A 141,407-nucleotide genomic window follows, 5' to 3' on the forward strand; every position below is an offset into this window, starting at 1 on the left:
CTATGTCCTTATTATGCATTTTCCTCTGTGACAGATAATATCTGTAGTACCATAGTCTCTGGTCTATATGTTCAGTACCATGCACTTAAAGGGGTACTCCGCCCCTAGACATCTTATCCCCTTTCCAAAGGATAGGAGATAATATGTCTGATCCTGGGGGTCTGGCCACTGGGACCCCCACGATCTCCATGCAGCACCTGGCGTTCTGAACATTATTTTCAGAACTTTTGGTTCAGGTGGCCGGGGTCCATGGCAACCACACCCCCTCCTCAAGACATGAATGGGGGTGTGGAGTAACATCACAAGGGGGCGTGGCGTAACACCACGACCATGGACGCCTGCACCAAACGTTGTGAACATAATGTTCAGAACGCCAGGTGCTGCATGGAGATCGCAGGGCGTCCCAGAGGCCGGACCCCCGCGATCAGACATCCAAAAGATGTCTAGAGGTGGAGTGCCCCTTTAAGAGTGTTTTGCCTTAGGCCAGGCTCCCACAGCATTTCTGTAGTACACAAGAGGTAGCTGTCAGCATCCTGTCATAAAATGATGCTGATGTATGCTATATTTTAACTCATACCTCCAGAACTATGATGCTATCCCTCTTTCAGACATTGATAATTTAAACATTTGGGGTTTTTCCTAAGGAGATCTCATGTTACTGAGCCAGATATAAGCTCTGAACTTACTTTGGTAAGTAAATCACACTTTAAATATCAATAAAAGAGACATTACACACATTAAGTTAGCTGTACACCACATCCATAATTTATTCTGCAGAATATGAAGTAATGGAAATAAATTACACCACATAACTTATTCAAAGACTCAAAATATTGTTGACATATTCTAATAGGTAAATGCAAGTAGACGTGATACCTGATAGTGGTTTGGGATTTCAAACCAAACCTCTTCTTTGTCATAAATATAACTAGAGGATTAAACATTATTAGTAGGTGTTATAGCACCATCTAGTGGGGGATTTGGAATACACATGCTATATAACATTCCCTATTTTTAAACGACATAAATGTTCTTGCAAATGCAATGAATTACTCCATTATTACTTTACCTTGATGAAGAAGGGGGTTGTACAGTTTGAAACACAGGAGACCAAGCATGAAGGAACCTCCATAGAATGTGTGCAATATTGCAGTTCATTCCCCTTCACTATTCTCTGATAACTTATTTGTTTGCAGATCACACTACATTGTTCTAGTTTATGACAGGGCTATAAGTACAGGATTTTAAGAATTCCAATAGTCTTCTACCACTAAACCTTCTACATCTCAAACTTCCAAAACTGTACTTTTAGGAATTAATATATTTAAAGCAGTCCAGTCAGAACTCACAGGGATAAAACTAAGCTAATGGCTAGATATGGCTTCTCATTAGAATTTTGTGCATACTTCTTTATCTATATACCGTATTTTTCTCCCTATAGGACGCACCGGCGTATAAGACGCACCCTATTTTTAGGTGCAAAATCTAAAAAATTTAAGATTTTGAACCCAATAGTGGTCTTCAACCTGTGGACCTCCAGATGTTGCAAAACTACAACTCCCAGCATGCCCGGACAGCCAACGGCTGTCCAAGCATGCTGGGAGTTGTAGTTTTGCAACATCTGGAGGTCCGCAGATTGAAGACCACTGCATAGGAGGTAATACTCACGTGTGCCCGCCGCTCCGGACCCGTCACCGCTGCCCTGGATGTCGCTCCATCGCTGTCGCCGTGTCCCCGTCACTCTGCTGCCGGCCTGCTGCTGAATGTCTCTGCTGCCGGCCGGGTATCCTCGCTCTCCGTCGCCGCCATCACGTCGTTACGCACGCCGACGCACGTACGCGACGACGTGATGACGAGGAAGGAGAGCGCCGGCCATACAGGGGATCCCTGAACGGAGAAGACACCGAGGAGGCAGGTAAGGTCCCCCCGGTGTCCTGTAAGCACTAAAACGGCTATTCAGTCGGGCTGTTCGGGACCGCCGCGGTGAAATCGCGGCGGTCCCGAACAGCCCGACTGAACAGCCGGGTTAGTGTCACTTTCCCTTCAGACGTGGCGGTCAGCTTTGATCGCCGCGCCTGAATGGTTAATACAGGGCATCACCGCGATCGGTGATGTCCTGTATTAGCCGTGGGTTCCGGCCATTGATGGCCGCAGGGACCGCCGTGATAGGGCTGTATTCGCCGTATAAGACGCACCGACTTTTCCCCCCCAGTTTTGGGGAAGAAAAAGTGTGTCTTATACGGCAAAAAAATACGGTAGTCCTTTTTCAGCAAAGAGACATAAGACATTTTTGTTACTATACAAATAAGGCTCCAGTGCCCAGTGGGCATTTTCCAACAAGGTAACAGTCCAGGGTTAGCCAGCCCATCATCTCTTGTCCACCACCTCTGTGCCCACTGGCAATGAATAAGCAGAGTTGGGCTGGCTTATCCTGGGCTCTTTCTGTGCTAGGGAATGCCTACTGGACACTTTAGCCTGATTAAAATAAATAAATAAATAAAAAAAAGGTATTTCTGGAATCCTGAGAAGGTGAGAAGCCCTATCTAACCTTGTGCTTATTTTTTACTCCTGCTGCTGAAAGAGTAAAGGTAAGTAGGCTGAGCAGAAATGTATCACACTGCCGCTCAGCTTATCGTCGGCCATGATGTTCTTGAAGCAGTAATATAGTGCAAACTTTCATCTCACATCTGTAGTAGAAACAGGTACTCAGATCCACACTGGCTTGGTGCGAATCACGTAGTATAAAGGAAAAGAAGTTGATCCAGCATGCCATTAAACTTGCTTCTTTATTTCATAATTCTAAAAAGTGGTATGTCCAGCGGGGTAAAGGTTCTGGATGCATTTCAGCACATGTACTTGAAAGCCATCAAAAACCCGTAATCCGCTGGACACACTTGTGTGCCGTACCACTTTTAAGAATTATGAAAAAAAAAGTTTTAATGGCGAACGATTCTGCATTAGTTTGTGCAGACCTATCCTTGCTGTGGTGGAGCCTTGTAATAGTCTCTGTACACAAGCGCTGATCTACAAGATCGGTGCTCATTTACATTGTGCATCAGTGCACGCAATGGGGCCTTACTGAAACTAAAAAGAAGCCTTTCAAGATACATACACTCTGGGAGAGATTACTTTTTCCTGTATTAATTCACAGTGCCCACGGTAAAACCCTATACTAAAACGAAGGCAATGTATATAAAACAAATCTAAGCTAAGCCACCCACACACGTTGGAAAGGGTCTATTCACATTGCATCTGTAGTGTCCATTTGGTGTATGCACTGGGAAAGCGCATAAGTGTAACTTGAATCTCTTGTGGCAAAAGCATATTACTAATGTTTATTAATGTTCCATTCCCCTGATGGATACCAAAAGAGTGTACTTTTGGCATTTGTTGGGCTATTACATGTTGGAATACATAATTAAAACTATACAGAGCTGAGAAATCTGTACTGCTATTCCATATAGAAGTATCCAGCAAAACAATTCCTATGAACTGCGTCTACAGGTCAGTTATAGGACAGTTACATGTATAACTGTAATGTACACTGCAGTGTGAATAGACCAAACAAAATACACCTCCATACATTGTAACATTGGGTTAAAACCGTTTAAAATATTAAGTAAAACATCTGTGCAGACCAGATCCACAAAACCACTAAGGTAAATTTTACTGTAATAAATTCTAGTAATGATTGCTAAAAACATAGTTTAGTGACGTGTCAATAAAAATCCCCTCAAAATTTTAATGTTTGTTGTGTGTGTGCGGAGAGGGGAGGCCTGGTACCATGGTATGAGGTTGGTGGCATGATATACTTGCCAATCTCAAAGACTTTTTTTTTCAAGTGCCTATGGCACAACACTGTGTTTGACACTGATGCTTTTTGGACCCAATGCAGTAGCAGTAGTAGGGGAAAGGTGGGAAAAGGGGGTGAGCCCCCTGTGTGTGCACCACTGTCTGTACAGATGTAAAGCCCCCATACTTTAGTTGACTATCCGGTTTCTGTTTCTCAAACACATTTTGATTCATTATGAATGTTGCGTAATAGGACATACGAAATAGTATGTTTTAGACTCTTTTTTTTTTTAAATAAGGTAGCTTACACATTAGATAACACTACAGCACAGACCAGTTTAGTAGAATGGGACAGTGCTGAGACTGTCTGCATAGTGGGTGACAATTAGAGCCAATGTCCAGGATAAAAGCTGAAGGACCACTGCCCATCATGCTCTCTGGATCAGCAAGGTTCCCAGAAGTCATACCCCCATCAATGTTGTTACATTTTATGATGGAAACACCCCTTTAATGTTAAACAAATGACCATGGCATAATAACCCAGTTTGCCCACAGCCAAGATATCAATTTTAATATAAACTCATCTCACTAAAAATGTGTCTACTTTTGTAATATATCCTATTTAACTGCAATAAATTTTCGAGCAAATCTGCTTCTAAAGAGGCACTTAAACTATGGCTACATGCGCTAAAGCCATTTCCAGGCAATTCCAGCCTACTGAGAATTAACCATATTAAGGAGACTGAACAGCAGAACGGCCATGATCCTGTTGGTTACAATCAGTAAAGTGTTACATTAAAATCTTTACATCAGTAGCTTAGCCTCAAGTACAAGTCATGGCTTTTAAAGAGACAGCATTTTGTGTTTTACTCTATAGATATCAGTAGTTATTGCACATGCCCCTAGTTAAAATTCAATACATTTCCATCATGTCCCTACATCAAAGAAGGGCTATTTATTCCCTTTTCTGTTTGCTTAGAGCTGACCCATCATAATGTGATTTACTTTTGTACATTAAAAATATAGATGCTAATGCTAAGACAGCACCAAGCTGTGGCGGACCACAAGGGCTATATTCCTGTGCAATTCCTGAGAAAAGGGGTACAAGTATACGTCCCACTGATGTCACAGATTGCCCAACACCTATAAGAGTACCGCTTCCATGCTTGTGACCTAGTGTGAGTTCTAGATCCACAATGCATGTTCTCCCTATACTTGTGGAAAAAGCCAAGAATGTCGAAGATAATATTACTATCCACATTTTGGGTGCCACAGAATACAACAGAATGGAAAAGAAAGTAAGAACACTGGAATGTAACAACATTGTGTAACTATTATATTGATAAAGTCTAGAAAGTGGTCCAAGTGAAAAACCAGCAAGAGCTCCAAGAGTGCTGCCATAACTTATTAAATAACCAGTCATCCGCGGAGTCATATGGAACCTTTCTTCCATTGCCAAAGCAAAGTTGCTGTAATACAGCATCACAGCGACTGCTATAAGCAGACGAACCAAAAATATGTCCCACATCTGAGAAAAAGCCACACCTGTGACTTTCTTAAAAACAGATACAATCTGTGCCCACAAAGTCTGTGCAGATCTGGTAGGAATTACGCCATTGAGATCCTTTGATGCGTGGATTGTATTATCAGATTTAGATATCAGGTTATTGTGTAAGCTCAGACGGCTGCTAGGTATAACAATGTTCACTTTGTCCATAGTCCGTGGCATCATCCAAACAAGACCTAAAAATGAAAACATTCCATAACTGACATCGCTGTATATGTCTTTGGGTACAAAATAGCAGCAAGGTGTAGCACAAAGACAAGGGTTGGTCATGCTTCTGTGTTTTTGGATGAAGCTATTAAATAACTGCCCAATAAGAGCATTGATGAAAATAAAGGGGTCTCCCAATCTATTAGAGCAAAGAGCTGCTCCCATGCATTATCTAGATGACCACTTACTTCAATGTGCCAGACCCAACAGTTTTTTAAGCAACCCTATTGGCATTTAGGGAACCATGGCGCTCATGGTGCTACGATATATATGCAACACCTATTTACCGGTATAAGAGTGACATATAGTGCATAAAACAGCTGTTTTGGGCTTTGAGACTACCTTCAGCTGCTGCAAGCCAGCTGGATGGCCCTTGTTCTCAATATGCAGGCTACAGAGGTGGCATCGGCATCTATTACACTTCTATGGCATATCCTATGAAACGGGAAAATGCCTCATCCATACTGATGAATAGGAGTAATAAACACAAAAGTACTGATATGTCATCCCTTTTTGCTTGCCTTTACACATCTGAGATGAATGGCACAAGATGGCACTGGCTCCTATGTTAAAAGATATAAACCTGTGTTGGGTGCCTCTATCAGATGTTATCCATCAGCCATTCATCGCAACCGTTTCCCAAGTTAATAAAATGTATGTAAGGTATATGTTTTATGTTTTGAATGTCTGTAACAATATCATTTACATGTTCTTTAATGCATACTTTATCAGTGTTATTCAATTTAAATACAGTAAAGGATGGACACATCTGTAAGGAAGGCATGGGCATGCAATGGTTAAAATCATGCTATTTTTTTCATTTCTTACCTGCATTGATAATGAATATACATGTACAAAGGAGAGAGGTAATATAAAAACCACTTGGCAACTCTGTAAGGTAACCACCTACAACAGGTCCCAGGATAAAACCCATGCTCGAAGCTGAATTAAATCTTCCCATGACATGGGGGCGCTCTTTCTCAGGCACAAGGTCAGAGAGGAATGCTTTTGAAATGGAAAGTGAATGTTTAAAAATCCCTATAGAAAAAAAAGGGAAAAACATATTTTAAAAATGTTTCCCCCCAATTTTTCTTATCTGTTCTACAGACAGGAACACCTGTCTTTTTACCAAAATGGATACATCAAGCACATACATTTGTTCATGCAAATAAAAATACTTCTCAACAGACAATTCTATGATAATGGAATAATCTATAGGGCAGGTGATAGACCTTTGAATTGAGCAGCGGTCAAGTATGAATACTGCCACTGCATTCAGGCTTTATGGGACTATGACAGCCCAACAGACCTTGAATGGCAAAGAAGCACACGTACTCAAGTGCCGCTCCATAAACAAGAGGCACTGTGGACCCCTGTTCTTGTGATCGCTGGGGGTCCCAGTGTTCAGATCCTCAGGGATCAGACATAAAATAGTTATCCTATGGATAAGCTGAAATTTTGAAATACCGTAGCTAGAAAACTTTTCTTAAGCCAGTGTTCCCCAAATGGTGGCTCTCCAGCTGTTGCAAAACTACAATTCTACTCGTGCCCAGACAGCCTTCGTCTTCCAACAGCTGGAGGGCCACAGGTTGGGGAACACTGCATTAGAGCATGTTACACAAGCAAAACCTGCACACATTTTCACATCAAAAATCATGCAGAATAATTTTAGAAAACCTGCTTCTATTGACTTCAGTGGAAAAGGAGAACTGCGCAGAAGTGACAAGCTGATCACAACACACAAACACTGATCTCAGCTGAGAACACGATGTGGTAAGGCATTTAACACAGGCTTGGTTTTTGCCTGTATCAACCTACCATTAAGGCTACCTCTTCTGATCTATATTATTGTCTCTAATAAAAAGGATCCTGCAAAGTAAAAAATCCCCAAAATGATTTTCTAAACAAGTTCACACCAAAGAAAGTGGCGGCATATTTAAAGGGGTATTCCAGGAAAAAAATTTTTTTTTAGATCAACTGGCTCCAGAAAGATAAACAGATTTGTAAATTACTTCTATTAAAAAATCTTAATCCTTTCAGTACTTATGAGCTTCTGAAGTTAAGGTTGTTCTTTTCTGTCTAAGTGCTCTCTGATGACATGTGTCTCAGGAACTGCCCAGTTTAGAAGAGGTTTGCTTTGGGCATTTGCTTCTAAACTGGGCTGTTCCCGAGACACGTGTCATCAGAGGTCGCTTAGACAGAAAAGAACAACCTTAACTTCAGAAGCTCATAAGTACTGAAAGGATTAAGATTTTTTAATAGAAGTCAATTACAAATCTGTTTAACTTTCTGGAGCCAGCTGATGTATATAAAAAAAAGTTTTTTCCTGGATAACCCCGTTAATTGACTGGTGAGGGACTGAATGTTGAAAGCCCATCGATCCCTATGTCTCATCATGACCCCTCATTAGGTACAGGGTAGAGAGATACAACTTACCCCTTTTAAGTGAAATGAGTTAGCAGCAGTCTTGAGCAAAACCTGAAGGTCAGCCATGCCTTACTCATAGTTATCATAGGTGGCCAGGTGGTTGGAATAACAAAGATCAGTGATTTTGGCTTTAGTTAAGATTTTTTAAATTTCAGAGCCCATGGGACATAGACACCAGACATCAGAGTTGGGATACATTATTCGATTTTCACATTTATACTTTATTTTAGGGGTTGTCCAACTTCAGCAAGAAAAAAAAATTAAAATTGGCTCAGGGTAGCATAAAAAAAAAAAAAAAAAAAAAAAAAAAAGGTCATAATCACCTGCCTGAAGTGCCCACACAGCCAATCACAGGCCAAGGTGGGGAATTTGACTTCCTCAGAAACCAAGAGCTGAAAGGTTAAGAAGTACATGTAATCATGCTCCTGGCAGCAGGACGTATTCTCAAATTTAGCATCCACTTTTGATCACGTGACTTGTCTCGAGACTATTGCGATCTGGAGATGGATTTGCTAGAAGTCCCATAGCCTTGCATGGGACTTCCAGCTAATGCTGGAATCCTGTCACCGGGAGCACAATTAGAGGTACCCTTTTAAAGGGGTATTCCAGTGGGAAAAAAAAAAATCATATCAACCGGCTCTGGAAAGTTAAACAGATTTGTAAATTACTTCTATAAAAAATCTTAATCCTTAATGTACTTATCAGCTGTTGAAGTTGAGCTGTTCTTTTCAGTCGGAAAACAGTGCTCTCTGCTGACACCTCTGTCTGTCTCAGGAACTGTCCATAGTAGGAGCAAATCCCCATAGCAAACCTCTCCTGCTCTGGACAGTTCCTGAGACAGACAGAGGTGTCAGCAGAGAGCACTGTTGTCAGACAGAAAAGAAAAATTCAACTTCAGCAACTGATTAAGGATTAAGATTTTTTTTTAAAGAAGTAATTTACAAATCTGTTTAACTTTCTGGAGCCAGTTGATATGAAAAAAAAAAGTTTTTTTTACTGGAATACCCCTTTAACTCCTTAAGGATGCAGGGCGTACCGGTCCCGGTATATAACGCGGGGTCTCACGCGTCATACCGGGTTGGTCCCGGTGGCTAATGATAGCCGGGACCCTGGGCTAATAGCGTGCCGCACTGATCGTTGTGACGCACGCTATTAACCCTTTAGACGCGGCGATCAAAGTTGATCGCCATGTCTAAAATGAAAGTGAAAGCTTCCCGGCAGCTCAGTCGGGCTGATCGGGACCATCATGATAAAATCGCAATGTCCTAATCAGCTAGGATGCGAGCGAAGGTCCCCTTACCTGCCTCCGTTGCGTCCGATTGGCGATTGATTGGTCCAAGCCTGAGATCCAGGCTTGAGCAATCGACCGCCTATAACACTGATCAATGCAAAGCTATGTAAAAACAGTGTAAATAAAAATAAACATATGTGGTATCGCCGCGTGCAGAAATGTCCGAATTATATAGTTAATTAAACCGCATTGTTAATGGCGTGCGTGCAAAAAAATTCCAAATAACATATTTTTTGGTCACTTTTTATATCATGAAAAAATGAATAAAAAGAGATCAAAAAGATTGATCAATACAAAAATGGTACCGATAAAAACTTCAGATCACGGCACAAAAAATTAGCCAATATTCCGGCCCATACGCGGAAAAATAAAAAAGTTACAGGGGTCAGGAGATGACAATTTTTAACACATAAATTTTCCTGCATGTAGTTATGATTTTTTTCAGAAGTATTACAAAATCAAACCTATATAAGTAGGGTATCATTTCAACCGTATGGACCTACAGAATAATGATAAGGTGTAATTTTTACCGAAAAAGGCACTGCATAGAAACGGAAGCCCCCAAAATTAACAAAATGGCATTTTTTCTTAAATTTTTTCGCACCATGAACTTTTTTTCCTTTTCGACGTGGATTTTTTGGTAAAATGACTATTGTCACTGTAAATTAAAATTGGAGGTGCAAACAATAAGTCATAATATGGAATTTTAGGTGCAAAATTGAAAGCATTATGATTTTTAGAAGGTGATGAGGAAAAAATGAAAATGCAAAAATGGAAAAACCCTGCGTCCTTAAGGGGTTAAAGAGATGCAAGCTGTACTATTTAGCCAAAATAGTTGTAGGTTACTCATCTGTGTCGAAAAATGGATCTCCGGACTGGAAAAGTCGTAAAAGTAACAAAGTAAATTATTAGTTATCTTAAAACAATAAGTTCACTTATTCACAAACAGGTAAATTTTAATTGTTACAAAGACTTACCCACAGGTATTCTAGCGAGTGCATATATGTATATGTTAATGGAAAGCCCAAGAAGACCATATCCAAGTGCACTGATAAGAATACAGGTAAGCAGTGCATACCTTCTTCCAACTAGATCACTCCAACTCCCCTGCAAAAAAAAAAAAAAATAGAAAACAGATGGTGGGTATCAATGGAACTTACTCTGTTTGGGTGACAGTTACTAGTGGGGTACCACAGGGGTCAGTACTTGGTCAACTTAAAATAATAATAAGTTTATACTTGTGGTCAGGCAGAAAGGAAATCCAAAAATAAAAGACCTTCCTGTGGAGCATACAGCAGCTAATAAGTACTGGAAGGATTAAGAGAGGTAATTTACAAATCTGTTTAACTTCCTGGCACCAGTTGATTTAAAAGAAAATTTTCAGTGGAGTACCCCATTAAAGGTTATGGACACCTTTGGAATGATTTGTTTGCTGAATGCAAAACAAAGCAACTTTCTTAATGGTCTTTATTACAAATTCCCTACTATTTTGCTGCTGCAAGGAGAAAGATAAGAAGATAAGAAAAAAATAAAAAAAACATAAGATGGGCTTTCTGCATTGCAGAACAGTATGCTGACATATACCACAGCGTACTCATGCAATGTGACTACATTCAGTCCATTTCTATGCATACAATTATTTTGCAGGTCTCAAAAGACTTACTGTGTCCCACAAAATAACAATATATGCTTAGAAACTGTCTGAACCTACCTCAATGTACCTGATGTGGGTATGCCACATTGCATATAGATGTGAACATAGTAGCAGGAGGCAGAAGGAGTTGTGCAACAGCAGCTCAAAGTGTGGGTGGAGGGGAGAGCATACATAGAGGACAGCTCACAGACTGTAGATAGGGAAGAACTCACATACAGTTTGCTGAACATAATCACATAGGCTGCGTACAAATATAGAAAGCAGAGCAGCCACAGAAAACTGTAGCCTTATACACAAACTACACTCACATCCAGCATGTATCACATGCAGGACACACTAACATAAGAATCTAAACCTAAAAGAAGGCTGTACATGGCAAATTAGGGGTCTGAAAATAAATGGAGGGACAAAGGTTGAAACATTTTTAACTCAAAGTAAACACTAACATATGTAAAAGTAATTTTTCCCATTTCTAATGTGTCTATTGCTTTTAATAATAAGAAGAAAGAAATCAATTGCAATGTAAATAATGTAAAAATAAAAGTGTCCTCCTCTGCAATTACGGAAACTTTCTTGGCAACAGGAGCCCGACTAAGTATGAGGCACTATGCAGACAGCATATATTACCCCGAGAGAAAGGCATGTGGTACATGTGCTTTTTATTTTGCACTGCGTATATGGGGATGACTAGTTTCAGTAACTCTTCTCTCAGGATGTGATTAAAAATTCTGGAAACACAGCTGAAAAAATTATAAAGGAAGTTGTGGCCGGACGGGATTAAAAGCTAATGGCTAGCAGATAAAAAAAGCGACAGGCAGCTCACAAGTACTCTCCTTATAAGGTGCAGAGTGCTAGTTGCTCATATAATATTCAGTCTGAAAAAAGTACAAAGTACAAAAAAGTACAAACAATACAGAACAATGCTAGATTGCTTGGCAGGCAATGTGGTCACAGCTTTCATCCCCTGGTAGCTTTCATCACAGGTATGCTGGGGTAAAAATATCCCCCGCTGTGATGCCAAGCATGCCTGCCTTCACCTTTGATATCCAAACCTCCTCTTGAATTTATTGGTGTTACTGCAAAATCATCAATGGCAAAAAGCTAACTAAATCCTTTATTTGTCTTATACTGTTGTAATATGCTATTACTTTTCTACCTATCTCAGTGAATGACCCATAAGATTTCGGAGTTTTAGGCTGAAGCTAGTAAATTAGGCACCCATCTATAGGAAAACACTAGGGACTTCTTAGTAGGGATCGACCGATATCGGTTTTTTAGGGCCGATACCGATAATCGGTGCAGGTTAGGGCCGATAGCCGATAATTTATACCGATATTCCGGTATAAGTTATCGGCTATTTAACCCCCTGCGACACCGCTGCAGATCATTGATTTAAAGCGGGCGCTTTAAATCAATGATCTGCAGTGGCTTTTGCGGGGCCATAGACCGCCGCCACCACCCGCTTCTCTCCCCCTACCTGTCAGGGTGGTCCGGGCCATCCTTCCTTCCTGTAGTGTCCGGGGGCGTTCCGGGTGAAGAGTGAACCGGTCCGGGCTGTCCTTCTTCTCCGGCGGTCATCTTCTCCACTCCGGGCAGGCTCCGGCTTAGTACGCTGCATAGACGCCACTGCGCAGTGACGCCCGTGCGCAGCGATGCACCTGACGTCACGGCGTAGCGGCGTCTATGCAGTGTACTAGGCTGGAGCCTGCCCGGAGTGGAGAAGATGACCGCCGGAGAAGAAGGACAGCCCGGACCGGTTCACTCTTCACCCGGAACGCCCCCGGACACTACAGGAAGGAAGGATGGATGGTCCGGACCACCCCCATTACGGGTATGTTTAATTTTTTTATTGACTCGGAGGGTGGGGGAGGGGCCCGACCGGTATAGCGGTATGGGCAAAAATCCATACCGGTATACCGCCCAGCATCACGGTGGGGGGTGCGACGCGGTGCGGTGGGTCGGGGGGGTGGCGGTCGCGGTGCGGTGGGGGCGGGGCATTATCGGCTTATCGGCAAGGCAATTGCCGATACCGATAATGCCCAAAATCGTGATTATACCGGTCGATCCCTACTTCATAGTGTTATTGGTTTCATTTATAATAGGCCATGCTTGCTAATTCATGCGAGCAGGGCCAGGCCTCTTAAAGGAGTAGTTCATTTAAAAAAATAAAATCTTTTTCTGATTTTGGCTGAAAATACTGACCAAAACACTGCAATATATTTTGCTCACAGGGTCTGGGATTCAGTTCACATGCCCCAAGTTCCCAGGCGTGGCCTCTGCTCATATTGTCTCACTAGATCAATGTGAGTTAAAGGGGTATTCCAGGCCAAAACTTTTTTTATATATATCAACTGGCTCCGGAAAGTTAAACAGATTTGTAAATTACTTCTATTAAAAAATCTTAAACCTTCCAATAGTTATTAGCTTCTGAAGTTGAGTTGCTGTTTTCTGTCTAACTGCTTTCTGATGACTCACGTCCCAGGAGCTGTGCAGTTCCTATGGGGATATTTTCCCATCATGCACAGCTCCCGGGACTTGACATCATCATTGAGCAGTTAGACAGAAAACTTCAGAAGCTAATAACTATTGGAAGGATTAAGATTTTTCAATAGAAGTAATTTACAAATCTGTTTAACTTTCCGGAGCCAGTTGATATATAAAAAAAAAAGTTTTTGCCTGGAATACCCCGTTAAAGGAGTGCTGTATCTCAGGCTCTCCCATACAGATGCATGGAGAGGGAGTGTTCACCATTGCTTCTTGCCGTGGTTGTCAAAGCTTTATGCATGGGGAGAGCCTATGAGTACAGTGTGCTTGGCACGGTAAAGTGTTCTGCAGCTTACATAGTTATGGGGGTACTTTGGCTGGCATAGTTATAGTGGCTTCATGGCTGTTAAAAGTGACACAGTTAAAATGGGCAGACTTTGTTCTAAAGCAGTGTTTCTCAAGCGCAGGTGATATAATTCTGGTCAGTGCATCAGGCATCACCACATTTATATCACCTGTGAAAGACTAAGGAAATCCTTAAAACATGACCTGTTGGGAGTCTCGAGGACCACGCTTGAGAAACACTGTTCTAGAGGTCCTCTGGCCGGAATGTCAGTGAAGGCACCTTTATTGTGCCCCATAACAGCAACAGTTGATGACACTGTTATGGGGACACCGTGATGGTCACTGTTATGGAGGCATTGTGGCTGTCATTGTTATGTATTACTGCGGTTTTTACTGTGATGGGTATAACTGTGGCTTTCACTTTTATTGGGCATTTTAACTACTATTGAACACTGATGTTGTTACTACTATGAGGACACTGTGGATGTCACTTATGAAAGCATATGTAGCTGCTACTATTTTGGAGGCACTTTGCACAGACATGCAAGCCAGAGCTGATAGAGTTAAATGGAAAATGGATTTAGATTAGATGGTAAATGGAATTACAGTAGAGATTGTCATCATGAAAAATATGTCACCAATGTATCTGTTACTAAGCCTGGCATGGTCACATGTCCTGGGGCTGTTCCCTGGATCTATAAGAACCCTTACAAAAGTCCTTGAGTTTCAGTCAGCACTATCATGAGCAAGTTTTGATACCAGAGGTTACATCAGCCAACGGCAGGGCATTCTAGGTGTTCTACATTCAGAAGCTTAGTCTAGTAGCAGAGAAAGTGGGGGCGTAGGGAGTAGCTGTCAAATAAGGGTTTATGCACTCTTTTGAAACAAATGAAAACATTAATTCAATCATAAAACTTAATGAAGTTCACATATTTAAAAATGTCACACAAAAAAACATTGAACACGTGACACAGAGCCAGGAGTGCGGAGTTCTTACAGACCGTGCTCCTGATCAGTAGAGATCTGAACACAGACTTCCACCGATTAGAACTATTAACATGTTAACAAGGACATGTCAAAAGTTTTTCAAAGTGTTAACTGTCTAGGTACTTACAATCTGCACTATTTATCTGAGTATCAAATGGAAATATTTACCTATGCAATGTAACCACAATTTATATATGCAATAAATGTTAAACTAGACAACATTTATACAGTTAATAATGTCCTGTATTTTGTGATTTGTACACAAATGAACGTATTCTGTTGGTGCTGTATAGCAATATGTGCAAGGCATGTGATATAATGAAAGGGACAAATTGGGGTTCGAGGGCATGCCCTTTTAGAGGGGAGTGGCACTGTTAAACGTCTGCCTGTCTATAGTCTCAGTTAGCTCCAGTGTCCACCTGTCTGTTGCCTATATATTAAGGGCTCTAGGTCCCTTCCAAATGTTGTTGTCCTTTTACAGGATAGGTGATAAATGTCTTATTGTTGGGGGCCCCCAACCAATTATTACGAGAATAGGCCCCAGTCCTACCCTGTCACTGATGTGCACTGCTGTCACATTAAACTTCTATGGGACTGCTGTGGTTTGGCCATCTTCATCAGTACCATAGTAGTTGAATATAGTGACTGTGTGCATTACTCATCCGCAGCTTTATTCATTCTGGGTGACAAAGATCCCAATTTTTAGTCCCCCACTGATCAGGCACTTAACATTGTTTAGAGGAAGATGGCTCCAATGTTGACAAGTGCAAATGTGAGATGTCCTCTCATAACATGTTTTCTTTGGGCATAGCAAAGAGTGGATTATAATATAAAATATGAAGAAAAAAAAACTTACTACAATTGAGCTAGAAAAGAGTTGAAGAATACCATAGCAGGAACCTAAAAAGGAATGCAGATGTTAGTTCCAAAAGCTCAAGAATCATTTGAGCAGCAAAAGAAACTTCTCAACTGCCTATACAGAAATATAAGATACAATTAACATTTATAGTGACTGACATGAGGGACCTGCTTCTATTAACAAAATGCCAAAGTAATTCAAAGAGTCCAGGTAGCTCTACGAGGCGGGACATGACTGTGACCAATGAATGGCTGAGAGGCCAATTTCTTGTGCTTACTCAGACCTCAAGAATTGCTGCACAGTAGAATAAGTGCGGTGATAGTAGGGTAGCAAGAAAGGTGAGTATAGTTTGTTTCTATGTTTTGTTTCACCAGCCTGAGCCTAAATATTAACCACAACCCATTTTTCAAATCTTACCAATCTTACTTTATGTGCATAAAACTTTGGAATACTTTTACTTATCCAAGTGATTCTGACTCCAAAATTTTGGAAAATTTGGAAAAAATCGCATTTTCCAAATTTGGCACTCTCTTCTTTATAGCAATAAATGATAACTATGTGTCAGCACAATAGCTAGTGTCATGGTGAATGTGGTGGAATTAAATCCAGAACACAGAAAAAGTCCCAGCATTTTCCAAATCCATACAAAGAAATTTATTTGTAGAGCATCACACAGAATATAGGACATGTTTCGGTGCAATTCACCTTCCTCAGGGACAGGCAAGATGAAAAAATAATTCTATCATTGTTTTTTATTTTTTATGGTGGTCACCTTGCAATACCCAATTTATGTCTTTTTTTTCTTCCTTTGTATTACAAAATCACTTAAAAAAAGTTTTTTCTATGTTACCATATTCTAAAAGCCTAAAAAGTCTATTTTTTGCAGTACGAAATGTACTTTGTATTGGTACTATTTGTGTAATACATGCTTTTTTCTTTATCAGCTGGGATAAATAACATTATAGTTTTAAAGTAAAATATTTAAGAACGTGGCAATACCTATTAAGCATTTTTTTTATATAGAAAGCTTTATGGGGAAAGGAACAATTTCCTTTTTACACTTTATTTTATTTTTCTGAAACATTTTTTATCCCCTAGGCTGTGATCTTCTGACCACTGATGTTACAATGCCATTTAGCCTGTGTTGGGCCTCACAGGCTTCTGTAGCTGGCAGACTCGGAGGCTTAAATTTGGCCTCCAGCTGCCATGGCAATCCTTGGAGCTCCATGTCCGAATTGTGAGGTATCTGAGGAGTGACGGGGTTCCCCTCCCCCTGTCAATCCTATAGATGCCACAGTAACTACTGACCGCAGCATTATAGCATTAAAATGCAGAGACTAGAGTGATCTTCGGTCTCAACAGTTGCAGGTTTTAGCGTGGCTGTATTTGAAAGCTGGCACCTGCCATCGATCCTGTGTGCTCTGCATCTGAGCACACGGGATCTCCATAATATAAATGTACTTCATGTCACCCTAATGTAGATATCATCATGATGTACATTTATGTAATAGAGTGGGAAGGCGTTAGAAATACCCTTTGAGGCTGGCTTCATATCTGGGTTAAAAGGTCAGTTGGGGCCACCGTCGCAGAAAACGGAGCCTGAAAGGTAAAATAATTGTTCAAGAATCTTGCAGCATTTCTGCTATTTGTAGTGTGTAATAATTCTCTTTCTTACCTATTATACCTGCTGTAGTTGGACTGGCTCCCAGTGATTTCATATGATGGTTCAGTAGTGGCACGATCATGCTTACACCAAAGAGGTCCTAGGTAAAAAGAGGAAAATTTTAGCATACCACATACATTAAGTAAGCACCAAATATAAAAAGCTAACATTTGACTATAATCAAACTATACAATTTATGCATTATATATACACTCAGCAGCACTAGATGTATATGTACTCATTGATAGCTGGGGAAAATAAGTCATTGGAAAATATAGAAGGCCAATGTGGGGGAAACACCACAGCATAATAGACAGAATTTTATTATTTGATTCCTATTATCGGGAATTTTCCCTATTGACTTACACAATAAAGTCTTCACGAATCAGCAGCAAAATCTGCAATCGCTCTTTTGTAAAAATGATTTTTTTTGCTTCTTAGGAAATCTTCTGGGAAATTTGGATCAAAATCCAGGAGAAAACAAATATTTACCTAATATTTACTAAAGTGAATTACACGGGTAGTTGGACTGTGAATCTTGGGGCTAGGGAACATACTAAATGCACAAAATCAACTAATTTACACTTGCAGCGGCATGCTATTCCATCCGGTTTGCGTTTAGTTGGACCATCATTTCTTTTTCAACAGGACAATGACCCCAAACACACCTCCAGACTGTGTAAGGGCTATCTGACCAAGAAGGAGAGTGATGGGGTGCTGCGCCAGATGATCTGGCCTCCACAGTCACCAGACCTGAACCCAATGAAGGCAAAAGGGCCAACAAGTGCTAAGCATCTCTGGGAACTCCTTCAAGACTGTTGGAAGACCATTTCAGGTGACTACCTCTTGAAGCTCATCAAGAGAATGCCAAGAGTGTGCAAAGCAGTAATCAAAGCAAAAGGTGGCTAGAACCTAGAATATTACATATTTTCACACTTTTTTGTTATGTATATAATTCCACATGTGTTAATTCATAGTTTTGATGCCTTCAGTGTGAATCTACAATTTTCATAGTCATGAAAATAAAGAAAACTCTGAATGAGGTGTATCCAAACTTTTGGTCTGTACTGTATATATATATATATATATATATATATATATATATATATATATATACACACACACACACACATACATACATACATCATACATACATGAAAACCAAAAGTTTTGCAGCACAACTAAAAAAAACAAAACATATACCATAAGGTGCCAGCGTCAGCAACCCCGTCACCAATCCAAACAATGGAGCAGCCCTCAATTTCGAAATAAGGTGGTATTTATTCTATCATGTTACAATGTTTCAGCATCTCCATGAAGCCTTTATCAAGCATGTGTTGTTTTTTTCTGCGCAAACTGGGGGGGTTCGGGTATTAGAAATCTTGGGTGAGTACCCACACTTTTTTTTCCAGGACTTGACCCCAGGTTTTATATATAGCCCCAGTCAGAGGCTATATGCCCAGCAGAAGTGAGTTGATATCTGAGCATTAGGCTCAGAATTTGGGTTAGGGTCCCATCCTAAATGAGGCCACCTCCCCGTGGTGGATGGGGGACAAGTTTTGATCAAAAGGTGCGCTAAGAGCCTCAATTTTTTGACCAATGTGTGCTGCTGCAAACCTCTTTTTTTGTATAGTCTGTATCTGCCATAGCAGTGTGCACCCGTGTATTAGGTTGTTGTGCTGGCTATTTTTCTTTCTGGATAACTGTATCATAAAGAACAAACAAAGCACTCACCAGGTAGGTTGCGTCTTTAAATCTTCAGGCTTTTATTTCATTTTTCATCTCAAGAGGGGCCTGACGAAGCGGGTCACAGCGCGATACGGTGAGTTGCCCATCCCCCCCCCCCCCCCCCCACGCCACCACACCCTTCAGCTCTCCCGCACTGCTCGTGTCCAGATATCGACTTATCTTCAGATGAAAAATGAAATAAAAGCCTGAAGATTTAAAGACGCAACCTACCTGGTGAGTGCTTAGTTTGTTCTTTATGATACAGTTATCCAAAGATCTGTTTTTCTACGTGAGCACCACAGACGGTTTGCATTTCAATCTATGGACACTTGTATATTGCACAAGACACCAGTATCTACATATTGGGCTTATCAACAGGTGATTTCAGCAGTGCCTAGGATTCTATACACTTCTTTGCAATACATTATTTTTCTTTTTGCTTGTTTTTTTTTTTTTTTTAAATCAGAAAATTTTTATTGAACAAATTTTCAGAATAATAGACATACAAAACAATCCATCAATGAGGAGATTACCTTCAGCAGTCTATTAGCCAGGACTTTAGCTATTAGTTTAACATCAGAACATAGGAGAGAAATACTCTCACCACTCTCAAAATACTTCTGCTGTTGAAAAAAGTGTTTGTTGGCTGCCATGTGCATCAAGTGCGCATCTAACATAGATTGTAAGGACTGCCAGTTATCCCTATTAACATCAGAAGGGTCACAAAAAAATTGCTGTTCCGCCCCCATGACCTGCGCCTGCAGTGTAGTCTGTAACGCTCTATTCTTAGACTTGCAAAATGTAATCTCTCTAATAAAGATGCCCCTCACATAAGCTTTCAGTGAGTCCCATACAGTACCCACCGAAGCCCACCCGGAATTAATTCTGTAGAACTCAGCAATATCAACAAAAAGTGAGTTATCCACATTAGAAACCTGAAGCCAAAATGGGTTCAGTCGCCACATAGAGCCTCGCATTCTAGGATGAGAATGGCCAGTAAACCGTACCTTTAAAGGGGAATGGTCAGAGAGACTACGGGGAAGATCCTCAACTGAGCTAATTAATGGAAGGATAGACTCATTACCCAATGCTAAATCTATAAGGGAAAGAGTACCATGAGAACTAGAGTAACAGGAATATTGCGGCGTATCAGGGTTGCGCCTCCTCCATAAATCCACCCATCCCACCTCCCCCACAAATCTAGCAAGGCTCGTAGGGCCTTAAGGCCCCCCAGACCCCCGCACCGGGAACTTATCCAACACAGGATGCATCAAGTTATTGAAGTCCCCAACCACCAAGAGCGGTGTGTCAGGCAGGGAGGACAAGAAAGTAACCACCCCACGTAAGACATAGCCCGAGTAGGGGGGAGGTCTATATACCACAACCAGAACTAGCAAGACACGATTAAAAGAACCATATAAACAAATAAACCTTCCTTCAGGGTCAATAAGACTAGATATACTGGTAAATAGGATACTGTTATGTATGAGAACACTCACACCACGGTAATGTGACGAAAACGTGGTGTGGAACGTGTGATCAAACCACGGTTTATTCAATACATGTTTAGTCTCAGCCACCAAATGCGTTTCAGAGAAACAGAAAATGGCAGGCTGGTGTGTTTTGAGCGCCTGAAAGACAGCACGAATTTAAGCTAAATCTCTGGTAACATGAGAAAACATATACTGGCCCAGGTAGGCCACATCAGGTTGTAGCAGGACCTCAAGTCTCCTCAAGAGAGTCAAGTATTAGCGCACCGGGTCTGCACCTCATATCCGAGCAAGTAAAAACAAAATGAACTATTTTGCATAGGCTGACAACTAGATAATAAGGCACAAAATTATGCTAAATGACCGACAACAGGAGAAAACATTGAGCGACCCAGGTAGGCCGCATCAGTTCGCAGCATGACAGCCAGTCTCAGCAAGAGTGTCAAGTGTTACCGCGCCGGATCTGCGCCTCATGTCTATCCAACCACTCCGCCGCTGCAATCGCGGTGTCAAACATATGAGCCGTTCCTAGGGCAACCACCCGCAATCTTGCCAGATAAAACATGGAGTATTTCACATTTAAGGCCTGAAGGCGACGTTTCACATCCATATATTTCGCCCGCCGTTTCTGTACTTCAGCAGAAAAGTCAGGAAAAATAGATATATGGTTCCCATCAATAGTTATGGACTCCAAGTCCCGAGCCCTACGAAGAATAATGTCTCTGTCCTTGTAATGGAGCACTCGGATAAGGACGGCCCTAGGGGGGGCCCCCGACGCGGAGAGTACGGGTGGGCACCCTGTGTACCCGTTCCACCGCAAACAGAGGGGTCATAATCGGTTTCCCAAAGGTAGATAGGAGCCATTTCTCAAAATAATCGCTAGGGTCACGACCCTCTGCTTTTTCAGGGACTCCGACAAGCCGCACATTGTTCCGCCGCAGGCGGTTTTCTAGGTCATCGGATTTGGCAGCTAAGGCGGTCAGGTCATTGACAACACGGTGCATATCCCTCTGAAGTGGGGGGACCCGATCTTCAAGTTCCCCCACCAACTCTCTCAGTGACTTTCTGCATGTCATGTCTGATAAGATTGATGTCCTCACGTAGACCACCCAGCAACATCTGTACATCTCTGTAGCCTTTGGAGATAAGAAAATGTCATTCAGAGTGGGTTCTGCATTAGGAGGCATAGCAGTAGTAGAGACCAAAGCAGTGTCGCCCCTAGCAATAACAGGGGAACAGTCCACAGGAGGCCGCCTAGGAGTATGCACCGCAGAGGTATTAGTCAGGGTAGTGGCACCTACAGCAACAGCAGGGGTACAGTCCATAGGGAGCAGGTTAGGAGTATGTATCTAGGCAGGAGTGGTCAAGGCCGCATTGCCCTTAGCAACAGCAGGGTCACAGTCCATAGGGAGCTGGTTAGGGGTATGCAGCACAGCAGTAGTAGTCAGAGCAGCATCGCCCTTAGCAACAACAGGGGCACAGTCCATCAGAAGCTGTTTAGGAGTATGCATCACCAAAGTAGAATACATGGCAGCATCGCCCTTAGCAACAACAGGAGTACAGTCTATATTGAGTTGATCAGGGATTTGCATTACAGCAGCAGTATTCAAGGCATCACCCCTAGCAACAACAGGGGTACAGTCCACAGGGGCCCGTGTGGGAGCACTCTGGGGAGTCTCTGTGGCCAGGGATGGTGAGGCAGGTTCCCCAAAGGCCGCCTGTGGCATGTGATGCATGGTAGAGGAGTCCCCAGTATAAGCGGCGGCCATCCAGCATACAGGGGGTTAACAGTGGACTGACCTGCGCCATCTTTGCATGCAGGCCCCGGCTGTCCAGCGGCCGGGCCTGCAAGATCCTCAGTCATCAAGGGCTCGGCTAGCCAGTCAGCCCCATCCAGCTCCTCGTCACTCCAGCTGCCCACCGGAGCCCTGTCAGTGGTGTCGGTAACTTGCGCGAAGCGCTGCAGGCGCTCCGCAATCCCCGACACCTCCACGTAAGATGGCGCCGGCTTCTTCAGGGACTCGACCTCGCTGCCGTCCATCGCTCCCTGCTGCTTCCTCTGTCGGCGGCGTCCCGGCATCTCACCACCGCTTCCCTCCAGGGACCCACAGCAACCAGCAGGTGAGTATTAAAATCGTAACTATAGCCTGATGCCCAGGATTAATGCAGGATTCTCGGCGGAGCTCCGTGCGACACATCCGCTCACATGCCGTGCGTGGCCACGGCCCTTTTGCTTGTTTTTACAACTCAGGGGGAATGGCACCCTCTTTAGCTGTGCACCCCTCCCCCTTTTTCACAGGTGGAGTTTTAAATTGTTTATGGATCCAGCATGTCACCCAGTCAGAGGCTATATGCCCAGCAGAGGTGAGTTGATATCTGAGCGTTAGGCTCAGAATTTGTGTTAGGGTCCCATCCTAAATGAGGCCACCTCCCCGTGGTGGATGGGGGACACGTTTTGATCAAAAGGTGCTCTAAGAGCCTCAATTTTTTGACCAATGTGTGCTGCTGCAAACCTCTTTTTTTATACTATATATAGAAATCTTCCTCCACAAGGAAACATCACCCAGCACTAGGTCCAGGTAAAGTGCAAGCTACAGGGTCTTTGTTGCATCAAGAGAGACAATATGACGTTTAGGCTAGCACGCCTTTTTCAAGCATTGCTTGAAAAAGGCTTGCTAGCCAAAACGTTGCATTGTCTCTCTTGATGCAATAAAGAACCTGTAGCTTGCACTTTACCTGGACCTCGTATTGGGTGCTGTTTCCTAGTGGAGGAAGATTTATGTGGATCCAGTGTGGCACACTGGGGGTTACGTCGCACCACACCTGAGTAGTTCTGTGCTGAAGTTCCTATAGTGACTGCTATATATATATATATATATATATATATATATATATATATATAAATATATATATATATATATACACACACACACACACATTTTATCCATATCTCCGGTCCTTGTAATTTTACCCCTTTAAGTGCTGTATTCAAATTGTGACTGCGGCATCTGAGTGGTTTCTGTCACCCCATCAGCACCTGGACAACAGAATTTCTGGGAGGCAGATGGGTTTTACATTCATATCTTAGTAACAAAGACACAGAAATAAAAAGGTAAAGATGGATATAATCAGTGTCACCCACACTATTAGTATGTACCAGCAGGTTAGTGTGGGTGACGCTGATGACATTTTCCCTACAAATTAAAGACAAATTAATATACAAGGAACAGTTGTTGGTTCTTCGAACCACACTTGTAAAAATAGTAATGTATAAAGGTCATTTTGTGTGTTAAACCTGTACCACCCCAAGAAGAGATCATGACAGTGCCAGTTAGTAGGGACTGCAGTCATTCTCCATTCTATATATTACCTTCTGACAGCTAATAGTAAATCACAAATATGTCTTTTAGGTGACCTTCAATACCGCTAAAGAGCTGATCTGGCTTCACTGTAGACCACACATAGCCATGGTAGCCAGCAAATAAGGATGTGGCCCTAAATGTAGATTTTATTACCAGGGTGCTAATATCAGTTGTAGCCAGGGATGGACAAAAGTGACATCACTCCAGGAGCCAGCTTGACTTTTTTTTTAGCAGACCAGACAAGCAATATGAGCTCGCATCTCACCTTTTCAGTTTAGTTTTCTCAGATAATAAACACATTATTTACAGCCTTTATGGGAACACCTTGCTCACAAGTACTGTTGCTTCCAAGATACCATCAATGGGCTGCCATGGCAACTATTTTACTTTAAAGGCTAGGAACACCTTTGAATGTACTTTTTATTGGTTTTCCAAAATTGTTTTCTATCCTTTGGCTTCTATAGTTTGTATGTATCTACTCTACAATGCAAGATGCTCGGCCGTGTCATTCAGTCACCATTTTGACAGACACATTGCCCTTTTAACACATTTAGTTGGAACATAGCTAGAACATTTACCATGTGTAGGTCTCACACTATTAACCCCTTAACGACGCAGGACGTATATTTACGTCCTGCGCCGGCTCCCGCGATATGAAGCGGGATCGTGCCGCGATCCCGCATCATATCGCGTCGGCCCCGGCGCTCATCAACGGCCGGGACCCGCGGCTAATATCACACATTGCAGATCGCGGCGATGTGTGGTATTAACCCTTTAGAAGCGGTGGCCGCTTCTAAAGTGAAAGTGAAAGTGACCCGGCTGCTCAGTCGGGCTGTTCGGGACCGCCGCGGTGAAATCGCGGCGTCCCGAACAGATTACAGGACACCGGGAGGGCCCTTACCTGCCTCCTCGGTGTCCGATCGGCGAATGACTGCTCCGTGCCTGAGATCCAGGCAGGAGCAGTCAAGCGCCAATAACACTGATCACAGGCGTGTTAATACACGCCTGTGATCAGGATGAGAGATCAGTGTGTGCAGTGTTATAGGTCCCTATGGGACCTATAACACTGCAAAAAAAAGTGAAAAAAAAGTGTTAATAAAGGTCATTTAACCCCTTCCCTAATAAAAGTTTGAATCACCCCCCTTTTCCCATAAAAAAATAAAAGTGTAAAAAAAATAAAATAAATAAACATATGTGGTATCGCCGCGTGCGTAAATGTCCGAACTATAAAAATATATCATTAATTAAACTGCAAGGTCAATGGCGTACGAGCAAAAAAATTCCAAAGTCAAAAAAAGCGCATTTTGGTCACTTTTTATACCATTAAAAATGAATAAAAAGTGATCAAAAAGTCCAATCAAAACAAAAATCATACCGATAAAAACTTCAGATCACGGCGCAAAAAATGAGTCCTCATACCGCCCTGTACGTGGAAAAATAAAAAAGTTATAGGGTTCAGAAGATGACATTTTTAAACGTATAAATTTTCCTGCATGTAGTTATGATTTTTTCCAGAAGTGCGACAAAATCAAACCTATAAAAGTAGGGTATCATTTTAACCGTATGGACCTACAGAATAATGATAAGGTGTAATTTTTGCCGAAATATGCACTGCGTAGAAATGGAAGCTCCCAAAAGTTACAAAATTGCGTTTTTTCTTCGATTTTGTTTCACAATGATTTTTTTTCCCTTTTCGCCATGAATTTTTGGGTAAAATGACTAATGTCACTGCAAAGTAGAATTGGCGATGAAAAAAATAAGCCATAATATGGATTTTTAGGTGGAAAGTTGAAAGGGTTATGATTTTTAAAAGGTAAGGAGGAAAAAACGAAAGTGCAAAAACTGAAAAACCCTGAGTCCTTAAGGGGTTAAAGGGGAGATTAAAACAGAGCTAATTTCTTTAAAAAAAATAGGTCCACGTCTGTCCCCAGGTTGTGTGTGGTATTAAAACTTGGCTACATTCATTTCAATGGAACGGAGTTGAAGAACCACACCCAACCAGGAGACAGATGGGGAGCAGTTTTTGAAAGAAATCAGCTCTCTTTTTCTATTCCTGGATAACTACTTTAACCGCCTTAGATGATCCTTGTATGAAAAAAAAAAAAAAAACAGCTAAATTATAAAATTATTGAATAACACATTGTGTCACATAAACACAGCCGGCATATACAGTAAAAAGAGACAGAAACAGCAAACATCACCAGTACACAATGTGCAGAGTTGGTTGCTTCCATCTCTTTTTACTGTGTATGTGGGGACCTCAGCTCTGGCAAACAGCTGATCAGCAGGAATGTCGTGTGTGACCCAACACTAAGAAAATATTGATGGCCTGACTACAGGCTCTGATCTTAGGGACCATATGTATGTGGGGACATTGTTTTCTGGCATACACTATTTAGAGTTTTATGGACATATGAATGAGTGAATGTATACTAACTGTGTTCCATCTACAGCTGCAATCCCCAATATTCACCTTTTTGGTAGTGGACTATAACAAGAACAGTAATACTGAAAATTACGTCATATGGTGCAAGGGGTATAAAATCAACCATGCTTTTAGTTTTGCTACTTGCTGTTTGTAAAGTAATTAAAAGTGCCTTTTTTGTTAGCAGCTGAAGAGTTAAACTGTGGTACTGAGCTGCTGCATGCACATCTGCTCTCTCCCCCTTTTTTCTTTGACTAATTGAAGTTCAGGGTTGGAAGTCAAACTTTGTACATTAATCACGCAGGGCAGGAGGAGGCATGCATGCAGCAGCCCAGCACCACTAGTCAGCATCACCAGACTCTTTAGTTGCTTAAAAAAAAAAAAAAAAAAAAAAAAGACACTTTTATATTTATAACAGGGATCAGCAAAACTAAGGGCATGGTTAATTTAATCCCCATAGCACCAATTTGTAATAGCAAGAGTAGTTAATGCTTTTTCATCTGCATTCTATGTCCTAATTGCCCTGTTTCTTGATATTACAAAAAAAAAAAAAAAAAAACCCACACACACAGAAACTGTAAATAATGTGTTGATTAGAATTTGGAGTGATAATTGTCAACAACTCACGTTGTGTCGCGTAGGAAAAAAAAAAAGTTTGAAATCAACTGGGTTATCCAGCGATAGTAAAATAGAGCTAATTTCTTCCAAAAACAGCACCACCCCTGTCCTCAGGTTGTGTGTGGTATTACACCTTGGTTCTATTCACTTCGATGGAAAAGAGCTGCAATACCACCCACTGCCTAAAGACAGATGTGATGTTTTTTTTTTTGGATGGAATTAGCTCTGTTATTTTTATCCCTGGATAACCCTTTAAGCATTCCAGTACTCATCAGCTACTGTATGCTCCAGAGGAAGTTGTGTAGTTCTTTCCAGTCTAACAACTGTGCTCTCTGCTGCCACCTCTGTCTATGTCAGGAACTGTCCAGAGCAGGAGAGGTTTGCTATAAGGAATTGCTCCTGGTCTGGACAGTTCCTGATGCAGACAAATGTGTCAGCAGAGAACTACACAACTTCCTCTGAAGCATATAGCAGCTAAGTACTGGAAGGCTATTTTCATAGATCGTTAACTTTTTCTGATATTTCTATGGTCCCCCCAGGTTTATCATTCCTCTTCAGTATGGCTGACAGCCGTCTTGAGCCTGTTCTGGGATCCTGTTTGGCTTGAGACAACAGCTGATCACAGGGGCTTGGCTTCTTCTTCTTGGCTTCTTCTTCTTCTTCCCCCCCCCCCCCTGAAAACATGTGCAGTCCAGCTGGATGTCCCACCATGCCTGCATTCAATGTGTCCCCCACTGTCTGCAGACTGCTGAGATTATGTGACGCAGGAACAGCGGGACGTCCAGCTGGACAGTACATGTCATCACTTATGAAAACATATGTAGAGTAAGGGTGGTACAGTTGCCCATAGCAACCAATCAGATCACTTATTTCCTTTTTTAGAGGCCCTTTTTAAAATAAAAGAAACAATCTGATAGGTTGCTATGGGCAACTATACCACTCTTTCTCTACAGAAAAGGAAGTACGATACCATTGCTAAAGGCACAATTCAGCTTTATTGGAATGGACAGATGGGTAAAAGCACACAGGTGATAAAATGCCTAGGAGACCATGAGATGCGTTTACGGCGCATGCGTGCCCTTCCTCAGTGAACCGACAATGGTGCGCATGTTCCAGAAATGCGTCTGATGGCCTCCAAGGTGTGTTATCACCTGGTGTTTTACCTGTCCGTTCATTCCAATAAGGCTGAGTTATGCCTTTAGCGCTGGATCGTTCTGCTTCTACCATTCCAAGTATTGCACTGGCTGGGTGCAGGATCGGAGCGCGGCCATCAGGGTAGAGGTGAGCTGGACTGCTTCTTGTTTGCTACAATCTTCCTCTACACAGGATTTGATAAATCTCCCTCCTTGTGTTCTCTCCTGAGCGAAGTCAATGCGGAGCACAAAACACACAGAGAAAGCATTAAAACTATTTCTACGCCTTGTTAAAAGTCAAGTCATTGGCGTTCTGAGATTCCACAGCTGGTATTTCTGGGGCAAATGGTTGGGGAGTTAGCTAGAGCAGCTGATGGCTAAATGTAGCTGCAGTTCATTTCATTGTAGCCATCAAGGAGGTTGTGGGAGAGAAAAAAATATAACCCTTTACGTTGTGGCTTATTTTCAATTTCAGTGAATTAAGAGTCTGCTTAAAATGTTTTTTTTTTCTTTTCTTTCTAGAAGTACAGGAATCTTAAAGGGGTACTCCGCTGCTCAGCGTTTGGAACAAACTGTTCCGAATGCTGGAGCCGATGCCAGGAGCTTGTGACGCCCCGCCCCCTCAATGCAAGTCTATGGGGTGGGGTGTGACGTCATGAGGGTATGTGGCTATGACGTCACAAGCTCCCGACGCTGGCTCCAGCATTCGGAACAGTTTACGCTGAGCATCAGAGTACCCCTTTAATATAAAAAAAAAACAGATCAAGTACAAATAGGTAGTCTCATCTCAGAATGCTATGGAATATTGGTAGCATATGCCATAACATTATTGGTGGGGTGTGACTTAGGGGACCCCTGGCAATCTAAAAAATACCAAGGCCTCTTTGTCCCCCCCCTCCCCCCCCCCCTTTTCAATCTAAACATTTATTGCGCATCCACAGAATATGCCAGAAATATCTGTGTGGGACCACAACCTCTAGAACTGGACCTCTGGACTCTGTTCAGCCTGGTTGGGGTTACAAAAATGACTAAGCAGGCTGTTCTTTGTTATTTCTGTAACTCCCATAGCAGTATATGGGATTAGCGGATACAATGTAGTCCCACAAGCTACACTGTTTTCATGCGGATATGTCCTTGTCCTGTTTGACACAGACGGCATTGACTAATTATTGTAAGGATTTGCCCTTTTGACAAGAAAATTGGACTACCCAGTTGTCAATCTATTCATATAGCACAAACTAAGTTATAAGAAAAAGTGCTAGAGAATGGTTATTTTAGGCAGCAGGCAAATATTTCCTAAAACAAATATTTCCAGCAGATGTATGCTTGACATGCATCTAAAATCTCACTTCTATATTTTGGTTGGATGGTATTTTGCCAAGCTATGTGGTCTATTGTTTGACAAGCCCTACACAATCTATTGTAGATAAATTCATGGAATTGCGTGCAATTTTGGCCATTTGTGGCAAGGACCCAAACGGTAATTAGTTGTGTTACCACTAATAGTCCGCAATAAGTAAACATAAAAAAAAATGACAAATTGTTGGGGTCCAACCAATTTGATATTGTTGGCCTATTCTGTTCATGGGTATTAAATGCCCCTTGTGACGTCATGGCCACGCCCCCTCAATACAAGTCTATGGGAGATGGCGTGACGGCTGTCACGCCCCCTCCCATAGACTTGCATTCAGGGGGCGTGGCCGACCCTCGCAGCGCATAAACAGCGTTTGGAACATTTAGTTCCACGCTGGCCAGTGGAGTACCCCTTTAAACCACGTTGTCCCACCCCCTCCCATAGACTTGAATTCAGGGGGCGTGGCCGACCCCCACAACGCAAAAACAGCGTTCAGAACATTTAGTTCCACTCTGGCCAGTGGAGTACCCCTTTAAACCATGTTTATGCTCACTTTGTATTTTATGCTTGTTTTTTGTTTTACGGACCAAAAGGATAAACAGACTAAGTGGATTTCCCATTTTTTGCGGGGCTCCTTTTGGGCTTTTAATTTTTAATTTTTGAAGTTGAAAAGGCAGCTGAAAAAACTGTGTGGACACATTGACCCTGAAAACCCTTTTTTGGTAGGGTCATATGTAGCATATCCGCAGTGGGTTTCCCGCTTCTGAAATACTGCTTGCATGTGGAACCCATTGACTTCAGCGGGTAGCAACATAATCCACTTGCGGGAAATCCGCAAGCGGAATTTCGGCTGCAGGAAGCACGCTGCGGATGTGCCACTTGTGACCCTATCCCAAAAGTACGGTCTCCTACACCGTATCCACTGCGGATTTGATCTTGTGTTTAGCTATATATTTGTATAGCTTTAACAGAAAGAAAACTGCAGCAGCGAATCCGCCACTGATACCGTGCATGTGAATGTACCGTATGGCATCGAAACGCCAGCTGCAATTTTTCTAATTTTTTGAAAGCTTACTGCAGTAAGTACAGTTTTGTGCACCCTATGGGGAAGATTTATCAAAACCTGTCCAGAGGAAAAGTTGCAGAGTTGCCCATAGCAACCAATCAGATTGCTTCTTTCATTCTTCAGAGGCCTCTTCAAAAAGGAAAGAAGTGATCTGATAGGTTGCTATGGGCAACTCAGCAACTGTTTCTCTGGACAGGTTTTGATAAATCTCCCCCTATGTCCTCAAATCTCCATCAATAACATTGTTTCTATAAGGAATATTCAATCTTCATAAGTAAAAATGAAAAGATAGCACTCACCCTTAGCCTCTGCGCCAGTCAGCCAGCCTAGTGCTGAAAATGGACTCTCTTTCCAGCACCTGGGCATGTCTATTTTATTGAAGAAGAATGAAAGTTTTAGGGTGAATGCTACCTTTCCATGTTTCCTTATGAAGAATGACTATACCTATATGCCTCTACCTTTTGTTGGATGTGCACCCCCCGAAGTATCCTATATCTGTCTGTGATTCCTAGTCTGTTGGGCACTTTTTCTGCCGTGTGTCTACCTTGGGACTAGTAATGCCAATCCGTGCCTTTCTTTAGCCTATGGTCTATATGGAATATGCTATGTAAGGCTGGGTTCACAGTACGTTTTTCAACTACGGTTCCCGCATACGTTTTCTATCAAAAACCTTATGGAAAAAAAACGGATGGAACAGTATGGCAAAAAGTAAACCGTATGCATTTGTAAACAGTATACTGTTTTTAAAAGTGCATACAGTTCCGTCCGTTTTTATAGAAAAAAAAAAAACATAAGTTTTTGAAAATGTTGTCCATTTAAATTTTTCAAAACGTATGCGGTTGCAGTACGGTTTTTAAACCAGAGTCAAAACCGTGGTTGACCACAATTTTGTCTCCGGTTTAAAAACCGTACTTCAACCGCATACGTTTTTTTTTTAACATGGACGTCAATGGGAAACGCACATGTATACGGTTCCATACGGGAAAAACGTATACGTTTTTTACTTTGCACATGCGCATTTGAATCCTAAAGTCCCCACCCAAGACCCCTCCCATTAAAAATGGACAAAATTTTCAAAAACGTATGTTTTTTTTCTATAAAAACTGACGGAACTGTATGCACTTTTAAAAACAGTATACTGTTTAAAAACGTATACGGTTTACTTTTTTCCATACTGTTCCATCCGTTTTTTTGCCATGCGGTTTTCTTTAGAAAAACGGATTGAAAACAGTATGGCAAAAACATAGTGTGAACCTAGGTTGGGTTCACACAGTTTTTTTTTTTTTTTGGTACTCTCATTGTTCACATAACAGTCTGTTTCATTCTGCTGTATACAAAAATCTAGTCAACTAAAAAGCTCTCCAGGTGTACGGAGCCCCCTCGGCCACCCAAGACCCCACACTTTATGCAAGCTTAAATAAACCACCTGCTGCGTCCTCTGTCTGCTAACACTGCGACACCTGTATGGCGCCACGTCTCTTGCAGGGAACAGGACAGATTGCGGCCCTTACAGTGAAGATGGAAAGCAAATGTCGATGTAGCCAAAGTGTGGAGCTTAGGCCCCTTTCACACTGCTGTTGCGCCCTGTCTAGAACGGCCTATTTTTTTTTTTGTGTATGTGCCTTTGTCATGGGCACATTGTGGTATATTTTGGAACAGGTTTTGGTACCCTGATGTATACCTGCAGTGTACAGCTAATGCCCCTTTCACACTGTCTTTGTGACTAGCTGGAAAACTACCGTAAGGCAAATTTTTTATCTTTTTTAATGCCTTGAGGGTGCGTTCACACGCTATTACTAGCAGCGGGTTTCACGCTGCGGGAAACCTGCTGCGACTTACACTACCATTGTTTTGAATGGGTCCACAGTAGGGATCGACCGATTATCGTTTGGCCGATATTTATCGTTATCGGCAATTACCTTGCCGATATACCGATAATACCCCGCCCCCCCATCCCGGCCAGAGACCGCCGCCGCCACTGCCCCATTGCCTCCCCCATCCCCGGTTTTATAATTACCTGTTAACGGGGTCTGCGCTACTTCTGGCTCCTGCAACGTCCTGCGCTATTGCTGTACACTGCGCAGCGCAATGATGCCACGTCACCGTCAGTGCGCACAGTGACAGCTTACGAAGCCGCCGGAGCCAGAAGTAGCGCAGACCCCAGGAACAGGTAATTATAAAACCGGGGATGGGTGGTGGCAATGGGGCAGCGGCGGCGGTGGTGGTTGGACTAGGGCGGATCCCAGGACAGGCAGGGGGAGAGAGGCGGGTGGCGGCGGCGATCTTTGGCCCGCAAAAGCCGCTACAGTTCATTGATTTAAAGCGCCCGATGACTTATACTGGAATATCAGTATACGTTATTGGCTGTCACAGAATATCGGTATCGGCCCTAAAAAAATCTATATCGGTCGATCCCTAGTCCACAGACAGTCCGCAATAGTGTCAGATTTGCGGACTCTCCGCGGACCCATTTAAATAAATGGTAGCGTAACTCGCAGCGGGAAACTCGCTACTAGCGTGTGAACGCACCCTAAACGTCTGTTATCCGGACGAGGCACAACGGGTCCCGACGGCTCCCATTTACTATTATGGGGTCCGTTTGTTTTTTTACAGGAATAGCGGGATAAAAAGACAGCGCGAGCAGTATTTTTTCTCCCGCTATTCTCCGCGGCACTCCTGACGGCCACCACACTGCCGTGTCGCAACGGCAGTGTGAAAGGAGCCTTAGAAAAAGGCCAGACAAAATCCTAGGCGCCATACCGATATTCTCAGTCCCCATGGTGACCTGACCCCTGGGATTTCTTGAGCTCTGCTATAGAGGATAGACAGTATCTATCTACAGTATAAATAGACAACCTTTGGCTGTCCGGGCATGCTGGGAGTTATAGTTTTGAAACATCTGGAGGGCCACTGTTTAGAGACCACTACTGTGGGTGATAAATAAATAGATATAAAGATAGATTATATACAGAAATGTAGATACACAGGAGATGATAGACATATATTGCAGACTCTACAGAATTTATATATACCAGTCTATCTACATATAAAATATCCATAAAATATATTATCTACAGGATAGATAGAAATATATGAGATAGATAGAAATATATGAGATAGATAGATAGAAATATATGAGATAGATAGAAATATATGAGATAGATAGATAGATAATAGATAGAAATATATGAGATAGATAGATAGATAATAGATAGAAATATATGAGATAGATAGATAGATAGAAATATATGAGATAGATAGAAATATAGGAGATAGATAGAAATATATGAGATAGATAGAAATATAGGAGATAGATAGATTGATAGAAATATATGAGATAGATAGAAATATAGGAGATAGATAGATTGATAGAAATATGAGATATATAGATAGAAATCTATGAGATAGATAGAAATATATGAGATAGATAGAAATATATGAGATAGATAGATAATAGATAGAAATATGAGATAGATAGATAGATAGAAATATGAGATAGATAGAAATCTATGAGATAGATAAATGGTTCCATGCACTGTCACAGATACACTGCCCTAGAGATCAATGAAGGGCAGACCTCCCCACTAGATCATTTCCAGCCTCCTCTATGTAAAGAATAGGATCTGGAAGCAGTCACATGCAGTAGCAATGTATTACAATGTATAACCCTGAGAGGCTATGTCCACGTGACTCCGGGCTGTCCAGGAACATACACCACCCCTCCCAGCTGTCACTCACCAAGAAGCCCACCAAGTGTATGCACTGCTGCAGGCTCCGCCCACCCGGCGTGCTCTTTGGACTGGGAGCCCCCATTCTCCATCCTCTGTACGGGAGCCCCGCAGAGTAGTCGCTCAGTGCACAACCACTGCAAACAGAACTGAACCCGGAAATTGCCGAGAACGCTGGCGGAAACTACCGAGTCTTACTGCACATGCGCACACAGAGCTCAATACATAGCTCACCGTCAGTTTCCTAGTGTAGAGCAGTGTTTCCCAACCAGGGTGACTCCAGCTGTTGCAAAACTACAACTCCCAGGGAATGCTGGGAGTTGTAGTTTTGCAACAGCTGGAGAAACCCTGGTTGGGAAACACTAAATAGAGTGACGTGGTTGTTTCCAAGCTGTGTATAGTGTAGTCTGTGATCTTTGTATCCTCATAACATGGTGTATTTAACCCCTTAAAGACCAAGGGTTTTTCCGTTTTTGCATCTTTCATTTTTTCCTCCTCACCTTTAAAAAAAATCATAAGTCTTTAAATTTTGCACCTAAAAATCCATACTATGGCTTATTTTTTGTGCCACCAATTCTACTTTGTAATGAGATCAGTTATATTACTCAACAATCTTCGACAAAACGGGGAACAAAATCATTGTGCCACAAAATTGAAAAAAAAACACCATTTTGTAACTTTTGGGGGCTTTTGTTTCTGCGCAGTAAATTTTTCGGTAAAAATGACACCTTATCATTATTCTGTAGGTCCATACGGTTAAAATGATATACTACTTATATAGGTTTGATTTTGTCGTACTTCTGGAAAAAATCAAACTGTATGCAGGGAAATGTATACGTTTAAAATTGTCATCTTCTGACCCCTATAACTTTTTTTTTTTCACATACGGGGTGGTATGAGGGCTCATTTTTTGCGCCATAACCTGAAGTTTTTAGCGGTACCACTTTTGTATTGATCTAACTTTTTGATCGCTTTTTATTCATTTTTTCATTATATAAAAAGTGCCCAAAAATACGTTATTTTGGACTTTGGAATTTTTTACGTGTATGCCATTGACCGTGCGGTTTAATTAATTATATATTTTTATAATTCGGACATTTCCGCACGCGGCGATACCACATATGTTTATTTTTATTTTTATTTACACTGTTTTTTTTTTTACATTGGAAAAGGGACTTGATTCAAACTTTTATTAGGGAAGGGGTTAAATGATCTTTATTAACTTTTTTTTCCACTTTCGTTTTACAGTGTTATAGCTCCCATAGGGACCTATAACACTTCACACACTGATCTTTTACATTGATCACTGGTTTCCCATAGGAAACCATTGATCGATGATTCTGCCGCTTGATTGCTCATGCCTGGATCTCAGGCACTGAGGAGTCATTCGGCGATCGGACACCAGGAGGCTGGTAGGGGGACCTTCCTTGTGTCATACAGTTGTTCGGGATGCCGCGATTTCACCGCGGCGGTCGCAAACAGCCCCCTGAGCAAGCCAGGGGTAGTTTAGTTTCACTTTAGACGCAGCGATCCACTTTGAACGGCACGTCTAAAGGGTTAATAGTGTTGCAACCCGATCAGTGCCGCACACTATTAGCCACGAGTCCTGCCGTCGTTAGAGGTGGGGCCCGACACCATGGCCCCGCATTATAGAAAGGGAAAGGACCCAGGCTGTACAAGTACACCCTTGGTCCTTAACAGGGAAGATAGACCCATGACACAGCTGGGTTAAAGTAGCCAAGGTGCTATCTCCCTTATGGGACATATTTACCTCAGTTCACATTAGAAATTATCACCCTTGTCATCAAGTTTCAGGTAATGATGCAGATTATTTTCCCATTTACGCTACATTCACACCATGTTTTTATATATATTTCACTGTTTCCTTCTAGTCCGTTCAGTTAGTGAACCACTAACGGATACGTAACGGCCTGCTTTTTATTTAATATTGTTAGTCCATATGAATGGGGTTGCAGACAGCAACTTTCGTTTACAGCAGTATCCAGAAAAAAACAAAGCAAAACAAATGTTAAATGAAAACAAAAATGCGGTGTGAAGGTATGTGGTTTTGTCTGTCAAGAAATTGCTGCATTACCAAAGGAATGTTAGGCCCCTTTCATACTGCCCGTATGTTCCAGCAAATTCGTCCGTCAAAGTCCCTCTTTTTATAAATTTTTTTGCATTTTGCCTGCCGTAATAGCGGAGCATATCGGCAAATAACAGATCCCGGTGGACCCCATTGTATTCAATAGCAGCTGTTATTTTTGGAGAGAAGAACCGGAGAAAAAGATTTTTTCTCCGGCTTTTCTTGATCCTAAAATAACAGACTTTACACTGCCGGAGACAGACGGAAGTGAGAACGTAGCCTTATATGTCCACTGTGCCCCCATAATAACCACAATGTCCCCTTTGCAACCACAATGTCCACTGTACCCCATATTAATCAAAATGTTCCCATCACAACCCCAGTGCCAATGTACCTTAAAATAATCTCAATAGACCATCAAACCACAATGCCAATAATAAATCCCCAATACCCTATCACATCAACAATGACCACTGTTCCTCCATAAAAACCCCAATGCCCCATCACATCGACAATGCCCACTGTGCCTCCATAATAACTCCAATGCCCCCATTACAAACACAATGCCGCTGTACCCAATAATAACCGCAAAGCCCACATCACAAGCACAGTTCCACTCTACCCCATAATAAATCCCTAATGCCTAATCACATTCACAATGCCTAATGTACCTCCACAATAACACTAATGCCCCATCACATCTGCAATGCCCACTGTGCTCCCATCATAACTCCACTGCCTCATCGCCCTCACAACATCCACTGTGCTCCCATAATAACCACAATGCCACAGTACCTCATAACAATCCCAATGCCTCCATCACAACCACAGTGCCACTGTACCCTATAATAACCTCAATGCCCTCATCACAACCATAATGTCCACTGTGTCTCCATAATTCCGTGCTGCATTGCCATCCATGGGGACAGCGCTTGTTCACATTGGCATAGTGCCGATTGATTTTGGACGTGCCCCTTGCACCTGGAATCGAAAGAATGCACATGTTCATTCTTTAGGCGTAATTCATTTAGAAATGGATTGCCATCTATGGAGCAGACACATTTCCGAGCCTGTCCTAGCACCTAGTTCTGCTGGCACCCACTACAGATAGAATCTCTGCATGGAATATCTACAATATCTACAGACAGAGATGACATAGTGTTAATGAGCCCAAAAGGAGTATTCCCATCTTAAACATTTATGTAATTTCAGGATATTCCTTTAATATCTGATAGATAGGGATCCCACATATGTGACTCACACCATCTCTAGAACAGGCACCCTCCAGTCCCACTTTGCCTAGTTGAGTGGCTGGATGTGGCCAAGATTAGGAAAACAGCCAGACTGTTATGCTGTTTTTATATTTCCCATAGAGGTAAATAGAGGTTACGGAAACAGTGTAGCACAACAGAAAATATTCCATTCTGTTCCCACTTGTTCTTGTTCTGTTCTTCTCTCATTCTAGTACACGTTAGTCTCTGTTCCCTCTTTCCAAGGTATCAAGTTCCAGAACTGGGCAGCATTTTTAAATATTTTCTAGCAGTTTTATCCAGTCTTTCTGTTCTTGAGTACTGCCAATATTTTTTTCTTGTTCTTGAGATAAACCCACTGTATTCAAATTCACCTCCCAAAATTGCACAAAATATGTTCTTCTCAAAGAATGCATAATAAATGAGGACTCAAAATCTTTCTAAAAAAAAAAGAAAAAAGAAAAAGAGTAAGGGGTGGTCTTATAGAGAGGTGGTATTTTAGAGAAATACTGGGCAGCTTAATAGGTCAGCCCACTCTTATATAATGTAGAACATTGCACAGAGTGCAGGGGTTTTCCAGGAAATAATGATTGGTGGCCTATCCTAGTAACTAAGCATAGCTCCGTACACTGCATAGGAGCCATTCTCAGCTACTAGGATAGACCCTGTTAACTGCATAGATCCGACCATGGTAGCCCTGCTCAATAGCTGCCTGGTAGTGTCTGATGGACTATCTTGAGGATAGACAATCAATCATTTTTACTTGGAAAACCCTATTTAGGGGCCGCCTACTATGTGTTTTGCTTGTATGCTAAGGGTTTGTGTGGGGATACTGTCAACAATATTTTGTGCTTGTATACCACAACATAGCCAAAGGGTTAAATAGTACTTGTGACCACGTTTGGCATGTTTAACACTGGTATATATTTGTAGAATATAAATTATTTGTCTAGCATGGTTTTGTGTTATGCAGATAAAATGTATACCGGTATTAAACATCAAACATGGGCAGAAGTAGACTACCTCTGGTCTATTCAACCCTATGACTATGTCATGGGCACGTTGTGGTATATTTCGGAACAGTTTTTGGTACCCTGATGTATAAACCTGCAGTGTACAGATAAGATGTGGGTTGAAGGAGCCCTCTTAGAGAATTGTGTATCTGCAGTTTATGCAGTGTTTTGTGTTAGGAGCAGGTTTACCAACAATGTTGTATAGCCCAATATCTTTAAGAGAAATCTCCTGTTGTACTGTATTGAAAATATGGTGCTGTTTTACCACAATCCAACACATTTAGAAACATTAAAGGGTACAATCTGACCACTTTCTAATGTTTCTCACAATGAAAAATAAGTGTTAATGGATGCAATATGTTCCACCAGTGGGTGAAGTGAAACTATCCTTCATTCCATCCCCTGACTCCTCAAAAAGGTCAGTTATTTTGGACTGGACACTCCCTGTCTTAGCAACATAGCAGAGCTACTTAATCAAAATCCCAGAATAGAAGCCCCTACCAGGATTTCACTTTACTAGTTAGCTGCTACAGACTACTACAGACAAGAGGAAAACCTTACCTAGAAGGGATTATTTATTTGGAAATATCTTTGTTACCCACATCAAACATGAAGCTAAGCATTGGGATATTTTTTGGTGGTCTTTTTGGTGCTTTGGGAATTTTAGTCCTTTTGGTGGCATTTGGATCCGACTATTGGCTACTTGCTAGAGAAGTTGAAAAGTGTTCAAAAAATCAAGATGGGGTTTGTCTTTTCTTTTTATAGTTATGATGTTCTGTTGTAATTTATATTGCAATGTATAACATGCTCATGAATTTTATCATCTGTATTTTGTACGTGTTGTCCATAGGTCGTAGACCCAGTCCTGCTCCATCACGAAGGCTTCTTTTGGAGATGCTGGTTTAATGGGGATATATCAACAGATAATAATAACACTATGTCAGCGTTTTGGATCAGTAAGATACATTTTTATTATATATAGTTTTAGTTATATTATATTGTCATTTCTATTTACTATTTTCATGAACTAAACATCATATTTGTGACTCATTATGAACCAAATCCATGGTTACTATTCCTGCAAATGCAGTTTGTGTATATACAGTCCATTGTCGGTCAGAACGCATTATAGTTTCTTAGGTTATAGCAACTAAGTACTATTTTGAAGTCCAAAATCATATTATGTACAGCAAACAACCTTCACTTTAAAACCTAATATTGTGTAAGTTGCCACTTGTACCACTAAAGCAGCTCTGACCTGTTGAAGCATACAATGACCTGTTGAGTCCACAAGACCTCTGAAAGTGTCCTGTGGTATCTGGCGCAAAGACTTTAGCAGATCTTTTTAAGTGTACCAGTCATTAAGAAAAACTTTTTATATAATGTAGATAATACCATTATATGTATACTTGTAATATACATTGGTAAAAAATGGTGTATATTTTTTTCCCTACAGGTAATGTCTGTGTGTCTCTGTGAGGAGTCCAAATATAGAAAGTGTGTGTGGGCAAGCAGGGCTCTGTGCAGTGAGGACAAGCAGGGCTTTGTGCACTGAGGACAAGCAGGGCTATGTGCACTGAGGACAAGCAAGCCTCTGTACACTGAGGACAAGCAGGCCTGTGTACACTGAGGACAAGCAGGGCTCTGTGCACTGAGGACAAGCAAGCCTCTGTACACTGAGGACAAGCAGGGCTCTGTGGAGTGAGGACAAGCAGGGCTCTGTGCAGTGAGGACAAGCAGGGCTCTGTACACTGAGGACAAGCAGGGCTCTGTGGAGTGAGGACAAGCAGGGCTCTGTGCAGTGAGGACAAGCAGGGCATTGTACAGTGAGGACAAGCAGGACTCTGTACACTGAGGACAGACAGGGCTCTGTGCAGTGAGAACAAGCAGGGCTCTGTGCAGTGAGGACATGCAGGACTCTGTGCAGTGAGGACAAGCAGGACTCTGAGGCTCTATGACATGCTCCCAGCTCACATATCAGGATGATTGACAAGCCAGGAGCCTTTACAGAGCCCTTCTTGTCCTGCCCTCTTTTCCTGTATTTGGACTCCTAGAGACACACAAACAATAGCTGTAGGGACATAGGGACAACATTTTTGTACCCAAAAATATAAAAAAAATTAACCAATGTATGTTACAAATACACAAATAATAGTATTATCTACATTATATCAAAAGTTTTTGTTAATGGCAGGTAAACTTTAAACTGGTTATCCAGGCATTTAGAATTGATGGTCTATCCTCAGGATAGCCCATCAACATCAGATCTTTCAGGGTCTGACTCTTGGCACCACTGATAATGAACTGTTTGCAGAAGACCACAACAATTGCAACCTCAGCATTATTTACATCTGCTCGTAGTATCACATACTTTTCATACCAGCTGTGCCAGACATTGCAGATGTGTCCTTTCACAGGTTGTCCTTCTCAGAACCACTTTTGTAGGTACTAACCACTACAAACTGGGAACACCCCACAAGACCCACTATTTTGAAAATGCTCTGACCCAGTTTTTTAGCCACCACAATTTGGTTCTTGTTAAAGTTGCACAAATCCTTTCTCTTCCCATTCCTACTTCCAACACATCATCTTCAAGAACTGACTGATCACTTGCTACTTATGATTATTATTAACAATATTATTAGTAGTTGTAATGTTAATATTGCTAGTATTAGTTGAGTATTATATGTACCGTACATTAGTTGAATTAAATGAATTAAAGCAAATTTTAAAATAAATAAATGTGCCCAGGGTGTGTGATAACATTAACAAAAACCTGTATTTACCTCCGTCACACCCTGAGAGCCAAGTTAGCACGGCGCCCAGTCTCCGATGAACTTCGATTCCCAGAGTTGCAGACAGCATGTCACATTGCCGCTTAGTCAATTGCTGGCTAAGACAGTGATTAAGTGTCAATGTGATGTGTTGTCTGCAGCTCTGGGAAGGAAAGATAACCTGAGACTGGTGGCCATGATAATGAGGCTGCATGGGAGGTAAGTATAATCATTTTTTATGTTATCACACAGCCTGGGCACATTTGTTTTAAAAATGTTTTTTGCTGGATAACCCTTTTAAGGGAAGTTCTGGTTTCATGTAAATAAAGATCAATTAAATAAGTAGTAATGTTGATAATTATATGACTTACTTATCATTCTTTAGCACAGCTGTTCCCTGTTAGGCATCTGTGACGGAAGCTCATTCCATTGCATTGCTTATCCTTCTGTCTGTCCTGGCGGTGCTCCCGTCCATGAGATGGCAGCATATGGAGGAACATGTGACCATACAATGTCACTAAGCCTCCTCCATTGCGCCTGTGCTAGTTTTCTGCATGTAGTGTACTCCTATAAAGCAGAAGGGTGAGTGACGTTATGGTCACATGATCCTTTCCATATGTGGATGGGAGTACCATTCAGATGGGACACAGCTAAAGTGGCATGCATAAGTCACATATTATCATCAATAGGTGGGGTGGCTGATGTTTGGGAGGAAGAACATTGACCTCACACTAAAAACAAGGAACTATGGGATTTGAAGTTTCAGAGAGCGAACTCCAACAGGAAATAGCCAGTTCATGAAAAGATAGCCACAGCATTATGGTGATCTCTCAACATAGCCATTTAACTCCAAGACAAGCACAAATCCTTCCTAACCATGTCTCTTTTTCATTAAAACAAAAAAAAAAAAAACTTTCATCAATGTGTAATGAAATATTATAAAACTTTCTACTAAGCCTTGCTTTAATTCCTTTCAGTTTTTAGGATCTCTATTTGCTTTCATTTAAAGGGGTACTCCGGTGGAAAACTACCACAGCTCTCTCTGCTGACCTCTGCTGTTCATTTTAGGAACTGTCCAGAGCAGGAGAAAATCCCCATAGCAAACATATGCTGCTCTGGACAGCAGAGGTCAGCAGAGGTCAGCAGAGACAACTATGCTCGTGACAGAAGAGAAATCCAAAAAGAAAAGCATTTCCTCTGTAGTTTACGGCCCCTAAAAAGTACTGGAAGGATTAAGATTTTTTAATAGAAGTAATTTACAAATTTGTTTAACTTTCTGGCACAAGTTGATTTAAAAAAAAAAGTTTTCCATGGGAGTACCCCTTTAATAGAAACTATTTCTAGTTTTCCAGGTTATGCCAAACTAACACACGTGTACAGCTTGTTACAAAAGTACTATGAGGCTGGATTCATAAGTACCTAGTATACCACATAACATATTTATGTACATTTTTACACAAATTGCTGTGATTTTGTGGTGTTTTTTGGATGCCCAGTTTTAAAAATACAGTGATCAAAATCACTGTTGATAAGACATGTGTTTTTGTTGTGCGTTGAATGACTGTGCTGCATACTACTGCTATGTGTGGTCCTAACCTGATACACCACACACCATGTATTAAACCATGCACCTGTTTGGTTAAGCAGCTATCAGGCCAGATTTGCAGAAATGATCTGTGCCGTCTCTTTTAGAGTGTGTGTCTGGGTCTGCACTGTGGGATGATGCTTAGTAGCAAGTAAAATGACTTTGATCTAAAAGATAACCAGCCATAGCAAACAATAGAAATAAAACCCACAGCTCCAGGAATTAAAATCTTGATTCTTTATTTATGTCTTCTTAAAATGACAGTACGTCAAAGTTCAAAAACACTGACACGTTTCGGACATGAAAGCATTTTTAATCATGAATCATATTAAAACTAACACATTCTTATTAAAACTAAAATAATAAAATATTCAATCATAAAAATAAGAAATGTTTATTGCACAAACCAATTGCTTCCTATTTAATGCTTTACCACAATATTACAAAATGATTTATGAATAAGATACCATTCTTTGTATCATACAACTAAATGGTCTATCCCAACACAAAATAAACCAGCAACATTCATGTACAGGATACTTACAATAAGCCTACTGTCCATGATTGCTGATTTTTTTGTTGCTGTTGTGGGAGCCACCATATATAGCATATATAACATACCATATTAGAAACTAACATATAAGTGCCAGTGTCTTTGAACTTCAGTGTTCTGTTTTTTTTAAAGACATGGGGGGGGGCATCTCAAGAGTATAGTAGGTGCACATATTTTTACTCCATATGTTTGTGTGGTGGAAACTGTGTATCTGCCCCAAATTTACATTGTTACATTTACATGTTACATTGTGCTGATCTAATTTCTTACTTCAGCACTCCACTTTGTATGGTGCCTGCTCTGCTCCTTTTGTGCGACTTTTTGACCCGTGCGACAAAATGTGCGACTTGTTTGGTAATAATGCTGTCCACAGCCAGCTTTGTAAGCCAAGTCAGGTCTGGTGTAGATTTTCACTTCAGTTAGCGCAGTTGCACCAAAAGATGCCACAAACTGAAAAGTGGCACATCATAAATTCCTGACAACATGATGTCAGCTGAAATCACGACGTGGTATATTCTTTTTGAAAAACCTTCTGAAGCAAAAGTCGCAATAAAAAGTCTCTAAACAGCATCTGAGACAAACTGTAAACCCTTATTATTTTAATTCCTTCTTTTTTAAGCCACTAGGTGTAAATATAAATATACAAATTCTGAGGCCATATGCCATTTTGTACAACATTTAGTAGCATTTTGTGTTCAATTACTTCAATTACAGCCGACGCTTCAAATGTTATTTTTTAAGTGAAGGACCTCCGAATGATGGTAGGCTCAGGAGACCAGGAGGATATTCTCATACTCACACCTCTTAAGCCCGATTCTCACCCTTTTATTTGCACCTTCACAGGAAAAAGGCTGATTGTCAATCACATGGTAAAATCCCAATATCTCAGGAACAGCTTTCTGTTCAGGGCATCCAGGGCTATGAAATAGTATAAAAAAGTAAAGTCAGTCTAAGGCCTGTATAGATATACTTGAATAGTCCTGTTTACTGTTTACTCCTTAATTATTTACAGGGATTTTTAGACAAATTTTAGATAAGACGCCTATGTTTCACTAAAATATAATTTCCTGTGAATATGTTATTGTAGTGGTTCTTTTTTGCTTCCTCAAATTGTCAAATCTTTTCTGTAGCCAATCAAGCTCCCACTAAGAACTGCACACATGCCTACCTTTCCCCGTTTCCAAGGATCAGAGATGACAATAACTCAACGGCATATCATTCTGCAGTTGGTATGTATAGAATCCATATTTTGGTTATAATTTCATCCATATGCTGCTGCTTTAGTCATTTGCTTTATATTTGTTAACATGAATGTGAGATACATATGTATTCAATTGCAAGCCACATTCTGTATAAAGGAATTCATCCTCATATTCAATCCTTATATCCAATCCTCATATCCCAACCTCATATGCTATCCTCATATCACGACCCCATATACCCTCCTCATATCCCGACCTCATATACCATCCTCATATCCCGGCCTCATATACCATCCTCATATCCCGACCTCATATACCATCCTCATATCCCGACCTCATGTACCATCCTCATATCCCGACCTCATATACCATCCTCATATCCTGACCTCATATCCTGTATCCAGTCCCCTGCACTAACTATTATTTTTACCTACCTGCTAGACAGTCAGCAGGATTTTTAAAAATCTCTGCTGCCCAGGAGTAATTTGATAAGGAGATATACCAGAAGTCCCTAAGACTTGCATGGGACTTCAGACAATAGTCCCCACCCTCGCCTAAGGGAGTGGATCATGGTTCATTTAAATGTACTATATTTTTAGATAACATATAAGTTACATGTGTGTACCAAGTTTAATTGAAAAATCAACAACAATTTGAAATGTATTTTAGTACATGCATACATGCATACTGTACATTTGTTGAGTTTGTATATATATTATATATATATATATATATATATATATATATATAGAGAGAGAGAGAGAGAGAGAGATTATACTTGATAAAAAAAATCTTAATCCTTCCAGTACATATCAGCTGCTGTATGCTCCAGAGGAAGTTGAGTTGTTCTTTTCTGTTTGACCACAGTGCTCCCGGCTGACACCTCTGTCTATGTCAGAAACTGATCCTCATAGCAAACCTCTCCTGCTCTGGACAGTTCCTGACATGGAGGTGTCAGCAGAGAGCACTGTGGTCAGACACAAAAAGAACAACTCAACTTCCTCTGGAGTATACAGCAGCGGATAACTACTGGAAGGATTAAGGTTTTTTAATAGAAGTAATTCACAAATCTGTTTAACTTTCTGGCACCAGTTGATATAAAAAATAAAAAAAATAGTACCCCTTTAAGGAGTTTTCCAAGTAGGGAGAATTTTTGATTTGTTGCTGGAGTTGAACTTATCTGGCCTGCTCCCCTGCCGCTGCCATTTTCCTGAACGTCCGGTCCCTGCTGTGGTCCTCTTCTCTGTGGTTCCTGTGACATGCTGTGCAGACAAGAATTGCCTGCTCATTGTAGTGATCAGCTCAGTGGGCAGAAACCAGGAAGAAGAGGACCGGATTGGGACTAGGACACTCCAAAAAATAGCAGCCTTTGGTGGCGGATAAGTATGAGTCTGTTATTTTCCTTGCAGCACCAGCAACATATGAAAAGACCCTTCGTGCCCGGGAAGCTCCTTTAATAACTAAACATTGGACATAAATATGAAGATAAGCAAAGTCTTATATCTGTATTCTGCATCAGATCATATTTTAGTCCCTTGTATAAATGGTGTCTTACAGTTAATTCATTGCTTCATTGCAAGGGGTACTCCGGTGGAAAACCTTTTTTTTTTTTTTTTAAATGAACTGGTGCCAGAAAGTTAAACAGATTTGTAAATTACTTCTATTAAAAAATCTTAATCCTTTCAGTACTTTTTAGCAGCTGTATGCTACAGAGGAAAATCTTTATTTTTTAAATTTCTTTTTTGTGTTGTCCACATTGCTCTCTCTTCTGACACCTCTGTCCGTGTCAGGAACTGTCCAGAGCAGGAGAAAATCCCCATAGCAAACCTATGCTGCTCTGTACAGTTCCTGACACGGACAGAGGTGTCAGCAGAGGGTAGTGATGTCGCGAACATAAAATTTTCAGTTCGCCAACGGCGAACGCGAACTTCCGCAAATGTTCGCGAACCCGGCAAAACGCCATTGACTTCAATGGGCAGACGAATTTTGAAACCCACAGGGACTCTTTCTGGCCACAATAGTGATTTCAAAGTTGTTTCAAGGGGACTAATACCTGGACTGTGGCGTGCCGGAGTGGGATCCATGGCAAAACTCCCATGGAAAATTACATAGTTGATGCAGAGTCTGGTTTTAATCCATAAAGGGCATAAATCACCTATTATTCCTAAATTCTTTGGAATAACATGCTTTAGCCCCCTTTAGGCAGCACATAGAGCCCCCCTTTAGGCATCACATAGTTAGATCCCCCCTTTAGGCAGCACATAGATTCCCCCATATTAGGCAGCACATAGTTAGAGCCCCCCTTTAGGCAGCACATAGTTAGAGCCTCCCTTTAGGCAGCACATAGAGCCCCCTTTAGGCAGCACATAGTTAGATCCCCTCTTTAGGCATCACATAGTTAGATCCCCCCTTTAGGCAGCACATAGATTCCCCCATGTTAGGCAGCACATAGTTAGAGCCCCCCTTTAGGCAGCACATAGAGTCCCCCTTTAGACAGCACATAGATTCCCCCATATTAGGCAGCACATAGTTAGAGCCTCCCTTTAGGCAGCACATAGAGCCCCCTTTAAGCAGTACATATTTAGATCCCCCCTTTAGGCAGCACATAGATTCCCCCATATTAGGCAGCACATAGTTAGATCCCCCCCTTTAGGCAGCACTGGTTTTATTTCACAGCCAGAAAAGGTATTTTTCCATTTTTTTATTTGAACAACTGTCACACCAAATGTGATTTGCACTAGTGTGACAATGAGCAAAAAAGGTTGCCAGCGGAGTTCCCCTTTTAAGCAGAGGTCCCGACCAGGGTGCCTCCAGCAGTTGCAAGACACACGGACTGAACTTATTGCCCTTTAAATACTGTAGTTAGTTGCTTGAAGGAAATTAAGTTTTACACTGGAGTACCCCTTTTAACCAGCGGTTCCCTCCCAACCAGGGTGCCTCTAGCTGTTGCAAGACACACGGACTGAACTTATAGCCCTTTTAATACTGTAGTTAGTTGCTTGAAGCAACTTAAGTTTTACACTGGAGTACCCCTTTTAACCAGCAGTTCCCTCCCAACCAGGGTGCCTCCAGCTGTTGCAAGACACACGGACTGAACTTATAGCCCTTTTAATACTGTAGTTAGTTGCTTGAAGGAACTTAAGTTTTACACTGGAGTACCCCTTTTAACCAGCGGTTCCCTCCCAACCAGGGTGCCTCCAGCTGTTGCAAGACACAGACTGATATTTGAGCCCTAAAAAGGGCTTTTTTGGGTGCTGTCCTTAAAGCAGATGTTAGACTAGTGCTTTAGGAGTAAAGTGGACCCTGAATACACCACCTAGCAGCAATCTAGCTATCGCTTTCCCTATTACAGCAGGAGCAGCTTCTCTGTCCCTCCACTTTGTAAGCCTGCAGCATGCCAAATGAAGGTAAAATGGCGTCCGTGCAGGAGGTAGGAGGGTCTGGAAGGGAGGGACTGCTGCTGATTGGCTGTAAAGTGTCTGCTGACTCTGACTCACAGGGTCAAAGTTTACCACAATGTTAAAGTAATGGGGGCGAATCGAAGTTCACATTTGTTCGCCCGGCGATGCGAACGTGAACATGCTAGGTTCGCCGGAAACTGTTCGCCGGTGAACAATTCGCGACATCTCTAGCAGAGAGCACTGTGGACAACACAAAAAAGAAATTAAAAAAGTAAAGAATTTCCTCTGCAGCATACAGCTGCTAAAAAGTACTAAAAGGATTAAGATTTTTTTAATAGACGGAATTTACAAATCTGTTTAACTTTCTGGCACCAGTTTATTTAAAAAAAAAAAGTTTTTCACCGGAGTACCCCTTTAATGTTCCACACATGGATGTTCTTGGGCAGAAAAAACATGCCTTCTGTTGGGATGTTTTTGTTATCAGCTTAATTTATACAATTCTATATACAATCTTTTTATGCTTTAGTATATCGAGGATTTTGGAACATTTTCATGCTTCTTGGCGTGGTCACAGTTGTAGCTGGAGGCTTCATCATTATCTGCGCAGCACCTTTTGTAAACTACAGACTTTATAAAGCAGGAGGTGGCCTGTTTATCACTGCTGGTAAGTAATTCTGATAAGCACATCGTAGATGCTAGAGTTTGCTGCGTATGCTTACGCATATAATTCTATATTTAAATGGACACTCTCATCAATCTCATTAAAACGAATTTTTGCTATTGCACTCCTTATGGTAAATAAAAAATCTTTCTGATGTACTTTATTTAAAAAAGATTAAGTTTTCTAAGTGTTATTTGTGCTTAAAAAAGCTGCCACTAGGTGTCTCCCTACTTGTTCAGAGCAAATTTCCCCCATCTCTTGCACAGACTTTGGACTCCTGCTGGCCTGGCAGAAGTCCAAAATCAGGAAATGCTGTCTGGTGGGCTAAGGGGGTGTATGCAGCCTTAGCCAATCATAGGTCATCTCACACTGAACTTCTCAGGGCTGTGTGTAGCAGAGTGAGGGAGGAAGTTTTCCCCTGTATGGCTTGAGATGATGTAATGCCTGCTGGGGAACGTCCCTTCCCAGTCTGTGAATCTGACTGAGACTGAGCAGAAAATACAGAGCAATATCAAGGTAGAAAGCTAAAAAATAAGAAAAGCAAAGGCAGGGAGTGGTTTATCATGATGGGGGCAGTGAACTGGGAGGATTATAAAATTTAACAAGATCATGAGAGGTATTCTGTAAAGGGAACAACGTGGTTTAGTAGAACCTTTTTTTATTTATCTATCATTCTTTTTTTGTGTGTCATGTAAAAAGCTCAGGGATAAACAACACTAACCTGCTCTGAACACTGATACTCATAAAGCTATAAAGAGTAAATTAACCAAAAAAAAAAAAAAAAAAAGTGAGATACTACATAAATGCAGTCGTATGCAAGAGACAAAGGTCAGCCCAACCCAATCTCACTCTTCCTACTGTCATTCACAATCCATAGCTTTTAGGCAATGCAATGAGGTGCGACAATCTCCATAAAAACTTAATTGATGTCATAAAGTGTAAGGAGAGGCACACCGCATCTTGTGTTCAATCAGGATTTAACTTCTTACGTGTAGATAAAATTACTGCCGGACCGGGTTAGGACGCCGCGCAGCTGCTCGATGTCCTGACCTGGTCATGCTGTAATTTTATCTGCACGTAAGAAATAAAATCCCAATTGAACACAAGATGCGGTGAGTGCCTCTCCTTACACTTTACACTAAAGTGGTGGGTGCCTCTTGCTTTACTTTATGACCCCAACTACATAAATGCAGGCTCAGACTAGAGCTTGTAACCAGCAGCATCTGTAACCACCTACTGTACTTTGGTCTGTATGGGTGCTGTACACGCAAAATGGTAGAATGCTTTTGAAGACTACTTGCAAAGTTGCTTAATTTTTATTTATTTTCTTTTATTTAAAATTCAATGTCAAATTGTTGCCTGCAATCTGACATTGACTGGTTTGGTGACTGTCCTTAAATTACATTTGGATCACCCCTGCGGTGTTGTACATAATTACGAGGACACTGATGACAGATTGAAAGAAGGCAACTGGCAAGTGACAACAATGATGCTGTCTAATTATCTGCTTCATTATCTTTAAATCACTGGCTTGAGATGTTCTCCACCGTTCTGACATGCCAGTCCATTACACATACTCAGTGTTACACTGCATGTGAGGGGATAAGAGAGACTGTAGGCGACTGAAAGAAAGGGGCCCCCACCTTCACAGAACAAATAATAGAATCCTCACAAGGATAACAGTGGGCTCTCGCCCTCCTCTTTTGCTATTTAAAAAAAAGAAATGACCTGTTTAAGAAAACTGTTACCTACCATAATCTCATTTTTACTAAGAGTGTCTGGTTTTTACTAGTGGGAAATGCTGTTTCAGACTTGCAGGACTTTACTATTGGGACAAAGTCGGGAAAATTCTCTGACCAGCTTTTTCTAGGGGGAAATTTCCAGCCATTTATCCACAGGATTTTCTGGGATTTCAATAGTAAATAGGTCGGGATGTGAAACCAAGCCCCCTTTACAACAGACCACGCCCCCTTTTCGGCTTTTCACATTGCAAGGTCGGGTTTGTTGGATTTCTGATCTCATATCAATAAATACAAAAAGTCTCTTGTAAAATGTTGAGACAATACCCTTAAAGCACTGCTGTCATGAGAAGCTGTATATTGTGATTGTATACACCAAAAAAGGACATTTGAAAAGTCGTGGCAGTAAATGATGGCATTTCTCTAGAAAATGAAGTATTTCTCACAGAAAAGGATTGCAGTAACACATGTTTTGCTATACACATGTTTATTCCGTTTGTGTGTATTGGAACTAAACAAAAAAAGGGAGGGAAAAAAAGTCAAAATTGTGGAAAAATAAGATTGTTTCAAGCATGTGATGCTCCTTTAACCCCTTAAGGACTAGGGATCGACCGATATCGTTTTTTTAGGGCCGATACCGATAATCGGTGGAGGTTAGGGCGATAGCCGATAACTTATACCGATATTCCGGTATAAGTTATTGGCTATTTATCCCCCCGCGACACCGCTGCAGATCATTGATTTAAAGCGGGCGCTTTAAATCAATGAACTGCAGTGGCTTTTGCGGTGCTATAGACCGCCGCCATCACCCGCTTCTCTCTCCCTGCCTGTCCGGGGGTCCTGAGTCCTATCACCGCCACCCCCCACCGCCGCACCGCTCCGCGCCCCCTACTGCCCCACCGCACCGAGCACTGCCCCGTCGCACTCCCCACCGCACCGCCATGGCCCCATTGCCTCCCCCATCCCCGGTTTTATAATTACCTGGGCCCGGGGTCCACTCTACATCTGGCTCTGGTGGCGTCCTCCTGAGCTGTCACTGTGCACACTGACAGTGACGTCACGTCGCGTCACTCGTCATTGCGCACAGCGTAACACAGGACGTAGCAGGAGAAGGAAGTAGGAACAGGTAATTATAAAACCGGGGATGGGGGAGGCAATGGGGCCGGGGTGGTGCGGCGGGTCGGGGGGGGGGGTGTGCGGTCGCAGTGCGGTGGGGGGCGGTGCGGGAGGCGGGGCATTATCAGCTTATCGGCAAGGTAATGCCGATACCTATAATGCCCAAAATCGTGATTATCGGCCGAAATGAAAATGCAAAAATAAGGACTCAGCGTTTTTCCGTTTTTGCATTTTCATTTTTTCCTCATCACCGTCTAAAAATCATAACGCTTTCAATTTTGCACCTAAAAATTCATATGATGGCTTATTTTTTGCGCCACCAATTCTACTTTGCAGTGACATTAGTCGTTTTAGCAAAAAAATCTACGGCGAAACGAAAAAAAAAATCATTGTGTGACAAAATTTCATTTTGTAATTTTTGGGGGCTTCCGTTTCTACACAGTGCATTTTTTGGTCAAAATTACACGTTATCTTTATTATGTAGATCCATACGGTTAAAATGATACCCTACTTATATAGGTTTCATTTTGTCGTACTTCTGAAAAAAATCATAACTACATGCAGGAAAATTTATACGTTTAAAATTGCCATTTTCTGAACCCTGTAACTTTTTTATTTTTCCACATATGGGCCGGTATGAGGGCTCATTTTTGGCACCGGTTTCTGAAGTTTTTATCGGTACCATTTTTGTGTTTATCGGATTTTTTGATCACTTTTTATTCATTTTTTATGATATAAAAAGTGACCAAAAATACGCTATTTTGAACTTTTGAATTTTTTGGCGCGTATGCCATTGACCGTGCGGTTCAATTAATGATATCATTTTATAGTTCGGGCATTTATGCACGCGTCGATACCACATATGTTAATTTTTATTTACACAGTTTTTTTTATGGGAAAAGGGGGGGGGGTGATTCAAACTTTTATTAGGGAAAGGGGTTAAATGACCTTTGTTAACTTTTTTTTTCCACTTTTTTTTTGCAGTACTATAGCTCCCATAGGGACCTATAACACTGCACACACTGATCTCCTATGCTGATCCCTGCAAAGCCATAGCTTTGCAGGTATCAGTGAGATAGGGGCTTGATTGCTCAAGCCTGTAGCTCAGGCTTGGAGCAATCAATCGACGATCGGACGCCGCAGAGTCCGGTAAGGAGACCTCCGCCTGCGTCCCAGCTGATCGGAACATCGCGATTTTATCGCGATGTCCCAATCAGCCCGACTGAGCTGCCGCGAAGTGTTTACTTTTGTTTTCAGACGTCGATCAAGGGTTAACGGGGCGCGGCACAATGATAGGTGCCGCACGCTGTTAGCCCAGGGTCCCGGCTATCGTTAGCATACACCCTGAGTCCTTAAGAGGTAAAACTCACTTGGGGCAAGTAACAGGTGTGCGCCATATAAAAATCACACCTTAAAGCAGATAAAAGGAGAGAAGTTCACTTAGTCTTTGCATTGTGTGTCTGTGTGTGCCACAAATAATCATGGACAGCAGAAAGAGGAGAAGAAAACTGTCTGAGGACATGATAACCAAAATTGTGGAAAATATCAACAATCTCAAGGTTACAAGTCCATCTCCAGAGATCTAGATTTGACTTTGTCCACAGTGCGCAATATTATCAAGAAGTTTGCAACCCATGGCACTGTAGCTAATCTCCCTGGGTGTGGACGGAAGAGAAAATTGATGAAACTCCGGATGGTGGATAAGCCTCCCCAAACAAGTTCCAAAGATATTCAAGCTGTCCTGCAGTTTCAGGGAACATCAGTGTCAGCGCGATCTATCCGTCGACATTTAAATGAAATTAAACACTATGGCAGGAGACCAAGGAGGACCCCACTGCTGACACATTTTGCCAAAATGAATTTGAGTAAGCCAAAATCCTTCTAGGAAAACGTCTTGTGGACAGATCAGACCAAGATAAAGCTTTATAGTAAAGGACATCATTCTACTGTTTACCAAAAATGGAATGAGGCCTAAAAAGAAAAGAACACAGTACCTACAGTGAAATATGGTGGAGGTTCAATGATGTTTTGGGGTTGCATTGCTGCCTCTGGCACTCGGTACCTTGAATGTGTGCAAGGCATCATGAAATCTGAGGATTACCAATGGATTTTGGGTTGCACTGTACAGCCCAGTGTCAGAAAGCTGGGTTTGTGTCCAAGATCTTGGGTCTTCCAGCAGGACAATGACCCCAAACATACGTCAAAAAGCACCCAGAAATGGATGGCAACAAAGCGCTAGAGAGTTCTGAAGTGGCCAGCAATGAGTCCAGATCTAAATCCCAATGAACATCTGTGGAGAGATCTTAAAATTGCTGTTGGGAAAAGAGAGACCTGGAGCAGTTTGTAAAGGAAGAGTGGTCCAACATTCCGGCTGAGAGGTGTAAGAAGCTGATTGATGGTTATAGGAAGTGACTGATTTCTGTTATTTTTTCCAAAGGTTGTGCAACCAAATATTAAGTTAAGGGTGCCAATAATTTTGTCCAGATCATTTTTGGAGTTTGATGTGACATTATTTCCAATTTGCTTTTTTTTCTCCTTTTTTGGTTTAGTTCCAATACACACAAAGGGAATAAACATGTGTATAGCAAAACATGTGTTACTGCAATCCTTTTCTGAGAGAAATACTTAATTTTCTTGAAAAGTTTCAGGGGTGCCAACATTTACGGCCATGACAGTAGCTACTTCCAAAGACATAGTCATTCTGTTGAGAATTTTTAGTCTTTTAGTCTTTTAGTTGGATGCAGGTAGAGTAAATAGATTCTAATGAAATGACTTTGAAGTGTTTATCCAAGCTTCAGATTCTTACAGCTAGAGAAGATTTTAAAGGGTTACTCCATCCAGACATGTTTTCCCCTATCCAAAGGTCTGGCCTCTGGGACCCCCCACGCCACGCCTCCTCCATTCATGTCTATGAGAGGGACCATGATGGCTAGTGGTCGCCATTCATCCGGCACGAGGCAAAAACCTGATACGGGAACTGTATTGCAAATATGTGGTGTGAATGCACCCTTCTGTCATTTCTTTTTCATACATTTCAGTCTAGGTTAACTTAATCCTCATACATGACACATTATTACTGCTCCACATAATTTCTATTCCACTTGAAGTCTGGACACATACTGTACTGTGTATTCTGTCAGATTCTTCTGAAATATGACCAGGCAAAATTGCGGCATGTTCCTGTGGATTTAGCGTTTTACAGATAATCTTTCCAAAAAGAAATATGTTGCCAATCAGATTGCCTACCCGTAGGGTATCTGCATGCTGCCATTAGAGTCTGTGCATGTGAATTTGTTGTGTGCATAAAGGTGGACAAACATCTAAAGCTTTAGGCTGAACATACAATCGGCTGACACTATCAGTCCTGATTCCTCCATATACTTGCACGTTCGGCTCAGCCCAAAAATTCATGTGTTCTCAGCAAAGAGAAAAGGCTTAAAGGGGTACTCCGCCCCTTGCATCTTATCCTCTATCCAAAGGATAGGGGATAAGATGTCAGATTGCCGAGGTCCCGCTGCTGGGGACCCCCGGGATCTCCGCTGTGGCACCCCGCTATCAATACTGCCATAGCAAACGCATTCCGTTCGTAATGACGGGCAGTACAGGGGCCGGAGCATCGTTACGTCACTGCCCCGCCCCCTTGTGATGTCACGATCCGCCCCCTCAATACAAGTCTATGGGAGGGGGCGTGGCGGCCATCCCATAGACTTGCATTAAGGGGGCGTGCCTCGACATCACGATTGGGCAGAGCAGTGACGTCATGATGCTCCGGCCCCTGTATCGCCAGTCATTACGCACCGAGCGAGTGTGCTCTGTGCAGTAATGATAGCGGGGTGCCGCAGCAGAGATCCCGCGGGTCCCCAGCAGCGGGACCTCGGCGATCTGACATCTTATCCCCTATCCTTTGGATAGGGGATAAGATGTCTAGGGGCGGAGTACCCCTTTAAGTCACTGACTGACTTCTCTGGCAGCAGTTTATATCTCTAAGATCATAAGGGTTTGTTTGGCACTTTAAATCTAATATGCCCAACCATTCTTTCCCCTGACATCATCCATCAGATGAAAGTCAAGAGGTCCCTATACAAAGTCCCCTGGCCAACTTTATGCTAAGGCTTCTTTCACACTGCTGTTGCGCCCCGCCAAACTCTTTTTTTTTTTAGTTTGATGGACAAAATTTTGACAGGGCGCAACAGGCAACAGCGGGTACTGATGGATCCCATTATAGTCAATGGGGTCCGTTGGGCAGCGCTGTTTTTAAGCGGGGGTAGCGGGAGAAAGAGATGGCACAAGCTGTGTTTTTTCTCCTGCTATTTTCCCCGGGGGCCCCGATGGCCGTCACACTGCCGTTTGACAACGGTAGTGTGAAAAGGGCCTAATATGTATTAAGACCTTAAAGAGATTGACCAGAATGGATGGTATGGAAGGATGATAGATATTGTTTAAGGGAAGACCATTAGAAATGTTTTGCTATGTGTCCAATTCCATACTATTATTTACAGTACTAGGCAATACTATGCTAAACCAGCTAGTATGTACGGTTTACTAGGTTTAGTCTAATTATTTACCGATTTGTCATTCTACCATAATATTCTAAAATTGTTGTTTATTTTTGGATTGAAAAGTGAACATAAACACCTTTTTTTTTATATTTCCTTAAGTTACCAATGTCACTATGTACATTAGAGCCTCATAAAAGATAAATGCTTTGAAACTAAACAGAGCAGAAAGTGACACATTGATTTTAAAACGAAGGACTTAAAGTTCACTCTCATTACTTTATTAAAGTCTTTAACATTTCATGAAAGATCATTAATGAATTATCTGTTTACATCTTAGGCCTTTTTAATCAAATGTCAACATCTTTTTGGGGTCTCGGCTCATTAGACATGTTTCCACTAGCTCTGGCATGACAGGAAGAAAACCTTTGCAGTTAGTGATGTATTTTATTTTTTTTTTAAGAAGAAAACTTGCTAGTCATTTGAAAAGAAATTTACTTAAAAGCCATTCTAATTAAAGATTTCTAGCCCCCTTCCCCCCAAATATTTTACACTTCCTCTCTAATGTCTGTTCAAAAAGTACAGTTGATTGCTTTCTTCTAAATATCAATTTTAATTAATAGTGATGGTATTAAACTTCAAGAATATTGTATCAAAGGGTTGTTGACGGACACATTCATATTTATGTGTTCCATAAAACACATATTTGACTAAACACACATTTTGGCTGCTAGAGAAGCCTTTAGATACCCTTTTATTCTTTTCATGTGTGGGCTTTAATGTATGAATGCAGATATGTGGTTTATCATCCTTCCATATTGTTTCTAGTATAACATAACTTTTCATTCAGGATTTCTTACGGATCATTTCTAGCAGGCTGTACAATAATATTAAGCTATCGGGAATTCTGTAATGTTGATGGTTTACCAAGGAGGGAAAGTTAGTTATATTGGGTAATGAAAATACTAGGTGACAACCAGCCTAGTTGCCATTACAGCCCTCAGATGTTTTTACCCAGCTTTCCTACTTATAAATGGTAAAAATGCCAAACTGTGTACCAGTACAGATGAGGAGATGAATCATTGCATAACCTGACAGAAGGACAGAAAGAGAGCGGAGATAACTGGCTGATATCTGATGTCTAGGACAGCTGAAATTGCGCTGATCAGCAATAACAATAAAACATGGGAAGTAAATATCATTATGTTCTTACAATGGCATATGCGAAGAGGTGAGATATATTAGGCAGCAAGTGCGTTGGAAACATAAAAAATGGTTGAATGTAAGGATCTGAACAATTTTGACAAAGCCAATGCCTATGAGTAGTAAAAGCTAGCCTGTCTGGTCTAATTCCACAGAAGGGAAAATTGCTAAAAAAGTTAATAAGTGTCAGATCACACAATGCAATGCAGGATGCTGTTTATGGGGCTGCACAGCCTCAGGCCAACCAAAGTGCCACTGCCAAGGTCCACAAAGGCAATATAAAGCTATGGGTCATGTTCTGCTGAGAAATCTTGGTTCCTAGTATTGATATGAAAGTCACTTTGACCTGTACCAGCTACCTAAACATTGCTGCCAACCATGTAAACATAATCTTATGGCAACAGTATTCCCTGATGGCTGTGGTCTCATTTGCCATGATAATGTGCCCTTCCACACTGCAAAAAATACAAAAAAAAAATAGGTTTGAGGAACATGACAAAGAGTTCAGAGTGTGGCATTGGCTATTGCCACCTTTAAAAACCATTTTCATTTATTGTTGCTTTGTACTTATAACAGTGCAGAAACATTTTCTCCATTGGTCTTTATTAAAACCTTTGCTGTTTCTTTACTACAGCCTCTACAGTTTACTGTGTGAGCTCTGCTTTCTTTTAACACTTGTTAACATACTACATGAATCTCCCTTGCAAACTATCCGGCAGTTGCCCTCTTTTCTATAACTTATCCCTGATCTTAGGGGATAAGTTATAGATCACGAGGCATCCAACTGCTGGGACCCCCCTACGATCTCCTGTATGGGGCCCCAGCAGTCCTCAGGAAGGGGGCATGTCCGTCCCCAGCATTAAGCGGCGGCCGACCCCCCCCCATAAATCCCATTGAGATACATAGAGGGGGCATGTCAGTGTTATGCAGGGATGGAACACTCCTTTCATGTGGACTGCCAGGGCCCCATACAGGAGATCGTGGGGGGTCCCAGCGGTCGGAGCCCCCGTGAGCTATAACTTCTCCCCTATCCTTCAGATAGGTGATAAGTTATTTTCCATTACAGTATTCCTTTAAGGTGCTATCCAGATACACTTATTGATGGTCTATGCTCTAGCCATTAATATGTGATCGGTGGATGCCAACAAACAGCATCCCCACTGATTAGCTGATCAGCAGAGCCATTGTGATTATATCTAGACTGTGAATGAAGCTGGAAGCAGGTGGGCCCCATTCTCGGTGTTGTACTGCAGCTAAGCTATCAGATATTGATGACCTATCCCAAGGACAGACCATCAGTATGTGTAACTGGAAACCCCATTCAAGAACTAAGGTCTGAAGGGTAGAACAGTTTGTGAAAGACTAATCCACGCCATGATAAATCATCATATTATAACATTAAGAATATGTTACAAAGTCTTTCAGCTAAATGTTTCTGCTTATTTTCAGGTATATTTTTCACATTTGTGGTGGTGATGCATGTCATCTGGGTTCAGAGCGTATCGGATGTAAGAAGCTACCAGGACATGAAACAAGAGGATTGCCCAGGTTACACTGTGGACATTCGCTATGGCTGGTCCTTCATGCTGGCACCATTTGGAATATTTTTTTCTTTGTTGGCAGGAATGCTGTTTCTCTTAGTGGGGCATACTATTGTGGTCCACACAAAATAACCTAGTCAAGTCAAGGCTTTTTCAAAGTTTTAGCTGTAAAACTCTTTGCAGTTTATCTTTTATACAACCATTCTCACGTCTGGAAGTTCATTTCCAGAAGTTTTTATGTACATTTGTCACTAGGTACTGTACTTTGTTTAGTCACTTATAACTTTATTTGTTGTCTAAGACCAAATATCTCAGTAGTTAAAGGGTCATGAACATATTATATAAGTAACAGAGTATAGTATTGAAATGTGTTGAAAACGTTTTAGTGAAAGAGAAGGGGATGTAATTTAATCCTCTCATATGCTGCTTGTTTTCATCCCAACGTCCACATAGATGTACTTTTCAGTGCTTAAAATAGAATACATTTGTTCACTTGGTTTCAATGCCAGCAGTCATGATTCACACATATAGTGGCCAGATTGACCCGAGAATTTTTTTTCGGTGCACATTCTTGATAATAGAAGTTTAATAAATAACAGTACATGTTATAAAATACATATCTCACTCTATATATATTATCTTGTATTTTTTGTACATTTTGAAGTTTCATTTACATGAAATATTTATGCTTAGTAGTAGCACTCACAATAATGGCAAATACGGTAGGTACACAAGTGGTAGTAAAATAGATGAAGGTATACTAATTATTACACTTACCAAGTATATTATTAATGTGTAGTACACTTTACTGTAGGCTTCTTTCACAATGACTCAATGCAGTGATAGTGGGACAAGCATATGATGCATACAGTATTTATCGTGATTAGCTATCATGTGTCGCCTTTTGTAATACATGCTTAATGCAGGTTAGAAAAGGCTGAATGTCTAAACCTGGGTTACAACAGAATGGGCATCAAGTTTTGGGGAAAATGTGCAACCAACCAGATTAGGTGTTAAATTATAAATAAGGAAAACTAAAGCAGAACCCTATTAAATGCTGTTGTCATCAAGGCCTCATTGTCTCTAAGCAAAGAGAAATGGGCAAAATAGTATACATATCAGACAGGTAGCCTATGAAGCTTCTATGGGTCCCTTAAAGAGAGGTGGACTAGCCTTGTAGGTGCCCATTCCCTTATTGGATGTCACTGTGTTACTCTCACCACAGTGGATCTGCATTGTGATTAAACAAGTAGATTGAGAATTGGCTCAGTTGTCATCAATAGAGCTTGGAGGTCCCCTCAGTTATGGTTGACAGAATTCTGAACCATAAATGAAGGAGGGGGTAAAACACTAGATTTATTTCTACTATACTGCCCTTTATCATCGCTATATATAAAACATTCTCACGGACAAGTAAGATGTACAATGTTGCCCTTGTAGGTACTGGTTCTCATTGAAGGGATCCACCTGGGGAATGCTGACTACAGGCAAATGTGGACTATGTAAATTAGCTCTCTTTTATAAGTAAGGAAGTTCATCTCTGTAGTGAATAACAACTGTCTCTCTAGCTACCTATAGGGGGCACTAGAGAGGAGAGTTAATCTTGAGTCACAACATCCAAATGGTTTTTACCTTGCTAAATTATTGAAACTTGCTACTTCTACAACGTCTAGACTTAACACCCTGCGGTTAGTTCAGAGGAATTTGCTTGCTTTTCTTTGCATGGGTAAGTTTGCAAACTATATAAATTAAACTTTTTAGATTTGCTTTAATACCATTTAATCCTTGTAACCCTCTGCAAATACACCATTATGAATCGATTTTTACTCTGATAGAGGAAAATGTACTAAACAGTAGGATGCAAATGAGTGAAAAAGCAGACACAAATTAGCTTTTCATATTTTTGTGTTAAAATCCCCCATATAGGGACTTTACATATTAAATGCCTTTCTGTTTACCACAGATACATACATATTATTGTTTTGGCATTTGGCGTTATTTGTTTTACAATGTATCACTACATAGGTTCATATACTATTTATTCGTAAAGACAATGTATAAGCAAGATTGCAGATGAACGGTGACTGTCACGATTCGGCAGGCTGGAGGTGGATCATCTGTGCCAGAGAGGGATTGGCGTGGACCGTGTCGGTGGACCGGTATTCACCAGAGCCCGCCGCAAAGTGGGATGGTCTTGCAGCGGTGGTAGCAACCAGGTCGTATCCACCGGCAACGGCTCAACCTCTCTGACTGCTGAGATAAGCGCGGTACAAGGGAGTAGACAATAGCAGGGGAGTGCACAGGTGAAGGTACTGATTAAAACCTCATGCGCCAATCAGTGGCGCACCGGCCCCTTAAATCGCAAAGACCCGGCGCGCGCGCGCCCTAAGGAGCGGGGCCGCGCGCGCCGGGACAGCACAGACGGGGAACGGGTCTGGTAAGCGAGTCGGGATGCGCATCGCGAGCGGGCGCGTCCCGCATCGCGAATCGCATCCCGACTGGGAACATTATCGCAGCGCACCCGGTCGGCAGGTCTGACTGGGGCGCTGCGAATAGGAGAACGCTGTGAGCGCTCCGGGGAGGAGCGGGGACCCAGAGCGCTCGGCGTAACAGTGACTAGGACTTTTTTGTTCATGAGATGTCCTACTAACACTAGAAGTGATTATACATGGAGTGCTAGTCTGCTGCATTGTTAGAAAGGACATTTTATTTTACTTCAAATGATATCACTTCTTAAACCAGTTTTGTCACCACACTTTTCTAAACTTGATATGTTGATATTTTTATTCCTGAGCTTATCTAGAATGTTGTCAGTCAGGATAGTGAGGGTGGGCAAGGGGAGTTCACCATTCATAAATACCGTGGCTCAAACCACAGGCACATACAACTGACACAGTGTGGAAATGACCTTGTAAATGCTTGTGCAAACAGATTCCTTTTAATAGAAAGATTCAGACGGAACGACAATCTGCAGCAGATTACATCGACTTCAATGGAGTCTGCTGCAGATTTTCTGACATAAAAATTCTGCTGCAATAAATCCACTGCGGAAAACCTGTCACAGCTTAAATCCACAGAAGATCATGATGAGTGAGCATATGCTAAGGTTAAGGTCACATGAGGTGAATTCACTGCCTATTTTCCACACAGAACGTTCGGTGTGGAAAATCGGCAGTGTTTACAACTGGAGTAAAGTGCAATAATAAAAAAAAAAATGGGGAGAAAAAAATTATTGTGGATTTTCCCCATTGACTCTGATGAGGAAGTTGAAATCTGCAAAAAATCTGCAGGTATTGTGGATTTGAAGTACCTGTTTTTTTTTTTATCATATTTTTTTCATAGTCAGCAACAGCAAATGCATTGAAAATGAATGTCAAATCTTACATGATGTTTGCTACCCCTTATAGTAAGACTAAGTTCACACTACAGAATCTCTGCCTGGAAATATTCCAGGCAGACACTTCATCTGCTGCGGGTGCAAACAAAATCCTTCAGCGCTAGGACTATTCACATTATAGTTCATTAGCGGCATGATCCTTCCTTTGGCAGATATCTGCACAGACTGCATTGCTGTCAATGGTGGCGGCCTGAGCCGCCACCATTGACAGCAATGCAGTCTGTGCAGATATCTGCCAAAAGAAGGATCATGCCGCTAATGTACCACAATGTGAATAGTGCAGCAGAATCCCTTTGAAAATAATGGAAGGTTACTGCCACAGAATTTCCATGCAAAATATTTGAGCAGAATTCCGCTTGGCAATTTTGTAGTGTGAATAAAGCCCAAATGCTATGTTTTTACTCTGCGTTTTTACTCTTACGCAGTGTTTGGCTGTATCCTAAAGGTTTTACCTGTAAAAAACACATTGGCAAAAACTTCATAGAGAAAATGTTGGAAGTCACTTTTTGTAAATGTGGGTGCAGTGCCAATGGGCCGCTTGTCTGAATGGAATCACTTAACATTTACTAAAATCTCTTTATAGGGTACCCTCAAAGTCTCATTCTGGCTCAAAAAAAGGCATGTGCTATATGCATTTAGACGAGACTATATAGTGCCCCAAATAGAGTTTGAAGAAGCAATCCAGTGTGTAGAAGTGGCAACTAGTTTTTTTCCCCTCTTTGATTGTGATAGATTCTATTAAGGCTGTGTTCACACATGTAGTTTTACAGTGTTTTCCATGTCTTCCTTTTTTTCTGAAATCATGTCAAAACATTGACTTATTTTATTATAATGATTCAAATCATGGTAAAATGCATTGTTTTTACTATGATTTGCATACTTTCAGATTTTCCTATTTCATGTATCGATAACTCGCAGTCATCCGCTGTGAAGTCCACTTCCATTCACTACAATAGGTCCGCAGGCAAACCTGTCACTATTGCAGATTTTTCATGTCCCGTTGAATTGAATGATAATAAAACTTGCAGCAGATTTTCTGCCATGTGAACATAGCCTAATAGGGTAGTCAAAATCCCCAGCAAATCCACCCCTTATTCATAGCAAATCCATGACGTGTGACTATAACCCAAAGTTCATTCTGATTGTAAAAGTCTCTGCAATTTCCAACAGGTAATATTGCAGTCGTTCCCAACGCAATTGTTCTCCTGTCCATTGTAATTGGTGCTGGATTTTGTTCACATTGAGTTGGTATTGTCAGAAGAATTGATAAGAACATGAAGCATTTATTGAAATCACAGAAAAATGAGTTTACAGCAGTGAAAATACTTGTCACCGTGTACCACTCTGAGCCATAAACGACAGCATAGCAGATTATTTAATAGAATGCTAAGCATAGTAAAGTGCCAGAAGCTGTTTTACTTAATGGAAAATTCCAAACTGGCCATACAAAATGATTCATGTTCCATTGTAATTATCTCCCCCTTCAATACACCACAAAGTCATGTTTTAGCTAAACCTTTTTGTTTAAAGAATATAAAACATAGTCGCTAAATGCAAAGAAGGCTTTATGCTGATTTTTAGGTACCTTGGCACAGATGTGGGAAAACTGTCTTAAAGAAAAACTGACTTGGTTGCCTTAAGCACAGATTTTAAGAGCACTAATAGAAATTGAAGCTGTTCTGAAATTATTTGCTATGGACATCATATATGAATTACACATACTCTGTAGGTCTTAAATAATTTGTCATGCTATATATAGTTTTGTATCCTCCAACTCCTATTGGAAATTCACAGCGCAATTGGGATGTAAATTCAGATGAAATGCAGAAAGTACTCCGTGTGTTCTTTAAACTATTTATTGTAACACAACAACACATTTCCAGGTTGATCCAACCTCTTCATCAGGCAAAGCTTGATGAAGAGGTCGGACCGACCTGGAAACGCGTTGCTGTGTTACAAAATATAGTTAAAGAAACACGCAGAGTACTTTCTGCATTTTATCTGAATTTACATCCCAATTGCGCTGTGAATTTCCAATAGGAGTTGAAGGATACAGATTTATATGGTTCGTCTATGAGACGGGGAAAAAGCTGAATCCATTTGTTATTTGCTGTGCCTGGAATCGCACATCGCTATCCGATAAGCTTCCATTGCTCTATTGAGTGGCTAGGGGTAAAGGAGTCCTGCACTGTGGAGCGCTTCTTTGGTTTTATTTTATGCTATCTATAGTTTTATTCTACAGAGCAATAATGAATGCTATTACATTTACGGTGATGTAACAAATATTTGGATTGCAGAAAGATTTTTTTTTACGTACCGTATTGTTGCAGTGGATGTTACGTATACTATAATGAATAATAAACTATTTTTTTGTCTCTACATTTTCCAGAGCCTCACATCTATATCCAAACGCAAATCAGCATAACATGTCAAGTAGGAGCTGCCACATATTAAAAGGACACTCAGATCAACATAGCTGTCTATTTTCTTCATAGAAATCTTGTAGTAAGAGAGAAAAAAAATATATATATAATAATAACAATAATAAAAAAAAAATAATATATATATATATATATATATATATATATATATATATATATATAAAAATATATATATATAAAGGAAAATCTCAACCTGGAGAAACAAAATGGCTGGTTCTTGCCAAGCCTGTCATTTTGTCACTCATTGTCAGATGAGTCTTAAGCAATCTATTTATGTAATGCTATTTTTTATATTTTTGTTCAGAACTTTATGTTTGGACAGAAGAGAAGAACGGTATTGAGAGAACAGGAGAGAAAGATGGGGGTAAGGGTGAGGGTAGGCCTTTTCTTAGGCACATATAAGCAGAGATTTTGGGTCAGGACAGGTTCAGGTGAAGTCCGTTATTAAAGGGGTATTTCAGGCCAAAAATGTTTTTATATATCAACTGGCTCCGGAAAGTTACACAGATTTGTGAATTACTTCTATTAAAAAATATTAATCCTTCCAATAGTTATTAGCTTCTGAAGTTGAGTTGTTGTTTTCTGTCTAACTGCTTTCTGATAACTCACGTCCCAGGAGCTGTGCAGCTCCTATGGGGATATTTTCCCATCATGCACAGCTCCCGGGACGTGACATCATCATTGAGCAGTTAGACAGAAAACTTCAGAAGCTAATAACTATTGGAAGGATTAAGATTTTTTAATAGAAGTAATTTACAAATCTGTTTAACTTTCTGGAGCCAGTTGATATATAAAAAAAAGTTTTTGCCTGGAATACCCCTTTAAGTAAAGGGGGGAATTCATCATTGGTTTTATCCTTTTTTGTGTTAAAAAAAAGTTGCAATATTGGCCCTGATTTACTAAGAGTGGAGCATAATTTTCGTTGTGGGTTTCTATTTCTGACAGGTATTTTTTCACAGTATTTACTAAGGTTTCCCTACATTTTGCACTGTTCCCTACATTTTGCTTTTTTATACACATGCTCTGAGCTGCGGGGTTTTCCAGAGCTCAAATCCACTACATTTTCTGTGAAATCATTTGTAATTATGTTGGGAATTTTTATAAAATATCAGGGACACACCCCATTTTCAGTGTTCATGCCCCTTTTCCCGACAGCCATGCCCCTTTTTCGGGTTATCTAAGTAAAATGTTTTTTGTTTTTTTTAATCAATTTTGGCGCAAATTCTGGTGCAGACACCATTTGTAGTGCAATCCATCAGAATTTGGCGCACAACCCAGTAAACCGTTTCAGGTTTACAATAGTAAATCAGGGCCATTGTGTGGAACGGGTGACTTGTGCAATAATTTAGACTTTTCATTTAGACTCTTTCAAGAAAACAACTTGAATGCAGTGTAGCATTGTTAGCATTGTCAGTGATTTTTCAACTTCAACTTTTTTTTAAATTGTTGCAAATATTTTGCGCAAACACCTACATTTTTGCACAGTATCATACCAGCACGTAACAACACTTTCAAACTTACCTAAATCTACACTATTTAGCCATTTAAGAAAAACAATAGAAGTACACATGCCATACAACCAGACAAATGGAGATAAAATAAACTCGATTAACAGACAATTATAAAGGGAGTCTATTACACTCAGGGGGGATTTGTCCAAAAATAAAAGAATAAAAGAATCAATAAACAAAACCAAAGACAGTGATATAAATCTCCAGTTTGTTCTCCACACTTGATGCACTCTACTCTCTAGAATATTACCCAATAAAATCACAAAGTACAATTTATAGACATATCCTCCAATATGAGATTTCTAGAATAGAGTATACTGTACATGCAATAACATGATATACAGTGCTTTTGGAATGTTTTCAGACCATTTCACTTTTTTCACATTTTGTTTTGCTGCGGCCTTTTGCAAAAAAAAAAAAAACCACAATTTTTGCTGTTGATAACAGTTGATTTTGTCAACTACCTGGACCAGGATTTTGCAATAAGGACCTATTAAGTGACCAGTTTTCTAAAAAGGGGCTAATCTCTTAGATACATAATGATGACATTTGTTCTTACTTCTTGACAGCAAGACTACGTTCACACTCTGTTCACACCCTACAACCGGTGTCATGTGACAGCTATTTCACAGTGTCATGGCTTTTACTATAAATAGACGGATGGTGCTAACGCAAGCAAATTTTCAAAAATTTTCTAAATTATATTTCATTTGTGAACCTAGACTTCACATTAGATGTCAACTAGACAACATTATTGAGCAGTATTCTTTGGATCTGAATCTAGCTTATTATTTTAAACATTTATTTAGGACTTCTTAGTGCTGTCTTGTTTGTGCCGCTTAACAATGTTTTTCATTGAGAAACTTTTAACTAAATTGAATAGTTGAGTCACTTTCCTGTCTCACTTGTCTCACAAGAGGGTTCGCTGTTATGATTCTTTAATACTTTGACAGCTCTGAACAGTGCTGAGTTGAGGATTTTACCCAAATACTATTATAGCTGTCTGATTATGTGCATTGCCATCAAAAATAGAAATTCATTTTAGCTAATTAGTAACGTATGTATTTAAATGTTGTCCTAATAAGTCCCATTACGTGCATAAGGAGGCTTGTGGTAATGTTATAATTGTGCCCAGAAAACACCAGCAAGAAGTTATGCTCAACTGTCTGATCCCTCACTCCCACCCCTATGGTGCTCCTCCCCTGCTGACCAGCACTTCCTGCTAAACATTTTTTTTAACATGGAGGAAATGTCCAATATTGCTAGTGATTGTAATATGTCTACTTATTTTTAAGCTACCCCAAGCACATAACTCCAAAGTTTGTGGTGCTGGACAACCTTAAGAATGGCTGCTTAAAGGGGTAGTCCACAGCAAAAAACTGTCTGATTACGAGGGGGGGGGGGGGGGTACAACCAATGGGACCCTGTCTCACCCGGTGATTGGCCTGTTACTCCTGTTTTCTCCAAAGGTGTGGGCCAGAGTTCTGAGGAATGGTCTGTTACTCCTGCTTTTCTACCAGGGTGGGGGCCAGAGTGCTCAGGAGTTTAGTAAGTTCAGTGCAAGAGCTAGCCCCATACCAGAAACCCTATACCCGCTATTAGACACTTATCCCTTATCCTGTGTATAGTAGAAAAATTTCATTCCCCGGACTACCACTTTAAATGCTATTTTTTTTTTTTTTAAATGCTGTTTCATACAACCAATAAAGTCTTTGGGAAGATTTATCAAAACCTGTCCAGGGGAAAATTTGCTGAGTTTCCCATAGCAACCAATCAGATTGCTTCTTTCATTTTTTAGAGGCCTTTTCAAAAATGAAAGAAGCAATCTGATTGGTTGCTATTGGCAACTCAGCAACTTTTCCTCTGAACAGGTTTTGATAAATCTCCCCCTGTGTCTTTAATGGGTTAAGATCCTTCTTGAATTCCACTGATACAGGTGAAAGGCAACTGTGATGGAAATGTCTGTCAAATTAATGAAAATAAGCTATCAGGTTGATGGATATAGCTGAGATTTGACTGGCATTACTAACATAATAAAGCTATCTGCTATGAAAATATGTGAACTTTTAATTCTTGTCAATGAATTAAATATGGGGCATCCAAATGCAATTTTGGTTGTCCCCTGTAAAACATAAACAATTGAGGCACAGAATTAGAAAAAAAGCTACTCTGTTTGATCGCTTGTAAAATTATCAGTGGGTTACTCCACGTTTGCCCTGTAGGTGTCACACTTGCATGATAAAATGCCTTTGAATACGGCTCAGAGTGATGGGTTTTGAACCATAAACTATGGATATTCTTTCTCTGAATAGACATCAGTAGAGTCATAAAATAACACGGCTTTAACATTTCAGAACTTTTTACCATTACTAATTTTGATGCATATGTAATTTTACTTCCCATTTGCACATAAAGCAGGAAGGTTCGTTGCACATAGCTCTTTAAAGTGTTCGGAGTAAATTAAAAGAAATAGATTGAGTGTTTTAGATCCTATATATATGATCATTCATCTTATAAAATCCAATTTCCAAACAGTTAAGTCATCTAAAGCTTTGTTAGAATCGTTTCTTCCAAATCATATTCCTTTGTTAAAGCCATATCACTTTTGTTTATGATTCTATGATCTGTATTTAAAACATAGTAGAACAGGCAGAGATGACTTTGAAGCTTTCTGAAAGGAAACGTAGGTAAAATCCTGTTCATTTATTATAATAAGGATACAAACAATATTTAAAACGTACATCCAGTAATGGCAATTACAAGTCCCTAAGACTCGCATGGGACTCCAGCAAATTCCATAAATTGAACACCTATATTCTCACACAAGTCTCAGGCTCTGACGGCTCAGGTTGCGGTGCAGATTTTTTTTAACATATATCCCTCTGCCCGAGCCATCACCTGATGTACATTTAAAGGGGTACTCCGCTGTAGACATCTTATCCCTTATCCAAAGGATATAGTATAAGATGTCTAATCACGGCACTCCTGCCTCTGGTGACCCTTGCGATCTCCGCAGCGACACCCCTGTTATTCGGTGCATGGAGCGAACTTCGCTCTGTGGAAGATGACTGCCGTTCCCAGTCGCCACACCCTCTCCATTCATGTCTATAGGAGGAGGAGTGATGGCTATGTACTAGCCGTCACACCTCCTCCACATGAATGGAGGGGCGTGGCATGATGGCAGGAATGCGGAAGCTGCAAGCTTCCGTGTTCTGGACGCCGATGCTGCTGGCCCAGAGAACGCGGGGGTCCCTTGGATCCTTCGGATAGGGGATAAGATGTTTTCAGCGGAGTACCCCTTTAAGCATGTGCCTGTATTTATTTGCAAAGTGGTTTACTAAGCAATAATAACCTTACATTAGGACAGTGTTTTCCAAACAGCATGTCTCCAGCTGTTGCCAAACTACAACTTTCAGCAAGCCCAGACAGCCAACAGCTGCCGAGGCCCCGTTCAGGAGATTGTGGCGGGTCTAAGCGGTCGGACCCCCTGCGATCTATATCTTATCCCCTATCCTTTGGATAGGGGATTAGTAATGAGCGGCAGGGGCCATATTTGAATTCGCAATGTTTAGCAAATATATATGGACGAATATTCGCTATGTTCGCTCCCTTTTTTTTCCATTCGAAAATTCATAATGACATTCGCATAGTGTGCATGCGTGATTATATCTTTCACCTAAAATAAGCAAGGGATCAGTGTCCCCTGGAAGTGCCGATATTCGCGAATATTTGCATATTCGCATATACAAAATATTCACGCTCTACACCGATTCACACAGTAAATAATATTGGAGCCTTCATTGGACCACAAGCTGGAAGCAGGAGGGAAAGATCACTTTTTTTTTTTTTTTTTTACACAGTACACATCATTGTTGTGATGTGTACTGTGAAGAAAAAAAAATGAATATTCTTCATTACGATTATATATCACTATATTAAAAATATTCGCAAAATGCGAAGTGCAGATATTCGCAGTAAAAATTCACATTTTGAATATTCGCGCTCAACACTATAGGGGATAAGTTATATTTCACTGCACCACTCCTTTAACCGCAGTCGACTAGTGGTGTAGTACAATTCAAAAACTATCCTGTTGAGGACATGCCAAACTCCACTGTGCTCAAATTGAAAATGTATCTTCTTTATTATTTAAAATTTGACAAACATTCAAGACTATGTGGGGAATTTATCAATGCTTTAAAGGGGTTAGCCAGGTTTTATTAACTTCTCGCTATTGTGCTTGTGATGCCAACTTATGTCTTAAGTGCTTTACTTGCCTTACATGTGTGGGGTTGATCGATCCTTTTTTTATGGGCCCCCTAGGCTCAGTATTTCTCCGGTCTCTGAATGACTGTTGTTTCAAGCATTTTCCAGGATCCTGTTCTGTTTGAGACAACAGCTGATCACAGGGGGCTTGGCTTCTTCTTGTCTTCCCTGACAAACAAGCCCACTGATGACATGTGCGGTCCAGCTGTACGAACGTCCCTGTGAGAAATGCTGAACCTGGGGGGGACCATCAAATCACAAAAAAGGAGTCAATCCACCCCACATATTTAAGGCAAGAAATGTACTTAAAGGGGTACTCTTATACTGCATCCAAAGGATAGGGGATAAGAAGTCTGATTGCGGGGGTCCCGCCGCTGGGAACCCCCACGTCTCTCATGCAGCATCCTGTGTCATCTGCTGCACGGAGCGAACTTTGTTCCATGCCTGATGACGAGTGTTACAGGGGAACGAATATCGTGATGTCACGGCCCCGCCCACTCATGACATGACAGCCCGCCCCCTCAATGCACGTCTATGGAAGGTGGTGGTGGGGGGGGGGCATGACATCATAATACTCCGTCCCCTGTATCGCCCATCATCAGGCACAGAGTGGAGTTCACTCCGTACAGCAGATGACGCAGGGTGCTGCAAGAGAGATCGCGGGGGTTCCCAGTGGCGGACCCCCACCATCATACATCCGATCACCTATCCTTTGGGGATAGGATGTCTAGGGGAGGCGTACCCCTTTAACCCTTTAAGGACCAAGCCAATTTTCACCTTAAGGACCAGAGCGTTTTTTGCACATCTGACCACTGTCACTTTAAGCATTAATAACTCTGGGTCTGCTTTTACTAATGAATTTGATTCAGAGACAATTTTTTTCGTGACATATTCTGCTTTAACATAGTGGTAAACTTTTGCCGATCCTTGCATAATTTCATGGTGAAAAATTCCAAAATGTCATGAGAAATTTGAAAATTTAGCATTTTTCTAACTTTGAAGCTCTCTGTTTGTAAGGAAAATATACATATCAAATAAATTATATATTGATTCACATATAAAATATGTCTATTTGCTTGCATCATAAAGTTGACATCTTTTTACTTTTGGAAAACATCAGAGGGCTTGAAAGTTCAGCAGCAATTTTCTAATTTTTCACAACATTTTCAAAATCTGAATTTTTCAGGGACCAGTTCAGTTTTGACGTGGATCTGAAGGGCCTTCACATTAGAAATACCCCATAAATGTTATTTTTTTACAAGGGGTAATAGGAGAAAATGCCCCCCAAAATTTGTAACCCCATCTCTTCTGAGTATGGAAATACCCCATGTGTGGACATTAAGTGCACTGTGGGCGCACTACAATGCTCAGAAGTGGAGGGGTCTAATTTGGCTTTTGGAAAGCAGATTTTGCTGAAATGTTTTTTTTGCGGGGCATGGCACAATTAGGAAGCCCCTATGGTGCCAGAACAGCAAAAAAAAAAAACTACTATTTTTGAAACTATACCCCTAAAGGAATGTAACAAGGGGTACAGTGAGCCTTAACACCCACAGGTGTTTGATGACTTTTCGTTAAAGTCAGATGTGTAAATAAAAAATAAATGTTTTCACTAAAATGCATTTTTCCCCCCCCAAATTTACCATTTGTATGGAAATATCCCATGTGTGGATGTAAAGTGCTCTGCGGGCGAACTATAATGCTCAGAAGAGAAGGAACACCATTGGGCTGTTGGAGAGAGAATTTGGCTGGAATTCAAGACGGGGGCCATGTGCATTTACAAAGCCCCCATTGTGCCAGAACATTTGACCCCCCCCACATGTTACCCTATTTCGGAAACTACACCCCACGCAAAATGTAACAATGGGTGAACATTTACACCCCACTGGTGTTTGACAGATGTTTGGAACAGTGGGCTGTGCATATAAAAAATAAAATGTTTCATTTGCACAGCCCACTGTTCCAAAATTTGTCAGACACCAGTGGGGAGTAAATGCTCACTGTACCCCTTATTATATTCGGTGAAAGGTGTAGTTACAAAAATGGGGTCACATGTGGGAGGGGGGTTCCACTGTTCTGGTACCATGGGGGCTTTTTAAATGCACATGGCCTTTAATTCCAGCCAAATTCTCTCTCCAAAACCCAATGGCGCTCCTTCTCTTCTGAGCCCTGTAGTGCGCCAGCAGAGCACTTTACGTCTGCACATGGGGTATTTTTTTACTCAGAAGAAATGGTGTTACAAATTTTGGGAGGCTTTTTTCCTATTATCCCTTGTGAAAATGAAAAATTTGGGATAACACCAGCATTTTAGTGAAAAAATAAAAAAAAATTCATTTTCATTTCCAACTTTAACGATAATTTTCTTCAAACACCTGTGGGGTGTTTAGGCTCACTATACCCCTTGTTATGTTCCGTGAGGGGTGTAGTTTCCAAAATGGGTCTCATGTGGGAGTTTTTTATTGTGTTTATGTCAGAACCGCTGTAACGATCAGCTACCCCTGTGCAAATCACCTCAAATATACATAGTGCGCTCTCACTCCTGTGCTTTGTTGTGTGCCCGCAGAGCATTTTACGCCCACATATGGGGTATTTCCGTACTCAGGAGAGATTGCGTTACAAGTTTTGTTGGTCTTCTTTTCCTTTTACCTCTTACTGAAAAGTATGGGGCAACACCAGCATGTTAGTGTAAAAAAATTATTTTTTTACACTAACATGCTGGTGTAGACCCCAACTTCACCTTTTCATAAGGGGTGAAAGGAGAAAAAGCCCCCCAAAATTTGTTAGGCAATTTCTCCCGAGTACGGAGATACCCCACATGTGACCCTAAACTGTTGTCTTGAAATACAACAGGGCTCCGAAGTGAGAGAGCCCATTTGAGGCCTAAATTAGGGATTTGCATAGGGGTGGCCATAGGGGTATTCTACGCCAGTGATTCCCAAACAGAGTGCCTCCAGCTGTCAATGACTGTCCGGCATTACTGGGAGTTGTTGTTTTGCAACAGCTGAACAGCTGGAGGCTCTGTTTTGGAAACACTGCCGTACCAGACGTTTTCATTTTTATTGAGGGGGGGGGGGGGGGGGGGGGGGAAGTAACTGTGTATATGTAGTGTTTTTTACTTTTTATTTTGTCTTAGTGTAGTGTAGTGTTTTTAGGGCACATTCACACGGGTTCACAGCGAGTTTTCCGCTAGGAGTTTAAGCTTCAGCGGAAAATTGGCAAACCTCCAGCTGTTGGAAAACTACAACTCCCAGCATGCCCTGGAGGCACACTGGTTGCAAAACACTGAGGGTTTGTTACTTAACTCAGTGTTTTGCAACCAGTGTGCCTCCAGCTGTTGCAAAACTACAACTCCCAGCATGTACAGTCTGTCAATGCATTCTGGGAGTTGTAGTTTTGCAACAGCTGGATGCACACTGGGTGCGAAACACTGATTTCGCTAACAAACTCTGTGTTTCACAGCCAGTGTGCCTTCAGCTGTTGCAAAACTACAACTGTCAGCATGCACTGACAGCCGAAGGGCATGCTGAGCGTCACAGTTTGGCAACAGCTGGAAGCACACTACTACAGTTCCCAGCATGCCCTTTGGCTGTCCATGCATGGTGGGACTTGTAGTTATGCAACAACTGGAGGCACAATTTTTTATAACTCCCAGCATGCCCAGACAGCCAGTTGTACCTCCAGCTGTTGTAAAACTACAACTCCCAGCATGCCCTTTGGCATGCTGGGAGTTGTTGCTAGGCAACAGCAGGAGGCAAACAGCACTTACCTCCTGCTGTTAGATCCCTCCGCCGATGACCGCCGGGACCGCCACCGCTGGGGACCACGCCACTGCTGGGGACTGCCGCTGCTCGGGACCACCGCCACACTGGACCCTGGGTAAGCCTCTCCACACCTCCCACCAATGATCACCTCCTTCCTCCACTGCCCATGCTCCGCCAATGCCGCCCAGCAGGATGGGTGATCGGTCCGGCCGACTAATCACGCCGATCATGAGGTGGCATGCCTGGCGAGCGGTGGGACCAGAATTCCCTTGGGCGTCCTTAAGTACTAGGGTGTCAGGGCGTACCTGGTGAGCTGGTACTTAACGCACCAGGACATACATTTACACCCTATGCATAACCGCGAGCATCGGAGCGATGCTCGGGTTATGCGCCGCAGGTCCCGGCTGCTGATAGCAGCCAGGGACCCGCCGGTTATGGCGGACATCTGCGCGATCAACCTCTCAGATACTGTGATCAATGCAGATCACGGCATCGGCAGCATCGCGGTCACTAAAATGGATGATCGGATCTCCCTCAGCGCTGCCGTGGCGATCCGATCATCCAGAATGGCAGATGGAGGTCCCCTCACCTTCTTCAACTGTCTTCCATGGGTCTTCTGCTCTGGTCTGCGATCGAGCAGACCAGAGCAGAAGACGACCGATAATACTGATCAGTGCTATGTCCTATGCATAGCACTGAACAGTATTAGCAATCGAATATTTGCTATAAATAGTCCCCTATGGTACTATGGTGACTATTAAAGTGTAAAACTAAAATAAAAAAAAAGAAGTAAAAAAAAAAGAAGTAAAAAAAATTTGAACCCCCCACAATAAAAACGTAAATTGTCCAATTTTCCCTATTTCACCCCCAAAAAGTGTTAACAACATATTTTATTTACATATATGGTATCGCCACATGCGTAAATATCCGAACTATTAAAATAAAATGTTAATGATACCGTACGGTGAACGGCGTGAACGTAAAAAAAAAAAAAACGCTGCTTTTTTATAACATTTTATTCCCAAAAAATTCAAAAAAATGTATTAAACGTTTTATATAAGCAAATATGGTATCAATAAAAATAACAGATCACAGCGCAAAAAATGAGCCCTCCTACCGCTGCTTATACGGAAAAATGGGGATTTTAAACGTACTTATTTGGTTAAAAAGTTAGCGATTTTTTTTAGTGCAACAGTAATAGAAAAGTATGTTATCATGGGTATCATTTTAATCGTTTTGAATAAAGAAAACATGTCATTTTTACCTTAAAGTGTACGGCGTGAAAACTAAACCTTCCAAAATGTGCAAAATTGCGGTTTTCTTTTTAATTTCCCCCTGTGTGGTTCTGGGATTTTTGCTCACCGTTCTTATGATCATTTTGACACCACGGGGTGAGATCTTGCGTGGAGCCCCAGATCAAGGGAGATTATCAGTGGTCTTGTATGTCTTCCATTTTCTAATTATTGCTCCCACGGTAGATTTCTTCACATCAAGCTGCTTGCCTATTGCAGATTCAGTCTTCCCAGCTTGGTGCAGGTCTACAATTTTGTTTCTGGTGTCCTTCAACAGCTCTTTGGTCTTGGCCATAGTGGAGTTTAGAGTGTGACTGTTTGAGGTTGTGGACAGATGTCTTTTATATTGATAGCAAGTTCAATCAGGTGCCATTAATACAGGTAACCAGTGGAGGACAGAGGAGATTCTTAAAGATGAAGTTACAGGCCTGTGAGAGCCAGAAATCATGCTTGTTTGTAGGTGACCAAATACTTATTTTACCTAGGAATTTACTTATTAATTCATTAGAAATCCAACAATATGATTTCCTGTGCTCTTTCCTCCCATTCTGTCTCTCATAGTTGAAGTGTACCTATGATGAAAATTACAGGCCTCTCTCATCTTTTTAAGTGGGAGAACTTGCACAATTGGTGGCTGACTAAATCCTTTTTTCCCCCACTGTATCTGGAGGACAGCCAAACCTTATCACCGGCAGAGAAGGACGGAGGAGGTCTTCTTTTCTTATCTGCCTGGACTTTCACACGTGAGGTGGCTTGAGACAGAGAATGTCGAGTCTGTTGCCAAATGGAAGAGAAGTCTCGAACAACTTCATCAACAGCTTTCACCCCAGAGGAGACTGGAATAGGAAGAGGAAAATGAGGATGATGACCAAAAACAACATAGAATGGAGAAGTCCTTGTAGACTCAGAATCCTTAAGAGTGTAGAAAAATTCTGCCCAAGGTAGAAGGTCGACCCAATCGTCCTGTCGGGCTAAAACAAAATGACAGAGATAACTTTCCAGGATTTGATTTACCCTCTCCATTTGACCATTGGACTGAGGGTGGTAGGCAGAGGAAAAGTCCAGATTGATGTCAAGTCGGAGAGCACGCCAGAATTTGGAAACAAACTGCACTCCACGATCCGAGACGATATGATTCGGAAGGCCATGAAGAAGAAAACCATGTTGAAGAAAGTGCTTTGCTAGCTGTGGAGCAGATGGAAGGCCTGGAAGCGGAATGAAATGAGCCATTTTGGAAAATCGATCTACCACCACCCAGATGACCATGTTATTACAGAAAGGTGGCAGATTGGTAATAAAATCCATAGCTATGTGACACCAGGGAGTTTCCGGGATGGGCAAAGGGTGTAAGAGTCCTGCAGGTCTCTGCCGAGGAGTTTTGTCATGGATACAGGTAACGCAAGAATGGACAAAATCTGTGACATTGCGTTCAAGGTGCAGCCACCACTAATGCCGGTGCATTGCCATAGAATGAGAGTTGGCATAGAATGAGATGCTCCGCCTCCATCACATTCTATTGGCTCACATATTTAACCGTCACGCATCGACGCGCACAGCAGTCTCAGTTTGGCTATCACAGGGAGAGGATCTCCTCTCCATGTGATAGCCGAAGCTGCACGGAGCCATCCGAAGGCAAATCTCATTCTATTGCAATGCATACAGACTGCGCACGGCCAGGTCAACTGAGCACGCGCAATACTAACTTTAGCCCTACGCTATTTGCGTAGTGCTGTGCCTGCGCAGTACTACTTTACCTGCGCTGGATGCTCTACTGTATGTTTCCCGCTCCCTGAGAGTTAACAGGGGACGGGGAGTAGAGCTGCGGGCGTGGGGTGTAGTAAGCGCTCACGGGGAGGAACGCTGATGACAACGCTATCGGGCATAGGGGTCCCGATGGCGCTGTCGATCGATAGTGCTGGCGGGAAGCACGCTGACAGCGCTATCGGGCATAGGGATCCCGATAGCGCTGTGGATCTATCGCGCTCGCGGGGAGGCACGCTGATGACAGCGCTAACGGGCATAGGGATCCCGATAGCGCTGTAGATCTATAAAACACTACATGTAATAAAAGAGTAAATGTATGAGCCGTATGAGCTGAGTAAATGTATGAACTTCTGTGGCCCGATTGAATCGGTCCACAGAGCCCATGTGAGCTCCGTGCAGCTTCAGCTGAATCGGGCCACAGAGGCCATGAGAGCTCCGTGCAGCTCCGTGCAGCTACAGCTATCACAGGGAGAGGAGATCCTCTCCCTGTGATAGCCAAACTGAGACTGCTGTGCGCGTCGATTAAATATGTCACGTGACAAATGTGAGCCAATAGGATGTGATGGAGGCGGAGCATCTCATTCTATGGCAAATCTCATTCTATGGCAATGCATCGGGAGATTAGTTGAATAGTCTTTCATATTCCAGGGTGACCAGCCAACAAAGAAAAATGTCCCCAATTCAAGTCTTTATGTCTCAGTTTAACAGGCACAAAGGTTTTCCCTGGAGGAACTTGCTGAAGATTGGCAGGAGCTGCAGAGATCAATCGCTCTGGAGGAATAATATGCCTAGGCATGGAGTCCAATCCTACGACATCAGAGGACCTGGAAAGAGCATCAGCTCTGACGTTTTTGTTAGCAGGACGAAAATGAATGAAGAAATTAAATCTGGAAAAGAAAAGAGACCATCTAGCCTGGCGAGGGTTCAATCGCTGAGCAGACTGGAGATATAGGAGATTTATATGATCTGAATAGATACTGACTGAATGAGAAGAACCTTCCAATAAATGTCTCAAGGCTAGCAAGGAGCTAGTTCTCGATCTCCAATGGAATAGTTCTCTGTAGGCGAGAAAGTCTCAGAAAAGAAAACACAGGTTACAATCTTGCCCTTGGAGTTTTTCTGGGAAAGAACAGCACCAGCTCCTACGGATGAAGCATTTACCTCCAAAAGCAAAGGGTTTCTCAGGATCAGGTCTTGAAAGCATGGGAGCAGAGGCAAATGAAGTCTTTAAGCGAGTGAAGGCCTCTTCGGCGTCCGGAGGCCAGGCCTTGGGGTTAGAGTTCTTCTTAGTGAGAGCCACAATCGGAACAACCAAAGGAAGAGAAATGTGGGATGAACTGACGATGATAACTGGCAAATCCCAGAAAGCATTGAATAGCCTGAAAACCGTAGGGCAAGGCCAATCCAATACGGCAGTCAGTTTGGAAGCCTTGATGAGAAACAATGTAACCGAGAAACAGAAGACAAGATCTCTTGAATAGGCATTTCTCCAGTTTGGCATAAAGATGATTCTCCCTGAGGCACTGAAGAACCAGACGGACATGTGAGCGATGCTTCTCCAAGTTGGGTGAGAAGATCAAGATGATATCAAGATATACGACAACACAGGTGTAGAGAAGATCTCGGAAGATATCATTGACAAATTCTTGAAAGACAGCTGGGGCATTACAGAGACCGAAAGGCATCACAAGATACTCAAAATGTTAATCTCGGGTATTAAAGGCCGTCTTCCATTCGTCTCCCTCGCATATACGAATAAGATTACAGTATATGCAAATCGACTTTGAGAAGACGTTGGCACCCCATAGACGATCAAAAAGTTCAGAGATCAGAGGAATAGCGATTTTTGATCGTGATCTTGTTAAGACCCCTGTAGTCAATACATGGGCGGAGAGAACCATCCTTCCCCACAAAGAAAAAACCTGCTCCAGTAGGAGAGGAGGACTTTCAGATAAATCCCTTTGGAGGTTCTCTTGGATATATTTTGCCATGGCTTGTGTCTCAGGAACAGATAATGGATAGATTCTTCCTCGAGGAGGCGTGGTTACCAGGCTGTAAGTCAATGGGGCAGTCGTAGAGACGATGTGGTGGAAGAGTCTCGGCCTGCTTTTTGCAGAATACACCTAAATAGTCTTGATAAGGAAGAGGCAGACCTGGAATAGGAGGTGGTGAAGAGATAGTTTTAGGCTGGATTGGCACAAGACAGTGATTTAGGCAAAACTGTCCCCAGCGTGTGATTTCACCAGATTTCCAGTCGAGTGGCGGAGAATGATGTTGAAGCCATGGAAGACCGAGAAGAAGCTCCAAATTACAATGTGGAAGCACATAGGACTCAATTTTTTCCTTATGCAAGACTCCTACTTGCATGACGAGTTCTGTGCAGAATAGCACCTTACAGTCTAGGTTTTGTCCATTAACAGAGGTAATATTCATGGGCTTAGGAAGGCGAGTCACAGAAAGACGATGTTTATGGATTCACGGCAGGTGGTGGATCCTTTGGGCCTGTGTGGATGGAGACGTGAGCCGTGCCAGGGAGCAGACTCTAAGGTGCCGCTGGTTTTCACCAGAGCCCACCGCAAAGTGGGATGGTCTTGTTATGGCAGACGGCACCCAGGTCGCTACCCCTGGCACGACTCGTCCACACAGGTAGCTGGGGGGGTGGCGTGGCACAGAAGGTGACCGGCAAGATGTGGCACGATGGCAGACGGACAAGGCAGGAATACAGATACAGGATAGAACGGGAAAAAGGGACAGGTGTACAGAAGCTGAGACACATGACTAAGCAATGGCAATGGGACTTCACAATGACAAAGACCACCAAAGATCCGGCAGGGAAACCAGGGAGGAGCAGATACTTATGGACCAGGGGACAGGTGCAGGCACTTTAATTAATTGGGTACTGGCCCTTTAAGAGTAAGAGCTCCAGCTCGCGCGCACCCTAGAAGGCGAAGGCATGCATGCCGGGGCTGCAGGGACACCAGGAAGCAGACACCGAGAACAGTGAGTGATGGGCTGAGACTCACATTCGGGCACATCCCGTGATGCGAATCTCAGCCCCGCCGACAGCGGGGACAGAAAGCGCTCACGGCCGGCGAGTCCAGCCAGATCGCAGGCGTAACATCAATGAAGTTGTCAGCAGAACCAGAGTCCAAAAATGCAGAAGCGATGAAAGAAGTCTTGCCAGGAGTAAAGACTTGAACAGGAATGGTCAAACGAGGAGAGGTAGTATTCACACCTAGGGGTGCCTCTCCCACGTGTCCTAGGTCCATGCGTTTCCCGTACGCTGAGGACGTATAGAACAGTCTTTGAGAAAGTGCTATGGACTGACACAATATAGGCACAAATTCTCATTGTGTCGTCAGGAGCTTTCCAGTTGCGTTAAGCGAGAACGGTCCACTTGCATAGCCTCTTCAGCAGGAGGTAAAGAAGACTGTAGAGGTGGACGTTGGAACACAGGTGCCAAGCGAGGATATCACCATGTTTGGGCAGGTTCTCTTTCCAAAACGGCAAAATGCACATCAATACGAGTTCACCCAGGGTAGACGGAGGCTCTCGAGAGCATCCTTGATTCTACTGGACAATCCTTTTTTAAATGTAGCACACAAGGCCTCTTCGTTCCAAGACAGTTCAGAGGCAAGAGTGCGGAATTGAACCGCATAGTCATCAACGGAGGAGTTCCCTTGGCAGAGGTTCAATAGAGCCATCTCGGCAGAGGAAGCTCATGCGGGTTCTTCAAATACACTGCGCAATTCTGCTAGGAAGGTTGGCAGATTAGATTAGAGTGGATCATTACAATCCCAGAGAGGAGTTGCCCAGGCCAGGGTTTTTCTGGACAATAAACTGACCACAAACGCCACTTTAGCTTGCTCCGTTGGGAACTGATCCATCATGAGCTCCAAATGCATAGAACACTGTGTCAGAAAGCCTCTACACAACTTGGGATCACCTTCATACTTCATGGGTAGGGATAAACAAAGCTTGGATCCGGAAGGAGCTGCAGGAACAGGTGGAGAAACAGGAGTAGGTTGCGGCTGCTGTTGCTGTACGGCAAGAAGCTGTTGCATCAAAGCAGACAATTGATTCAGTTGTTGCACCTGACGGGCTAACTGCTGCGACTGTTGAGCCATGACAGAGGAAAGATCCAAAACTTCTGGCAGAGGTGACTCAGCGGGATCCATGGCTGGATCTTACTGTTAGACTCACGGCAGTAGGCTGTAGCACTCAGGGTAGTAGTGGATCCACCAGACCTGTGTGGTAGATGATGTGGGCCATGCCAGGAGGGATTGGCACGACTCGACCACACAGGAGGCTGAAGAGATTTGAGGCAGGGGAGGGATACAGCAACTCGTGGTCTGGACAGGCGGCACAGGTGTGAAGTCAGGAACGTAGCAGGAGGTCAACAGGCAGGTGGCACTGGAGCAAGGTCAGGTCACGGAACAGTAGGGTCAGGAACATGGCAAGACAAGACTACAAACGCTTTCTCTAAGGCACTAGGGCAAACAAAGATCCGGCAGGGGTCAGTGGGAGGTGCTGATACTTATAGGACAGGTGCAGGTGTAGATGATAATTATGAGCGCACTGGCCCTTGAAATCTTAGAGCTCCTGCGCGCGCATGCCCTAGGACCGGAGGGACAAAAGAGAGTAGAGGTGAGTGACGGGCTGGGATTCATATGCGGGCGTGTCCCGCAATGCGAATCTCAGCCCCACCAGCAGAGGAGAACAGATGAGCGGAACGCTTACAGCTAGCGTGTCTGGCCGGAGTGCTATGTGTAACACTGACGTTACCAGGGTGGGCGATGACCATTGTTACTGGCCCTCCCCAGCCTAAATCACACCAGTCTGTTACTCCCTAGGACCAGGAGCGCCATTTTTGATGCTCCAAGCCTGTTGGTACCGGCTCTTCACGGCACCCCTGAAGCGGTGGGTACCAGAGCAATAAATGGGGGTTACCGCTAGCTGTTTTTGGGGTTAATGCTAAGCCCCAGCTTAGTAATGGATTCTGTCTACAAGACTGCTTCAACTACTAACGACACATGGAAAAAAAATAAAAATAAAAAAAAAAAAACAACCACTTCCCCACAGCCCTTGTTAACCATTTTATTGAAATTAAAAAAACGCTGGTCATCATTGCAGTCCACCAAATCTGACGTAGTCCTCCACATTCAAGTATCTGAAATGAGAAGAAAAGAAAAACAAGAAATGAGGGTTAGTAAATTTTTGGCTCTCTCCTCTGGCACATAATGCAGCGTGTTCCTAAACAGGGAGCTTCCAATTGTTGCTAAACTACAACTCCCATCATGGGGGCTGTAGTTAAGCAACAGCTGGAGTCTCCCTGTTTGGAAACACACTGCCAGAAAGGTTCTGTTCCCATTATGCAAAACACATAATGAGAACAGAGCCATACTTACCACCCTGGCTTCAGTTCTGGATGATGTAGCTCCGCCCCTAATGACGTCATCACTAGGGGCGGAGCAGTAAAGGTCGCAGGGGGTTTCAGGAGTGAGACCCCCTTTCGATCTGTCCCTCTACCCTTGGACTACTACTCTTATCATGGCGGTGAAAACTGTATACGCTGTCTTAATTCATAATCCCCGCCGCTGGGAGACTGGAGCTCTGATTAGCTATTTACCAATCAGAGCTCCCGTCTCCTGGTGGCGAGGATTATGAATTGTGAGAACTGTATACAGGAGCCTGGAGCCGGCAGGGAGCACAGTGTTGTTGGCTTGTTAACTTAATAAATGCGGATCGCAATGGGTCTTTTGGAAATTGACCTGCTGCTATCTGCCCATCAGCCCCTTGACTATAACTTCCAACATGGGCAGAGTCTGTCCATGATGGGAATAGTAGCCCTAACTGTCCAAAAAGAGCCCCGCAGCCGGGGGATGTGCAAGTGCTGTCCCTCAGCGCTGTGGTACTACAACTACTCCCATCATGGTACAGATTTTGTCCCATGATGGGAGTATTGTAGTTTATCAAAGTTGAGGGATGGCTCCTGCATCCCCCAGCTGTCTCGGTAGAACACTTCCCTACGTGTCCTTTTTGATGGTGTATTTTTGCATTTAAAAAAACTTTTTTGCGCAAAAAAAGAAAAGTGTCTAAGCAAAAAACACTCACATGATCAATTAGTATCCACTGCAAAATACATTCCACAATACACCAAAAAATAGACTACTTTCTTTTTGCTTTATCAAAAAAGATGCACAAAAAAGACACAAAAATGACTGCGCAAAAATTTGCGCTACATATAGAAAAGAAAAAGCTTCCTCCCCAGGATAAATTCCCCCCCAGTTAGTCTAAAACTGGTTCATGTTTTTTTCATGTGATTTTTGCACTTGTTTGTGATTTTTGCACTCCAAATGTTTGTCAAATTTAAAACCTGATGAATAATAAAAAAGATAGATTTAAAATTGCAATACAGCGGAATGCTAGCTCTGTCCTCAACAGGATTGTTTCTGCATCTTATTATTTGGTCAAATAGTCGGGAACTGTATTTCAAAAAGGGGGTGTGAGCCTGATTCAAACCCACCCTCAGCCTTATTCACACCCATTTTTTTCAAAAAAAGTTCTGACTCATTTGACCATTCATAGGAAAAGTGCAAATAGACAACCGATTTGTAAAATCCATATAACATGGGAAAGGGGTGAGGAGTCATAGCAACTAAATAAATACAGTGCTGGAATCAGAACACTTAAGGCTAGAAATAAAGGAAACACTTTCTCTTAGTCTAAAGGACAGGGGTGATGTATTACCAGTTTATTGTTATGACTATATTAGACATATAATAATAGGATATTATAATATAAACCTATAGATGCTTAGGGTATGTTCACACTGCGTAATTTGCGTGGAATGCTGAGCGCTGAATTGTGTGTCAGAATTCTGCTTTGTGAACTGCTAACATTAGTGTAAATGGGTCTTCCGCGTACCCGTTCACACTGTGGAATTTCAGTGGCGGACAATTCTGCCGCTGAAATTGATCCACGAAAAGAAAGAACATGTTCATTCTTTGAGAGGAAGTCCATGAGCACTGCATAGCCATCAATGGTGGCGGCGCAGTGCCGCGGTCCTACTGCTGAAGTATTTTGGCAGCCAGATTGAATCTCTGCTCACAGAATTCTGCGAGTGGAGATTCCGTTAAAAATACATAGTGTGAACATACCCTTACAGTTATAATCAAAATTTAGCATGATAGTTTATTTATCAAAAGGATTTTCTAGGATTTGTTCTTGACATAGCTTTTGAGAAAACCTTTATAGGCTGCCCTATGTCATAACATATTACTCCTCATTACTCTATTCTGACACCACACAATATACAGGGCCACCCCAATGGGGGAAACCAGTCACTCAAACACCCTGCTATAAAAAGGTCATAGTTTCTTATTTAGTCAAAATTAATTTCACATCTTCCCACAAGCTCTGGAGCAATTTGGTGTATATTAGTTTACAGAGACCATCATAGAAATGCCCCTAAGCTGTTGTTGTTATGAAACAGAAAGTAGTTTTTTATGTATTTCAATTAAAAATTAGGAATATTGTAATACACATCTGCTCCAGTACCAGAGTTGCAAACTAACCATTGCAGTGAAAACTGTGCAGAATTGTATTTTACAATTATTTTTAACATTAACAAGCATCTGACCCTTTTAAGCCCTGAAATGAGTTTTTCAGGGAAAATGGACTAATGGCCTATTACAATGTGTAAAACAGGAAGCCTCAGCTCCGTTCAACGTGTTGTGACTGTGCCGGGTTAGTACAGCTCAGTTATTGAAGTAAATTGGATCAGATCTGTAGTAACCTGGCACGTGTCTACACAATGTATGGAGCTGAAGCTTCCAACTCCATACATTGTTTACATGGTGTCACAGCTGTGCCTGTGGATAGGCCATCAATCCACTATCCCTGAAAAATCCCTTTATGGATGTGATCTACAAGACACAGAGATCTTTTAGTTGTTTTCATTGTCACATGTCACAGAGCTATAGGTTTCTTTTACATTAGGGGAGTACCTGGTGTTGCCTGGTTTCCTGAAGGCCCAGCAGTGATGGCTGCTTCTTCTCCCTGCTTCTGCACTATTCTCTGAGCCTGCCTGCTGGACAGTTAAATTATACTTTACTATGAAGTTGGATGGTTAACCTCTTAAGGACCAAGGATGTACCGGTACGTCCTGAGTCCTTTCCCTTTCTATAACGCGGGGCCATGACGTGGCCCCGCGTCATAGTGGACCTATAACACTGCACACACTGATCTTTTACATTGATCACTGGTTTCTCATAGGAAACCAGCGATCAATGATTCTGCCGCTTGACTGCTCATGCCTGGATCTCAGGCACTGAGCAGTCATTCGGCGATTGGACACAGGAGACAAGGTAGGAGACCATTAGCCACTGGTCCTGGCCGTTGTTAGAGGCTGGGCCCCAGCTGGGCCCCAGCCTCTAACAACGGCCAGGACCAGTGGCTAATGATCGTGGTGCCGCGCGCTATTAACCCTTTAGACACGGCATCTAAAGTGAAAGTAAATCACTGCCGGTTAGCTCAGGGGGCTGTTCGGGATCGCCGCGGCCAAATTGCGGCATCCCGAACAGCTGTGGGACACTAGGAGGGTCTCCTACCTTGTCTCCTGTGTCCGATCGCCGAATGACTGCTCAGTGCCTGAGATCCAGGCATGAGCAGTCAAGCAGCAGAATCATTGATCACTGGTTTCCTATGAGAAACCAGTGATGAATGTAAAAGATCAGTGTGTGCAGTGTTATAGGTCCCTATGGGAGCTATAACATTGCAAAAAAAAAAGTGAAAAAAAAAAGTGAATAAAGATCATTTAACACCTTCCCTAATAAAAGTTTGAATCACCCCCCTTTTCCCATTTAAAAAAAAAACACAGTGTAAAGAAAAAGAAACATATGTGGTATTGCCCCGTGCGGAAATGTCCGAGTTATAAAAAATATATCATTAATTAAACCGCACAGTCAATGGAGTACGCGCAAAAAATTTCAAAAGTCCAAAATAGTGCATTTTTGGTCATTTTTAATGTCATGAAAAAATGAATAAAAAGTGATCAAAAAGTCTGATCAATACTAAAATGGTACCGCTAAAAACTACAGAGCATGGCGCAGAGCCCCCATACTGCCCCATATGCTGAAAAATTAAAAAGTTATAGGGGTCAGAAGATGACAATTTTAAACGTATACATTTTCCTGCGTAGAAACAGAAGCCCCCAAAAGTTACAAAATGGCGGTTTTTTTTGTCAATTTTGTCTCACAATGATTTTTTTTCCGTTTCGCCATAGATTTTTGGGTAAAATGACTGATGTCATTACAAAGTAGAATTGGTGGCGCAAAAAATAAGCCAAAGTGCAAAAACGGAAACCCTACTGGTCCTTAAGGGGTTAAAACTCCTCAGCAATCACCGCAGCCTGAGGGTAGCTTTGAAGGGGTACTACAGTGCTGACAACTTATCCCCTATCTAAAGGATAGGGGATAAGTTGCCTGATCACGCAGGGTCCTGCCGCTGGGGACCCCCGCGATCTTGCACGCAGCACCCGCTCTCATCAGGCCCCGGAGCGAACGTGTGCTCCGGGTCTGATGACGGGGCCGGTGATTATGACATCACAGCTCCGCCCCCATGTGACGTCACATGGGGGTGGAGCAGTGACATCACGATACTCTGGCCCCGTGATCGGCAGTCATCAGACCAAGAGCGATGTTCGCTCCGGGGCCTGATGAGAGCGGGTGCTGCGTGCGAGATCACGGGGGTCCCCAGTGGCAGGACCCCGCGCAATCAGGCAACTTATCCCCTATCCTTTGGATAGGGGATAAGTTGTCAGCACGGTAGTACCCCTTTAAGGGCTCTGCTGTTTCACTCTGGGGCTGTGGAGATTGTCAGTATCAGGACATTAAAGTCACTTTAGTTTATTTAGGTTTGTCTATACTAAGTGCCATCATTCTCAGGGGAGCTGTTTTTTTGTGGGACAACCTGTAGTAGTCATTTGTTCTGTTGTGACTTTCCAATCTCAAGCTGTTCTGTGTTTTGTACGGCTAGTTGAAAAAAAAAAAAAAAAATTCTGAAATTGTTTCCACTTTTTCAAATTTTTTTCCCATCATGCGTTTTTTCCACATAATTTTTGTAACATATTTATTAGTCCCACATAATTTCTTTAATATGTGCTGACCCAATCACCAACATGTATATGTTTGGGTACAGGAACTACACACAGTAGTTTCCACAACATACATGTGAGACTTGGCAAGTTAAAAGGTTAAAGGGGTACTCCACTATATCCAAAGTATAAAGGATAAGATGTCTGATCGCAGGGGTCTGGCCTCTGGGACCCCAGTGATCTCCGTGCAGCACCTGGCGTTCTGAACATTATGTTCAGAAAGCTTAGTGCAGGCAGCCATGGTTGTGATGTCAAGCAACACCCCCTCCATTCAAGTGTATGGGAGGGGGCATGATGGTTGCCATGTCCCCTCCCATAGACATTAATTGAGGGGGCGTGGCGTGACGGCAAAAAGGGATGGGGCGTCACGACCGCCTACACCACGCTGGGTGCTGCACGGAGATCGTGGGGGGTCCCAGAGGCCAGACCCCACGATCAGGATAAGGGATAAGAAGCCTAGTGACGGAGTACCCCTTTAAGAGAGATCTCAAAAGCCCCTTGATTAACAGTTATTGTAGACTATATTATATTTACTCATTTATACTTTACTACCTCCAGATTTGTTAACTAAAGAAGTTATGGAGGGGGATGTAATTTGCAGCTTTAAGATCCGTACATACTGTATGTATAATTTTTCATTTCCTTTGGGAAGACCTTAAAACAGACGAATAGACTTAATAACTAACTTATTAGATGATGAATGCAGTTTGATACATACTATTAAAGTGATAATCATTCTCCTCCTATGTTAACAGTTTGTGTCACCATTCACTTGTGCCTTCAAGCTACTCGTTAAAAATAGGCAAATGTAATATTTTGCATTAACATTTAATACATTAACTGACTTCCCCAATCATAGGTTTTATATATAAAATAATGACAGATTTATTAACATTCAAACAAGATAGAGATTCTGTCCTGCAGCAGTCAGTGATGTTTTTTTTCTTCAGGTATCTTTCTTTTAATTTATTTTTCTTTGTTGGATAGACGCTGTCTATTGCAATTACAGTATGATTACTTTATGGTGTACCTGCCAGGTGATCTCAGAGTTAAATTATTAACTGTCACTTGTGTTAAATGGAGATTCCTTTGGCAGACTGAGGAGCTTTCCTTTTATACCTGTCATATAAAATAAATAAGACATTTTAAATGAAAAGCAAGACTACTGGGGAGGAGGTTGTGATTTGTGAGATACTGTGAATAAAATCATTCATTATGTACTGCTAATATAATCGTGTTCTACTTGTTATGGCATACCCGTTATGCATTAACTAGTTTTTTTTAAGTATAATCACATTAGCTCCCACTCTAATCTGGATATCCTGATAGTCCGAAAACTGTTAAGTATAGTTCTAATAGTAAAAACACATGATCTGGTGTCGCATACAGTCACAATGTGACAGCTAATTAACACACACATTTGTTGGCAATGACAAACTGGTTTTAACCATCTATGGCTATGTTCACACGGTGGAAAATTTGCATGTTCTGGCGCTAGGACTTCTGGGAAGTGCACCGTCTCCATAGACGACAATGCATTCCTGAGCAGAATCCGTGGAAACATTGAACATTTAAATTTTTTCTGCAGACATTAAAATCAGGATTTCCGTGGCAGATCTTACTACTGCAGAATTCCACCGTGTGCATGGTGCAGCAGAATCCCATTGAACTTAAAGGGAATATTTCCACCGTGTGGTTGCCATTAAAACCAATTCTGCCGTGTGAGCATAGCCTAAGAAGTAAAGGCTTTTCAAAAACTTTAAAATCCACTAGATAAACTTCCCATGTTAAATTAATTCAACACCAGATATTGAAATGCATAACATAAAACAGGCAGAAAATACGACATAAAGACACAGGGCACATAGGCAGCAGTAAGACTAATAACTGCACCTGAAAGCCGGTGAGTGGATCTGTAAATAGAGAAGGAAGGGAAGCGATACATCAAAGCCAGACTAAAGCAGAAACCAAGCATCATTCCATTATGAGGTGAAGCTCATATTACTGCTCATTACATTTATGACTCATCAGATAAGGCAGCAGGAGGCCATTTTTAGTCTCAGTAGTTTCCATCAAAACATGCACTTGTCTAAGCCATAAATCTAATGAGCAGTAATATAAGCTCCCCCCATCCACATCACTGGTCTCGTCCCCAAGAGAGGGGGAGGGGGGATTGGAGCTCTGTATTCACAGAGTGTCACATGATGTGATAGCTACAAGCCAGACAGTTCAGCTGGTAATGGAATATCTCTGCACTGTGGCTAATAACATTGTTACAGTTGCGCTCCCTGTCCCCGCTGCTGGCGGGGCTGAGATTCGCATCGCAGGACGCGCCCACATGCGAGTCTCAGCCCGTCACTCACCTTCTTGTGCCTCTGCTTCCTGCTGTCCCAGCAGCTCCGGCGCGATTCGCCACCTAGGGCACGCGCACGCCGGAGCTCTGTTTCTTAAAGAGCCAGTACCAATCAATTAAAGTGTCTGCACCTGTCCCTTGTCCATAGGTATCTGCTCCTCCCTGTTCCCTGTGTCGGATCTTTGGTAGTCTATGCCATTGTGAAGTCCTGTGTTCCTGTGCTCCTGTTACTGTGTATCCGTTCCTAGCTACCCTATACCTGTGTTACCTGTCTGATCTTCTGCCATCTTGCCACGTCCTGCCAGTCACCTTCTGTGCGATGCCACCCCCCAGCTACCTGTGTGGACAAGTCGTGCCAGGGGTTGCGACCTGGGTGCCACCTGCCGCAGCAAGACCATCCCGCTTTGCGGCGGGCTCTGGTGAAAACCAGTGGCATCTTAGACTCCGCTCCCTGGCATGGCTCAAGTCTCCATCCACACAGGCCCAGAGGATCCACCACCTGCTGTCCACCTCCCGTGATTCCTAACAAACATGATATAAGTGAATTGCTTTAAAATACTTTTTAACATCATTATTTATTTCGCCTAACAACCCGTTTAATAAATAATATTAGATCTCCTTTCAAAATTACCTGTGCATCACAATATAAACGTTACACTTTATTCTAATATTCTGGCCCATGAGTCTGACATCATACTTTGACATCATACTTTGACATCTGATCCTGATATCTGGCTCTGAATTGCAACACTGCCAATAGACTCTGATACCTAAATGTGACCCTTAACCCTAATATCTGACTATGGCCCCCGATGCTGCTCTGAGCTGCGAAAAAGGCGCTGACCTTCATAAATTCCCCCATTGGTGTTTTTATTATTTCAGTGCAATGCACAGTGCAAGTTTGGCTTGAATCGAGAAAAAAATACTTTGTACAGTTAGGGTTTTGCGATTGTTTCTAATTTTGGTGTGAATATAATATCATTATGTGAACTTCGCCTTTCTTTAGAACCATAACCTGCCCTTATTTTCTTTTTCGTTTTATTTTAGGATAGATATATGGTTGCATTTCACCTATTGTCTGGCTGCACTGTTTATTCCTTTCTACTGAATTGCAGCTTTTAGCAGATGATGTTCCTACCTGTTTTGATGGCTGTTGCTGATGCATAGAACGTTCCAGTAAATTCCTGCAGTTGCACCTGTTGCTTGTCTTTAGATGCTATGAAATTGCTTTTTTTTTTCAAACCTGTTGTGACATCCAAGCAAAAAGTCTTGCAAGATCTTTTGTTTCCATCTTTTGTGCATAGCCATACAGTATATCAATTGTTACTGTTCCACCGGCTGAACACCACAGCATCAATACAGACTGTTGCACTTACAGTATATTATTTAAAAAAAAAAAAAAAAAAATACATACTAGTGTATACATGTACATGAGTGTTGCACCAGCAATGGGATGTTTATTACTAAATTAAGTAATGTATAAATAAGTATGATAAAGAAAAATATATATACTGTGACTTAAAGCAGGGAAAAGAAATGGTCCAGCACTGGATCTTTTTATGAGCAAATCATCCGGCACCACCTGAAATTAAAATGAACAGGAATATATTACATATGTGGATGATATATCTTTGCAAGTGCTCTAAATCCTTTTATCCCTTGAATGAAACAGGCAGACCAAGAGTAAAGCTGGGCTGTCACAGATAAAAGCAAATGAAATTGAGAATCATTTTTGTGAAAAAGTTGTTTCTAGTTAGGGTCTGATCTGATTGTATAGCAATGCATTGGGCTATAGTGGAAGTAATAATAATTTGTCTTCAATGCGTGTAGAGTGCTTGCAAGAAAGGCAAAAAAAAAAAAATGACACAGATGTACACTGCTATGCTACTTAGTCTGTCTACAAAAAGGAACAACAAAGAGACCAATGTTTCCAGAGTTTTTTCTCTTTTGCAAAGAAAATGACAAAATGGTCTTGCTTTCTTAGAGTAAAAAAAAATGGTAATTTATTCGTATTTTTTTTTAAAGCTTCAATTCTTATAATACTGTGCCAGCTGTGTCTTTAGCACTGGATCATTATTGCAATCAAGGTCAAAGGTGGCATAAAAAGCACAACTCTGACTGATTACTAATTAATCTCATACTAAAAGTAAGTAAATAGAGTATCGCAGTCAGAGATCTATTATTTAAAGTAATGTTGCTCCCATTTGTCGAAGCAAGGGAAAAAATGAGAATGACGAGTGAAGCAATTTTATACATTGACTAAATTAAGTTAAATTGATAGGAAAATGGTACAGTACTGTACAAAAGCACAGCAATGTACTAGATCTTGTAGTATGAATATCGTGTACTATAGACCAGCATAATTTCTAATTGAAAAAAAAAAAACACAATTCTAATAGAGACAATGGAGTAGATTGGCTGTAATAATGATGAGGGCTAACTTGCTGCTTGCACGTGCTTATTCACAGGTGCAAAAGAAAGAACCTCTCTCTCTCTCTATTTGGATGCATATTATCAGGGAAAGAGTAAATGCACAGAGGCACATGATGGTAATGTGTGAGATTTTTAGATTTTTTCTCATTACTCTTTTTCAACTAATACAGAGGCAAACATGGCTATAGTTTATTTTCCCATTTGTATTCCCAACTGGAAATGTTTTTTTTTTTTACATTAAGGGGGCTTTCCAGGACTTTGATTGATGGCCATGAATATCTGATCCGTGGTGTGTCAATACCCCTCACCTCTGTCGATCAGCTGTTTCAGAGAGCTGCTGTGCCCAAATGTACATAGTGAATATAGTTGGAAGCACATGGCTCGGTTCTTTGTGGTGTGGTTTTGTCGGGTTACTGCAGCTCAGCTCCAGTTGGTGGCAGTGCCAGTTGTTGGCACTCCACCATTCAAATATTGCTGACCTTAGAAGAAGTCCTCAGTCACAAAGTCCCAGAAAACCCATTGAGACCTCCTTTATGCACTCCTCTTTTTTGTGACATTTAAAAAACAAAGCTGCAAAAAATACAGCAATTTTTGGAACTTCTTGATGCAGTTTTTGTGGCTCTTTTCCCACAAAGTTGTATATTTTTAAACATGTAAGGTTATGGACAAAGGGAGGAAAAATCCAGGCTGGGATTGTGTAGTAAATGGGAAAACACTGGGAATGACTGACATGGAAAAGGACTTAGGAGTTATAGTTGATAGTAAATTTAACTGTAGTGACCAGTGTCGTGCAGCTGCTACCAAAGGAAATAAAATCATGGGGTGCATCAATAGGGGCATAGATGCCCACAACATGGAAATAATTCTACCACTGTACAAATCACAAGTCAGATCACACATAGAATAATGTGTACAGTACTGGGCACCAGTGTACAAGAAAGATATAGTGGAGCTGGAGAGGGTTCAAAGACGGGCAACCAGAGTAATACGTTCAATGGGAGGACTACATTAGGGTTATTTAGTTTCAAACTTTTGATCAAAAGTTAATCCTGGCTTGTGAGAAAGGTGTTAAAACATGCAGTGCATCACAGCTTGCTCAGTATGTAGCTTTGTAGCTGCCAACCAGTCCAAGTGTCTATGCTGACCCCAGTCTACTGGCAAAAGGCACTACAATGTTAAAGTAAGCCTCAGAGCTTTTGCATGTATTAATGCAAGAAGATGGTTGGGTGCATTTCTATCTTTTACCTGGGAAAGAGATGTTAGCAGGATGCACTGTAGGGAAAATGGTGCTACTTTGGACAGTTTTCTGCTAGAAAATATTGGATCCTGGAGCTCATGTGGATGTTATTGACACATACCACTAACATTAACATGGTTGCAGATCAAGTACATTCTTTTTGTCCCAAGTGCATTAAAACAAACACACAATTACCTCTTCGATCCTGCGGTGGTCCCTCGTTCAGCCTCTGAACAAATCTGTCTTACTTTAGAAGTGGACCTCATGTGACTGCCGCTGCCAATCATTGATGGGAATCATGATATTAGGAATAAGGAGCATGACTGCCCAAGTTGCGGTGGTCATGTCATGTCTGCTCCTAAGTAAGACTGGAGTGCTGACCAGAGGCTGTTTCTTGAATGCAAAATAAAGGAACTTTCTAAATAGGCTTCATTAGATATTTCCTACCATTTAGCTGCCGCTCAGAGAAAGATAAGACCATTAGGTGAAGTTTATGATCTTTAAATGTTAGGGTACTGTAAGGATTCCTCCTTGGAGATTAGCTCTGGGATCGTCCTGGTCACTTGCCACGGGACACTTTCCTCACAATAACACAGCAGACCACAGTTCCTCATACAAGTCTGGCTCCTCGCCAGCTTTATTTCCACAGGTTGCAGGTAAAACAAAACATAAACAGGAACAAAATAAAGTCCTAGACCATCTGGTCACTGACTACACATATCAGCATGCCCTGACTACGAACTGGTGAGCTACCCTCAGCCAGTTAAACATATGACTCCTGCAACCTGTTACTCACAGTTCACACCACTTCTTGGACCACTCGCAGCGCCTTCTGCTTGTTACCTAAACAGGGCCTGTGTGTCTCCCCCTCTAACAGCCATCATACTGTTTCCCAGGGAGAGCCCCAACTATTCTGTTTCCTTTCCTTTTAAACACACTTTCCCTTCCTTATGCCTCATTAATCAGGCCACAGGTGGAGCATTCTGCTGAGTTAGCAAGGGAAATACACCCTTTCCTTGCCACACTGCCACAGTACATACTACAGAAATTCAATGAGGAATTTCCTCCCCGAATTCTGTCAGCAGATCCATTCTGTACAGTATCGAAGTTAGTTTTGCACAAAATTTGCAGCCAATAATAACACTTGCATTTCAAAATCCCATTGACAATTGCCTTTTTTTTGCTAAAGTCTGGTGAAAGAGTGAATCGGTGTCGGAAGTTCTACTGCTGAACTACTTAGTGGGCACTAAGCAGCAGAATCTAATTGAGATCAATGGGATTCTGTTGCCAGTGGATTCCACTTGAAATTAATCCATAGTGTACATGGGCCCTTAAAGGGCACCTTAGAGATGGAGTTACACACCAGCCCAAAGAGAGTAAGGCACACAAAAGGTAGTTTACAGGGGAGTAGCATGCAAGCTGTCTACGACAGTAGAGGCTGTAGAAACTAAACTAAGAAAACATTTTTAATTTAAAAAAAATTAAAAATGCTCTTTAAAGGTGTCCATAGCCTTTACTTTATCCTTAAAAGGGTTATCCACCATAAGGTGATTTTAGTACGTTACCTGCCAGACAGTAATGGACATGCTTAGGAAGGATCTGCGCTTGTCTTGGAGCTAAATGGCTATGTTGTAAGATTAAAAATAACACTGTGGATAGCTTTTTGTGAACTGGTATTTCCTTCTTCTTTACCTACAAATCCCATAATTCCCTTTTCCTCCCTCCCACACATTAGCCACCCCACCTATTGAAGCATAAATGAGCTGCATCCATTCAAAAGACCTGTGGTTTTCAATCAGGGTGCCTACAGCTGTTACATTAGTTGCAGAGTGATCTCTCTCCACCCAAGTGATTGCTCCACCCATTGAGGCAGACAGGCTCCCTGTCATCAACTGACTAGTGAGGTCAGGTCTCGGCCACATTGCAACCTGGGAAAAATTTGAGACAACAGTCATTTTGTATGCTGTTCAAAATAAATATTGGAGTGAAAATCACATAAGAATTGTGAGAAAACCATCACACACAGGTACAGATACTATGTTATGAACTACACTAACTTTACAGCCCCTGTAGCATAGTCAAATAAAAAAAATATATCCTGGAATACCCCTTTAAATCCTTAAACGGTACCTTTCATCAAAAAACTTTTGATATATTATAGATTAATGTATGCAGAATACAATTCCAATATCATGTTATTAAAAAATATGCTTCTTTCTATTTAATTTTCCACTTTGAAAAATGACCACTAGGGGTCTCCCTACCAGTCCTTATTTATAGATTTCAGACTCATGCTGGAGTCTTAAATCTCAAACTGCAGCCAGAACACAGACAAACTCAGCACTGCTCACTGCCAGGGAGCAGTGCTTTGCTTGTCTGTGTCCTAGCAGCAGTCTGAGATTTAGGACTCCAGCATGAGTCTGAAATCTATAAAAAAAGGACTGGTAGGGAGACCCCTAGTGGTCATTTTTTCAAAGTGGAAAATTAAATAGAAAGAAGCATAGTTTTTAATAACATGCTATTGGAAAGTTATTCTGCATACATTAATCTATAATATATCAAAAGTTTTTTTGATGAAAGGTACCCTTTAAATTCTATGCATCAGTTTTATTTTTACTGCACATCCCACAGATGCTAGATCAAATTGAGATGTGGATAATCTGGAGGCCAAGTCAACACCTTACCCTCTTTGTCATTTTCCTCAAACCATTCCTTATCAAATTTTGCAGCATGGCCGGGTATTCCTTCTAAAAGTTTCCACTGCCATTAAAAGGTATATTCCAGTCTCTAACACTTATCCCGTAGACCATCCCCTCCTTCGCATGATCTCGAGAAGGAGGACTTTCGTCATAACTGAATGGCCATATGCGGCGCTGCTCCAGTCATTCTCTATGGGAGCTTCCGGAGATAGCAGAGCGCTGTGATCTTCAGTACTCTCATAGACAATGAATAAAGTCAGACACTTATCCTCTGTCCTGTGAATAGGGGTTATGTTTTAGAGGCTGGGATACCCATTTATTGACAGGCAGATTCAAAAAGAGGTTGAGTTAAAGGAGTACTTCACCCCTAGACATCTTATCCCCTATCCCCTATATCTGATCGCTGGGGACCACCGTGATCTCCCTGCTGCACCCGGCATTCATTTAGAGAGTCGGGTGCAGCGTCAGAGGCAAGTGACGTCATGGCTGCGACCCCTCAATGCAAGTCTATGGGAGGGGGCATGATGGGCGTCACCCCCCCCCCCCCCATAGACTTGCTTTGAGGGGACATGGCCTCCACCTCGCATCGCCAGTCATCGAAGTTCGCTCCATGCGCCGAATGTCTGGTGTGCTGCATCCTGGATCGCGGGGGTCCTTTGGATAGGGGATAAGATGTCTAGGGGTGTAGTACCCCTTTAAGTCATACATTCTCAATATTTCTTACAGGCAGATCTATCCATCTTTCCATTTACTATAGTATATGGCACCATTAGCAGAACACAATGTTTGTTGTCTACATGTTGTTATTCCCTTCTTTATAATATAACTGCAGATTCAGCACCTAGCCTAACAAGCTCCCTATTTCCGTCGCGCCACCCTATCAGCATATTGCGGGCTTGATTTCAATTCTTTAACTTGGTTTCTGGATGCTCTACTCCGCAGGTTAATGCAGATTTGGAGCCTCAACAAGCAGCTGTTAAACATGTCATTAGCACTGCTACAGCTACAAATGGAACTCAGCTACTGGGATTATACAGAGAGCTCTATTTTTGTGATGAGCTTTGTCAATCACAGTTGACCCGCTGTGTGCAGAATGAAACTCAGATTATCTTCTTTCTCCCTCAGACTCTTGTCATTTTTTTTTTTTTTTTGCAAAGAATTACTATTCTACTACCCGAAAGATTGATTGCTTGCACAAATAAGAGAACCTAAGACATTAATACAAAATTCTCAGGCTTTCCTTTATCTCAGACCTGCAACCCCCTCTATACTCCCTCCTGGTAATTATATTAGAATTGTGTACTCTAGGTATTGCCATCTGATTATTATGAAGCTAGTTTTGTCATGACAAAAATGAGCTTAAGTCTTGTTTTTTTTTTTTTTTCGAGAATGATCAGTACAGTGCACTGGATGCGAGAGAAGGAGATTAAATCCAACTTGCTTTCATCCATGAATGCTTTCATCTCTTTTTCAAACACAGGAAATGATTACCACTGCTATAAGCTGCAGTTCATATGAGTGACAAAGGGATAAGGAAATATTGAAAGTTCAGTATCCAGCACTATGGCATAATATGAATGCCTTTTACCCCCTTGTGTGGCATACTCTGTTAACCCTGCATGTGCAAAGCAGCATGGTGTGATTACTGTTGGCGATTGCTAGGAGTATACATTTTGAATCATAAGAGCAAATGTTATCATAAAGGCCTTAGCAACCTATATCATTGACTTATTTTTACAAATAGATATACTGCAAAGGCTCAGTCAAGGAACCAATTTGACTCTCTTAAAATATTAACGTAGTGTTTCTGATGGAGAAATTACAGTGCAGTGACCATTAATGGGATTAAACAAAAGCTCATAGGCATGTTGCAGAAAATAACTGAATGGATTTAGGATTTAAAGGGGTAACTGGCCTCTGGAACCCTGCGATCTCCAGCCTGGCACTGCAGTATTCCACTTGCACAGAGCAAACTCCGCTCCATGCCAGATTAAGAGTGACCACAGACGTCACACCCCCTCCATATATCTCCCATATACATTAATGGAGGGGGCATGACGACTTAAGCCGCCCAAAGCCTAGCACAGCTGGCATTCACAAACGCTGTGGAGCCGGACAAGAGATCTCGGAGGGGTCCCAGTTGCTGAACCACCCTCGATCAGACATCTTATCCCCTGTCCTTTGAATAGGGGATAAGATGTCTAGGGGTGGAGTACCCCTTTAAGAGCATGCTGCTTATTTTCAAATTCATGTCATTCAAATTCATGTGATATGTTGTGAATTTGTCCCAGATTTGCTGCAAAATTTACTCTTGCATTGTAATAGATTACATCCTATCATATTAAATTCAACCGTGTTGCAGTTCCCAGCTTTGTAAGTGGCCAAGAACGCCTCTAGGCAGGGAGACACTATGAAAAGCACTGAGCACAATTGGACCCTAACTGATTAGAAAGTGCTGAAATATAGTTTTTTTTAAATACATATATTATCACATAAAAATGCCATCTTATCATTCACTGTGAAAAAATGTCTCAACTCCGTCTTATATTTACAAGACTGACAATCAGTTCACTGAGAGATTGGCTTACGTGCTGCCAATACAAGTTTAAAGAGAGGGGAGGGAGAAGGAGGGAGAAGGAAGGGAAAGCAAGTACAAGATCTCACCCCAAGGTTTGATTTAGAGCTTAGATGACTCAGTAATGTTCCATTTCATCCCCCATGCTGCTTCTACTTCTTAGAAGGAGATCCTGCTGTTATATTTCTTATTTCTTTCTAAAACTTTTAATATAGTGTTCCTTGTGTAATTAGCAGACATGTTCCCATTCACTTGCTTTTAAAATTACCAACATAAATATGTTTAAAATGTAATAGAAAAAATAGCCAAGCCACTAGATGCTCTGTTCTGTTCCCTGCCACAATTAATACAGTGAGTTTGGTCTCCTCCTGGCTGCACAGAGCCTCACTGTAAGCTGCAAAGAGCCTCATTGAAAGCTACAAAGAGCCTTACTAAAACATGCGCAGAGCCTCACTGAAAGCTGCACAGAGCCTGTGTGTAAGACTCACCGCAGACGGCAGGTACCAAGGGAGTAGTAGATCCGTAATACCACGGTAGTCTGGAACAGGTGATGTAGTGGATCTGCCGAACCTGTGTGGCAGATGACGTGGGCCGTGCTTGGGAGCAGAGTCTAAGGTGCCGCTGGTTTTCACCAGAGCCCACCGCAAGGCGGGTTGGACTTGCTGCGGCAGGCGACACCCAGGTCGCTACGCCTGGCACGATTCAACCACACAGGCAGCTGAGGAGAAGCGTGGCACCAAAGGAATAGGCAGGACGTAGTCAGGCAGGCTAGAGGTCAGGGCAGGCGGCACAGAAAGTCAATAGGCTGGCGGCTAGAAACACAGTCGGGTCACGGAATACAAAGGTCTGGTACACGGCAAGGAATTACAAGGACTGCTTTCTCTAAGGCGCAAGGAAAACAAAGATCAGGCAGGGGTACTAGGGAAGAGCAAAAACGTATAGCAAATATACAGGTGCGAACATTAATTACAGGTGCACTGGCCCTTTAAATTTCAAAGCTCCGGCGATGCGAATCCCAGCACCGCCGGGAGCAGACACACGGGGGAAGATGGGCTCATGGCCGGTATGTCCGACAGGAGCGCACCTCGTTACACTGTGGTCTTCTATTCATCTCAGCACTGCAACAATGTGAGGGTGGAAGTGTTCCCCCAGCAGGCTTTAGTGATGTCATGACTGCTGGAAAATTCCCACTTCTGCTGGGAGATTGCACTGAGCATGTGAGCAAGAATAAAGGTATGAAAAGTTTATTTGGTGACAGGTACTTTTTAAATCTCTTTTACCCTATGTGTTAACCATCATAGATGCTAGGTTTTTCCTTGTAGTGCTTTGATGTGGAGGCCGCTCTGCTGGACCTCGGCAGTTGTGGGGCAATAATGTGCCATGTGGCAGTAAACAATGTGGCAAAACTGGCATGATTTACACCTAAATGCCATGGTTTCAATGCAAGTACATGTGAAGCAAATAAAAAAAAAAACAGGAGCTTAACTTGTGCTTGCTTTTAAAGGGGTACTCCACCCCTAGACATCTTATCCCCTATCCAAAGGATAGGGGATAACATGTCTAATCGCGGGGGTCCCGCCACTGAGAATCCTGCGATCTCCCCTGTTGCACCCACTGTCATCTTGTGCATGGAGTGAAGTTCACTCTGTGCCTGATGACTGGCAATGCAGGGGCAGGAGGGGGTGGAGCCGTGATGTCACGAGCCTCTGGGCCCTGCATCGCCAGAATCAGGCATGGAGCAAACTCCGCTCTGTGCACAAGATGACAGGGGGTGCTGCAGGAAAGATCGCAGGGGTTCCCAGCGGCAGGACCCCCATGATCGGGGATAAGATGTCTAGGGGTGGAGTACCCCTTTAACCTGTTGTCGACAAAGTGCATACCTGTACACCCTTCGCCGACTCCCTTTCTATAACGCGGGGCCATGGCATCATAGCGGGTCGGGCACGGCCTCCAACAACGGCCTGGACCCGTGGCTAATTAACCATTTAGATGCGGCGTTCAAAGTTGATCGCCACATCTAAAGTGAAACTAAACTGCTGTCGGTTAGCTCATGGGGCTGTTTGGGATCGCCGGGGCATCCCGAACAGCTGTAGGACACGGGGAGGGTCCCCCTACCTGCCTCCTGGTGGAGATCCAGGCATGAGCAGTCAAGGGGCAGAATCATTGATCTATGTTATCCTATGGGATAGCAAAGATCAATGTAAAATATCAGTGGGCTATAAAATTGCAAAAAAAAAAGTTAATAAAGATCATTTAACCCCTTCCCTAATAAAAGTTTTAATCACCCCCCTTTTCCCCACTTAAAAAAAAAAAAAAAAAAATGTGTAAATAAAATAAAAATAAACATATGTGGTATTGCCGGGTGCGGAAATGTCCGAATTATTAAAATATATCATTAATTAAACTGCACGGTCAATGGCGTACGCACAAAAATTCCAAAGTCCAAAATAGCGTATTTTTGGTCACTTTTTACATCATGAAAAAATTAATAAAAAGCGATAAAAAAAGTCAGATCAATACAAAAATGGTACCACTAAAATCTTCAGATCACAGCGCTAAAAATGAGCCCTAATACTGCCCTGTACGCAAAAAATTAAAAAGTTATAGGGGTCAGAAGATGACAATTTTAAACGTATACATTTTCCTGCATGTAGTTATGATTTTTTTCAGAAGTACGACAAAATTAAACCTACATAAAAAGAGTATCATTCTAATCCTATGGACCTACAAAATAAAGATAAGATGTCATTTTTACAGAAAAATGTACTGCGTAGAAACTGAAGCCGCCAATGATTTTTTTTCCATTTCGCTGTAGATTTTTGGGAAAAATGACTAATTCCATTACAAAGTAGAATCGGAGGCACAAAAAATAAGCCATCATATGGATATTTAGGTGCAAAATTGAAAGGGTTATGATTTTTAAAAGGTAAGGATGAAAAAACACAAAAACCCTCCGTCCCCAAGGGGTTAAATTGGTTTTGTCGTACTGATATGAACATGCTATGTGTGTGCATAAGGATGTGCATAAGTTACAAGATGACTTGGATAGACTAAGTGTCTGGGCATCCACTTGGCAAATGAGGTTCAATGTGGATAAATGTAAAGTTATGCATCTGGGTACTAATAACCTGCATGCATCGTATGTCTTAGGGGGGATTAAACTGGCAGAGTCACTGGTAGAGAAGGATCTGGGTGTACTTGTAGATCACAGACTACAGAATAGCATGCAATGTCAGGCTGCTGCTTCCAAAGCTGGCAGGATATTGTCATGTATCAAAAGAGGCATGGACTCAAGGGACAGGGACATAATACTCCCCCTTTATAAAGCATTGGTACGGCCTCACCTGGAATATGCTGTTCAGTTTTGGTCGCCTGTTCATAAAAGGGACACTGCAGAGTTGGAAAGGGTGCAGAGACGCGCGACTAAACTAATATGGGGCATGGAACATCTTAGCTATGAGGAGCGATTAAAGGAGTTACAATTGTTTAGTCTTGAGAAGAGACGTTTAAGGGGGGATATGATAAACGTATATAAGTATATAAATGGCCCATACAAAAAATATGGAGAAAAACTGTTCCAGGTTAAACCCCCCCAAAGGATGAGGGGGCACTCCCTCCGTCTGGAGAAGAAAAGGTTTAGTCTAAAGGGGCGACACGCCTTCTTTACCGTGAGGACTGTGAATTTATGGAACGGTCTACCTCAGGAACTGGTCACAGCAGGAACAATTAACAGCTTTAAAACAGGGTTAGATACATTCCTGGAACAAAATAACATTAATGCTTATGCAGAATTATAAAACTACATCCCTTTCCCTTATCCCCTTACACCCTTCCCTTCAATTCCCTGGTTGGACTCGATGGACGTATGTCTTTTTTCAACCATACTAACTATGTAACTATGTAACTATGTACCCATCATAATCCCTAATTTCCTTATCAAATCATAGGCACAAAATGTGGTTTAAAGGGGTCTTCCAGGCAGGCAAGGTGCAGTAAAAATAAATCTATACTTACCTTCTTTGACATCTCTATGCCCAGTCCCTGCTGCGCTCCACTTCTTCTTGGCTCTTGTGACATTTAGTCTCTGGAATTGGAAGAAATTGCCCACTCAGATAATCACTGGCTGTGAGGGTCACCTCTACTTTTCCCGTCAAAAGTAACAGGATCTTGGCTCTATTCTTTAGCCTGAAAATTTTTTCAATGCAACCCTATTTTTTTTTCCTTCAAATGTCATGGAATGGAAATATCCTGTTCACCATACTGCAGTCACAACTACTTAAATTTCTTTGACAGTCTGAGCAACAGAGAATCCCTCAGTCTAGCCTATTTGTTCCCAGACCTTTGGTTTGCAAGTACGACATTTAGCTAAATGCTATAATTTATCCCAGTTTGTCTAAGTTCTAAATGCTTGAGAGTTCTCTGTACTTTTTCACTTTCACAGTGGCCAGAGCTTCTCTGGTCCAACCTGTCTTCTTGACCTGCCATTTTAGACTCTTTGCTTTTTCAATCCCCTACCCTTTGGGACCACATATTAAATGAATGTGGGCCAGTAAAGGAGTTGCACCCCTGTACAATTCCTGCCCTGTCAGGCGGACTCTATTCAGTGACTCCTTGGCCCCCCTTTTGTTCCCTAAATAGTTAACTACAACCTGTGTTATCTATTGTAATGTATATAACTTGTCATATACTTTTAAGTAATTTTGCTAAGTGGTGTAAACAAGGAAGGTACCAGTGACCATGTGACCTATAGAGTCCCCTATGGGACCCCTCCAGAGTCACCAAATATAAAAATCCTGGGAGGAGTTAGTTCAGTCTCTTTAGTTCCTGCTTGGCTGAGATACAGGGCAGTCAAGTCCTGAGAGAGTGTCTGGTGTCCTGAGCAGGCCTAAAGCCTACCACGCAGCCAGGCATCCATAAGCCCACTACCTCACAGGTGAATGTCAAAACCTGGTAAGCTACATATGGGGTGAAGTCTGTCAAGTCAGTCTAGTAAAGTCAGTCAAGGTCAGTCTGTATCAAGTCAGCGTGGTCCTGCAGCAAATTGTCGAAATCCATTATAAGTCCCAGTGAGCCCTAGAATCTCTGAAGTCACTGGTCACCTTCTTGGAACTAACTGGGCTGTCAAGACTATTACACCTGTCTACGTCAGGAAAGCTGCCATTGTTCCGTAACTTGGCGTCAGAGTCATTATTTGCCCCGTGCCTTGCCCAGGATCCAGCAGTATACCTTCGGGTGCTGAAGAGGTTAAATCACGCCCTGGCATCACGAACACAAGGGGTTAATGCCATCTGCCCCTAGGGATACGGGTGTTTGCCTTATGCAGAAAGTACCTCCCCCAGTCTGAACTGTGTCCAGTATTTCAGAGTAAAACGCACAAGTGTGCGACAAAAATTGCGCCAGAAAGTGTACGGGACTTTATCAGTAAAAAGTGTTTATTCCGAGATGCTTGTGAAATAGAGAGGGAGGTGAAGAAAAGTCTGTTGTCTGCCATTGTGAACTGTCCAAGAATTATTCCGACCATGTGTAAAATTCGGTCTGAAGTTATGCTACTTAACAAAGTGTTGGCTGTACCTGAAAGTGTTAAAAATGTGCTCCAGAAGCATGCGAAAATGTCCCGAGCTGGCCAGCATACTGTCCCTGGGCGTGAAAGCCATGTTGCCGTATCGAATCCCAAGTGGAAAGGCAAAAATATGCCCCTTGTTGCTGGGGAGCGGAAGTCAGCACTGCACTGCTGACGCACTTCTGGACGGCGGCCATTTCCTGAAGCCCTGTATAAAAGGAACAGTGCCGCTGGACCTCTTCAGTTTGCTGGAGGTCTGTCGGGTGAGCAACATGGCAGAGCAAGCAAGCACGAGGTCGGAAAGTCCCAAGATGGCATCAGAGGCCTGGAAAGTCACTGTGGTGCACATGTTTCAAGAGCTGGCAGATCGGTTACAGAGAATCTCCATCGGGGCTGAAGAGGCCTATCTCAAAGTCCCGCTGCCCAAGGACAAAGAGTTGCCAGCGACTCTGGTGGGTGGAACGCCTGGATCTTCCAGAGGAGTGTCGCCGGGGAGGCAGTCCCCTCACCACCGGAGGATCCTGGGTGGAGATCCTGGGCGGAGATCCATACAGAGAAGTCGGAAGTGAGTACCACGGCTGAGGCCACTTTCTCTACCCCTCCATCTACCCCCAGCCCAGAGCATACCCCCCAGATCCAGAAGCCTGCAGTATGCCCCCGGTCACCACTGCTGTCCCAGCGGTTATTTGGCAATGAGCCCAGTCTTATCCAGCATATGAGATGGCATCTTCTACCCTTACCAAGGAAGCCCCATCCCCCAGTTTCGACGGCCCAGTCCGAGAGGACTAAGAGAGAAGCCCAGGTGGCCGAAATAGTGAAGGAGATGAGGGCACAAAGAAGAAAAGAGTACGGGCCAAAACCCTTACCTTATGAAGAGGGTTAACTACGCCCTGGCTTCACGAACACAGGGAGTTTGATGCCATATGCCCCTAGGGTAATAACATCTGCCCTCATCACACCACATAATATAATACCATCTTTGCTCTCCTTACACCCCTTTTACTAAGAATCCAGACTTCTCCCCTAGAGTGTAAAGGAGCTCCTCTGGTGAACATACAAGGGTCTTTTACAAATTGATGATTTTGTCCATCACGAAAGACACATTAACAAATCACTTAAATACTTCTTTACAATACACGCCATACCTTTCTTCTTAATCCATTTTTAACAAATTTCACAAAAAGTAAAGCTTTTAATTTTCTCAATGTAGCTCTGACGGAATTCAGCTACTCCTCTGAATTCCTATGAACTTGTATGGGAGAGTTTTCCAGACATGTTCTGTGAGCTATGCAGAGGTCATTGTGTAGGCAGGGGTGAAGGTGAAGTATGTACATTGCCTATTGTGAATGGCCTGATTCTCCCTTATCTATATATAGCTGTCACTTTTCAGTGCAATCCTGTCCGTAATAATTAGGAGAAGCTTGCAAATAAATAAATAAATAAATAAATAAATATTTCTACATGAGTTTTCAGTTTATTATTAGGCCTAATGGCCAGAATGATAACTGCAAGATTTCAAGATTATTTTATAATATAGATAGCAAAATTGAAAATTGGTGAAAACAATTATTATGAAAAAAATGCTTCATGTAAAAACTTGGTTTTAAGCAAAAGATTATTTTTATTGATGACATGTTCCCTTTATGTTGTCCTGAATCACAGTTAAAGGGAATCTGTCTGTTCTATTTGCTACTTTCAGATGTAGACACCATTGGATAGTTTTTACGGGGTAAAAGCAAACTGTACCTTTCCTTGAGCCAATGGTGTTTGCCACACATCTAAAATTGCCTTTTTAGCCAAGTGTCAAAGAGATGGGGCCCAGTTGTTCTAATGTCACTGCCCAGCATGCCCAGGCAAACACCTGTACATCAGTCAAGGATTGGCTACAAGGTGTGGGGGAGGAGGGGGGGTCCAGCAAGCATGTTGGGCAGTGGCACTTAAGCAGCTCAACCTCCTTGACACTTGGCTGAGAAAAAAAAAGCCAATTGTAGAAGATTTACAACAAGAATCTGCTTCAGCAAAGGTTTAATTTGCTTTTAGTCTCTAACAGATATTCAATGGTGTCTGTAGCTCTTAGCAGCAAATACAGGTCACAAATTCTTTTTAAAGTGTCGTTTCCAGTCTCCTTTAAGACAAAGTTACATTGTTTGAGAAGTTATGGTTACCCTGGACACAATACTTAACTTTATGGTGGTTTCCCCGCACTTTTCTGCCCCCCTCCACCCTTTTAATTTTTTTCCCCGTTTTGCCCATGTTTATTATGTTTTTTTTTTACTGATGAGATCATCTGGGTATCTTTTATCTCAAAGATCAAGCAAAAATGTCCCAAAATATTTCGTTTGTTTTCTGTTTTAATCTGTCCCCTCTTTTAATATCTCTAATATGCTCTATACCTTATTTTGTTTTATAGTAAAAAACATTGAAATATAATTTTGGGTCTTGTCTGGGATCTGTATTAATATGAGTGTGTGTATTAATATTTAGAGGTCTGTATTAATTGTTGGTGGTCTGGTGTCTAAATACATTTTTAGGGATCTAGTGTGGGGTCTTTATTCATTTATAGGGTTCTGAGATTTATCGTTTTTAGTCTGGTATGGGGTCTGTATTATTCTAAGGAGACTGCTTTGGAGTTGGAATTATAAAGCCTGGTCTGTGGTCTGAAATATTTTAAGGATCTAGACTCTGTAAGTACAGTAATGGATGTAACAGGATAGTGAGTGATAATAGTGATAATAGAGATACACTTCAGTATCAATGGGTCAATGATGTCCGGACAACAAATTCTGAAGTCATTGGGAAAAACATCATGGCCGGCTTGGCTGGATAGAGCAGAAAAGGAAAGAGAACAAATATGTCACCAGTAAGTCACTGGGTATAAAAGTTATTAATTCTATATTGCACCTCAACAGTACTGTAAATTATATACAGGCTAGCACATTTATTAGTCTTTATATTGTATGTGCAAATGCGTATATACAGCAAGCAAACTAGAAACTATAGAAACTGAGTTCTGTTTAATGCAACTGGTGGACAGCAATTGCTTTTCTACACAATTTAATCTCTGTTAAGAAAAAGTACAGTGCATTTGGACCAAATCAGATTTTCATTAAAAATATCTCTGTACTTGTGATGAGCAGCGCCTGGTTTCCTTTAAATATAATATTTAGAATTGAGGCCAAAAAAGTATGCAGAGAATCCTGTTTCTCACAGTATAAAAGTTTTTTAGGTGTATCTTTTACTGAAGAGAGGATTCTTTCTGACCACTTTGTCATAAAGCCTAGATTGGTGGAATGCCGCAGTGATCATTGACCTTCTGGAAGTCTCTTCCAGCAGACACGCTGAAGTGGCGCTAATGGGCAGTGCTCTAATGCAGACCCAGTTGAGATAGTGTTTCAATATTTTTATTAACAACAACAAAAAACGTGGTCTCAAATGGCTGGAGGTGCTCAACCCCAAATGCAGTTGTGCATATATACTGGGGGAGCAGATCCTGCCCTTGTAGTCCGTTGCTAGGGGCGATCCCCAGCATAAAAATGCATACAATGGAGGATGCCTGCAGTGGACTACAAGTGCCACAATAGAATCCTACACCAGATAAACGGTGTGGATGTGTAACAATTTCTGTACAATATTTTTATTACTATAGAAAATATCAAACAAAACATCAAAGATGTAGAGTGACTATTAATTGGAATCAATATCCAATTAAAGAATTTGAAAACATATACTTTTGGTGACCTATTCTTGGTCACCTCTATAACCACGGCCCTTCTTTCGATTACTAAGTTTGATTTATTTTAGTGCAGGGCCTCAACATTACGAAATGTTAAAAAAGTGAACGGATCTTAAAGGGGTATTCCAGGATTTTTTTTTATTTGACTATGCTACAGGGGCTGTAAAGTTAGTGTAGTTCATAATATAGTGTCTGTACCTGTGTGTGTTTTCTCACAATTCTTCTGTTTTTTTCACCTATTTATTTTTACCAGCATACAGAATGACTGTTGTCTTGGATTTTTTCCCAGGTTGCAATGCGGCCGAGACCTGACATCACTAGTCAGCTGATGACAGGGAGCCTGTCTGCTTCAAAGGGATCAATCTGCAACTAATGCAACAGCTGGAGGCACCCTGATTGAAAACCACAGGTCTGCAGCTCATTTATGTTTCAATGGGTGGGGTGGCTGATGTGTGGGAGGGAGGAAAATGGAATTGTGGGATTTGTAGTAAAAAAATAGAACAGTCAAACAGGAAATACAAGTTCACAAAAAGCTAGCCACAGTGTTATGGTAATCTCACAACATAGCCATTTATCCCCAAGACAAGCGCAGATTCTTCCTAAGCATGTCCATTACTGTCTGCCAGGTACATACTAAAATCACCTGATGGTGCATAACCCCTTTAAGACTTTCCAAATGCACTATATATCATGTACTGGTTTCTAAATGGCTTGGTCTGTGTTGTCCTGTCTATTATTTCACATTACATAGAGCTCAATACAAGTACCTTTGTAGTGTTGAATTGTGGGTAACAAATACATTTCTATACATTAGGACTAACTCCTATGGAATACCATTTTGAAATTAGCCTTTGTTTAACCCTTTAACGATGCAGGACGTATATTTGCGTCCTACGCCGGCTCCCGCGATATGAAGCGGAGTCGCATCACATCGCGTCGATCCCGGCGCTCATCAATGGCCGGGACCCGCGGCTAATACCACACATCGCCGATCGTGGCGATGTGCGGTATTAACCCTTTAGAAGCGGCGGTCAGCGAAAGTCAAAGTATCCCGGCTAGTCAGTCGGGCTGTTCGGGACCGCCGCGGGCCCTTACCTGCCTCCTCGGTGTCCGATCGACGAATGACTGCTCCGTGCCTGAGATCCAGGCAGGAGCAGTCAAGCGCCGATAACACTGATCACAGGCGTGTTAATACACGCCTGTGATCTGTGTAAAAGATCAGTGTGTGCAGTGTTATAGGTCCCTATGGGACCTATAACACTGCAAAAAAAAGTTAAAAAAAAAGTGTTAATAAAGGTAATTTAACCCCTTCCCTAATAAAAGTTTGAATCACCCCCCTTTTCCCATAAAAAAATAAAACAGTGTAAATAAAAATAAACATATGTGGTATCGCCGCATGCGTAAATGTCCGAACTATAAAAATATATCATTAATTAAACCGCACGTCCAAAAAAGCGTATTTTGGTCACTTTTTATACCATTAAAAAATGAATAAAAAGTGATCAAAAAGTCAGATCAAAACAAATATCATACCAATAAAAACTTCAGATCACGGCGCAAAAAATTAGCCCTCATACCGCCCTGTATGTGGAAAAATAAAAAAGTTATAGGGGTCAGAAGATGACATTTTTAAACGTATAAATTTTCCTGCATGTAGGTATGATTTTTTCCAGAAGTGCGACAAAATCAAACCTATATAAGTAGGGTATCATTTTAACCGTATGGACCTACAGAATAATGATAAGGTGTAATTTTTACCGAAATATGCACTGCGTAGAAACGGAAGCCCCCAAGATTTACAAAATGGCGTTTTTTCTTCGATTTTGTCACACAATGATTTTTTTTCCCGTTTCGTCGTGAATTTTTGGGTAAAATGACTTATGTCACTGTAAAGTAGAATTGGTGCCGCAAAAAATAAGCCATAATATGGATTTTTAGGTGGAAAATTTAAAGGTTAATGATTTTTAAAATGTAAGGAGGAAAAAAAGAAAGTGCAAAAACGGAAAAACACTGAGTCCTTAAGGGGTTAAGCTATATGTACTTAATAAAAAATTTAATTATGATAGGCCCCCCACCAGATTATTTGCTCAGGGGCCTCTACTACCCTTAATAATATGCCATTTATACAAGGTACAGTGACAGAATATTCATTTGAGAAGGGAAGGGGAATGAATAATGAAAAATGGAACAGCAGGCCCTTTGGGTTTAAATGACCAAAGTCCATTTTTGTATTATTGTATTTATGCATTATTATATTTAGGGATTGCATGATTGTATTCAGAAAATATTTTAAGATGTATAGCAAGATTTTGTAAATAAATTGGGCGTGTGTTTAGAACTAGTTGTATGCTTATGTATGTGACTTAGGTGTGTACTTCGCATTTAGGAAATGTTCAATATGATGTTAGTGCCGTATGCTAGGCCTAGATAAAGCACAACTAGAGTAAAATGGCCATTTCTGGAGTAGTCAGACCTTCCTGCCCTTTTCCATGGAGTTTTTATGAAGTGGAGTGAAGGAGTCAAAATAAAGGCTGAATTTTATGCACAATTTTCTTCCTGTTTTCAATAATATGACACTTACACTATTCTCTTATGTGGGACTATTACCCCAGTCATGAACTGTGTCTAACTACAAAGTCTCCATGTTACCTACTGCACTGCAGTATTTGTACTACTATTTTTGTCCCAACTTTATTTTTTTGGTTGTTTGTTAACCTCTTAAGGACATAGGACGTTCTCTAACGTCCTCACTACCTGGGCTTTAATGCCCAAGGACGTTAGAGAACGTCCTGTTGTATTTCCGGTCTCTGCCGCTCGCCGGGCAGAGATCGGAACTGGATGCCTGCTGAAATCCTTCAACAGGCATCCAGGGCAAACGCCGAGGGGGGCCATGTAGGCCCCCCATGTCGGCGATCGCCGCAAATCGCAAGGGAAATCGCCCTTGCGATCTGCGGCGATACCGGGCTGATCGGGTCTCTGGGACCCGACCGCCCGGTAATTTCGCATGATCCCAGCTGTCACAGACAGCCAGGACCATGCTGAAGTATCTGAGCGAGGTGGCAAGCCTGCAACCTCCTCCGATCTCCTGCGATCCGTTGGTTTACTAACAGACCAATCGCAGGAGGGGGGCGGTTACTTCCTCCCGTCCTGCCCGGCCCCTTGAAGTCCGGAGAGGACGGGAGGAAGACCGGAGGACGCAGCGGGGGACGGGGAAGTGCTGGGGACCGGCCCCGGTACTTACCTCGTCCCTGAAGACCCGGATCCCGGCGAGGAAGATGGCGGCGGCGGCGACAGGTGAGTATATCTTCAGCCGCGGTCGGGCCCTTTACAGCAATGCACGTCGCCGTAAAGCCCTTGGCGTCTGGGCATGCTGGGAGTTGCAGTTTTGCAACATTTGGAGGTCCACAGTTTGGAGACCACTGTGCCCTTCCAGATGTTGCAAAATTACACATCCTCAGCATGCCCTTACTGTCCAGGCATGCTGGGAGTTGTAGTTCTGTAACATCTGGCCCTTCAGATGTTGCAGAACTACAACTCCCAGCATGCCTGGACAGTTTTGGCATACTTGGAGTTCTAGTTTTGCAACATCTGGAAGGGCACAGATTGGGAACCACTGTATTAGTGGTCTGCAAACTGTAGTCCTCCAGATGTTGCAAAACTACAACTCCCAGCATGCTGGGAGTTGTAGTTCGGCAACATCTGGCTCTAAAGATGTTGCCGAACTACTACTCCCAGCATGTCTGAGAATGCTGGGAGTTGTGGTTTTGCAACAACTGGAGGCACACTGGTTTGGAAACATTGTCTGTTTCCTAACTCAGTGTTTCCCAACCGTGTGCCTCCAGCTGTTGCAAAACTATAACTACCAGCATGCACTGATAAACTGTGCATGCTGGGAGTTGTAGTTTTGTAACAGCTGGAGGTCCCCCCCCTGTGAATGTACAGGGTACATTCACATGGGCAGGGGGCTTACAGTGAGTATCAGGCTGCAAGTTTGCGATGCAGCAAATTTTGCGCGGTAGCTCAAACTCGCAGCGGGAACTCGCTGTAATCCCCCGCCCGTGTGACTGTACCCTAAAAACACTACACTACCACAAAATAAAATAAAAAGTAAAAAACACTACATATACACATACCCCTACACAGCCCCCCTCTCCTCCCAATAAAAATGAAAAACGTCCGGTACGCCACTGTTTCCAAAATGGAGCCTCCAGCTGTTGCAAAACAACAACTCCCAGTATTGCTGGACAGCCGTTGACTGTCCAAGCATGCTGGGAGTTTTGCAACAGCTGGAGGCACCCTGTTTGGGAATCAATGGCGTAGAATACCCCTATGTCCACCCCTATGCAAGTCCCTAATTCAGGCCTCAAATGCGAATGGCGCTCTCACTTTGGAGCCCTGTCGTATTTCAAGGCAACAGTTTAGGGTCAAATATGGGGTATCGCCGTACTCGGGAGAAATTGTGTTACAAATTTTGGGGGGATTTTTCTCCTTTAACCCCTTATGAAAAGGTGAAGTTGGGGTCTACAACAGCGTGTTAGTGTAAAAAAATAAAATTTTTACACTAACACGCTGGTGTTGCCCTTTACTTTTTATTTTGACAAGAGGTAAAAGGGAAAAACGCCCCCCAAAATTTGTAATGCAATTTCTCCCGAGTACGGAGATACCCCATAAGTGGGCGCAAAATTCTCTGGGGGCGCACAACAAGGCCCAGAAGGGAGAGTGCACCATGTACATTTGAGGTGATTTGCACAGGGGTGGCTGATTGTTACAGCGGTTTTGACAAACGCAAAAAAAAAAAAACACATGTGACCCCATTTCGGAAACTACACCCCTCACGGAATATAATGAGGGGTGAAGTGAGAATTTACACCCCACAGGTGTCTGACAGATCTTTGGAAGAGTGGGCTGTGCAAATTAAAAATTTTGTACAGCCCACTGTTCCAAAGTTCTGACAGACACCAGTGGGGGGTAAATGCTCACTGTACACCTTGTTACGTTCCTCAAGGGGTCTAGTTTCCAAAATGGTATGCCATGTGGGGGTTATTTTGCTGTCCTGGCACCATAGGGGCTTCCTAAATGCGACATGCCCCCCGAGCAAAATTTGCTCTCCAAAAGCCAAATATGACTCCTTCTCTTCTGAGCATTGTAGTTAGCCCGTAGTGCACTTCAGGTCCACTTATGGGGTACCTTCATACTCAGAAGAGATGGGGTTACAAATTTTGGGGGGTATTTTCTGCTATTAACCCTTGCAAAAATGTGAAATTTGGGGGGAAACACACATTTTAGTGAAAATTTATTTTTATTTTTTACATATGCAAAAGTCGTGAAACCCCTGTGGGGTATTAAGGCTCACTTTATTCCTTGTTACGTTCCTCAAGGGGTCTAGTTTCCAAAATGGTATGCCATGTGAGGGTTTTTTGCTGTTGTGGCACCATAGGGGCTTCCTAAATGCGACATGCCCCCCGACCAAAATTTGCTCTCCAAAAGCCAAATATGACTCCTTCTCTTCTGAGCATTGTAGTTCGCCCGTAGTGCACTTCAGGTCCACTTATGGGGTACCTCCATACTCAGAAGACATGGGGGTTACAAATTTTGGGGGGTATTTTCTGCTATTAACCCTTGCAAAAATGTGAAATTTGGGGGGAAACACACATTTTAGTGAAAATTTTTTTTTTTTTTTTTACATATGCAAAAGTCGTGAAACACCTGTGGGATAATAAGGTTCACTTTACCCCTTGTTACGTTTCCCAAGGGGTCTAGTTTCCAAAATGGTATGCCATGTGGGGATTTTTTGCTGTTCTGGTACCATAGGGGCTTCCTAAATGCAACATGCCCCCCAAAAACCATTTCAGAAAAACGTACTCTCCAGAATTCCCTTGTCGCTCCTTCGCTTCTGAGCCCTCTACTGCGCCCGCCGAACACTTTACATAGACATATGAGGTATGTGCTTACTCGAGAGAAATTGGGCTACAAATATAAGTATACATTTTCTCTTTTTACCCCTTGTAAAAATTCAAAAATTGGGTCTACAAGAACATGCGAGTGTAAAAAATGAAGATGGTGAATTTTCTCCTTCACTTTGCTGCTATTCCTGTGAAACACCTTAAGGGTTAAAACGCTGACTGAATGTCATTTTGAATACTTTGGGGGGTGCAGTTTTTATAATGGGGTCATTTGTGGGGTATTTCTAATATGAAGACCCTTCAAATCCACTTCAAACCTGAACTGGTCCCTGAAAAATAGTGAGTTTGAAAATTTTGTGAAAAATTGAAAAATTGCTGCTGAACTTTGAAGCCCTCTGGTGTCTTCCAAAAGTAAAAACTCATTAATTTTATGATGCAAACATAAAGTAGACATATTGTATTTGTGAATAAAAATTTTTTTTATTTGGAATATCCATTTTCCTTACAAGCAGAGAGCTTCAAAGTTCGAAAAATGCAAAATTTACAATTTTTTCTGCAAATTTTGAAATTTTTCACTATGAAACGATGCAAGTATCGACAAAATTTTACCAATAACATAAAGTAGAATATGTCACGAAAAAACAATCTCGGAATCAGAATGATAGGTAAAAGCATCCCAGAGTTATTAATGTTTAAAGTGACAGTGGTCAGATGTTCAAAAAACGCTCCGGTCCTAAGGTGTAAAATGGCCTGGTCCTTAAGGGGTTAAAGGGGTACTCCGGTGGTTAATTTTTTTGACTATGTTGCATCTTCTTTGTAAGTTTAGTTTTTTTTGCAATATACATGTGTTATATGTTTTGGCAGTATATGTGTGTTTTTCTTACCTGTTTGTTGGGCAGGAAGTTCTGTAGTTCAGAGCGTTTTCTTTTACTGTTGTCCACAGCGTCGGCCATGTTCTGAGTCTGCTGTGGACAACATGTTAGGGCCTTTTTTTTCTCTGTCTGCATAACAGCAATAAGCCATGCCCCCTCAACTCCCCCCTCCCGGAGGTCTGCATGAGAAGCCTGACTACACAGCTCCTCACCTCCCCTCCCCCTGCTCTGTCTTCTGAGGACACAAGTCTGCACAGGAGAAGGGACACAGAGAAGATAAGTGTTATCTGAAGGGGAGGATGACAAGGTGCACGGGCTGGGGATGTATGGACTGCAGGGGAATAAATCTCATACTGGGAATGTATGGACTGCAGGTGCTGGGGAATAAATCTCATACTGGGGATGATCTCTATATGTGAATGGGGAGGGGGGACTCCTGAATGACACATGCTGTTATGTGTGTGTATGCTAGTGTTTCCAAACCAGTGTACCTCCAGCTGTTGCAAAACTACAACTCCCAGCATGCCCTGACTGACTTTGGGCATGCTGGTAGTTGTAGATTTGCAACAGCTGGAGGCACACTGGTTTGGAAACACTGTTCTAGCCTATTCAGCATACACATCATGTTACACCAGTGTTTCCCAACCAGTGTGGCTCCAGCTGTTGCAAAACTACAACTCCTAGCATTTCCAAAGGCTTTCAGGGCATGATGGGAGTTGTAGTTTTGCAACAGCTGGAGGCACACTGGTTGGGAAACACTTTCCTGGCCTATTCAGCATACACATCATGTTACACCAGTGTTTCCAAACCAGTGTGCCTCCAGCTGTTGTAAAACTACAACTCCCAGCATGCCCTGACAACCTTTGGGCATGCTGGGAGTTGTAGTTTTGCAACAGCTGAAGGCACACTGATTGGGAAACACTGTTCTAGCCAATTCAGTATATTACAAACAAAGTGCATTGTTTCCCAACCAGGGTGTCTTCAGCTGTATCAAAACTAAAACTCCCAGCCTGCCCGGACAGCGTTTGGCTGTCCAGGCATGCTGGTAGTAGTAGTTTTGCAACACCTGGAGGCACCCTGGCTGAGAAACACTGGTGTATGCCCTATCTATAGAGGTGTGGTGAACTACAACCCCCAGGAGACTACAGAGGCAACATGCTGGTGTTATACCACAGACTGAAGACTCCTGACTGACACATGCTGGGAGTTGTAGTCCCTTTTGTGTGTCTATGCCAGTGTATACCAACCAGGGCTGATTTATATTAGTGTGCTGTGTATAAGGGGGCCGACCCGGGAAAATAGTAGGGTGGGTAAAGGGCGGAACAAAAAAAAAAAGGAGCCACCCCAAACCAGCAAGGCATGTGGCATGCTGGGATTTGTAGTTTTCAGCACAGCAAGAAACAGGAAATAGAAGCAAAGATAGGAAAATGAAGTGGGGGATAAAAAGACAACAAAGACCAGAACTAGAGTCGCCTAAACAACAAGAATAGAAATGAAACAAAACAAATAGGGTAAGTAAAAAACGGAAAAACACGTTGACCGCCGGAGTACCCCTTTAACCATAATGGTAAGACAATTCACTAAAAATGATTTTACTTTAACAGTTGAAAATAAGGTTTATACAAAGTTTTTGAAAAAAAAATCTTTTAACTTTATCGTCAACTTTGGAACATAGTTTCCTTATACTGTAGCTTTACTGTGAATGTTGGAAATAATTCAGTCATTCAGCAGAAAATCCTTATATGAATATTTATTGTTCAAGACAGCACTACTAAATATAATCTTACAAAGCTTACAATCTTCCCATCTGCCTCTCAGTTTCTATCTTTAACCTCCTCCCTAGGCCTTTCACAGTTTACAAATTCTTCTACAAATTTACTTGATCTGGTCTTCTTATGGTACTGCTCAATTTCTCAATTTCTAACACTGTTAAAGGGGTACTCGTGTGGATTTTTTCTTTAAATCAACTTGTGTCAGAAAGTTAAACATATTTGTAAATTACTTCCATTTAAAAATCTTAACCCTTTCAGTACTTATCAGCTGCTGTATGCCCTGGAGAAAGGTGTGTAGTTTTTTCCAGTCTTACCACAGTGCTTTCTGCTGCCACCTTTGTCCGTGTCAGGAACTGTCTGAAGCAGGAGAGGTTGCTATGAAGATCTGCTCCTGTTCTGAAAAGTTCTTGACATGGACAGAAGTGGCAGCAGAGAGCACTGTGGACAGACTGGAAAAACTATCTTTGGAGCACACAGCAGCTGATAAGTACTGGAAGGCTTACGATTTTATACCTCTCCCTGACATAGTTTTTTACTGTGTAGTTTATGATTTTGCATGTACATGTACCCTTCTGCAAAGTATGTTAGTGCTATAACAAATAATAATAATAATTGCTACAAAGCGTGTTTTAAATTAGGTATAGCTTCATATCCACACTTTATATGAAGCAATCATTAAAACCGGCAAAGATTATTTTATAATCTATATCAGTGTTTCCCAAGCGCGGTCCTCAAGCACCCCCAACAGGTCATGTTTTAAGGATTTCCTTAGTCTTTCACAGGGGATGTAACTGTGGTGATGCCTGATGCACTGACCAGAATTATATCACCTGTGAAAGACTAAGGAAATCCTGAAAACATGACCTGGTTTGGGAAACACTGATCTATATGGTTAGACAAAAGGCTACACACTGCAGTAGCTACAGTACAAATCTGGAATATGACTGCTGAAAGGGGGTTATCCCAAGGTAGATGGGTGATAACTAGTAGTGTTGAGCGGCATAGGCCATATTCAAATTCGCGATATTTTGCGAATATATGGACGAATAAAATGCGAATATTACGAATAGAGATGAGCGAACTTACAGTAAATTCGATTCGTCACGAACTTCACGGCTCGGCAGTTGATGACTTTTCCTGCATAAATGAGTTCAGCTTTCAGGTGCTCCGATGGGCTGGAAAAGGTGGATACAGTCCTAGGAGACTCTTTCCTAGGACTGTATCCACCTTTTCCAGCCCACCGGAGCACCTGAAGGCTGAACTAATTTACGCAGGATAAGTCATCAACTGCCGAGCCGAGAAGTTCGTGACGAATCAAATTTACTGTAAGTTCGCTCATCTCTATTCGTAATATTTGCATTTTATTTTCGCATATGCGATAATTAGCATATGTGAAAATTAGCATATGAAAATTAGCATATGCGAAAAATCGCACGCCAGTCTCACACAGTAGTATTAGAGCCTTCTTTACACCACACAAGCTGGAAGCAGAGAGAGATGATCACTGTGATGTTTACTGTAAAAAAAAAAAAGAATATTCGTATTTACGAATATATAGTGCTATATTCGCGAATATTCGCAAATGCGCGAATATGCGATATTCACGAATAAAATTCGCATTGCGAATATTCGTGAGCAACACTAATAACTAGCTGATTGTTGGGTGTCAATATTTCGGACTCCCAATATTTAAGAAAACAAAGATCCTATTCCCCCCCCCCCCTGTTTAATGTAGTAACAGTTTGCATGATAAACCACCACTTTATTCACTCTCTATGTGATTTCTAATGATAGTTGCGGATACCGCTTGGCTTAGGCTCTGGATTTTAATCAATTTGAAAATTTATGGAGGAAATTTAAGAAAAAAAAATAAAGGTCCATGACAAGGCTCTATTCTTTACAACTGATCTGTCAAGTTGCTATCAGCAGCTGGGGACCCGCCGGTAATGGCCGACACCCGCAATTGCGTGGATGTCCGCCATTAACCCCTCAGACGCCGTGATCTATACAGATCACGGCATCTGCAGCAATGCGCATGATAAAATAGATGATCGGATTGCCCGCAGTGCTGCCGTGGCGATCCGATCATCTGTAATGGCGGACGGAAGTCTGCCTCCGTCCGTCTACCGGCATCTCCTGCTCTGATCTGAGATCGAGCAGACCAGAGCAGGAGATAGCCGATAATACTTATCAGTGCTATGTCCTGTGCATAGCACTGAACAGTATTAGCAATCAAATGATTTCTATAGATAGTCCCCTATGGGGACATAAAAAGTGTAAAAAAAAAAAGTTGAAAAATGTAAAAATAAAAAGTAAAAAAAAAGTGAAAAATCCCCTCCCCCCAATAAAAAATGAAAATTGTCAGTTTTTCCCATTTTACCCCCAGAAAGCGTAAAAATATTTTTTTCTAAACATATTTGGTATCCCTGCACGCGTAAATGTCCAAACTATCAAAATATAATGTTAATGATCCCATATGGTGAACGGCGTAAACATAAAAAGTAAAAAAAAAGTCCAAAAATGCAGCTTTTTTGTCACAATTTATTTAAAAAAATGAATAAAAAATGATATAAAAGTTTTATATATACAAATGTTGATAAAAAGTACAGATGACGGCGCAAAAAAAATTAGCCCTCATACCGCCCTATATAAAAGTTATAGGTGGTCAAAATAGGGCGGTTTTAGATTACTGATTGTTACGCCGAGCGCTCCGGGTCCCCGCTCCTCCCCGGAGCGCTCGCTTCACCTCCTCCGCTGCAGCGCCCCGGTCACGTCCTCTGACCCGGGGCGCTGCGATCCTGCTGCTAGCCGGGATGCGATTCGCGATGCGGGTAGCGCCCGCTCGCGATGCGCACCCCGGCTCTCCTACCTGACTCGCTCCCCGTCTGTTCTGTCCCGGCGCGCGCGGCCCCGCTCCCTAGGGCGCGCGCGCGCCGGGTCTCTGCGATTTAAAGGACCACTGCGCCGCTGATTGGCGCAGTGGTTCCAATTAGAGTTATCACCTGTGCACTCCCTATATTACCTCACTTCCCTTGCACTCCCTTGCCGGATCTTGTTGCCTTAGTGCCAGTGAAAGCGTTCCTTGTGTGTCCCTTGCCAGTGTTTCCAGACCTTCTGCCGTTGCCCCTGACTACGATCCTTGCTGCCTGCCCCGACCTTCTGCTACGTCCGACCTTGCTTCTGCCTACTCCCTTGTACCGCGCCTATCTTCAGCAGCCAGAGAGGTGAGCCGTTGCTAGTGGATACGACCTGGTCACTACCGCCGCAGCAAGACCATCCCGCTTTGCGGCGGGCTCTGGTGAAAACCAGTAGTGGCTTAGAACCGGTCCACTAGCACGGTCCACGCCAATCCCTCTCTGGCACAGAGGGTCCACTACCTGCCAGCCGGCATCGTGACAGTAGATCCGGCCATGGATCCCGCTGAAGTTCCTCTGCCAGTTGTCGCTGACCTCACCACGGTGGTCGCCCAGCAGTCACAACAGATTGCGCAACAAGGCCAACAGCTGTCTCAACTGACCGTTATGCTACAACAGTTGCTACCACAGCTTCAGCAGTCATCTCCTCCGCCAGCTCCTGCACCTCCTCCGCAGCGAGTGGCCGCTCCTGGGATACGCTTATCCTTGCCGGATAAGTTTGATGGGGACTCTAAGTTTTGCCGTGGCTTCCTTTCCCAATGTTCCCTGCATCTGGAGATGATGTCGGACCTGTTTCCCACTGAAAGGTCTAAGGTGGCTTTCGTAGTCAGTCTTCTGTCCGGAAAAGCCCTGTCATGGGCCACACCGCTCTGGGACCGCAATGACCCCGTCACTGCCTCAGTACACTCCTTCTTCTCGGAAATCCGAAGTGTCTTTGAGGAACCTGCCCGAGCCTCTTCTGCTGAGACTGCCCTGTTGAACCTGGTCCAGGGTAATTCTTCCGTTGGCGAGTATGCCGTACAATTCCGTACACTTGCTTCAGAATTGTCCTGGAATAATGAGGCCCTCTGCGCGACCTTCAAAAAAGGCCTATCCAGCAACATTAAAGATGTTCTGGCCGCACGAGAAATTCCTGCTAATCTACATGAACTTATTCACCTAGCCACTCGCATTGACATGCGTTTTTCTGAAAGGCGTCAGGAACTCCGCCAAGATATGGACTCTGTTCGCACGAGGCGTTTCGTCTCCTCGGCTCCTCTCTCCTCTGGTCCCCTGCAATCTGTTCCTGTGCCTCCCGCCGTGGAGGCTATGCAGGTCGACCGGTCTCGCCTGACACCTCAAGAGAGGACACGACGCCGTATGGAGAACCTCTGCCTGTACTGTGCTAGTACCGAACACTTCCTGAGGGATTGTCCTATCCGTCCTCCCCGCCTGGAAAGACGTACGCTGACTCCGCACAAAGGTGAGACAGTCCTTGATGTCTACTCCGCTTCTCCACGTCTTACTGTGCCTGTGCGGATGTCTGCTTCTGCCTTCTCCTTCTCTACAGTGGCCTTCTTGGACTCTGGTTCTGCAGGAAATTTTATTTTGGCCTCTCTCGTCAACAGGTTCAACATCCCAGTGACCAGTCTCGCCAGACCCCTCTACATCAATTGTGTAAATAATGAAAGATTGGACTGTACCATACGTTTCCGCACGGAGCCCCTTCTTATGAGCATCGGATCTCATCATGAGAGGATTGAACTTTTGGTCCTCCCCAATTGCACCTCGGAGATTCTCCTTGGACTTCCCTGGCTTCAACTTCATTCCCCAACCCTGGATTGGTCCACTGGGGAGATCAAGAGTTGGGGGTCCTCTTGTTCCAAGAACTGTCTAAAACCGGTTCCCAGTAACCCTTGCCGTAACTCTGTGGTTCCTCCAGTAACCGGTCTCCCCAAGGCCTATATGGACTTCGCGGATGTTTTCTGCAAAAAACAAGCTGAGACTCTACCTCCTCACAGGCCTTATGATTGCCCTATCGACCTCCTCCCGGGTACTACTCCACCCCGGGGCAGAATTTATCCTCTCTCTGCCCCAGAGACTCTTGCCATGTCCGAATACGTCCAGGAGAATCTAAAAAGGGGCTTTATCCGTAAATCCTCCTCTCCTGCCGGAGCCGGATTTTTCTTTGTCTCCAAAAAAGATGGCTCCCTACGTCCTTGCATTGACTACCGCGGTCTTAATAAAATCACGGTTAAGAACCGCTACCCCTTACCCCTCATCTCTGAACTCTTTGATCGCCTCCAAGGTGCCCACATCTTCACTAAATTGGACTTAAGAGGCGCCTATAACCTCATCCGCATCAGAGAGGGGGACGAGTGGAAAACGGCATTTAACACCAGAGATGGACACTTTGAGTATCTGGTCATGCCCTTTGGACTGTGCAATGCCCCTGCCGTCTTCCAAGACTTTGTCAATGAAATTTTTCGTGATCTATTATACTCCTGTGTTGTGGTATATCTGGACGATATCCTAATTTTTTCTGCCAATCTAGAGGAACACCGCCGGCATGTCCGTATGGTTCTTCAGAGACTTCGTGACAACCAACTCTATGCCAAAATTGAGAAATGTCTGTTTGAATGCCAATCTCTTCCTTTTCTAGGATATTTGGTCTCTGGCCAGGGACTACAGATGGATCCAGACAAACTCTCTGCCGTCTTAAATTGGCCACGCCCCTCCGGACTCCGTGCTATCCAACGCTTTTTGGGGTTCGCCAATTATTACAGGCAATTTATTCCACATTTTTCTACCATTGTGGCTCCTATCGTGGCTTTAACCAAGAAAAATGCTGATCCCAAGTCCTGGCCTCCTCAAGCAGAAGACTCCTTTAAACAACTCAAGTCTGCCTTTTCTTCGGCTCCCGTGCTCTCCAGACCTGACCCTTCCAAACCCTTCCTATTGGAGGTTGATGCCTCCTCAGTAGGAGCTGGAGCTGTTCTTCTACAAAAAAATCCTTCCGGGCATGCTGTCACTTGTGGTTTTTTCTCTAGGACCTTCTCTCCAGCGGAGAGGAACTACTCCATCGGGGATCGAGAACTTCTAGCCATTAAATTAGCACTTGAGGAATGGAGGCATCTGCTGGAGGGATCAAGATTTCCTGTTATTATCTACACCGACCACAAGAACCTCTCCTACCTCCAGTCGGCCCAACGGCTGAATCCTCGCCAGGCCCGGTGGTCTCTGTTCTTTGCCCGATTTAATTTTGAGATTCACTTTCGTCCTGCCGATAAGAACATTAGAGCCGATGCTCTCTCTCGTTCCTCGGATGCCTCAGAAGTTGATCTCCCTCCGCAACACATCATTCCACCTGACTGCCTGATCTCCACTTCTCCTGCCTCCATCAGACAGACTCCTCCAGGAAAGACCTTTGTTTCTCCACGCCAACGCCTCGGAATCCTCAAATGGGGTCACTCCTCCCATCTCGCAGGTCATGCGGGCATCAAGAAATCTGTGCAACTCATCTCCCGCTTCTATTGGTGGCCAACTCTGGAGACGGATGTTGGGGACTTTGTGCGAGCCTGCACTATCTGTGCCCGGGATAAGACTCCTCGCCAGAAGCCCGCTGGTTTTCTTCATCCTCTGCCTGTCCCCGAACAGCCTTGGTCTCTGATTGGTATGGATTTTATTACTGATTTACCCCCTTCCCGTGGCAACACCGTTATTTGGGTGGTCGTTGATCGATTCTCCAAAATGGCACATTTCATTCCTCTTCCTGGTCTTCCTTCTGCGCCTCAGTTGGCTAAACAATTTTTTGTACACATTTTTCGTCTTCACGGGTTGCCTACGCAGATTGTCTCGGATAGAGGGGTCCAATTCGTGTCTAAATTCTGGAGAGCTCTCTGTAAACAACTCAAGATTAAATTAAATTTTTCCTCTGCATATCATCCCCAGTCCAATGGACAAGTAGAAAGAATTAACCAGATCCTGGGTGATTATTTGCGACATTTTGTTTCCTCCCGCCAGGATGACTGGGCAGATCTCCTTCCATGGGCCGAATTCTCGTATAACTTCAGGGTCTCTGAATCTTCCTCCAAATCCCCATTTTTCGTGGTGTACGGCCGTCACCCTCTTCCCCCCCTCCCTACCCCCTTGCCCTCTGGTCTGCCCGCTGTGGATGAAATTTCTCGTGACCTTTCCATTATATGGAGAGAGACCCAAAATTCTCTCTTACAGGCTTCTTCACGCATGAAGAGGTTCGCGGATAAGAAAAGAAGAGCTCCCCCCGTTTTTTCCCCTGGAGACAAGGTATGGCTCTCCGCTAAATATGTCCGCTTCCGTGTCCCTAGCTACAAGTTGGGACCACGCTATCTTGGTCCTTTCAAAATTCTGTGTCAAATTAATCCTGTCTCTTATAAACTTCTTCTTCCTCCTTCGCTTCGTATCCCTAATGCCTTTCACGTCTCTCTTCTCAAACCACTCATCCTCAACCGTTTTTCTCCCAAATCTGTTCCTCCCACTCCTGTTTCCGGCTCCTCGGACGTCTTCTCGGTCAAGGAGATTTTGGCTGCCAAAAAGGTCAGAGGAAAAAATTTTTTTTTAGTAGACTGGGAGGGTTGTGGTCCTGAAGAGAGATCCTGGGAACCTGAGGACAACATCCTTGACAAAAGTCTGCTCCTCAGGTTCTCAGGCTCCAAGAAGAGGGGGAGACCCAAGGGGGGGGGTACTGTTACGCCGAGCGCTCCGGGTCCCCGCTCCTCCCCGGAGCGCTCGCTTCACCTCCTCCGCTGCAGCGCCCCGGTCACGTCCTCTGACCCGGGGCGCTGCGATCCTGCTGCTAGCCGGGATGCGATTCGCGATGCGGGTAGCGCCCGCTCGCGATGCGCACCCCGGCTCTCCTACCTGACTCGCTCCCCGTCTGTTCTGTCCCGGCGCGCGCGGCCCCGCTCCCTAGGGCGCGCGCGCGCCGGGTCTCTGCGATTTAAAGGACCACTGCGCCGCTGATTGGCGCAGTGGTTCCAATTAGAGTTATCACCTGTGCACTCCCTATATTACCTCACTTCCCTTGCACTCCCTTGCCGGATCTTGTTGCCTTAGTGCCAGTGAAAGCGTTCCTTGTGTGTCCCTTGCCAGTGTTTCCAGACCTTCTGCCGTTGCCCCTGACTACGATCCTTGCTGCCTGCCCCGACCTTCTGCTACGTCCGACCTTGCTTCTGCCTACTCCCTTGTACCGCGCCTATCTTCAGCAGCCAGAGAGGTGAGCCGTTGCTAGTGGATACGACCTGGTCACTACCGCCGCAGCAAGACCATCCCGCTTTGCGGCGGGCTCTGGTGAAAACCAGTAGTGGCTTAGAACCGGTCCACTAGCACGGTCCACGCCAATCCCTCTCTGGCACAGAGGGTCCACTACCTGCCAGCCGGCATCGTGACACTGATTTTGTACAAAAAGGTTTAGATTTTTTTTTTAAGCGGTACAAAAATATAAAAGTATCTAGCCATGGGTATCATTTTAATCGTATTGACCCACACAGAATAAAGAACACATGTCATTTTTACCGTAAATTGTACAGTGTATAAACGAAACCCTCCAAAATGTGCAAAATTGTGGTTTTCATTTATATTTCCTCCCTAAAAAAGTATTTTTTTGAGTTTGCCATACATTTAATGCTAAAATGAGAGGTTTGATTGCGGGGGTCCCCAGCCGGTAATCAGACCCGGAGCGAACATGCTCCGGGGACTGATTTTAACTGGGGTGCTGCGTGCAAGATCACGGGGGTCCCCAGCGGTGGGACCCCCGCGATCAGGCATCTTATCCCCTATCCTTTGGATAGGGGATAAGATGTCTAAGCGCCGGAGTACCCCTTTAGGGTGAAAATGGGCTTGGTCCTTAAGGGGTTAAAATACCCCAATACAACACATTGCCATGTCAGGTTAATGTACTGAAGATAACCATGGCTACATCTGTATGCCTATGACAGATGCCTCGTAGTGGCATCCATCATACATAAGGTCTCATGTAAAAATAAATTAATTGTGTGGTATACATTTTTATTGGTTCTAGCTCAATATAATGAGTCTTCACTATTACACCCAGAAAAACCTTGACATATACTACCTGAACAAAGCATAAAATGACACTGCCTCCATTGGGCAGTGGGGGTCTATGGGTACATTTATGGTATACCTTAGCTTGTGCGTATGGTAAACATGCAATGTGAAGGAAGTCTAAAAGGGGTACTCCGGTGGAAAACACATTTTTTTTTTCAAATCAACTGGTGCCAGGAAGTTAAACAGATTTGTGAATTACTTCTATTTACAAATCTTAATACTTCCAGTACTTATCAGCTGCTGTATGCTCCACAAGAAGTTCTTTTATTTTTGGATTTATTTTTTGTCTGACCACAGTGCTCTCTGCTGACATCTCTGTCCATGTCAGGAATTGTCCAGAGCAGGAGTAAATCCCCATAGCAAACCTATCCTTCTCTGAATAGTTCCTGACGTGGGCAGAGGTGTCACTGTGGTCAGACTGAAAATAAATTCAAAAAGAAAAGAACTTCCTCTGTAGTATACAGCATGATAAGTACTGGAAGGATTAGTACTTACTGCATGATAAGTACTGGAAGGATTACAATACATTTTTAAATAGAATTAATTGACAAACCTGTTTAACTTTCTTGCACCAGTTGATTTAAAAAAAAAAAAAAAAAAAAAAAAAAAAAAATTTTATCCCCTATTTGTCCCAGCACCGGATTACGAGTGACCACAGCCATCACACCTTCTTCCATTCCCATTAATGGAGGGGACGTGACGACCACAGCTGCCCGAAGCCTAGCACAGCCAGTGTTCTGAACATAAATGTTCAGAACGCCGGGGTGCGGCCCGCAGATCGTGGGGGGTCCCAACCGCCGGACCCCGCAATCAGACATCTTATACCCTATCCTTTGGATAGGGGATAAGATGTCTAGGGATGGAGTATCCCCTTTAATCCAGTTTCTGTACTATGGCATTAAGACCTAGTCCCACTGTGGTTTTTACTGAACCAAATGTAGAACTACAGTGGGTGTCCTGGTATAGTCACAAAAATTTGGGTGCTAAATTTAAGCCTTGTTAAACTGGCTTTAGGCTATGTTCGTACTGTGTAAAATTTCTTAAAATATTTTCATCTGTGGTCAGCAAAAAATGGACATTAATTATTATTATTATTTTTGTTAATGCTTTTTTTTGTCGATTGCAGATAAAAATGCATGTGTAAAATTTTAAGGAGTGTGAACTCCCCTTACAGTGTAAACCAAGGTAATGTTTATTGTCACATGTGAAGTATACAAAATAAGAAATACATAAAATGATATATGATATAACGTTAATGTGAGTAACAAAATGTCTTTTTGCACTTTTCTCTGGAACAGTATGGGTCAACCATGGATAATGCTTGCATTCCTTCCAAATATATTCAATTCTGCTTTACTTGAGAGCCTTTCCTATTCCAGAGAGTATGTGTGTGTGCAAACAACAGATATCGTTTTTTTTTTTCCAGAATAAGAAGCCTTCGATTCTCAATGAACATTAGCAGCCACCAGAAGAAGTGCAGGTAAGTCAGCGACTACCGCTATTTAATCAGCAGTGTTTGTTGATTTGAGCAGAACCCTATGCTGTGAAATGAAAAAAGAAAACCAAATTTTCTTGAGCAATCTTGCTGTTCCTGCTTCAGGTGCTAGGCCATTTCACTAAAGCAGCTCAGACGAGAATGTCATTAGTTCTTAAACCCCAGGTGAATTTGCCACTGTTCCACATGATTAAGCCAGATAATTGTGTGTTGATAGCGAATGTGGCTGGTGAAATACAATTTCTTGGACCTTCCTAAACAAACATGACACAGGAGTGTGTCAAAGTGCTGTCATTTCAGTTCCTTTTGTTGCAGTTGCACTTGCAGATATTCCTGTCGAGGGCTTGTGAATAAAATGATTATATTCCGATGACTATACACAGACCTTTCACAAAGAAAATATTCACCCTTTACCCTAATAGCAGAGCTTCCATTAGGACACCATAACTGATAGCCTCCATTATTAAGGATATCATCCAGGGTGTGAGTGTGCTACCACATAAAACTGCTATTCAAATTCTGAAGGCCCAGGCATTGGATAAAAAAAAAAAAAAAAAAAAACAATCCGTAAGATCATTGTACCATGGATTGCATAGCTGCTGGTAAATTAATGGTGGTTATTAAGAATCCTGTAATAAGCAAAAAGTTACTGTAATGCATCAAAATTGTAGAGTACAACCACGTGTATTACCGGGTTTCTCCAAAAATAAGACCGGGTCTTATATTAATTTTAGTCACCAAAAACACACTAGGGCTTATTTTCAGGATAGGGCTTATTTATTTACATGTGATGGGCGCAGCTCTGCCCCCCAACACCCCCCCCCGCCGATTTATCAGCCCAGCGCTGCACCCCATATCGGGGGGCTAATCGTACCATGTCACCTGCCAGCGCTGCTTTTCTCCCCCCCCCCCGCCAAATAATTATCAGCCGCTGCGCTGTACTTGTAAAGTAGCTTATTGAGCATGAAGGGCCCACATATACACCTGAATGTTTTTTTATGTAGCACACACCTCTATACTTCTAAACACTGGCCAATACCTTTGCGCCAAAAGAGCAGTTAAGTATTCCTGTGCCCGGGCTACAAATATTAAAAAAACAAACTTTAACTTACCTTCGTCCTCCGTTCCCGCATTGCTAAGGAATCGGCCTCATGGTCCCTCCGCTGTTCTTGCTGCGGTCCTGGTGTTATGACGTCTCAGAGCCTCCAGCCTATCACCGGCCGCAGCGATGTCCCGCCTCGGCCAATGATTGGCTGAGCCAACTATCATGTAATGAGCCGGCCGACTCCTTACATGACAATGCGCTCAGCCTATCATCGGCTGAGGCGGGACATCGCTGCGGCCGGTGATAGGCTGAAGGCTCTGAGACGTCACAACACCAGGAAGCAGCAAGAGCAGCGGAGAACAGTGAGGCCGGTTCCTTAGCAACCGGAGAACAGAGGACTAAGGTAAGTTAAAGTTTGTCTTTTAATATTTGCAGCCCGGGCATTGCCTATATCAGTGGTCTTAAACCTGCGGACCTCCAGATGTTGCAAAACTACAACTCCCAGCATGCCCGGACAGCCAACGGCTGTCCGGGCATGCTGGGAGTTGTAGTTTTGCAACATCTGGAGGTCCGCAGATTGAAGACCACTGGCCTAGGTCTTATTTTCGGGGTAGGGCTTATATTGCAGCCCACCCTGATAATCCAGCTAGGGCTTTTTTTAGGGGTAGGGTGTATTTTTGGGGAAACACGAGATATCTTCTGGGCAACAGAGATAGGGTCACAGTACGTCCAAAAACCCTGATGTCATTCAGTTTTACCACAGATTTCCTGAATACCTTAATCACTATTGGAGGGAGGGGGGGGGGGGGGGGGGTTACATGGCCTGGATTGGATTTATCTGTTAAAGAGGGAGCCCGCCTGTCGGTAAAGGTGACGTCCTGCAGACGACATATATGTTATGTGATTTTATATTAAAGGAGTACTCCAAGGAAAATAAAAAATTTCTGATCACAGCGGGTCTGACTGTAATCTCCTGTACAGGCCTGGCTATTTACCCCTCCAGTCCTCACCCTCAGAAATGGGCTTCTGGGACTGGCTGAGGCGTTGTTCCGTCTCAGGGTGATAGTCTATGTGAGCTCTTTTCTTAAAGGGGTACTCTAGCGCGCTTGTAGTGAGTTTAGCACTTTTGTAATTCACATGTTATACATCTGTCCACAGCATATATGTTCTTTCCTGACATCTTTTCTCTGAAGGAAGTTCAGTAGTTTTCTGGTTGCTTTTGACTGTCGTCCACACCTGCGGCCATGTTTGTTCACTGTTGTGGACAAGACGTCAGAGCTGCAGGCGTTGCTGTTTTTTTTTTTCTTTTGCAATGGTTTCGTCCCTTTTCCACACCCCTGTAATGAATATTCATTGAATTGTTGAGGGAGGATGGATGTCTTCTCCTACTGTCAGCCTGCCCTGCGCCCAGCTTGAATACCCTGTATCAGCGCTGCGGCTAACATGTAACCCCTTCCATGCCATGGGGACTGTGCGACCATGGGGGGAATCGGCTATCATAATTCTCCCATGGGCGCACGATCCCCATGGCGGGGGAATTAGTAACATGTCAGCCATAGCGCTATCATGATTCTCCTTGCGGCAGTCCCCACACCAGGAAATGAATGAATTGCTAGCCACAGCACTGTCCCCACATCAGGGAACTAGTCATATGTGACATACGGGCACTGCTCTGCTTCCTGATAAACCCCCCCCCCCAAGCAATGTCCCCACAAGAGTTAACTGTAAGCCGCAGCAGCACTGTACATTCTCCCTACGTCGAGGAATTAATGAATTGTGAGCACGGGTGTAGGGCTTCTGATCAGCTTCTGTTCTCTGTCACAGTTAAGGGACATCTGTAATAATGAATGTGACATATTCCTGTGCCTGCAAAAATAAACAAAATAAACTGACTTACCCTCCTTCCCCAGTTGCTACAGGTAACGGCTTCATGGTCCTCTGTTGCGATCCTCATGCTGTGACAGAGCCGTCAGCGAATCACCAGCAGCAGCAATGTCCCGCTTTTGCCGGTGATAGGCTGAGTGCACTGTCGTGTATGGAGCAGGAAGCAGAGGAGCGCCCGCTGGTCACATATGACTAGTTCCCTGATGTGGGGACAGCGCTGCGGCTGGCAATTCATTCATTCCCGGTGGGGAGAATGTACAGCGCTGCTGTAGCACAGAGTTAACTCTTGTGGGGACTTCGCTGGGGGGGGGGGGGGGTGCTGGGGTCAGGAAGCAGAGCAGCGCCTGCATGTCACATTGTGGGGACAGCACGCTGCGACAGGAAATTAAAGGGGTAGTCCAGTGGTGAAAAACGTATCCCCTATCCTAAGGATAGGGGATAAGTTTGAGATCGCGGGGGGTCCGACCGCTGGGGCCCCCTGCGATCTCTCTGTACAGGGCCCCGGCTCTCCGGCCAGATAGCGGGTGTCGACCCCCGCACGAAGCGGCGGCCGACACGCCCCCTCAATACATCTCAATGGCAGAGCCGGAGATTGCCGAAGGCAGCACTTCGGCTCTGCCATAGAGCTGTATTGAAGGGGCGCGTCGGCCGCCGCTTCGTGTGGAGGTCGACACGCCCCCTTCCCGCGGGCTGTCGGGGCTCCGTACAGGAGATCGCAGGGGCCCCAGCAGTCGGACCCTCCGCGATCTGCAAGTTATCCCCTATCCTTAAGATAGGGGATAAGTTGTTCACCACTGAGTCACCACTGGACTACTCCTTTAATTAATTTCCTGATGTGGGGACTGTGGCGTAAGAAGCTGACAGTGAGGGTGGGAGGACTATACTAATGAGCAGGGCGAGAAAAGAAAGAAAAAGCCCACAAACAGAGCTGGGTGGCAACGCAAAACAAGTTGGGCATGGCACTGAAAGAGGAGATAGGCTACAAGGCATGCTGGGAGCTGTAGTTTCTGAAGCAAAGGCAAAACGGAATTAGATGCTACACTACATGGACACACTTGAGCAAAGAAAGGAAAAAGAAAGACAAACAAAGAGCAAGCACGAGACCAGAGATAAGAAGAAAACTCACCTCAAGGGTAAGTAGAAACTGAAAAAACACATTGGACACCGGAGTACCCCTTTAAGCAGATTTTCTAGAACACAGGTCAATGTGAGGGACCAAGGAGGAAGCATTCAAGATCTCTACCAGAGATCTCATTCCTAATTTGACTGACTAACCGTACCCAAAATACAGCAACTTGGTCATAATTATTAAATGTCGGCTCAAAGGCAAGTACAGTGGTCCCTCAACATACGATGGTAATTCGTTCCAAACGACCCATCGTTTGTCGAATCCATCGTATGTTGAGGGATCCGTGCAATGTAAAGTATAGGAAGCTGTACTTACCTGTCCCCACCGCTCCGCACCAGGTCCTCACCGCTCCCACTGCTGTTCCAGGGGCTCCCGATGCTGTCCCACTGCTCCGGTGTCTTCTTCACGATCCTCCGGTGTCTTGCGCATCTTCTGCAGGGTCCGGGCCTCGCTTTCTGATGACGTTATTACGCTGCTGCACCGGCACGGCGTGCGTAGTGACGTAATAACGACGCCGGAAAGCAAGGCCCGGACACCAGAGAAGATGCACAAGACACCGGAGGATCGCGAAGTGGACCCGGAGCATCGGGAATAGGTAAGTGAACCTGCTGGGGCACATTACACTGCTATCCGACAGCAGCTTAAGCATTTTGCGCTGTCGGATAGCAGTTAATGCGATGGCCCCGACATATGAAAGCATTGTATGTCGATGCTGACATCGACATGCGATGGCCTCTGAGAGGCCATCGTATGTCGATTTTATCATATGTCGGGGCCATCGTAGGTCGGGGGGTTACTGTATATGGAACTGCAAAGCATATTGTAGAAATGGCAGAGAACTGTAATGGAGTTGGAGAAGAGTGGGGCGATGCAGAGGAATTCTGAAGTTTTTCAAAAGCTTAGTCTGGAAAGTCTGCAGATCTAAAATAAAATTTCCCAAGACAAACCAGGTTGCAAACTCCAGGAGTGGTCCCAGTTGGCTTTGTAAGCCAAGAGATACTCGTGTGAAAAAGTGTGGATATGGGCTAACTTTTGGAGCTGGGAATACCATTTTAAGAAGGGAGTAAGTGAAAGAAATAGAGGGGAAGGAAAATGTTGGGAGTCAAAAAAGTCGGAGAAGACAAATAGAGATGAGCGAATCGAAGCTGACGTATCCAAATTTGTTACGAATTTTATGAAAAATTTTATTGCGCAAATCGCTTAATTAAACTCCATGTAGTGCGATCCAGGCTCCAGGGCATCTAAAATGGTGGATCCACATGTGAGGACATGGGGCAAGGAACTCTGGGAAGTCGGGATGGCAAGGCGGGTAGGTGGGATGACCCTGAATTACATGCAGCATGCAGCCTATCAGCAGCCAGTCACCCCTGTGATGTCACAGCCCTATATAATCGGCAGTCATATTGCGGCCAGACACTCCATTCATTACACTGCAGAGAGATAGGATGGAAAGCCTATGTGTGTGTGAGCATTTCACAGAAAATCTTTTTCGGGCAGAGTTTCATCGCCTAGTCACATCAGCGTTCTGGTGGACAGAGCATTGTATTTTTTCACTGAAAAGGATTTTTACTGCAGCCATTAACCTCCCAGTCACTTTCTACAGCGCTGTATTACAGATAGGGGCCGAGAGCTGTGTGTTGCCTCATACATTTCAACAAGCTGCCTCAACTTCATAAATCTTAGCAGAAGAGGCAGGAATAATTTTTCAGCTCAATTCTGTTTCTTTGTTCTACAACTAATCATCTGCTGGTTATACTAGTCTGTAGACGGTATAATACCCAGCAGTCCATTCCTAATAGTCTTTGACAGAGTGCAATTTTGGGTTTAGTACACAGCTTTTGTGTGCTGGAGCACGGTTGTGTACTGCTGGTGTTGTGCAAAAATACGTTTTTTTAAGCATACTGTAGCGCATTTTTCTGCCCTCATAAGTGCATACCACATACCTACATCTAAGTAGTGTACTATTTTGTACCTGTTAAACTCTCAAGGGCCTAGATGCTGTGAAAGGCCAGGGAAAAGTAAGCACTGGCTGGTGTTTTACTCAAATTCGTTTTTTTAAGCATACTGTAGCACATTTTTCTGCCCTCTTTGTTCCACAACAAATGGTCTGCTGGTTATACTAGTCTGTAGACGGTATAATACATACCCAGCAGTCCATTCCTGATAGTCTGTGTGAGAGTGAAATTTTGGGTTTAGTACACAGCGACTGTGTGCTGCAGCACTGTTGTGTACTGCTGGTGTGCAAAAATATATTTTTCTAAGCACATTTTTCTTCCCTCATAAGTGTGTACCACATACCTACTTCTTAGCAGTGTACTATTTTGTACCTGTTAAACTCTCAAGGGTCTAGATACTGTGAAAGGCCATGGAAAAGCAATCACCGGCTGGTGTTTAACTAAAATACATTATTTTAAGCTTACTGTAGCACATTTTCTGCCCTCATAAGTGCATACCACATACCTATATCTAAGTAGTGTCCTATTTTGTACCTGTTAATCTGTCAAGGGCCTAGATACTGTGAAAGTCCAGGCAAAATTACTGAAGACATGGGCGGGCAAATAGTGAAGTAGTGATGAGGAGAGTGACGTGGGAGGCGGTGTTGCCAGCGTTCAGGGTCCTGAAGCAAACACTGTTGAGGAACCTGAGGAGGACATCAGTGACGTGCAGACACTTAATGATGGTGATGAATCACAATTGGGAGCCTGGTGTAGAAGTGGCTTCATCATCATCAGGAGCAGAGGGTTGCAGGTTGCCCGTGAGGCAGCAGCTGAGCCAGCAAGGTTGTACCATTGTTGGCAGGCAGCATGGTAGAAGAAGTGGGAATTCTGGAGCCAAACGTGCCCGGGAAGACCACCTGCTTCGTGGCAGCCTACCTTCCCGGTAGGTAGTGGAACAGGGGTTCCTGGAGACGTCGGCGGTAGCAGTCAGTTAGTGCAGACTGTTGGTGGGAAAATCAGCTACTCGGCGGTGTGGCAGTTTTTCATAAAGCATCCGGAGGAGGTTAACATAGCCACATGCAAGATATGTAGCAGAAGATGAAGCGTGGCCAGGGTCCCAATGTTGGCACCACAGACCTGCATCAACATATGCTGCACCACCATAAAGTGGCCTGGGAGAACCATGGCTCCGATGTGGTGGTCCAGCTTGCTGCATCACCCATGTGTGTCATACCCTCCTTCTGTCGCTCCAGATGCTCCTGATCCTCCTACTTTTAGTCAACATTCCATCGGTGAAGCCATGTCCAAGAGACAACAGTATGCGCCCACTCATCCAATGTTGCAGAAGCTGAATGTGCTCCTGTCTAAGTTGCTGGTGCTGCAGTCCCTCCCTTTTCAAGTGGTGGACTCTGCACTTTTCAGAGAACTGATGGCTTGTGCCGAGCCGAAGAGAAGGGTGGCCAGTCCTTGAGCCTGTCTGTGTATACCAAAGTGCATAGCAGTGCCGACTTCTGGGGCTGTAACTATGGTCAGGGACAATACATGTCCTTTACGGCTCACTAAGTGAATGTAGTTCCTGCACAGCCACAACACCAACTTGGACAGGTCAAACCACTTCCTCCTCCACGCTCTCAGGCCGTTGTTCCTGTGACAGTGTGCGACTCCGCCTACTCATTCTCCACCATGTCCTCAGCCTCCACTGCCCAGACAAGTCTCAGTGCCCCTTCAGCATACCATGTGTGCAGGGCACGGCAGTGTCATGCTTTTCTTCACATGGTTTGCCTTGGCAAACGGAGTCACACAGGGGAGGAACTGCTAAAAGTCATTTGTAAAGAAATCGGAGCATGCCTTACTCCACAATAACTGGAAATGGGAACCATGGTGACTGACGACGGGAAGAACATCCTGTCTGCGCTGCGACAGGGAAGGCTGAGCCATGCGCCCTGCATGGCACACGTGTTCAATCTGGTTGTCAAGCGGTTCCTGAAATCTTCACCCCATCTGCAAGACATCCTAACAATGGGAAGGAAAGTTTACATGCACTTCTGCCACTTGTACACCGCAAAGCACACCCTCCTTGAGCTGCAGCATCAGAACAGTATCCCCCAACATAGTCTGATTTGTGACGTTGCCACACATTAGAATTCCACCCTCCATATGTTAGACCGACTATATGAACAGAGAAAAGCCATGACCGATTTCTTGATGATCCAAGTTGATAGGGGTACTCCCCTGTGTAACTTTAAAGTCAACCAGTGGCAGCTAATATGTGACACCTGCCATTTTCTCAGGCCCTTTGAGGAAGCCACATTATTAGTAAGTCGCCAGGATTACTGGATGAACAACATCATTCCATTTACAACACGTGTTGGAAACTATGGCTGGTCAGGGCAATGGAGACGTGGCGCCTACATCACATGAGCCCTGTGGGGGCTGAACTGGAGGAGGAGGGGGAGGGGCACAGTGGAGCACAGTTTATGTTTTGCCAAATGGGCGTTTTTTTTTTTGTAATCTGACAGGAGAGGAGGAGCAGCCAGAGGAGCTAGAGGGTTAAGAGGAAGGAGAGACAGAGGACCCAGACACACCGTGGCAGTATGCAGTGGAGATGGAGGCAGGATGTCCCTCCGAGTAACTTGCACAAATGGCACGATGCATGCTCACTTGCTTGCGCAGTGACAGCCGAATTGTCACCATTCGGCAGCGGGATGACTTCTGGCTCTCCAACTTATTGGACCCTCGCTAACGCCACAAATTAGGGGCCTTTTTTACACCCACTGAGATGGAGGACAAACTGGCCTTCTACAGAGGCATCCTATGTAGTCAGTTGGCCGATGCCTATCGGCACCATCGTCCATCCTCTCACAGGTCTGAATCGGGGGGCTCTCTGAGCTCCCCTTCCACTATCATGGCTGCTGGGGAGGGGAGGGGTGGCAGGAGCAGTACCAGCTCCATCAGCAGCAGTCTGAATCTACAGTCGCTGATGACAACCTTTCTTTACCCGCATAGTGAACCAACTCATCAGCAGTAGGTAGACCTGGAACAGGACCTGAACCAGCAGGTGGTGGCATACCTTGACATGCCCATGCCAACACACCTTGAAGATCCGCTGGACTTCTGGGCAGCCAAACTTGATTTGTGGCCGCAACTAGCAGAGTTTGCCCTGGAAAAGTCATACTGCCCGGCCAGTAGTGTGCCATCTGAGCGGGTATTTAGTGCGGCGGGGGCCATAGTCACCCCAAGGAGAACTCGTCTGTCCAAGAAAAATGTGGGGAGACTGACCTTTGTGAAGATGAATCAGGCATGGATCAGACAGGATTTCCACCCACCAATGCCTGATGCATCAGAGTAGATTGACCATGGTGCCACATCAACATTTCGCAAATATGGATAGTGCCAAACAGATTTAAGGTGTTGCTCTCCAGTTACAATCATTCCTCTGCATCAGACCTTCATCACCGGGTACTGGTATTGCCACCACAGCACCACTCTATCACCAAGTCACTTTCAGGACTCCTGATGCTGCTGCTGCCACCTCCAGGCTGTGCCATGCAGCCACTATATGGTCTCCTCATGCATCACTACCTCCAGGCTGTGCCATTTAGCCACTATATGGTCCCCTCATACTTCAGCCAACTCCAAGCTGTGCCATTCAGCCACTATATGGTCTCCTCATGCTTCAACCACCTCCAAGCTGTTCCATTCAGCCACTATATGGCCTCTTCATGCTTCTCCACCTCCAGGCTGTGCAATTCAGCCACTATATGGTCTCCTCATGCTTCAGCCAGCTCCAGGCTGTACAATTCAGACACTATATGGTCTCCTCATGCTGCCACAAACTTCAGGCTGTGCTATTCAGCCACTATATGTTCTACTCATGCTGCAGCCAACTCCAGGCTGTGACATTCAGCCACTATATGGTCTCCTCATGCTTCACTACCTCCAGGCTGTGCCATTCAGCCACTATATGGTTTCCTCATGCTTCACCACCTCCAGGCTGTGCCATTCAGCCACTATATGAGCTTCTCATGCTTCAGCCAACCCCAGGCTGTGTCATTCAGCCACTACTGTACATGGTCTCCTCATGCTTCAGCCACCTCCAGGCAGTGCCATTCAGACACTATATGGTCTCCTCATGTTGCCACAAACTCCATGCTGTGCCATTCAGCCACTATATGTTCTACTCATGCTGCTGCCAACTCCAGGCTGTGCCATTCAGCCACTATATGGTCTCCTCATGCTTTAGCCAACTCCAGGCTGTTCCATTCAGCAACGATATGGTCTTCTCATGCTTTAGCCAACTCCAGGCTGTACCATTCAGCCACTATATGGTCTCCTCATGGTTTAGCCACCTCCAGGCTGTTCCATTCAGCAACTATATGGTCTCCTCATGCTTTGGCCACCTCCAGGCTGGGCCATTTAGCCACTATATGGTCTCCTCATGCATTAGCCACCTCCAGGCTGTGCCATTCAGACACTATATGGTCTCCTCATGCTGCCACAAACTCCAGGCTATGCCATTCAGCCACTATATGTTCTACTCATGCTGTCGCCAACTCCAGGCTGTGCCATTTAGCCACTATATGGTCTCCTCATGCTTCAGCCAACTCCAGGCTGTGCCATTCAACCACTATATGGTCTCCTAATGCTTCAGCCACCTCCAGGCTGTGCCATTCAGCCACTATATGGTCTCCTCATGCTTTACCACCTCCAGGCTGTGCCATTCAGCCACTATATGTCTCCTCATGCTTCAGTCAACTCCAGGCTGTGCCATTCAGCCACTATATGGTCTCCTCATGCTTCAGCCACCTCAAGGCTGTGCCATTCAGCCACTATATAGTCTCCTCATGCCTCACCACCTCCAGGCTGTGCCATTCAGCCACTATATGTTCTACTTATGCTGCAACCAACTCCAGGCTGTGCCATTCATCCACTATGTGGTCTCCTCGTGCTTCCAACACCTCCAGGGTGTGCCATTCAGACACTATATGGTCTCCTCATGCTGCCATAAACTACAGGCTGTGCCATTCAGCCACTATATGTTCTACTCATGCTGCCGCCAATGCCAGGCTTTGCCATTCAGCTACTATTTGGTCTCTTCATGCTTCAGCCAACTCCAGGCTGTGTCATTCGGCCACTATATGGTCTCCTCATCCTTCAGCCAATTCCAGGCTGTTCCATTCAGCAACTCTATGGTCTCATCATGCTGTAGCCACCTCCAGGCTGTTCCATTTAACCACTATATGGTCTCCTCATGCTTCAGCCACCTCCAAGCTGTACCATTCAGACACTATATTGTCTCCTCATGCTGCCACAAACTCCAGGCTGTGCCATTCAGCCACTATATGTTCTACTCATGCTGCAACCAACCCCAGGTTGTGCCATACAGCCACTATTTGGTCTCCACATGCTTCAGCCAACTCCAGGCTATGTCATTCAGCCACTATATGATCTCCTCATGCTTCAGCCAACTCCAGGCTTTGCATTTATATGGTCTCCTCAGGCTTCAGCCAACTCCAGGCTGTTCCATTCAGCCACTATATATTCTCCTCATGATTCAGCCAACTCCAGGGTGCACCATTCAGCCACTATATGGTCTCCTCATGCTTCAGTCACCTCCAGGCTGTGCCATTCAGCCACTATATGTTCTCCTCATACTGATGCCACCTCTAGGCTCTGTCATTGTACCGCCATATGACTCTTTGTTAAATTATGTCCTTTGTAATCACACGCTGGGGCCCGTGACATTAAAACTTGGGAATGTAATCTTAAATTTCAATTTCAAAATCTTACATTTCAATTTCAAAATCTCACATTTCAATTTTTAAAAAATTGATGTAATTTTTTCAAGACTGAGGCCCCATGGTTGTCGACATTATATTGCAGCTGTGGAAATACCACAAGAATCTAATGAAACAGGTAGCAGTGATCACAATGAACCATTACTGATTAAATGAAACATGTGCAGTTCCACAAAAGAGTAAGACAGTGGCGGGGGGCATCGACGGTGAGAGGCAGGGGCTAGAACAGGTGGTAGCTCAACTCGCGGCGAACCACCAGTTCGATGCTCACCAGAATGGGTACTCAAAAAACGTAAATAAATTAATAAATTTACTCTCTTCAATTTTGACACCAAATGACCTCCATGCTGGCACATTCAGAAGCTCTATGGCAGTGATTCTAATAGCGATGCCTGTAATCTGCATGACATACTGAAGAATAACAGTATTATTTCACTAACACAGCACACTCCCTATGTGTGTTAGAACAATGCAAACTGTTCTACACCCTATTGAGGCTCTCTGTAGGCCAGAAATAGACATTTTTAATACAGATTTTTTCAGAAAATTTGGCGAATCGGCCGAATCGAATTTTTCAAAAGTTCGCTCATCTCTACAGGCAAAGAAGAGAAGAAGGAAGAATGGTCAGATAAGGTGGGTAGGTAGTAGTCCTGTATTCAGATTAAGTGTAGGCTGAGACTACATGCTCAAAAAGAGAATCTTGGTGAAACCACAATTTTTTTTCCTAAGGGAGAAAAGTTTCAAAAGACCTTGTAATTCTTGCAAGATTCCCAACAAATATTTCACAGTGTATTTTATTATTATTATTATTATTATTATTATTATTACAATTGGACAGATCAAATTTTATCTCATTAATCCTTTCAAGACTGGAGCTGTTTTAGGGCTTTGTGTCCAGAGCAACATTTAATCTTTTGTAATAACTTGTAAAGGATATGCAGAAGCAAAGAAATCATTTTCACATGTTCTGAAATTTGATTAATCTTTTTATTTTATTTTATTATATTATATGTGATTATTTAATTATTAATTTATGATAGTCCAAGAATGCAGGGATCACATTACAAGTGAGTAGACACAGATCATGTCTTCTTCACATGTTGTCTAGTGCCACAGTTAATCCTGTTATGTAATCATTTTTGTCATAGATCAAGGTTGCTAGGTTCACTTGTTTTGCAGACAGGGAACTGATTATTTCAGTTTTCTGTCTCGGTGCAGTTTATAGTTTAGTGTGACAGCTCGATCCAGATGATGGCACTATGTACAGGTGGAAAGGGGTTAATGGATATATGCATGCTATATTTTAATAGTGTTATTCATTTATTTGTTCTTTAATTTACATACTTGTTTATTTTGGTGTTGAGAATAAATTTTGAGGAGTTTTCAATTATTGAGATCATTATCATATTTTTTTGTTGGGTAAAATGAGCCCGCGCCTATTCTCTTTTCAGGTGGTTAGGTGCAGGTGTATCTTTAGTTATCAGAAGTTAACTTAATTAGAAATTGCTTGAAAATGGACACATGGAACGCTGGACTATTTCAATTATTAGCATAAAGCAGGTGTGAAAGAATCAAAATCAATACTATGAAACAAATGACAAAATTGCTACTTAACTTGAATGATTAAAGAAGTCTCCTTTTTTTTGCCTTGTTTTTCCTCAAAACCCCAGCTGGGACGTGTTGGGTGTTAGTTTGAACATATTATTTTACAGGTGCTTTATACCCAGTAGCCTTTCAAAGAAATGATCAAGGCATTTATACGGAACTGATTTAACTTGAATCATTAGTGATCTTTCACTCTCATCATGATGCAGTAGTTGCTATTCAAATAAGACAATAGATCTCAGATGCTTCAAGACATCTCCATTGTGAAGAGTCCATTAAGGCAGGGAATTGCTCAGTACCCAGCTGCCTTGTCCCTCTCTCATTCCACTTGAATTGCTAAGTGTTTTTTTTTTTACTAACATTCATTATGTTTTTGAATGTTTGAACTGGGTTGCAGAGGAAAAAATGCCAATGTAGTTGCTTTTTCGGAACGCCAGGGAAAGGAAGGCTTCATCATCAAGGTGAGAAGGTGATAGGTCAAATTAAATAGTGAGCAGTTATCTATTGAATAGCCAATTTGCCTGTAACTTTTATTGACATACTCTGGTAAGAAACAGCAGCGAGAGTGTCATAGGGTCAATAAGAACAGAAAGCGTACTGTAAGTCATAGTTACACAGAATCGTCTAGTAAAGTATCAGTACTATCAGTACTGTATCACTATTTATTGGGACAATCAATAGTCACCGTACCAGGATATTGACTCCTTACAAACATGCACCGATAGCTTCTAGGGATACCATCCGGAGACTCGTTGCACAAACGGAGTGCTCAATCCTCAGCAAGGTATATCGATGAACCAATAGTAGATGAAGTATAAAAATAGGAGGCACTCACCGCATTGTGTGCTCAATGTAGACTTATTAATCTTCGTGGAGTAAAAAGCAGCGGGACCAACATCGGATGCCACTAGCTCCACTAGTGGTGTCCGATGTTGGTCCTGCTGCGTTTTACTCCACGATGATTAATAAGTCTACATTGAGCACACAGTGCGC

General features: G+C 42.9%; 2 protein-coding genes across 6 annotated transcripts; one reads left to right on the top strand and one right to left on the bottom strand.

Annotated features, from left to right (window-relative positions):
* Positions 1–742: 742 nt before the first annotated feature.
* On the bottom strand, positions 743–34,349 carry MFSD9 (major facilitator superfamily domain containing 9). 2 transcript variants are annotated; one of them, XM_056556098.1, is made up of 7 exons: positions 34,191–34,312; positions 30,752–30,820; positions 17,289–17,376; positions 15,611–15,654; positions 10,262–10,391; positions 6,395–6,604; positions 743–5,535 (listed from the first exon to the last, which is right to left on the bottom strand). In XM_056556098.1, exons 3-7 carry the CDS (start codon positions 17,356–17,358, stop codon positions 4,748–4,750), a joined length of 1,242 nt encoding a protein of 413 aa, XP_056412073.1. In that variant the 5' UTR covers positions 17,359–17,376; positions 30,752–30,820; positions 34,191–34,312; the 3' UTR covers positions 743–4,747. The 2 variants fall into 2 exon arrangements, with proteins under 2 accessions (XP_056412073.1, XP_056412072.1); XM_056556097.1 differs by lacking the exon at positions 30,752–30,820 and having other exon boundaries at positions 34,191–34,349.
* TMEM182 (transmembrane protein 182) lies at positions 27,338–60,511 on the top strand. Of its 4 annotated transcripts, none has more exons than XM_056556103.1 (5): positions 27,338–27,377; positions 39,380–39,485; positions 44,572–44,670; positions 48,571–48,708; positions 58,709–60,511. In XM_056556103.1, the coding sequence occupies exons 2-5, from the start codon at positions 39,467–39,469 to the stop codon at positions 58,930–58,932; spliced, it is 480 nt and encodes a 159-aa protein (XP_056412078.1). In that variant the 5' UTR covers positions 27,338–27,377; positions 39,380–39,466; the 3' UTR covers positions 58,933–60,511. The 4 variants fall into 4 exon arrangements, with proteins under 4 accessions (XP_056412078.1, XP_056412076.1, XP_056412077.1 ...); XM_056556101.1 differs by lacking the exon at positions 27,338–27,377 and adding an exon at positions 28,068–28,180; XM_056556102.1 differs by lacking the exon at positions 27,338–27,377 and adding an exon at positions 30,592–30,648.
* The last annotated feature ends 80,896 nt before the right edge of the window (positions 60,512–141,407 follow it).

This window comes from Hyla sarda, chromosome 2 (genome assembly GCF_029499605.1).
Source record: "Hyla sarda isolate aHylSar1 chromosome 2, aHylSar1.hap1, whole genome shotgun sequence".
Taxonomy (NCBI): Eukaryota; Metazoa; Chordata; class Amphibia; order Anura; family Hylidae; genus Hyla; species Hyla sarda.

Excerpts from the sequence above, each read along its gene's own strand:
- MFSD9 (XM_056556097.1), bottom strand. The coding sequence starts at position 34,265 with ATGGGGGCTCCCAGTCCAAAGAGCACGCCGGGTGGGCGGAGCCTGCAG. Across the intron at positions 15,655-17,288 it reads AACTACAGCAGGTATAATAG|GTTCCTGCTATGGTATTCTT; the intron begins GTAAGAAAGAGA and ends ATTCCTTTTTAG. Across the intron at positions 10,392-15,610 it reads TCTTTTCTAGCTCAATTGTA|GGGAGTTGGAGTGATCTAGT; the intron begins GTAAGTTTTTTT and ends TTTTTTTTGCAG.
- TMEM182 (XM_056556100.1), top strand. The coding sequence starts at position 39,139 with ATGAAGCTAAGCATTGGGATATTTTTTGGTGGTCTTTTTGGTGCTTTG. Across the intron at positions 39,274-39,379 it reads GTTCAAAAAATCAAGATGGG|GTCGTAGACCCAGTCCTGCT; the intron begins GTTTGTCTTTTC and ends TGTTGTCCATAG. Across the intron at positions 48,709-58,708 it reads TGGCCTGTTTATCACTGCTG|GTATATTTTTCACATTTGTG; the intron begins GTAAGTAATTCT and ends GCTTATTTTCAG.